This window comes from Lepidothrix coronata, unplaced genomic scaffold (assembly GCF_001604755.1).
Source record: "Lepidothrix coronata isolate B3197 unplaced genomic scaffold, Lepidothrix_coronata-1.0 Scaffold59, whole genome shotgun sequence".
Lineage (NCBI taxonomy): Eukaryota > Metazoa > Chordata > Aves > Passeriformes > Pipridae > Lepidothrix > Lepidothrix coronata.
In genome coordinates, this window is record NW_016690239.1 from 4642787 (window position 1) to 4764277 (window position 121491).

The following is a 121491-nucleotide window of genomic DNA, read 5'->3' on the forward strand; positions in this document are numbered from 1 at the left end:
ATGAAAGGACAGAACAGCCAGCAACAAAAGGAGTTATATGGCAACAAAAGGCTATATGGGACCTTAAATTCTCCCTCATAAATGTCTATGTGCACAATGCAGCACACTGTCTAAAAATCTTTTCATACAATAAAGTAGTAGTGCTCTGAAGAAGGAAATTCAAGAGGCTTCTCGTCCTTATATATATCTGGCTCCTGGCTGTTTAGCTTTGGGGTTTAAGAAGTTTCTATTGATGATTTTCCCACAGTGAGGAATTTTATAAGGTTTCTTGTCCATGTGAATTCTTTGATGTCTGGGATGGAATAAGCAGCCTTTCCTGTTACAGACACATTCACATGGAAAGGCCATCCATGAACTACCTACTTGGTGTCTACTCTGCTTTTGGGAAAGACATAGAACATAGATAGCTCTGAAACAGCTCCCCTAATGTCAGACCCCTCTGAAAACAAAAACAAGATTTAAATACTATTAGAAAAATACAGAGACAAACAATGCAATAGCAGAAGTCTCCAACGAAGGTACATGATCCCTGGTGCTGACTGAGTTTGGCTGCCTCTTTGCAGTGAATGTGCAAGGGATCTTCCAAAGAAAACTTAAGCAGCATAATTAAAGTCCTCTTGTACCACATAGGAGCTGCACTAATAAAATTCATCCAATTCCCAACTTTTGAATACTTTGTCTTGGAACTTCACCTTGCTATTATTACACCTATGTTGCGCTGCTGCTGTGTAGTCACCCCCCTGAAACGGGTAATAACGTGAGCTCGGGGCATGCACCAGATCTGAATTATATTCAGCGGTCCAGGTAGGTCCATTAGGTTTCCTCAGGGCAGCGCAGCCATGGGCAGCCCCAGGGCCACGAGCCGCAGCTGTCCCGTGCCAGGACCGCGGCCTCTCTGGGCCGCCCGGTGCTGTGTAATCCCCGTGGGGCGGATCAGGGTGCGAGGGCTGTGACCCGGCTCCGAAGACGGCCGGCCCGGGATCCCCGGTGGCCGTGTCCCGGGATTCCCGGTGCCTGTGGCCCTGGGCGGCTCCGCAGCCGCCGCTCCCCCGCCGGGAGGGGAGCCCGGGCCGCCCCGGCGCCCCCGCCGCGCCCTGCCCGGGGCGGGCCGAGCACTCCCGGCTTTGCCGGCGCCTGCGGGGGATTAGCGGGGCAAAGCGCTCATCCGCCGCTGACCCCGAGGCAGGACCGCAGCCGGGCCGGGGCCTTCCGCAGGAGGAGGAGGGCGAACCCGAGGCACGGCCGCCGGCGGTGGCGCGGCCCCGGCCCCCTCTGCGGGGCTGGCTCTGCGGAGACCGGAGGTTTCGCTGCGGGTAATCCCCGGCCGGGGAGCGGCGGGCAGGGCAGGCGGGGTAGATCCGGGGCCGATCCGGGGCCGGCGGCTGAGCAGGGTCTCTCCACGGGGCCACGCCTCGCCGAGGATTCGGGACGGCCCGGCCCCCCCGGGATGGTGGCCCGGCCCCTGAGGGTGGTGCGGCCCCGGGACTGGCCGGTTTCTCCCGCCGCAGCCGCGGTGTCGGGACGGGACGGGACAGGACGGGACGGGACAGGACGGGATGGGCGGGCGGGGGCTCTTCGGAGCCGGGAGGTCCCGGCACTGGGTATGTGAGGGTGCGGGCTGGCCCTTGCGCTCTTTCGTTCAGGTGAATCCTGCTTGTTTCTACTTTTTTTTTATTTCCATTTTTTTTTTTTCTTTTCTTGTGAGTGAGTTTCTGGGTAAGGAACGCGTACGGAGTAGTCGGGAGCGATGCCTGGAGTGCGTCGTGCCCGCGGTGGGACCAGCCGGGCGCTCCCGGAGCAGGGCAAAGCCGTGCCCGCCCGAGGGACGCGCGGGACTGCGGCGTGACCGTGGCCTCGGCAGGACACGCGTGAACTCTTACTGTGCCCAGTGTACACCCACACCCCGTAACTTCTTACTTGATAATGCTAAGTGGTAGCACATTTTCTTGTTGTCTATAATGCCTTGCTTATCTTGCTATCAAATGACTATATCACGTTAATATCAAGCCCTGCCAAAACTCATTGATACAGCTGCTAAATTAATTTTGAGTTGCCACTTCGCTACGGTTAGAAGTTCTGAAAAATAAGGAGTGAGTGAGGTCGCACATATTGATTTTTATGGCCTTATAAAGTTTTACTATGTTAAAACAGGAAAATTGAGTGATGCTTTAGCTTTGAAAGCTAAGTTATTTGCTAATATATTGATCTAGTGTTTAGTCGTTGAAAAATTATTCTCATCACTTGCATTGCCTCTCTTCTGGGAGCCACAAAATGAGCTGGATATTATTCAGTTCATGGATTACTAGTGTCAGTTCATTACTTCTGGTGGCACAAAGTCCAAAGACAATTTGATAATGAACCATTCCCCCCTCTGTTATTAATCTTGTTTTCATGATTGTAATACCCCTGCATAAATATTATCTGTTGGATGACAATTGCCAAAAAAATCTTTAGCTCTCATTTGTTTTCAAAATATCAGAGCTTTTAGAATTGACTACAGTAATTAAATTTAGCATTTTGTTTCTATGTTCTTTTCATACCCTCTTCCTTTAACTAAAAGTTGTCTTAAGAAAAGCTGGGGTGCTGTACTGGTGTCACGTTTAAACTCTGAAGGATTGTCATCCAGTGGGTAGCCCCTATGCGCAAGATTAGATTGAATGCTTACAGCCCTTGCTGATCGTTTAACCTGTTTCTTAAAAAAACCCTCCTCAAATGGAGTTTCCTGAGAACTGTAAACCTCAGCATGCAGTGGGACTTTGACTGTTGTGGTGCATGGCAGGGAATGGAAGAAAACCAAGGTGGAACCTAACACTGAAGTAGATCTCTTGCATCCATGTCCCCTGAAAATGTTCAGAGAGTGAAGAGCTGGAGCCTCCCATGAGCAGGGCTGGCCAATTCAGTCTGCAGCAAGTCAAAATGTCATGATCAGCTGAATAATAATCAGCAGATGAAATGTCAGTGTGGACACCCAATATGCATTTATCAGTAGAAGGAGATCAGGTACCAATACCACACAGTACTGTTTCTCTACTGCACGTAGAAGTTTTACAGAGGTCAAGGAGTCCAGAGGCATCAAGTGTCTCTGAAAGCTGTCTTGCCTTGTTGGGAAAGTTGTCTCTGGATGTCAACAAAGAGAGAAAGTGTCTACAGAAGAAGCAGTTACCCAGCCTTTCAGAGAGTAAACACTAAAAAGTGGCCTCAAAATTGGATCAGTTTCTTCCTTGAACAGCCCTAAGTTTGAAATATATACTTTGAATATGTTGTCTGATACTAGGTTAAATTTATCACCACTCCTTGCCACCAAATGCTTTAAGTAACCATTTATTTCTGCATTCACATTAATTTAGGGTTTCGTTGTTGAATTCAAAGTTTGCTTGGCAATGTCATTGCATGCTTCTTGCCTTTTCTGTGTATCATCAGAAAACATCCAAGTTGCCTGACAGCTTTCAGGTCATAAGATGTGACTGGCTTGCAGTTTTCCCAACTGTAGCATAGGGCTGATATTAATTTTGTCAGTTGTCAAGCTATAACTCTTTGTTTCCAGCATTTAAGTAGGATAGAATTAATTTCATCGAACGTGTCTGCAACTGAAGATGTGTAACTGGGTTCCTTTCATAGTCAGTGGAAACTTAGCCAGTAGAATCAACAGAGTCTGAAGACCAAGTGTTTTATCCTAAGATAGATACTATGCTGGTCAGGTGAATCATTTTGATTGCTTTGACTGACTAAATTGAAATCATAGCATCTAGCTTAGGTTCCAGTATGTGTATTCTACACACCAACTTAGATGAAGCCCACCGAAGCTGATGTGACTTGTGTCTTTTTTACTCACGTAAGCACACAACAGTGAAAGAAATGGACTGACTATTAGAAAAGCTTGTTGATTTTTATTGTTCATCTACCACAGCTGGGACTAAAGAGATATTTTTTCCCCCCTATGGAAGGTTTCTTGCAGATGGGAAGGACAGTTGTTTAGTTCTGGGAACACACTGGGAAAGTAGTAAGCCAACTGATGTGCAGTCAAAGAGGAGAATTCAGATAGACACATGTGTGAAATTATAATGCTGAGTGCATTGAGCTATTGACAAATTCAGTAAAAAACCCACCCTGTTGTGTTCCAAACACTTGTCTTTAACTAGTTGCCAAACTAGATAATCTGCTCACTTTGAGCTTAGATTTGAGTATAGTTCCCATTCAGATATAGGTTGTATCATCATTGAAATCGGAGGCCAAATATCCCCCCAGAATTAATTGGGAGTGATATTGGAATTTCCAGAGCAAAACTTACTCTTTGAATGATGGATAAGATAATATACTGCATAAATTACTCATTACAGCTGCATTTATACAAGCTGAGAATCTGAGCTGCAATCCGTGTTCTAAGTTGAATGATCAAATTATTTGGACATTTAGCCAGAAATTTCTAGGTGCTAGTATGATGAAGGGCATATTGTAGCCTCATGCTCTTGGCTTGTTTTGAGAATTCCATACCTTTAACTTTCTTATTAAGTATTTGCCAGTGTGGTATAAACTCATGAAATAAGAAGAAATGTGGTTTTGGATTTTATTGTGCTGTTACATTAAGCATTTCAGGGTCTCACTCTGCTTCGTGATCAGTACCAGACCAAAGAACTTCTAAATTAGATATTGGATAAAGGTGATAAAGTTGGTGAAAAAGGGAGGTGAGGGTTTTTTTTTTTATTGGATATAACAAAACTTATCAGTCTTTTTTTCTGTTTGTTTGTGTTTTGGGGTTTTTTTTTGTTTGGGGTTTTTTGTGTTAGGGTGATTATTTTTTCTGGTATCTGTTAGGCAAGAGACTTAAATTTCACAACCTGAGGGAGTGCAAGTGTCACATACAGAGAGGTAACAGACCTGACAGGCAATGTGAGCTAGTGTTCCTGGCACCTGACATCTACCAGTCATGGCACATGTGAAGATGTCTGGCAAATTACAGGGTAGGATATGTGCAGGAACTATCTGTTTAGACACAAGTGATGTTTGCAATGTGAAGGAGAGAGTGATGTGGACGAATAAAACAAAAGATGACCTCAGTAGGTCTGTTTTGAACTGGTTCCAGTTTTCAAAACTTTAAGATTGTGGTAGCCAGGAGACAAGATGCTGGATTCGTTGTAGTTATATATGAATATGTGTCTGCTTTGCTAATCATGTAGTCTCCCTTTGTGGAGAAAGATGAATAATATGAGGCAAGGTGCCTCTCTTGTTTCATTAGCTCCTTATGGAGGAGACGAATATCTTTTCATCCAAGTGGGATGAAGGTCCATTCAGAAACTATTGGGAGGAAAGGTTTAGAGAGAAGTTGCATGCTTAGGTGATATGAAACAGTAGTAAAAATATTGGATTAACATGTAATATTCTATATGAAATTCAGGCTCCATTGTGCTTTCAATGCAAACTTATAAGCTTATTCCCACTTGATGGTGTTGTCTGTAATGTTCTGTGGCCTTGACTGTAAAGCCTCCACAGGACAATTGGTTTGTGTCTGAAGCTTTAGGTGTGATAAATGTACTTAATTGAATTGCCTTTGCAGCAATCAGATAGTCCACAGGAGATATACTGCATTCTTCATGAGCCTTCCCCTTCCCTTTCCAAACTCACTAGATACTGAAAATGATGGAGAATGCAGTGGTCTGCCAGCATGGATGCTGAACAGGGCATCTCTGGGTATCTCTAATACGTGGCTTGAGGTCTGCTGCATAGGGTGTGTATGTTTGATGCGAAGCAAAAAATTATATAGGACTGGCTCATAAGAATTCTCACCCAATTTCTTCTTATGACTGATACTAGATCCCCCTCTCAGAGAAAAAAAAATCAAAACCAAAAATACCAACCAACCAAACAAACAAAAGAAAACCCAAAACAAAACAAAAAAACCCCCAACCACATTGGGTTATTGTCTTGGAACTCCAAATCTATTTTTTCCCTGCCCCAAATACCCTGAATTTGATCACTGTGTCACAGTCTGTTTGGCTCTCTCAAATTTACAGGACAGTGTACTCTCTGATTTAAACTTTATTTCATGAGAACTGTAACAAACACAACAAACAGGGCTCAATCCCCTTTTGAGCAGGTCAGTCTATCACGTGAATTAATTTATTCACCATTCAAGCCATAAGTATTCATAACTTATAACCCATAACTTAACTCATGAACTTATGAGCAAACACAAAAGAACAAAACCTAGCTGGGGGTAAGAGACTGCTTATCCCTGCTCCTCAGTCACAGGGCAGGTGTCTCCTGTATCACACCAAGGAGCAGGAGAGCCTCAGCAGTCCAGCTGCTGTTGGATCGGCTTCAAAAGCTTTTGGGGTAAGCTGGTGTTTTATACCTTCCAGCTTGGACACGGTTTTTTACACCTCCGGCTTGGAGGTCCTATACATTTTTATAAGTTAGCAGATTCTGGGGAAACTGCAGCAGGAAAGCTAATAGTAGACAGATTTGCCAGTGATGATGGTGCATAATTGGTCTTGAGCATTTTCAGGCCACCTGTCAGTCTACTTGGTGCTCTTGCTTTGAACTTCTGACAGTGCTCCCAGCATGCATAAGGTCTTACCAGGAACCAGGTCAGCCAAAATCTGAGCAGAAGTGGAGTGAACTGTCACGCTGAGCACAACAGAAGTATTTCAAAGGGTTTTTCCTAGTGGTTCAAGGGTACATTCCCATCTTAGAGGTTTGGATCAAGTTGTAAGTTGTGGTGTTTTTTAAGTAAATTTTTAATGGTGAGGGGTATGATAAAATATCTAGGTGGTTGGGCATTCAGGCATATTCCAGGGACAGTCCAATTTATTGCTGAAATATGAGGCTAAATCATTATCAGCTTTCTCAACTTCAGTGAGATGTAATAAAACATTATTCATCACCCAGAGCAGAACACTTTAAATCATTCTATTTAATATATTTTTAATAATAGAAGTGGAAGCTAAACAATTTATCTGCAGGGGCTTGTTCTTAAACTTGGTGAAAGTGAGGAAACACAGTGTTCAGTATAATTTATTCAAGTTATGATTTTGAAGCTGTTAAATCAAAAGCAAGAATTATTCACACTAATTCTTTCTGGAATAGTACTCTTAAATTATTGAACTAAGTATGACAGTTATTGAATGCATGTTTTGTGAGATATGTGGCGACTTTTCTTGAGACAAGATGATGTGCAACTGGTATGATTTTCAGAGGAAAATGCAAGCATATGGCAGTTTCTCTAGCACTTTTTTCTGATAGCAAATAGCACCTGTAGGATCATATTTCCTCAGCCCTTTAACAGTTGTCATTGTACCAGTCTCTGCAGACAAATAAGCAATTGATACTGCAAGTCAATGGATTTCAGGTGTATACTGTCATAATATAGGGAGTTAATGAAGCCTGTCTGAAACTGTAGGTTTGGTACCTGTTTTTTCTTAGAATGTTCTGCTTGATATAAAACATCTGTGCAGAGAGGTGGACCTTTGTTTAGGGGTGTATTTGGAGATTGAAGGCATCAGAGTTTCCTGCTTGGCTTTGGCATAGGCTAAATATACGAAACTGTTCTTTGAGTTCCTGCATCCTAAATGCTCATCTTTGAAAGGGAGAAGATAAATCTTCCTTTCTTCAACTCTGCATATCTTCTACTGTAAACTGCATCAGAAGCTCCTGTGTTTTCTTGTAATGAGAGACATAGCAGGCCCTAGATTTTGATGGAAAATTACTTATTCTGTAGAAAATACCCTGTATGCTGACAGGTTTCAATATGATTTGGATGCCTCCATTCTTATGAAGGCACCTATTGATAGCTTTTTACTTTTTTTCTCTTGAAAAAATCACTAGTTTCAGATTTCATATACAGTAAAACCTTAAACTAATAGCCTCAATTCTAAAAACTAAAGTTCAGATAGAGAAATTTTGAAATTCCATTAGTATTGAATCCCATGAAGCAAGGGTTTGGGATTATGAATCCTAATCCCTTTATCATCCCCTTTATCAACCCAAATTTGGTTATTGTTTTGTGTATTCCCAAATATGAGCTAATTGCAAAGCATTTATATATGAAGTGATTAAAAACCTCAACAAAATGATTGTATTTGAGTGCTACTTTAAATGCAAAAGAAATTAAAAAAAATGTTGTAACTCATTTGCGTTTTTTGGGGGGGGAAAATGGTTTTCCTGAAAGTGGTGAAGTTCCCAAGGCATGGATAAAGACTAGGCATGAGATGGAAAGGTAATGCCTTAGGAAGAGAGTGAAGTCACTGTCCTGACTGAGTTGAGTCTATGTGAATCCCAGGGGGAGGGTTAGACAGAAGAAAGAAGCAAATTTTTAATCTGGAATGGAAAACCGAGGATTTAGTCATTACAGCTCTGTGTCTCTGGATCTCGATCCTCTATCTTTACTTTGACTTTAGCCTGGAGTAGAGATTTCATTGTTTCAGGTAAAATTGGATCATTTTGTTCCCACAGTACTTGAAATCAAGGTGGTGGGCCAAGACTGGGTGCAGTACCAAGTACACAGCGAACTGTTCTAGGTTTCCTGGTGTAAGTGAATTGTATCCATCATCTACTAGGGCGTGGGTGTAACCTGGTCAGTGATGGATAAAATTCCATCATTGTAAAAGATGTTTCCTTTACAGTACGTAAACCAGTTGCTGATGTATGTACATTTGTAAACATGTTTTCCATGGCTGTGAATCCTTGACTGTCAGAAGACCATGGAATTGTGAAGAGATCTGCCACTTTGATCTGCTTGGCCTTATGAGATGTATATAATGATTCAAATGCTAAGAGAAGGATTATAAAACTGATTATTTGCTGAAAAAGTTAGAATTAACCTAATGCTACTATTTAAGATGTTTTATTTTGTGTGGGTTTTCTTCCCCTTCTTGCCCTTCTTGGTAATGGAGCCAAATTCTTTGGGATTTTATGAACTTGACTCTCATTCCCCTACCCTCCCAAAATCCTAGAGTGACATTATATTTTCCTTGAAGTGTATGGGAGAACTTCCACTGGCTTTACTCAAGCCTGAAATTGGTTCAAATTTTCATTTGAATTTCCCTTCATTTAATAGTATCTTGACTGCATATACCTGTATTATGTTCTTGTTCATTATGCTTGCTGTGCATGCACACTATATGCAAAAACATTTCTGGTGTTTGAGACTAGAATGTGTATTTCTCTTCACATTCATAGGAAACAAATTGCTATTAACCATTTGTTGAGTGAACACTGAGATCTCTTTTTCCTAGGAGCCATCGTTTGAGATGCTTCCGTTGACTGGGAAAACAATAATATTTGATAGCTTTCCTGATCCTTCAGATACCTGGGAAATAATTGAGACTATTGGCAAAGGAACATATGGAAAAGTTTTCAAGGTGTTAAATAAGAAAAATGGCAGCAAAGCAGCAGTCAAAATTTTGGATCCTGTTCACGTAAGCTACTTAAATTATTTGGTTTGTGCTTATTTATTCGTGAGTTTATGTAGTCTTTTTTTCTCTTTGTCTTTGTAGATCATTTACATCAGAAGTGACAGTGAAATAAACTGCTTCAGCCTGCTAAGTATCAGGCTAGCTATCAATGCATTTTTCTTATCATAAGCGATCTTTGAAGTGGTTGCATTGGTAGAAGTCAGAAGTATACCTAAACTGTGTTACTTTTACTTTGGTTTATCCTTGTTTATCTCTTATTTTCAGAAGCAGAACTGATTATTTTCCTTCTAAGTACTAGAAGTCCTAGCTTATTCTATTCTTACTGTTGTAAGAATGCAAAGGTAGTAGCTCCTACACACAAAGCACCAGGTGACTGGGAGGTGGAATTATTATGTTGTAGAATATGGGGTTTTTTCAGTAACTGACATTTGTTGGGTGGCAGATTAATGCCCAAAGGGTAAGGAAGAACATTAGTCTGGTTTGTAAAGGCATACATACCCCACTGACTTCAGTGGTGCTGCATGTGGCTTGGGATTTTTCTCAAGACCGGTAACCCACAAAACACGCACGAGCAGCTGTTCCTGTTTCAGTGGCCCATTTGAGTTCATCTTTTGCATTCCCAATATAGGGTTGTGAGGCTTGTGCTTCAATTGCATGACCTCTGGGCAGAAAGGGAAGAGCATGTCATGCCATGTGGAACCCTGCAGTTCTGGAGTTGCACAGGGCTCTGTCTACCTCTGCATAACACGCAGAGTGTCCAATTATGTTCCCATGGCCTGAAAGACCATGAAATGTGTTGGTGAAAACATAGTGTCTTGCATTATCTTTGCTGTGTATTTTGTTGATCTCCTCTTTATTTCAGCATGCTTTCAAAGCAGCAAAAGGATGCTCCTCTCAATTCAATACCACCTATGTCTCCCAGAGTAAACATAATTTGTAGCCAAGCAATAAGGATCTTGATGAATTCAGATGCATTGGAAACTGTTTCTGACTCTTGCTTTCTGTAAACAAGGTTCTTGTGCTTACAATGAATAGGCAAGACTTTCTTGCCACTAGTGTTTGCTAAATGCCTGTTTAGCAGGAAATGCTTCTGCTTTCATGTGTTTCACAAGTGTTCAGGAATGATTCTTAAGTGGCAGATGGCTATGGTAGGAATTACTGAAGGAAGCAGGGAAAATTTCAATGTTGTGTACACTTTCGAGGTTGTAGGAAAAGATTAAAGGATGATGATGGGAAGAAAGAAGAGGTAGTAAGGCTGATGCTAGAGGAAAGAGAAATAGATTAAGAAGGAAAAAAAGGAATAGAATGTAAAGGAAATGGAAGAAATAGAATGGATAAAGATGCAATAAGAAATTGAAGAAGGACAAAAGTAAAATTGATGAAAACAGATTCCTTATTTTAATGAAAAAATGGAAGTAATACAGTCAACGTCACACTCCCAAGACTTGACTCTTTTAACTGAATGTATTACTCTTTTTATTCTAAGAATACTATTCTTTTCTCCCTTCTATTTACAGGATGTCTGGAGTAGCTGCTGTACCTCCATTTTACTGCTAAAATGGCAATCCTATGTTAGAAATAGGGTGAAAGCAATAAACAGGTTATTTTTGTTTAAACTGAAAGTATTATTAACGGCTGCAGAGGGAGCCATTGCAGTGAAGAAAAAGATACTTTATGTATTTTCTTTACATTTTACATTTTTTTTCTTTGAGGATGATTTCAGAATTGTGCCACTTGAGAGGTGGACTGGAAACAAAGCAGAGGAAATGTGGTTTTATAGGACTTGGTTTAACTGATATTTCCAAATTAAACTGGGAACCTGCATTATCATGGGGGACAGAAGACTAAAATTAGCATTTCATATTTAATCCTTTAGAGCTCAGATTCTTTTTGTTGAATAACAGCTAAGCTTTTGGAAATTGAAACAGGAAAGTGAAGGTGTTGAAATAAGAATATATGAAGATGGAACTGAGAAACTCTCAGTCTTGTCCTCAGGACTATAAGTAAATACCATTGTACTTTAGAACTCTTAGCCAGATTATCCTATAAATGGGATGAAAGTATTCACTCTAGCATTTCTGATAGAGATACTTTAATGCAGGCAAATATATTAAATTCAACCAAACATTTCAAGTTTTCTTCCTTCAGAAAATACAGAAGAAGATTTTTATTTTTAGTAGGCATGGAATGAATATTCATGTAGTTTCTCCTTATAATTGTAAAAGTCTCATAAATTCTGAGTACCCCTCAGGAGACAGAAACCTCTATTAAATCAGAGTAGGACAGTGGGCTAATTTTCTTCCTATTTCCCCAAGGCAGTCAGAAATATTGTATGTTTTGTGTTTAGTTTCTTTGCTTTTGACTGTAATTTTTTTCCTTTTTTTCTTTCTTTTATTTTTACCAGATGAGTTTTCTCTTTTCTCTCTTCATCCCTGCTTCCACTCTTTCTGTCCTCTGCCATCTTCAGTACCTTGGTTCTTTCTTCCTTCCTTCCTTGTATTTCTTTTTCTGTGTTGTGCTTATGGAAAAAAATTAGCTTAAAATGAGTACTTCCTTTTTTTGAAAGATGAAAATTTCTGCCGTTTTTCAGTTAATTCAATAACAAGATCGCTAAAACCCTTCCTTATGAGAAAACTTATTCTTGTAGTCTCACTATGAAAGCTTAATGGCCTTTTTCCTGAAGATACTGGTGAGTGACAAATTTCTTGGAGACCAGTCAAGCTGGTCTCAAGACAAAGGGCTTGTATGAGGAACTTGAGTTGGATAGTGAAGAGACGTATAAGAAGCAAGTGAGCAAAGTCCTCTTGGGGCAGATGGGTTGAACAGAATGAGGAGCATCGTTCACTGGAAAAACAAAGCGTCCCCTTTCTCTGCCATGGTCATTTCTATTTGGCAATGGTGAGACAGGTTTTTGGCACTGAGTAGATGCTTTTCATCGATAGAAAATCCACTCATATGGATAGTGGAATTCACAAGGTAACCCCCATCTAGAATGGATTTTTCATTTCTTTTTGTGTAGTTGTAAATAGCAAATTGTATTAAAAATATTTTACATCTGGAAATAAGTATGTTAACATTTCTTGAGATCTAACCAATAAGGAAAACAACTGCAGTTATTCTGCCTCCTGTGGTCAGGAGGGATTGAGTATTTTCTCAGCAGGACTGATATACCATCTAATCATGTCCCTCAATGAGCAACTCCAGCACATAGGTGAAAAGGGTTTACCTGAGTCATCCAGTGCCTTCCATTGCTGGCATCCATATTTGAACTGAAGGGGTTTGCACAGCTCTTCACATGTGTTGGCAAAACTCGTCCTCATCTCTCATCCACCTCATCCACCTCCAAATGGATTTCCCTCACTCTCTAGGAAACCTGAGGTCTGTAAGGAAAGAGTGACAAAAAGCCACAACTCTTATAGTTCTGTAGGAAACCCCAGAGAAATAATGGATGTCACCAGCTTCTATGACAGTAGAAAATGAAAAAACTTGCAGATAATTCTAGAAAGTGGGATGGTAAATGAGTAAGATTTGTGGCTGCAATCACACTTCTTTGTGCATAGAGGGGTAGAGAGGTAATTCCAACTACACCATCTCTAGCTGGCAGACTAATGCAGTAACAGGTAACTTCCCAAGGCATCTGCGTATCTACCTACTTAAGGATTCCACTGTCTTTGCCTTGAAATCACAGAATGGGTAAGGTTGGAAGGGACCAACTGTGGGGTCATCTGGTCCAACCTCCCCGCCCAAGTAAGGTCATCCTAGAGCACATTCCACAGGATTGTGTCCAGATGGTTCTTGAATATCTTCAGTGAGGGAGACTCCACAACCTCTCTGGGCAAATTGTTCCAGTTTTCAGTCACTTCGGCTCACCACAGTAGAGAAGTTCTTCGTCATGTTCAGGTGGAGCTTCCTGTGCAGCAGTTTCTGCCTGTTACTCCTCATTCTATAGCTTGGCACCACCAAGAAGAACCTGACTCCATCTTCTTGACACCCTCTCTTCAGATACTTATAGATATTGATGAGGTCCCTTCTCAGTCATCTCTTCTCGAGGCTGAACAGGCCCAGCTCCCTCAGCCTTTCCTTGTAAGAGATGCTCCAGTCTCTTAATCGTCTTTGTCACCCTCTGCAGGACCCAATTCAGGAGCTCCATGTCACTCTTGTACTGAGGAGCCCAGAACTGGACACAGCACTCCAGATGTGGCCTCACTAGGGCTGAGTAGAGGGACAGGATCACCTCCCTTGATCTGTTGGCAATGCTCTTCCTAATGCACCCCAGGATGTCATTGGCCTTCTTGGTGACAAGGGCACACTGCTGGCTCCTGGACAGCTTGTTGTCCACATGACCCTTGCTCCTTCCCCATTCTCCTGAGAGCTGCTCTGTCATACCCTTTATGTTTTTTAGTTGAAATTGGTAAAGACAAAATTAAAAAAAAAGATGACTGTTTTGTACTGAGTGAACAGAACCAAGCTTTGTAGCCCTCTACATGGTTCGTTCACGTTCTGTTTGTTTTTTCCTTTGTATAATTTCAAGCTACATTTAATTGCCAGAAAATGCTATGTGTTGGGGCTTTTTTAAATGGCTATCATTATTAATTTATTAACTGCTATGTATTTCTCATTTGTGACACTAGGATATTGATGAAGAAATTGAAGCTGAGTACAACATTTTGAAAGCTCTCTCTGATCATCCCAATGTAGTCAAATTCTACGGCATGTACTATAAGAAAGATGTGAAAAATGGAGACCAGCTTTGGCTAGTTCTTGAGGTAAATAATACAGAAAAATGAGAGTTTTATTCCGGTTGGCATTCCAATGTTGAGTATAAACCCAATGAATGAGATGCAAGTAATTTGTTCAGTGTTTTTTTCTAGAGTTGTTACTCGTAAAGTGATGTGCTGTTGTTTAGTCTTTTCAGTGTTCTGATTTTAAAGGTGTGCTCTGAGTTCAGCATTCTTATTTTGATATTATACAGATAGTGCTGTGCCTTCAAAATTAAGATACAAATTCTTATGGGACTCATAGGATTTGCTACCTAAAATCTTTCTTTGATGAAAAGCTTGCCATGGGAATCTTCTTCTAGTAGCATTTCTTTAAGTATGACTAACACATAACAGTTAAAGAACACAGTATGGAGATTTTTTTCCTAAATGAAAGCACAGAAATTATTTAACTGAATTCCTTTTTTTTGGTGCAAGTAAATGCACAAATTGATAAATAAGCCAATAAAAGCATGCTACTGCCCAAATGCTGTTGAAAATAGCAGGATTTCCTCAAATGAAGTCAGAGCAAGGTAAGACCTGTAATTTGTGTGTTTCAGTCTTTGGTTTTGACTAATCTATGAGCAAAGAGCTTGATCATTATGATTTTCATAGATTCACAGCCTGTTCTGCAAAAACTTCCTCTTGTACCCAGAGGAAAATGAAGAAGAATATCTCTGACAGGAATAGTGAGCTTTTCACAACAATCAAAGCTTTTACTGTCATTTGATCAGCATTTGATAAAGTTGGGATTGAAGAATTGGTTGTATTTTATGATTTGTTAGTAATTAAATACAAATCTTCTGCCAAATAATCTCAATGATACAGTGGTATCTAATCCTGGAAACAAGCTATCAATAATGCTTCAGTTCTAAAAAAATTTATTCCAAAATCTTCTGAGTTCCCTTGGAAGATGTTTTTTAAAATAGCTTGCATTGGAAATCATAACAAATTATTAAGTTAGACTGACATCAAAAGATGTCAGCTCTTTGTGCAGTGACCATCTTGGAAAAACCAGCTTCCATTGTATCTGCTGGGCATTTGAAACTCCCATCTGTGAAACTTCTGGCCTATAAGGGAGGGATGCTGAACAGCCAGGATGGAACAGACTGTGAGGAAACAGTCAAGTGTTTACATTTTAAATTCTATTTCACATGAAATTGTGTTCTTAGTGTGAAAAACACAAGCCTACATGTGGAGTATGTTTTATATCTGCTCTTTTCCTGCCAAGCTGTACATATTAAAGTGCTAGTATAGAGTGTGTGGAATAGTCTTTGATACTTTCTGTCACTGCACATGTAGACCCATGAATGCAGTGGATTTCAGTTGGTGTGTGTATTTGTAGATATGCATAAGTAGAAAAATAAATTTCAATTTTGACTTTGGTGAAGCTTTCCTTTTAATAATAGTATTTGTGAAAGAAAACTGTCATGAAACAGATTTCTCTGTTGAAGTGGCACCTTCTTTTCAGCTTGCATTCAGCTTTACAGGGCTGTTGTCTGTCTGCTTTTCACAGCAGCTGTTAAGGTGTCTTGCAGTTTATAAGAATGTATATCTTTTCATCATCACCCTTTCGTGTTCTGTGATGGGATCCATGGGCAGGAGATTTTGGAGAAAGTGTCACAAATTCCACTAGGAATGGATTCTGATACATGGCAAAACTCAGCATTTAGTAATGGATTTAGAACTACCACTGTACTTTACCAACAAAGTTATTCTCTTGGGTGTTTAAATCCATATATTTAGGTGTTATCAATTTTTTCTCCTAGGGGAAAAAGTCCTCACCTCCTGTATCAATGGCAAACCAACCTGGAAAGAAAGATTATTGCCAGGTTTCTTTTCTCCTAATTCCATCTTCAGCACTGGTTATATGAACTGCACTGTTCATTTCTTATGTCATTCTCAGTATATACAGTGTGGTGATTTTTGACATATCTCATAAATTTTGGTAGCTCTTTTGTATTGCACTTGGTCATATTTGGATTTTAGGGAAAAGAGGCTAATCAGGTTTGAACTAGGCTAAAGTAAGTGACTGAGATACAGTTTGGAGGCCAAAAGGGACCAAGTAGCTAAAAAGACTACCCTATTATACTGTTAAGGGTTCTTGAGAGGTTTTAGTCCCAATATTGGAATTATCATAAAGTTGTCATACCTCTTAAGTTACCACCTATTCTGAATACTGGAAAAGACCTTGGATGGGTTTATAATGAAATTACTGCAGTCTTGGTGTGAAATATTCTACCCCGCCTTCCATCTCTGTTCCCCAAAATTAATCTGTTCTTACATGATTTGGTACCTGTTGAACCTGTGGTCTCTGGGACGAGATAGTTGGACATTCCATTTTTAACTAAAATTTAACTAAATTTAACTAATTTTTTAACTAAAATTGTGCTTCTTATTCCAAGGCATATGTCAACAATGAGGTAGTGGATATTCACAGTCCAGGCTGAAGGTATTGTCCTCTGACTAGAAATGATTAAAGCAGATGACTATCAAGAAATAGTTACCTGAAACTAAATGGAATTTAGAGCTGACCTATTGGTGTGGGTCATCTGACAGTTATTACTATGTCTATAGAACCAAAACCAGTTGCTTCAGAATGATGGAAATTATCTTCTACAGAATAATCCTGGATAAACGTGACATTTCTTCTGAATCTCCTCAAGTAAATAATTGCCTAATAGCACATGCCTTCATAGAAAATATTTTTTTCCAATTTTAAGTGAAACTCCTCATTTTCTACTGAGCATTTGAATTTAATTTTGTTTGCTGTGTTTCTGTCTCTGTGGTTATGTGCTTCTAACTGATCTTGTTAAGCATTTTGAAGTTGCTGTTCTGTGAGCTGGAAATATGCTTCTGAGAGAGTAGGAGCTGTTGTTCAGGGGTTTTTTTTCTTTTAAAAGAAATGATTTTTTTATATATATATGCATATATATATATAAAACAAAGTATCAAGAGATAAGTAGCCAGTCTCATACTTTGATTTAGCTTTTCAGTGTAGCTCTACTTGGTTGAAAATGTGCATAATGATTACTGAGGAAAATAAACAACCTTTTTGCATAACACACTTCATGTTACATGCTAGAACAGTATTTGTAGGAGAATTGTAAAGTTACCATGTTGTGCTCATCTTAACACATGCGAGGACTTAAATCTGAGATTAGTATAGAATATGAATTTTAACTAATAATTCAAAACTAGAGGAAATAATAGTGTGAGACCTTTTAGCGTCATTAGCATTGTTTTTGGTAATAAAGGAACCAAACTTTCTCAGTTCAATATTTTTAAGGAAAATACCTTTGGGAATGAAAGTGAAACAGGAATACGTCTATACAGAAGAACAGTACTCTTGACTCTCAGTTCAGAAATGCCCTTATCTCTGTAGGCTGCACTCAGATAGACTTAACATCTGTTCCTGTTTGGGCTGTTCTAATCACGTTTATAATAAAGAATACTGCTGGAGGGAGGATTCCCACCAGGTGCATTAAGCTTCATCACGTGCATCCAGAGATGCAGGCAGAAGAAACTGGCCTATTGAGACTGTGTTTAAAAGAAATCCCATGAGTATTATGCTTGGGATGAATCAGCTTAGCAGCTTCATGTCAGCAGACATCAGCATGATGACACAGCTAAGGCAGAGTGTGCTATAGCCCATTTCTTTCTGCTCTGGATGTTAGTTCAGAAGGGAAAATGTCCGAGAGTTGGAAATTAAATGATGGAAGATGGAACAGAGAGGTAAATCATATCAGGCCCCACAGGTGAGCACGTAGGTCGAGGGCAAGTGGGGAGAACAAGTGGCACAGCCGTTGCCTGAGATTTATTGCAAAGAACAACCTAGTCAAGAAAGAGTGAAGGCTGAAAATACCCCAGCAAGGTAAGTGGTAGGTGTTACACAGCTTTTACTTGCTACTGTAAACCAGAAGCCAGAGTCATAATGCAACATATTTCCATAGTTTGTTTCCTACACAGATCAGGTAGAACTTTAAGAAGCATCTTGGTCCATTTTCAAGAGACACACAATTATGCATGCCATATTTGAGATGAATTTGGGTTTATGAGTCACATAATTGAAGTAGCATATTTTATTGTTCTCGATATATTTTTATAATTATTTAATTAGCTAAAAATTACCTTGGTAGGGAAAAAATTTTGTAAGGAGAGACTTTCCACCCAAAAATACAGTTTTGTAATACCAAAGCATTTTGTAGCTCATTTCTGGAGAGGTAGAGGGAATTGCCAAGAAGTGTAACACAAATAGATTCCTTTCACTACTGAATGTCAAGAAGACTGACAAAATATTCTTTCCAGGTGTTTTTCTTCCTGTAGTGTGAACATTTCAGGAACATTTGCAATGCCCCGCTGAGTTAGACCAATGGTCCACGTAGCACAACGTTCTGTCTCCTGTGGTAGCACTAGAAGATGTTTAGGAAGGGTCTGTTGTCCAGTTTTTGCAGTCCATTTCCTTAATGCTTTCCAGCAACCATGAATGCTGTATTATGGATGTCCCAGACTATTCCATTTAGTATCCACTTATGGACACACTAAACGTGATGATGATACTGCCATGCTATACAGTCTCCTCTTAGAGCATGCAAGTTTAATTTTTGTATCTATTATATATTAATTTCTATTTATATAATATTCCACATAATAGAATATAATGTTTTCAACATTATGTAAACATTTCCAAATCTAATTATTTTTCAGTGTGAAGAAATTTAGAATCCTGTTCATGTGAGAGAGAGAGGAATATGTTACAGTTTCCAGTGGACTGCAGGCTCTATTTTCTGACCAGCTCTGTTGTTAGAAAGTACCTTCACAAATGTTTCAGTAGCTAGTGCAATCTGTGCAGGTGCTGGTTATGCACAATTCAGATTGAGTCAACCTGATTCATCTTTGTTCTCGTGTAGAACCATTTCTTGACCTAGTGTAATCTTTGTCAGAGAAATCATGTGCAAGTGTAGAGTAGCTTATGCTTGGAACCTGCTTCTCTGAAGAGGTGCCATTTTAACCTTTCCTTTCCCCTCAACCTTTTAATATGGAAAAAATCATTAAATAAATTGATAACTTAATAATTGTGCATTATTGCAGGCAAAGTGGTATACTTTGAGTTTCATCTTCTGGATATTTCTTTGTGTTAACTGAACCTGCTAACCAGACACTGATAACTCAAAAGAATTACAGAAATATTATCATGATGAATTATTGTGATTCAGTTGGCAGCTATGTTTACTAACTTAAAATTTGCCTGGAGTGATTCAAATTTGTAACTTACCTTTGATCTTTTAAAGTTAACACTAAGAGAAGAAATTTTAAATGTACAAATATCTAAATTCTCTTTTAAGTCCTTGGGATGCTTCTATTTGTGATACTTTTTTTTTTTTTTCAGAAAGAAAAAGTCTTAAACCCAGTAAATAGAAGCTCTCAGGAGTTTGAATTAAACTAGAATACAGAAAACTGTAGCGCATCAGTTCACCTGCTACTCTTTCTGCATAGACAAAATACAAACCCATAGTTAATCAGAGTAAGAACATAGTAACTCCTATGGGTAATTGTAAAGGTAGCCCCATACAGAAAAAAAGGAAAAAAGTGCCAATATATCAAACTGCCAGCCTGTTATACCAGGGCAGTGTCGGTCCATTGCTACTAGTTTACTTCTAGTGGCTTGCCTGGCCTGGGGAAGCTTGTGCATCTAGGATGCCAAAATGCTTGTAATAGGGTAAGAACCGAGAGAGAACCTGTCAAACAGACTGTTGCTGTGTTACAGGCACAGAATAGCCCACCAGTGTAGTTCCTATTCAGTTGCCAGTTACAAGGGCTGTTGCATTCATCTGGTGAGTCACTTAAATATAATGAGTGTGTAACAAGCTGAGATCCCCTGATAAAACTCCTTTCTGGGTTTGTGGAGATCCTTTAGAACTACCACCGTTCTTGAATTTGCTTCGAGATGGAGAGCCCAGCACAATGTGGAGAGTATCAATTACTCACTCCTTTCCAATGCTAAAAGTGACCCTTCATAACAGAGAGCTTTCATAGAAGGTTTAAGCAGTAGAGCAAATGGCTTTGGAAAAGGGGAACTGAAGGGGTAACAGAAGTCAGCTGTGATCTCAGGCAGCTGCTAGTATTTGTCAGCATTGTAGTACAGGAGTGTTATTAAGGAGGAATTGAAGGAGGATAGTGCTACAGTTTTCTGGGTTTTTTTGGCTGCTCCTTCAAAGCAGAGAGGAAAACATGTTATGTCTACAGGTACAGTAATGGATGCCAGCCCTGTGAGCTGATCAGGATTAGAAATAGATCTCTTGCTGCATAAGAAATGGTATTAGGACTGCTGTGGATCTTGACAGTAAAAGCAACTAGCATATGTTTGATGTGATTGAGAAGGGGCAGCCAGTGTGTGGGTTCAAGGGAATAATGGCATGTTCAGAGATGGTTGGTTTGGGATAAGTACTCACCAAGGCCAAAAGAAGAAGGTGTTGCATTAAATCCTGGGTAAAATTAAGAATGCTGAACAATACATGTGCACTGCTGCATCTGGCCTGGAGTGAATCTGCTGTGCTGTTGCACTGTTGTATCTGCTCTTTGGAGAGAGAAGTTTAGCAAATTAGATACTTCCAGATGTTTGCAAATCTAACTGTGGTCACAAGGAGAGCCTTAGAATTCATGAAATATGTATAAATTTTCCTCACAGATTCATAAATGAACAGTGACAGCACAATTTACATATGTGTCAGAGAATAATGAGTATAATTAATGCCCAAATCTTGTGTGGCTTAATAGTCTTGGATCCTTCACTGACCTACTATATGTGGAAGAGTTTCTGATGATGTTGCCTTTTCAACATTGCATGTAATTCTAATAAATGGTGAAACTCACTAAAGTACATCCTTCCTCTTAAACAAAAAAAGCAAAATCCTCTGCTTTGTTATATAATGTCCAATCTATGGAGTATATTTATCTAAAGAAATACCAGTCTCAGCACGTCCAGTTGCCTTGAGGAAGGGAGATTTTTTTCTGCTGTGGAATTGAGATGCTAATAGTGCAATTCTAGGTTGCAGTGTGGTTTCTACAAAAAAGGAGCAACCACTGTCCAAAGATCCAGGTATTGTTATTTTCCTTTTGTTTTTGGGAAAAAAAAGGCTAAAATGTTTCACTGCTGTTGTGTAGCTTAACTTGAATGAGGCTTCAGCTGTTTGAGAGCTGTGAGTCTGGGTGATGTAAAATATGAAGAGAGACAAGAAACTCCAGAAAAAACAAATACCACCCTGCTCCCTTCCCCCCCTTCCCCCAAAAAACCCCAACCAAACAAAAAAACCCAAACAAAACCCAAAAACTAAACAAAAACCCCCAAACCTACCAAAGCAGACTGGGCACAAAAAAACAAAGCTTAGAGCAAGATGGGTAGTTCTCCCCTTGTCTCCTGCTGAGATTTCCAGCACCATGTATGAGTCCTGATGGCTGGCAGTAAAGTAGTTTTCTCTCCATTAGCTTGTTCTCTTTCCTTTCTCATCTAATGGTGGTGTTGCTCTTCATGACACCTCTCTGTGCATGGAAGAGGGAGAGGGGAGCTGCAGTCAGTGTTTCAAGGCAGCTAATGCTTGTTCTTGAGCAAAGACGTTTGGCTGAAAATATCTGCAGCCTGCAAAGAAGGCACACAGCCTGAGGAGTTCCTGATCATGCAGACTAGTACATCTAAAATTTAGTGAACAAATTCATGTCATTGCAGCTGTTGGGACTTCAATTGTTGAATTCCATTTGACTGAAGATTTTGTATTAAAAAAAATAATACTGTTGTTATAAATCAAGAAGCATTTGGACAACATGCTCAGGCACACAGTGTGAGTCTTGGCGTTGTCCTTTGCAGGGCCAGGAGTTGGACTCAGTGATCCTAGTTAGGATATTCTATGATTCTGTAAGGAATGAGTAGAAGTATGAAAACTGGAGTTGTTCTTGTTGCTGTGATAGTTTTAGCAGGAGTGGAAAAATCCAAATTCCACTAACATAGTGGAAAATAACTAGTCTATTTGGGTTTTATGTCGGGGTGAGGGTGGGGGGAGGAAAGCTGTAATTTGCCTAAAAATTATTAGGTATTTCCAATTGACATATATAGAAGAAAAATTAAACAATTGAAAATTGCTTTTGCATATTTCTCAGCATAGGTCATTTTTCAGTAATGTGTATGGTTATAATTGCTCCATTCAGACCAACAGTGAATATTTTGATCCATTACGTGTCTGAATCAGTCTTGATTTCTCCATTTCTAAAGTATCCCTCTTTGCTTCCCAATTACAACAATTTTTTATACTTGAATCATATCCTATTTTCTCAAGACCAGAGATGTGTGGCTACAACTATCATTTGATGATTCAAAGTTTTACTAAACACTCATAATTTCTCTGCATGAGGAGTATTTTGTATTACATTGTGGCTTGCACAGTTCACATTTTTTAAACAACTGGTGAGCATATGTTATGGCCCACCTTGCTGGAGAATACTTACATACAAAAAGCTGGTTCTGAATAACCTCTAATGATTTTTGCCACTGTGCAGTAAAGCAGAAGTCCAGAAAAAAATTCCTGAGTTTTGCCATTCTACTATGTAATTAAATAGCATGTGAATACTTTGCCTTTCACATTCTAATATTTAACATCATTTTACTTTCTGTACATTTTACTTTTTATCACAGTTTTACTAAAATTGTTTATTTTGTTTAAAAACAAAATAAAACAAACCACCAAACCCCACATTTGCATAGGTTTGGGTTAAATCCGAGATAACCAAATGTCCTTTAGCTTTTGTGAGGAATAGCATCAGTCAACATAAGAGTGCTTGGGCTAAGACTTGTTGCTCTTTGCTTCAGACACTTGAATATTAAACACTTTAATTCAAGTGTGATAGACAATATAATTTTGCTGGATTTGCTCAGTTTACATGTTGGGTCTCTTTATAAAAGGGAGTGACCGAAGGCACTACAGCAGTAGGAAGAGGGATCTCATTCTCCGTTGGGCAGAAGGGGCTGGAGGCTGCAGACTTTGGGAGATGAGTTCTATAGTAAGGAACAAGGAACTGGGATGTGCAGAAAGGAGACAGCCAGGTGTCAGTGGTGATGAGAGGTTCCTGGGCTCCAGAAAGAATGTTGGCATTCGTTGCAGTTCAGAAAGGTGCTGACTTTGCTGAAACCAAACCCTGGAAGTATAGAACTGCCTTGTACAGACACAGTGAGCAGAGAGAGATTTACAAAACACTTTAATTTCAATTCTATCTGATCTAGTCTCTCTGAGTTAATCATTCCAGTAGTTTATTAAAAGAAGGGGGAAAAAAAGAAAAGAAAGAAAAAGAGGCTTTTGAGTTTAGCATCATTTTGGTTCTTATAAAATTATCTTTAAAAATGTCCTTCAGAATGTTCTTGCTCATTAGGATCCCATGACAGAGTCTGTAGCTCCTTTTGTAGTCACCAGAGAAAGGCAGGCATGTCCTAGAGTTAAGCTAACTTGTCAGTTAAGCTGACAAGTCCTACACTCTCCTGCAAGGAGAGGAACTGCCTTTTGGATGAGTGTGTTTCAGCTTCACTCCTTTTGTAAAACCAGCCTTTAGACAAGCCCCATTGTTTGGATTTGCACTTCCCCAGTCGTGCTTTTAAACTCGATAGGGAAGATTTCTATTGCAGTAATTTAAATTACAGTGAATTATGCTAAATTATTGTCTTCATGTAGAAACACACACATAAAATGAATTATGTGTATTGTGGACACGGTAGTACTTGGAATTACTGTCTGAACCCTGAATCACAGAGAAATGGTGCTACAAAAGAGGAAGGTGCTTTGAAATGTTTCTTAATTGGTGAAGACAGAAAAAAAGCAATGAGGTTCTAAGCAGGCAAAAAAAGCTGTGAGGTGCTTGCTGTTACCACAGACTGCCCTATTTACTTATGAGATTCTGTGTTTTCTAGAGCCTCAGCTAAGTTTGCAGCAGTCAGTAGAAATACTTCTGTTGGTATTATTGATCCCAAACTTAGGCCCTGGTTTTTCTCACTACCTGAGTGAATGTTTCTGACCTCTAAATGTTATGTTTATCACTGCTCCTTGTGTATAATAAAGCAGTGAATTGCAACTAAGTTTTCCCTATCAAAATGTTCTATCTTGGTAAGCTGCCTCTTGCATTTGCTCCAAGAGTCCTAGGCTCTTTACTGACCAGCTTCGATTTTCCAAAAGGATCCTTCCATTTATTTGATTTTTAAAAAATTAAAGCTGTGTTATGGTGTTGCCAGGCCATGAAGCTATAGTTGAAGCTCCTTTAGAATTTCTGTTTTAAATATGTCTAGATCTCAGTTGCTTTACAGAGCACTATTTGAAGTCATGGCTTGGTACCACTTCAGCTGTATAACCTTTTGAGGAGGAGATGTGGACAGGTGATACATTAATTTCTTCATTAGTAACTTCATGGGGAGGTAAATCTATTATAACATAAAGAACGTGAATTATGGGATGGTGCAATATGAAGTTTACTTCAGGATGAGCTAGCAGGGGAATTCAGTTGTGCTATGCCCAGTAAACCTTTTTAACAGCACCGTCACCTACTTGCTTTTTTTCATGCTACTAGAGACAAAACAATATCACAACTGTTTTAGAACAGAAAAAATCCTTCTTTGAGGGATTAGTTCTCTTTGTTCTTGTGTATGTAAAGCCTTGGTAGCTTCATTCAACTATGCTGAGTTTGAAAAAAGAAATTTAGAAAAAGGCAATAATGGCAGAGTTGTGGCTTTTCCATTTTGGCCACGATGTGAGGTGGGGATATGTTTATTCTGACTGAGAAAGATAAGAGTCTGTGAAGGCTGGCATTGCATAAGATGAAACGGGCAAACTTTTCCTCTGGCTGTCTGTCTTGTCAGTGCTTGTGCGTGGCAAAGAAAATGGGAAGTTAAAAGCCAAACTGAAAGGGGAGAAGTCAGAAGCAACAAATAAACACCCGTGAGGCTCTGACTAACACAGACCTGGAGGTGCTAGATGATACAAGAGAGCAAAATCATAAATACCACATGGTTTGTCATCACTGAAGCTAAATAACTCAGGAATGATATCTGTTTCAGTGATACATTTTGTTCACGCTGAATTGAAAGCAATCAACTTTACCTAAAAGCATGGAACATTGCTATGGTTTCTTATGGTTATGGATTGTCTTGTCCGGTTGTTAGGAAAAATAGGAGCCACAGTGCACATCTTTCTGCCATTTGAGATGAAATTAAAACGTGCTGTGTGGACAGGAGCTGCATATTAAAGCATTTGGCCCGTTGAAGAAAATAATTGAGTTCCCTGTAAGTCTTTACAAGGACCTTGAAGTATTTGTGGTAGGTCTTAGGTGCTCCCAATTGAATGTGCTCTCTGGCAGTAATAGTTGTGAAGATACATCACACTGTAGGCAGAGAATAGAAGTTAACATGGTCACAGCTGATCCTGAGAGATGGTCAGTCCATGGTGTTCTTTCTTGGAGACAGAAGGCAAAGAAAGTGACTCTGGAAATGGCTATATCAGGTAGATTCTATTCTAACAGAGAAGATCTCTTTTGAAAAGTTGAAAATGGAAGGAAATTTGAGTGAAAAAGCCCCAGAATCATTGCGTTCACTTTCCTGAGAATAGAAAGGATGATGGAGCAGCAGGGTAAGGATAATAGGTTAGGAGAGTATGCTTTACCTGGCTTGGGGTTCTGGTAGGTACCTGTATTTAGGAAAAATAATGTAAAAATGAAGGAAAAGTGCCAGGATAGCTGGCAGTTATTGAAAGACATTAAAAACACAATATCAAATTAGCTGATGCAGAGAAAAAAATAGAAGTGCAGTAAGAGGCAAGTGAGAATGCATCAGGGTCTGCTTCTTTTAATATTTCAGAATGCCTTCAAAGAGGAGAAACAAAAATGCTCAGCTAAGGCATTTACGGATAACCTCTGAGGGGCTAATGTGGAGAGTGGTAAAGAAAAGGTTACTAGAGAAATGAGATACAAGAATATTTAGTGTATGTCTTTACAAAGTGAGGAAAAATAATGACCTAGGGAAATACAGACCAATCTGCTTGACTTTGATACTCACAACAATTTAATAGAAACCATTGTAGAAATACCCAGAACCCAGTAACATGATAAGTGGTTGATTTGGACTGGGTCAGAACAAATAGTATTAATAAAATCTCTTTGTTTAACAGGATAACTGCTGTAACAAGGGGAAAGCAATAGATGAGATGTGTCTTTTGTAAGGATTTTATATGGTCCCATGTGACATTCTTGGAGGAAAATGTGGAAATACAGAAATTTCACATAAACAATAAAGCGAATAACCTCTTTCTCATAAAACTGGACTTAGTTTACTTTTGGGCTGGGAGAATCTCAAGGTGGGCATCTGCTTTTGGTCTGTTTCCTTAGTAGTAACTTGAGTAATGAAAAAAGTCCACAAAAAGTTGAAGTGGACACCTAGTTTAATTACAGGCACATTAGAGAATTGCATCAGATTCACAGTTGTGAATACCAGAGGAATTTTTTTGAATCACAGAAAGGTGATTCATACAAAGTACTACTATCCGTAGGAAGAATAAATGGGACATACCTGACCATGCTGTGGTTATACAGAAAGAGATTCTCTGCAAAGTGGAGATTGTTCTGTTCAGCTTTTCCCGGTGAAGACAAGACTTCCAAAGGAATTCTCTCTGGAATCTGGGGGCAAAACGTGTCACAAACCTCAGTAGCAAATTGGAGGCAATCTAAATTGAGAAAACGTGGCTAATTTCAAAATATTACATCAACTAAGTTTGTACAGCCTAAAAAAAAAGGAGGAAAAATGATTTATCATGACAGTAGTCTGACAGAGATGATGTTAAAGAGAAAATTGTGGTAATTTATTATCAGATACTACTGGAGGGAAGGGCAAAAATAATGCAATTTTGTTGGAAGCAAAAATATTCAGGTTAGATAGTAGTGAAAATGCTCTATCAGGCTAATGAAACACAGAAACAGGCTACTTAGAAAGATTGGAATCTCCCTCAGTGGAAGACTTTTAGGAGCGAGTTAGACAAATATCTAACATGTCTGAAAGTACCGGGTCTCTATACATTACATATCCAGTGGACTAAGTAATTTCTTGAGGTCCCTTTTACTCCTCTGCTTCTGTAGTTTTATGATGATGAAACAGCAGCAAATAAGAATCTTCTGTTCTTACAACAGTCAGTACTACAAGGAAGGTACAGTCAGCTCAGAGATTGGCAGTGCTGCTGCACTGCATGCTTAGGGGAACAGGTCAGATTATTGATCTATTCTAAGAACAGGAAAAAAATTAGAGATTAGTGTCTGACATGGTTTTAGCATTCTTATGTGTGATAACATTAAAGCAATGTTGAACTTTTTCATAAGTATGATTGATGCATGCCATAAGTTGTGCATATGGGATGTGTTGCCCAGTAATTTATGTCTGTGCAGCCTGTAAAGATAGGAAAGGAAGTAATTGTAATTGAGCCACTCTTTGCGTTCAAGCTACTGAAGTAAGATGAAAGCACCTTAACAACTGCAGGATGCAAGCAAACATTACCTGACAGCTTAGTACAGATGTATAAGTCCAGAGCAGCTGGATGATTAAAGGCTGTAATGGCCCCAACAAAAGCGCAATTGAGAGTTTTCTTGAAAGGGAAGCTCATACTGAATCCTTATTCAATGGGCATCAGAATCAAGAAGAGCTGAAGAGGAGAAATGTATCAACTGGGTCAGATGAAGAGTGACTAAGACCTAAAAAGAACACCAGCATGATTGTGATGTGATAGCAATTTTAACTGACATTTCGTGTGTTAGGATAATTTTATTTTTTTTTTCTGAAGTTAGCATACTAATAGCTCAGTTAAAGTAGCACAGGGTTGTGGCAGATGGGTGGGTGGAGGACTGCATGTCATCCTAGTATGAATCTTTGCCTTTTTGAGTGCCAGAAAATCATAAGGGAGGAACCCTTTACTACTACTGTAGAAGAGTCATAATCACCTGTTTTGATACAACTATGTATGGCCATCAGAGCTACAGCTCTCTAAGGGAGGTTTTCACATGGATCAAGCCTTCTGCGAAATTACTCTTTCCATTGGTTTAGGCATGCAATATTTCCTTAGTTCTTTGCCACTCTTTCTTCTGTCTGAATATCCAAACTAGGAACTGAATATTTTAAAATTCAAGTATTCTGAATCATATAGAAGTACATCATGGAAGGGACCTTTGGAAGTTATTTGGTCCAGCCCCCTGCTCAAAGATTATTAATTGCAATGTTACAGATTTGCCTTTTCAATTCAAGTTTGAGTATCTCCAAGGCTGGACATTACACAGACTTACTGTGTGATCTGTTGCAGTGCTTAACTCAGTGGGAATTTTTTTCCTTTATGTCCAATAGGAATCTACTGTCTTGCAGTTGGGAATTGTTGCCTCTCATCCTTTGCTGTCTTCCACTGGGAAGATGTCTCTGTCTTCTCCACCCCCTCTTAGGTAGCTTCAAGGGTTCAGTTTACCCTCCTTTTAGTTGCAGGTAATCTTTGCATTCTATTAGTGCAGGCACGGAAAATACTGCTGGTAAAGAAAATACCTGTAAATCACAAGGGAACAATAGAAGAAGTGACTAACATTACATTGATGAAAATTGCTCATGTACAAAGTTAATCAAGATGACATTTCTAAATAGCTGCCTTGTGGGAGGATCACTGTTATCTTCCCTTCCTGTGTCTGATAGGCTGGACATCATAAGAATCTGTCCCTTTAAATTAAGTATATTCAAAATTTAAAAGAGGGTTTCTATCTGATACAAGCCACAAGAAATGCATCTGTGTATGCAATAGAGAATGTGTGTGAATGTGTGGGGTTTTTTTAGTGTGGGAGAGAGAAATAGAATTATTACTCTCTCCTTCCAGAAGAGCCCCTGTCTCATGACAGGTGAAAGGTCATTTGATTTGGTGAGTTACTTTGATCTTTAGAGTAAGAAGCAGCCCTGTAGCAGAGCTCAGATAGACATGTAGCTTCTCCTGTTTGTCTGTGTCCTGATTTCTCTGTTCATTTGTTGGTCTCTGCTTATAGTGCCCTTTATCAAGGTATTCTGAGGAGACTTTACCAAATGATGCGGAGTAATGACACAGACTGATTAGTTATTTGGTCATGTGAGTTCACAGTCCTTGCAACAAAATAATAGCTATCAGCATCTCCCTTCTCTAGATGCTCATTGAAAACTAGGAAGATCTTTTTTAAAAGTTATTTCTGCCTTCATGATTTCTTGGGATCCAAGCATTACAGGTAGCATAACTCAAACACAGTAATTTTGGTAAGAGGCTACACAGTTTTTTTAACGTGGGCAGCATGCTACTAAGAAGCAGCAGAGATCATAATTATAAGCTGCAATATTTAACAATACCCCAAGAAACTTTCAGTCTGACAGTACTGCTAAATAATGTTTATCCCATAATCTCTCATTAAAGGATTGTATAAGTTAAGGTAATGTGATTTTTTTAATGATTTAGGTTTTTTTACTCCTTTAAGTTTCTACGTCATGGGCTAGATCCTAGTCAACATTCCCAGTAGTAATTTATCTCCCCCTCTATTCAGATTCCCAAGCAAGCGTGGTCCAGCACTGCAGTATTGTGACTTTCTGTAGCTTCTTCTTTTGAGAGGGAAGAGAAGAGCCTGACTCATTATGAGAGGGACTTTTTGAGGTGTTTGTGATACATTTCCATTGAATACACATACAGTTTGATACCCTGATTCAGGAGAAAGAATCACCGTTTCAGCTTCAATTATGTGCATGGTTATAGGGACATGTGGCAACTTCACCTGCAAAAAATAGACAGTAGAAGTAGGAAATTGGACCAGATACAACATTTTACCCATGAACATAAAAATAGAACAAGGTTAATACTAGCCTGTGTCATCCTTGTCGTCATTGTTCCCCCCTCTCACCCACACAGCGTAGAGCACGCACATACAGTGTCTGCCATAATCTCCTTTTCTAATTGTGGTTGTATTCCAATAATCCCTTTTCCTCCTTATAGCTGCTTGCATTCTAATACCTAGCCTTTTTTTCTCTCTTCCTTGTCTGATATAAGTAAAAGTACAACTCTTTAACACAGAAATAGGAAAAGTTGCCCTGTGTGTATGCAAGAATGTATGTCTATGACATCCTCAGCTGAACTCTATCTAAGCAGCCACTCTACCTTGGGAATTGGTGGAGGATTTCCACGGTGATATAGCTGACTTCTGGGTTCTTTATTTCAAGACCTGTTTAGCTGACCTTTTACATACCAGCTTCAGTTTTGGTTCAGTTTAAAATAATCAGAGTTTTAGTATCTTACATTACCTGATATTTTAGATAACCGTTATCTCATAATGCAGGTATTTATCTCATAATAGGGATTTATATATTATGAGAGTAGTAGAAAAATTAGTTAAAGCAACATGTTTAAGAACGTGAAAATTAACATTGCTGACCAAGGCAAATAAATTCAGTATTGGCTTTACTGCCTAAACATTAAAGAAGGTGGTTTCTGAGATACAGTTTCTCCCTTCATCTGCCTACAAAGAGAATATAGTTCTTTCTATGTTGTTTTTTTTACCTTGAACAGAAAGGCTAATAGGTATCCAGTCCTGTAAAGAAAAAAGAGGATCCATCTGTAAGAAGCAAAATTTAAATATTAGATAATGAAGAAAAATTATTTAAAGAATATCGTATGTGTAATTTAATTCACAGTTGATTTGTTACTAGTTAGACAGTTTCAGTGCCCTGAATTAAAGTGCATTAAATTAACCAAAATTGTTATAATCCATTTGGTTTGATTAAATATTTTGACAATGTGGCAAAATTAAACCAATAGAGACCCTGAAAAGATAATGTCATTGTAAAAAAATAACTAACTTGAAAAAGTCAGTGGAGAAGGCAGACCAGCATCGCTAATGACAGTAAATGAAATCCTGCTTGGGAATCTGATCCTTATCCAGCAAAGCCCTTAATCTCATCATTTAAGCATACGAGTTCTTCTCTCTCTAAGCATGCACATTGTCCCACTTAGGTAAGGGTGAGGTTAAATGAGTTCCAAGATTGTTGCCATAGAGCTCAGCATCTGTCAGACCAGAGCCCTGGCTGACCTGATGAGGGAACTCATCTTGCAGCAAGAGTTATGTATTGAATGGTATTTGTGTAGGCATTCATGTGGTGCAAGTTCAGTGCAACCCAGGGGTTTCAAAGGTAATCAGAGAATTATTGTTATGTTTGGGTACAAAGGGATATAAAATGCTTTACACTGTAAGGTGCAAGTCTTTTTGTAATTACAGAAAAAAATGTAGAGGCATAGAAGAACATATTAAAAATATATACAAAAGATTCTGATGTCTGGAATTCTGCAGTTGAAAGGTTTTATGGATAAATTATGCCCCAATTTAAATATACTTTAAAAGCAGTGAAAAGGAATTACTGTTTTGTGCTGCATTTTTAAAGTGTCTTACATGGGTATTTAGTTTCATGTGAAAATCTACTGGATGATACAGTATAAAACTTACAATTTGTTTTACTGTTTTATCAGAAACAGCTATGCCTTTACAGAGGCAATGGCTCTTCAATCAATGAGTTTTGTCAGGTGCATTATGGATAGTTTAAGGGCTTAAGTACCAATTCCATCTTTGCAGGCATGTAACAGCTATAGAGGTAGTCACTAAAGTTTCATTGTTGCTTCTTTCTGTGGAAAAATTTTAAATGATAAAAATGAACATACAAAGTACTGCAGGTCTAAACTAATCAGCTGGCAATGTGCACTCACTATCCTTTTCAGAGAGCAAGGCCAGACCTGTTCTTCCCACATGTACAGGACAGGATGAGAGTTTGCAGGAGTCCAGGTGGACCTTAGACAGGAGAGAGGATTGTCCCGAGTAGTCTGTGGCTCTGCATCTGGAACAAGAAGCTGATAGGGTTGATGCTACTAGAGCTATAGTCCTTCACCAATGGCACACTTTGTTTCAGTGGGAGATAAGACCTTTCTTTCCACAGTGCTTCATCATCTTCTGTGATGCCCATCCCTTGTGTATCACATCTTTCTACACTAGGAGTTAAGTGCTGCTGGGCAAAAAGGGCGTCTTTCCCCTTGGCAGGGACATTTCTCTGCTGCCTGCATTCTGATGCCTTAAATCCATTTTGTGTTGTATGTAGCTTTTGTACCTGAGAATTGATGCTGTAATAATCTGCATTGCTGGTGAGATGCACATGATGAATATCGGAAGCAATTAGTGTGCCCCACAAAACATGCCTTCACAAAAAATTTATTGCACTGTAAGCTGTTTCTGTCTCAGTGAAAAGCAATCATGTATGCAGGAAAAAAAAGAGCTAGACTGCTGTACTTGTGTTTGGACAAGAAGAATTGAATGTAGAAAGTAGCAAACAAGAATTGGCAAAAGTTGCTGTGTATGTTGTTTGTATAAATGGTAGACGTAAGGACAAATTTGTGGATTGCCAGTTTACTAGGAGATCATTTGGCTGCAGATACAAAAACTACTGAAAACCAGGTGGCTACTCCAAAACTCTCTAATTCCTTTCTGTATTTCCTTGATGTTTTGTAGCTGTGCAATGGTGGATCCGTGACTGATCTTGTGAAGGGATTTCTGAAGAGAGGCGAAAGGATGAATGAACTTATAATTGCTTACATTTTACGTGAAGCTCTGATGGTAAGATAAACTTTCAGTGAAAGTCAACATTCGGCTCATATTTTTTTCCTTAAATGAATGAAGATAGTCCCCCCTAATATAGATCACTGTCTTCTGTTATAACAGTGTTTATTGAAATCAAGGTGATGTGTAATTCAGATGATTCTTTTTGAGCAGGCAAGGTAAAGAATAGTTAATCTGTTTTTTTCATTATTAAGAGAATGAACCATTTCTGACTATTGATCAGTTTTCTTAGTAAATACAGTTAAGCATCAAAATTGCTTTTCTTTTGAGAAGTAGCAGAAACATAATTAAAATACTGTCCAAGTTGTTGTGTCTGGATCCAAAGTATTTTTGTAGTAAAATATCCACATATCTAGTGAATTCAAACACCACTGCAAGAATTTTTTTTGCTCATCAGGATCAAGTGTCTTTATTTATCATTTTCTTGTAACTGAAACTTTACTTTCTCCAATGAAATTTAGGCTTTAGCAGCTTTCTTTATGCTCTAAAGGTATAATGTAGGTTTATAGTGCTATTTTTTTGCTTTCATCTTAAAATTTCTATTTGACATAAAATGGAGCAATTAAAAAAATATCTATTCCCTGTGGTGTGCCAAATAGTTTTCCAGTAAGAATGACATCTCTGTGGTTTTGCATTAAAAAATGTTTTAATTTTTTTCATAGTTTTCTGCCACTTTATTGTTTCTGCAAATGTATTACAGAGGACAGAGCTGTTATTAAAAAGTTCATGTTTACATCTCACCATCCAGGGACTTCAGCATTTGCATGAAAACAAAACTATCCACCGTGATATTAAGGGAAATAATATCCTTTTGACCACTGAAGGAGGAGTCAAGCTTGTAGATTTTGGTATGTTATGTTTACTTATATATACAAACAATGTTTTACATCTGAAGTATGGAAAATAAAATAGAGTAAACAAACCAGAAAAGATTAACTATGTTAATTTTTTTTTGAGGTTCTGAGTTCTTCATTAAAAATCACTTGGATAACCAAAGTTTCTTTTTTTTAACCTGATAGACATGTTAATAATTTTAGTAATGCTGTTTCAGTAGTATGGCTAACAAATAGAAATTATAATATGGTAGTGGTAAGTGCCCAGTGCTTTGGGGCTCACTGTAAGTGAGGTGGCAAAGTGAGTTAACAGGATTCCAAATGAGGTTGATGTTTAGTTCCTGCAGGACCATGCAAGGGGACTCATTGAAATTAGGAGCTGACAGGAGAAAGCTTCATGTTGTATAAGAGAACACTTAGAACTTATTTAAATACATATACTCAGATGCATGTATTTCATTAGTTTGATTTCAAACAAAACAAGAGATAGTTGAAGGCAGTAGAGGGAGGAATATTATATAGGTAATCCCCACTTTCCAAAGTCTGGGAAGACTAACAGATTTTGGCAAATCTCAATCTATGAATTGGCATTAAAAGGGTCTGTTCAAGTCTCTTAGACCTAAAGTGATTCTTGAATGCTGTCACCTGGTGTCACCACCAAAAGGGAAAAGGAGACACAGGTAAGTGGATGGAACCTGTTATCAGCCATGCTACAGTGATTTGCCTTAAAAGTGTATTGACTTTCGTTTTATATGAGGGGTATAAAAATTTGCAATGCCTGTTGTTATGAACTATTATCTTCTGATAGGACACTGTCTTCTTATGTTTAAATTTATTTTATTGGTCACTATTTTACAGCACAGCAGACACAGTAAATATAATATTCCATTCAGCAGATGGAAAATCTTTATTTTTCCTTTGCCCTCCTATTTTTTTAATGAGATTGATTCAATTGATACATAGAAATTGTTTAAACTAATAATTTTAACTACCTTTAGTATAGTATCTTCCTGACAGTAGATAGTATTTATGCAACTCTCATTACTTCACACACAGAATCCCCACAGCTGTTAGGATTAGTAATTCTTCTGAAATGTCGTGTATTTCTGTTATATTTCTCAGATAAAATATTTCATTGGAAAGTCTGGAAGTTTAATGTGAGGCAAAAATCAATATTTTTGCCCACAGGCTTTTAATGTGTTGTGGATACTAATTTTTTAAGATGTTGAAGGCAATTAGAGCTGCATAGGATCAATGCTTCTGAAAACTAATTCACTTATGCAGATGTCAAAACATACAAGCTGTAGGGATGAGGACCTGAATTCTTTATTCCCCAGGTACTGCAATCTGCTGATAAGGCTGTAATTGAAAAATAATCTTAAATTCTTGTGGGAAAATTGCCATGCCAAAACACAGATTAGAGCGTGTACAAGAAACAAATATACTTACACACACATTTATGTGGGTTCAAAAGGGGCCTGCAATACCTGCAGCAGTCCTTTCTCTCAAAGGAATATGAAAATGGCACCTTAACTTAGGAATGAATTGACATTTTCCCTGGCTTTTTTTTTTTTCTTTCTCAAAAAAACCCCACCCCAACCTTAAGCCAATAATTAGTAGTTTCAAGTGGAAAAAATTTATACAGTCTTCACAAAATCACCATGGAAGACATACCAGTCACCCTTCAAGCTGCTGTTTAAGGTATTCAGCTGGGATTTGGGGGATTTGTGTCTTCTACTTAAGAGGATTTAAACCCACATTAATCAGATTCTGAGATAATTTTTTAGCCAGGAATGTGAGTTGATCAAAATCTCTCATGTTGGCACTGCTACAGACTGTTGTACATAAACATTTATTGGATCAGGGATTGAAACTCATAGCCATCTTTTATTATACAAGCCTGTGAATTGGCTTCAGAATAAGATAGACGCACAGGCACAGTCTCCTTTTTACCCAGTAAATACCCAGAGGAAGAAAAATTTTTAGTTTAGAGTGAACAAATTATTACATGGGGCCAAACAAACAAAACCAACCCAGATAATCACATCATCCTTTCTAGTGTGCACACAGGTTTTCTATTGTGGAGAGAGGAGCAGAGGCAGTGAACCAAAGATTCCTTCAACCACCAAACACACATGACCAAGGAAGTGAGCCCTTCCCAAGATAATTTTGTCTGTGCCATTCTCCTGCATGCTGGATGCTGCTGAGATGTTCCTGAAGAAGCCTTTACTGTTCTCCCCTGATTCTTTTTATGATGGTTTTCTTCTGAATAGGGACATAAAACCTGTATCTGAAAGATGGGCCTGTGAAGTGTCTTACGGAACACGAAACTAGGAAAGGACCTGTTCTCAGTCTGTGTGTGTTGTGCAATCATTTAACTTGAACTTGTGCCTTTGTCTTCTCTTTTAAGTATATTTAGGAAATTTTTAAGAGTCATAATTGAAAAAAAACCACATTAATTAAATCACTTTTGAAAATGGCTTTTCTTTCCTTCCTTGTTTTTGTGCTCTTTGAACTTGGTATGTGGTGTACTGCCATTGTGAGACCTTCCTTGCACAGCAGTACCAAATTTTCAGAAGCTTTATTTTGTGGCACAATTTATACACATTGCCTTACAGTCATTGTACCATAAGTATTTATGTGTGCTAGGACCATATTTTCTGAACACTAAAGAGTCTGTAATGGATAACCTTCACAACACCTTTATGGAGAACTGAATTACTTTGATTCCCAGTTAACAACTGGGGATCTGAAACTTCGAGAGACTAAGTTGCTTGAGGTGACACATCAGGTGTGTGGAAAAGCTCTCCCAAAGTCCAGGCTAACAGTCTGAACTATTCACATTTCTAGAGGTACTGATAGTTAAAGAAATGAGAAAGACTTTGAAAGAATACCATGGCTGTGTCTCACTCAGATTGTTTTGAAGAGTGAAATTTTTGCTTTCCTTAAAATTCTGCTGTATCATTACTTAATCACCCCAGTAATATTCTCGTGTCTAAGAAACACCCAATACCAGTATAGATTAATGATGAAATCAAGTCCAATACGTGGAGCGAGCCCACAAGAAAGTCAGAGAGAGACTATTTACAATAGCATATAGTGACAGGATAAGAGGGAATGGTGATGAGGCAGGAGCAGGTTGCCCAGAGAGCTGTGGGTGCCCCATCCCTGGAAGTATCCAAGGCCAGGTTGGATGGAGCTCTGAGGAACCTGCTCTAGTGAAAGGTGTCCCTGCTCATGGCACAGCGTTTGGAACTAGATGACCTTTAAGGTCCCTTCCAAACCAGGCCATTCTATGATTCTATAACATCTCCACATCAAAGCTTCTGCAGCTTAATTGCTTATCAAGGAGCTGCCAGATAAAGTTTTAGTTTAAACTGTCCAAGTCACAAGAATTTTGAATACTGTTACCAGTGATGCATTCTCTCTCCTCACATCCATCCAGCAGAGAGAAACAAAGTAAGTTTTATTTTCTACAGATAATGAGTAGCAGCCAAAGGGATCTGCTGTAAGTGCATCCCCTGATCACAGACTCAGTCCCTAAATTCATTAAACTTCTAAATGCATTAATAGTCCATATTTTCTTTGTAAGAGAAGAAGGCTGACTGAAAGCAGTCTCACTACCTGAACATTTGTGGGAATTAGCTGTTAAACTGTTCTGATAGAAAACCTTTGGGGTAGAATCTTACACCTGCAAATCACAGCAATTATGCTCCAAGCAAGGAGCATCCTCTATCACATCATATACTAGCATTATATTCAAGTGTAGCTGCTATGTTTTCAGTACAAGATAGGGATTTGATAGAAAAATATACATTTAAATTAAATTCCCTGCAGCAGTTTCAAGAGTGACTGCTATATAATCTATTGTATAAAGAGAACTGGAGGCAAGCAAGGTGTGAATTAAATTCCTTTTTGATAAATATTCTTAATTATATTCACAGTTGCTTATTAGTGTTCTGGGAAGGAACTCTTTTACATCCATTTCACAGAACTCTGGTTGTATGCAGTGGATTGATGTTAAAGAGACAGGTTTCAAATGAAATTTTAGCCTCTAAAGGTACAGAAAAGCACCTTATGAAATTTTAAAAAACTTTCATTATGTAAATCGAAATAATTGCTATATACCTTTTGAAAGTGTGACGAATTTGCTGCTTAAATATCTGTCAGTGTCTGATCTTTTTCATCAGTTAAAAAGCTGGCCTGAAGTCACTTGCACACCTCATCTGTAATAAAAATTCATATATTCATCTGCATCTTATAATGTGTAACGAATTTCATAGGAAGCTGAGGGTATAACATTTGATTCTGCTGACAAATACTTGCTTCTTTGAATAGTCCCTCTCAATTCAGTTTCTTTTCTTAAAATCAGGATGGTGCACAGGGCCTTTCATGTATTAATGTTCATGTAAGACACAGTTCTATAATGTGCTGTTCCAAAATGGGAGAAAAGAAACTTAGCTGTATCATTACTGTTATTATTTTAACTTTGGTCTGAAAAAGTCCAAGTGACATTTCATTTTGAAAGATTTGAAGTTATTTCTGAAATCCCCTGCCATTACAGAGAGTCTGGGAGTTTGAAAATCAGAGCTTTTTGTGCTTATATGTTATTGAATGAAGAGAATCCTAGAGGACACAACTCCCTATCAGCAAACTGGACCAAGTAGTTGATATGTCAGGAGTCATGGAAGAAAGAAACATTTTTCCACTAAAAGTTTTGAAACCCTACAGTCACATGGCAAGTGATTCTTTTAGCTACAATGAGGAGACTGTAACACTGATGGAGAATTTGGTTTCAGCTATGTTTTTGAGGGTTGACCTTGTGGGCTGATCGTCTTGACCAAGAGCACAGGTAGCTCATACTTCTTTGGGCCTACTGAAGCCTGCTGTCAGAGACTAGAAATATCTCAGGATGAGCAGCTGTTGCCTTAGAAATGTCCAGAAAAAATATAAGTGTAAATTAAACTCCACTACTTTGGAAATGCATAGTTTTCCAGAAGCACTTTCTTGCTGAAGGCCACGCCTTTCTATGCATCAAATAAAAACACGTAGTTAGACTTCTGATGTTATTACTATGAAAGATCATTGGGAAAAAGAAGTAAGACAGTTAGATGGATATTAGAAATATTCAAGTTCCCATAAGGAAAATAAAATGTGAGAGGACTCATTAAATCTTTAGAATTCAAGCCTATTTCTAACTAACTATGTGAGATCCTGTGGTTCCCCATAGTTCGCCCAATACTGTAACTGTGGGAAAGAGGATATTGAAAAGGATTGGCACTGTCCATTCTCAGTTGTTTCTCAAGCATTTTCTTAGTGGTACCTAAAACTCTCCATCATTAGAGGCTCTGGATAAACAGTGCATAAGAAACATCTTAGCTTTTAATAGGTAAAGCAGGTTCCAGTGAAAGACATGGAAAAAAGGTAACGTAATCTCACTGCTGCTGGCAGATGGTGGAAAACTACAAGCTGTGCTGCATGCAGTTAATAGAATAGTGACTTCAAGGGTTCCTTTAGTACTGTGGATAAATAGATTGCATAATTAAAACATGTATTGTAATATTAATGAAATATATAGTGAAAGTAAGGTGATTTTTGTACTTCAAACATGCTTAGTTTGCATTTTTTTGCTTTTGTTTCAGTGATGGATTTAAAAGTTTTGTTTGAATATTGTCTTACCACTCCAAATGCAGTTTCAGGTATCCCAGTTTGCATGCAACTAGCACAGTTTTATCATGGATAGTAGCCTGAGTCAATTAGAGATTTAACCTGAGTATTACTCATTGGGGAAGAAGTGGATTGGGGGAGAATACGGTATTGCTTTATTTAGACTCTGAAAACTGACATTCCTTTGTTTAATACTTTAACTATTTCTTTTATCTAACTTGGAAACTGCAAGTAGGCAGAGGTCAGCTTTTGTGTTTGGAGTGTAATTCAATTATTATTTTGCTATGGAGAGAATGATTATTCTTTTTTTAAAGCTATTTGAAGTCTTCCAAAGTAAAGAGCCAAGGAAATCTTAATATTGGCCTTCTTCAGATGGCCTTATCTTTATTTAAATTTGCAATTTGGTGAAACCAGTCAATAGTCAATGCTAAGACACTTCTTTGGTAGTGTATTTTTATATTATCTTTATGTTCACTTTAAAATGCATACCTAATTTCATTTGTGCAATACTAAATGAAAGTAATAATTTCATAATTCAATTGAGTTATTGAAATAATTTTTTTTCCCCTAGAAAGAGTAATTCTGCCAGCATTCTGTTGTTTCTCTGCAGTGGTGCACTACTTCTTCTTTACAAATTATGGACTGTTACTAGTACTTTACCACTACTAGTGATCAGTAACAACTGATCAACATAAGTTAGAATACACAGGTGTTTTTGTTTTGTTGCCTGATATTTGTGTCTATTCTGATACAGAAATACAGGCCAAAATATTTAAAATTCTGTGACTGTACTAAACTTGTTGAGTTTTTGAAGTGTAGATGAGCCAGCAGCTTCTATAATGATAACTCAAGAGAAGTAAACTCGGTTACACCGTACAGCATGTCCCAAACAATGGGGTCAATCTCAATGTAATTAATGAGTCTGTGGTAAGACTCCTTCTTAATAGTTCCATCTGCTTAATTGTTCGCCTTTCCTGATTTTGTGATGCATGAGGGAGCTTTCTGCTGATCTTGTGGGGAAAAAAGTATCTGGAATCTTGGGTCAGAGATTGGTGGGGAACCACAGCACTGAGCTTCATCCTTTCCCTGTGACACCTCACCAGCCCTTGTGTTCTCTTGCTGTGACACAGTGCTGAGGCTTCTCCCTACCACAAATAGCCTTGATAGATGCAGTTTGTTGGCTGATCACAGATCAGCCTGGCAAGTGTCTGTGGCATGTAGCATTGCAGAGGGAGGGAAGGCTCCCAGGACTGTGCAGAGAATGCACGTGGTACAGGTTGGGCTGCAATGGACAGGGAGTCTAGAGCCACCTTGTGCTCAGTGAGTAGGCTGAGAAGTCAGTTGTGAGTGATCCAAGTTTCAGTGCTGGGGCATTTTAATCTCTGTCCCTTTTAATATACATCATGTCCAGCTGAGATTGAAGAAGACCTTAGCATGACTTTGAGTAGTGTTTTTCCAAACTTTTGTAGATTACTTATTCTGGAGTAGTCAGAATATCCCATTTCATCCTTTTCTGCTTGCCCTGCATTAGCTATAAATGCTGTCAGAATCATTCTGCAAAAATGAAACAATTAATTAAAATAATTTAATTTGAAAGTATTCAAAAATAAAATGATTTTCTTTCTGCCCTTAGCTTACTTTAAGCAATGAGTCATAGCAAGGCTTATATTTGCCTTAGTCATTCTAGCATGCATCCATAATAAAGCTGTCTGCTTCACTGATTCAGATCAGAACCAGACTGTTATTGTGTTGTCATTTCTGCATACCATATAGGATGGCATTCACATGTTGCTGCTAAAAAGCATTTACTAGGAGAGTATGGCAGAAGCCAATAAAAGTAAAAGACTTTGAAGAAAGCTTTCCTCATGAGCAGCTTGTCAAACTGCTTTGAACCCAATCAAAGTAATAATTCCAAATTTTTCAGCCCAGGGTTAGCGGGGATAAGATGGATTGCATTGACTTGAGCTGTGGAGCCTTTTCATTGTTGAATGTTTAATTCTTTGTTGAGGGCTTAGACCTTAAAAACTTATTTTGTGGGCCATGTTTGAATGAAAACCTTTGTGCTGTCCAGTACCAAAAAACAGAAATCATGTGGCCAAATGCTATATCCAGGATAAGCTGTTTGTTTGGTCTTTCAAATATTTTCTTCTATTAATTCACATAAAGATGTCACTGATGGCTTAAGCATTAAAGAAGCTTGATGCTGAAAGCTGGTATCATATGCCAGAGACACATGAAGCGAGAAAATAACCCTTTCTGGCCACCAAAGGTTTCCTCTTGATTTTCTCATGGGTCACAAAATAGTAATCTCTTGAGGTTATTAGAAACCCTCTGATCTCATATGTGTATACTAAAGCCCATTCATTTTTTACCTGAAAGTTGATCCCAATGACTCATTTGTACTGAAGTATTCCAGTCCTGAGGTTTTTAAATATTCCATTCTATTAGCATAGGTGTTGCCATTATCCCTGATTATCATAACAGGAAAACCATGTCTGTAATGATGAGAAAAATCTCCAGGGCTTTCCCAGTCATACAGGGGAAAAAAATCCTTTTGGGGTCTCAAAGTGGCAGTCAGTTTGAAATCTAATCTATAAGGAAAGCAGCATCTGAGGAGGAGGACTTTCCTCACTGTCATACTGCACTAGGCTGCATGTAGTTGTACAAATCCCTGAGGCTCTAGGAAAGACTAGTTCTCATATCTAAATGCATCTGGCCAACTGTGCATCAGGAGAACAAATGTTCCTGTGCATCCCTTTCAGGAAACCAGCTGAAGCCCCGAAGCATGAGATTTGATTAGAATCATTGGTGTTGTGACGCACTGAACTGTCAGGAGCATGTGGAGGGGAGTCTGTGGTCACCTGTTCTCCTGGAGGCCATGGAGAGAGGGCTCAATCAGAATCACAGACTAAGGGAAGCTGGAGTATGCTGCCACACCATCCTGCCCAGTCTGTAATACAGTCTGGATTTCTTAGAGAAAGAAACTGTATTAAACCCTTTTGTTTTAAAAAGATTAAATATCTTAGAAATGTAGTGAACATCCTGCCTTTTTTTAGGTCACCGTTTGCCATTTTATTATCAGTATGTACCTAGTAATGATTCTGTATCTATTTAGGATTTTAATTTTTTTTCCCTGTATGTTTAAAAATGTCTTTTCTTTGTCTTTAATCTTTGTGGTGAGTTTAGTGTGAAAGATACTAGACTTTGATTTCTTTAGCTTCCATTTATATCACCCTGTATTTGGTAGTACAGATTAACTTTTTTATCTCCCTTTTACTCCATACCTCTTGGTTTTGTAGTAAGCACCATGGATTTTTCATCTCTCAGACAGTTCATATACATGGTTTTCTTGGATACTAAGCTTTTGATCTTTCTAGAGTTGTAAAGGGCCATTTGGTTATCTTTTGGATATGCCTATTTCAGTTAAAAAATTGTATCTACAGTGTGTGTTTTCCAGAGGGCTTGAGAAACTCTGGTTTTCACCATTAAAACACTGTGTGCATTTAAATAAGACATAAAGACAGAGAATGTGGTGGCAAAGGACGTAGAAAAGACTGAGGCACTCAGTGTCTCCTTTGCCACAGTCTTTACTTGCAACATTGGCCTTCAGGAATCCCAAATCCCTATAACCAGTGGGAAAGTCTGGAGCAAGGCAAACTTATTCTCAGTAAAGGAGGATCAGTGTAGAGGTCATTTAAAAGAACTGGACCTACACAAGTCCATGGGATGCACCCAAGAGTGCTGAGGGAGTTGGCTGATGTCTTTGCAAGACCACTGCTGATAGTCTTTGAAAGGTCTTGGAGATTGGAGGAGGTTCCTGAAGCCTGGAAGAACGCTATTGTCACTCCTATCTTCAAGAAGGGCAAGGAGGAGGATTCAGAGAACTACAGGCTGGTCAGCCCCACTTTGATCCCTGGGAAGGTAATGGAGCCAATAATCCTGGAAATCATTTCTAAACATATGAAGAACAAGAAGGTGACTGGGAGTAGGCAGCATGGATTTATGAAAAGCAAGTCATGCTTTTTGACTGATTTGATCGATTTTTTTTGACTCGTCATTTCAACTGTATTTCCTGTTTCTTTATTTCCATCTTATTGGTCAGAACCTGGTTTTAGTTCAAGATTTAATTTGAGCACTTATTACTGAACAGAAGTTCTCAAGCATGCTTTTCTCGCAACAGCTCACCCTAGGAAACAAATTGCCTCTGTGCTCTTTTCACTTAAAAGTTTACTTTTGAGGTCAGATGGTAGTCTATAAGGAATTCTGAGTATTGATGTTTCATAAAGCCTCTGAAACATCTCTTGTAAAGTCATCAAACCAATCCCTCTTGTCCTTACGGTCCATTAGTAATATTTTCTATTAAATATCTCTATGCTTTCTATCCATGCTAAGTAATGAAACCTGGGAGAAGCTCTCTGATCTTCTTTTACAGTCTTAGTGGGGATGCCACTATTTGCAATACAGTTAAATGTGGTTACACACCTGGTGTGTTGTGATGTTTGCCATTTGGACTATCAGAACTGCTTTGTTTTAATCTTGTTCTTTCCCTATTGTCTTTTGTCATATGGAATATGAAGGAATTGCATTGGTTGAGGGTTTTTTTACCATTTTTTCTGCATTTCAGCTGATCTATCTGAAATATTTTGTCTGGATATGTACCAGACAAAAATACATTACTCCAATACAACCCAGAAGAACAAAACAAAGAAATGAGTGTCAAAGATAGCAGCAATTACAGAGGAATTGAGTTATAACTCCACCACTGTTGTGGGGGAAAGTAGCTACTTTCCTGTCTGCATCCTGACAAGAGTGGTGGCTTCTTCTCATAGCGAAGCTTCAGGTGCTAAAGGAAAACCTGAAACCATTAGGACCTGTTGCCTCCAGATCTAGTAAAAAGGTGGAGTTGAGTGATTTATTAGGGACTGCTTTCACACCTTTGGGCAAAGAGGCAAGGAAGAAGAGGCCACTTTTTGCATTGAACAACATGAAACAGGAATGGCAAAATATACCTGCCAGCAGGCTTAAGAGGAATGTAGTGTAAAATTCTGCTGCTGTTTTACATCTATTTCTCTAGGAGATTAAAGAAAGGTTGGGGAGTAATTCAAAGCATTTTAGCCTGTTTAGATCCGCAAGGTTATCAGCGTGAGCAGTTTTTGGTCCAGAGACTAGCTTGAGGAGTGATGGAGTTACATGTTCTTAATCTAAAGAAGGTCACAAAGAGGGTGCTTTGGTAGTGAAGTTTACACTGAGGGCACAAATAAAGAAGGGATAAGGAAGAGCTAGCCTAAGGAGTGTAAGGACCTTACCCTTTGGGGTAAGGTCATTATGTATAAATACAGTGGCTAACATGTTGTGAATGTGTCTCCCTGCCATGTGTGGAATGTGAATTTAGCACAATTTATTAGGGCTTGCCCTTCCCTCACTAGAATCAACCACTTAAATGTGAATACTTCTGTCACAGGACATAATCATAAAGTGATGTTGTACAGCCTCCCAATTTAGTGTCTGCTCAGACTGGGCACTATGAGACAAATCTTTCCCAATAATAAGGAGCTAATTTCTGCACTGTTTTTCTTTTATTGAGTGCTAAGGTCAGAAGCAGGTGGCTTTATTCGCGATGTTATTCCAATGTGCCAGTTTTTGCAATGAAAAGCTTGAATAATACTTATAGTAGAAATGTCCTGCTTTCCAGTTTTTATTAGTAAAATTATGTCTGAAAAAAAAAAAAGAAAAAATAAAAAACAGCTATATATCCACAATATTTTCTTTTTGGTGTGCATTGGTACTATTAATGCATTTATAAAGCTCTTAACTTCCATAAGATTTATAATTTGCTTGTAATAAAACACCATTTTATGACATATTTTAGGTTTTCTTAGGACAATAATTTTTTCAAAAAAGCAGTAGTAAACGGGAAGGGGAGGAGCAAGATGTTTTTGTTTGAAAATATATAAGTTTAAAAAAGCTGGCGAGCTATATGGTTGACTGGTTACTGAAATGCTGGAAGAAATGTTACTAAGTATGGAATTACGTTATCTTTCCTCTATACACAGAAAAAGCCCAAGGAAATATCATTTGTCATAAGACCTACACTGCATAATCTGAAATGCCACTTTAATGCTAAGAGCGGAAGGATTAAAAAACCCAACCAAACAAAAAGCACACAAAAACCCCAAGAGCCTACAGAAAGTAGTGGTGAGCAACTCAAATCAAATCAGTTTTTTACAGAAATAAAAGAAGGGTGAGGAGGAAAAAATTCTTCAGTTTATTTAATAATTACAGTTCAAAGAGAAAAAAAACAACAGTGCATAGACAGACAAGATTGAATACATGAATGTTCCTTATCTCTACAGAAAGTTATGATTATTTATAAAATCTGACACTGGAATCATAAAAATTCAGTTAGTGCCTTTCTTTGCCCACAGATCTGAATCCCATTTCCTTGTCCAAGACTGCAAAAAAGAGCTTTGCACAGGGGACTCCCACAACACATAGGAAGGGAGAGGGGAGAGTAGCCTCAGCTCCCTCCAAACCTGAGGATCTCCTGTAATGATGTCTACTGGCATCACTGCAATGGTTTCAGACCTGTGGTGATGTGTGCTTACTAAAGGACATGTTTTTCTGAGGGCTCAGAACAGCCACAGACTCTGTGAGCCGGAAGCTGGACTTCAGACAACTCCTTGAGGTGACAAAAACAAAGCCCCTGCTTAGCTGAGCTGAAGCAGGATTGATGGACTTTGTGCTAAGACTCACATTGTCCTGCTTTCCATGGTGCATAACGCTGTGTATTGGACTTTCTGTAGAGAGAGAGAGAAAAAGATCCAACTTCCTCAAGGCTGGTGTAGACTAGAGGGAGGCAGCCACAGAAGCAGTGGTTGCACTTGTCTCAAAGGTACAGGCCGGGTCTTTCTTGCTGCCCTTATTTTCAGATGTTACATTCATTTCTGTGATGGACAAATGCAGGTATTTTATGAATCAGAGCTGAACACATAGCTTTAGAGTGAAAAAACAGATTAAACTCTCCGTGGTTTCCTGACTACACTGAAAAAACCCAAACCAATCAAATTCTACCTAGACAGACGTTTCCTTAATATTTCCACTAGACAGTTAATGTGAATTGCTCCTGTTATGAACCATTGCAGGGTTTTCAGGAAGATAAGGTCAAGCATGTTCGAACCAGACAGAGTTGAAACTGGCTGCTGGTGGTGCTCACTGAAGCTTCATGTGTTTCAGAATAATGAAATGGCACTCACGGAGTGAAACGGAGTTGTCCCTTTTAAAGAGAAAGCAGATGTATGTATGAAGACAAAATAAGTGAGCTTCAGTGTCAGGCAGATGGAGGTTGGAGCATGTATATGTAGAGCACAGGACCTTTCTGGCCATCCATGATATCAGCACGTTAGAATATGCCTCTGGTGGACCTCAGTGTTGGCTATTACTCAAATCTGTAATAGTTTAGGACTTGCTAGCTGAGGGGCTGTTTCTCTCCATGTGTGGACCTCACAGTTATTTGTGATTCATAAATCCATAATAGTTCAGGACATGCTTGCTGAGGGGCTGTTTTTCTCCATGTGTTGTACTCTTCCCTTTGCATGCAGTAGAGTGATTTCCAACTGATATACCCTGGTTTTGTAAGGAAGGAAATTGGTGGCAGGCTAGCCAGAAGTGTGCTGCAGCCCACTTGAATCCCTAGTATTTCAGTGTTTTTTAATTTAAAACTGCAAGGAATCTTTAAACTTCTGAGTTCACTTTCCAGCTCTTGGCCTGAAATAGTTAATCTATTAAACTACAGCTCATGTTGCAAAGCTGATTTGCAGGCTTGTTGCTTTGAGAATGTGCTTTGAGCATGGAGAGACTCCTGCTTTTGTAAGAATTTTTGAGGTTTCACTATTTTGTTGTTTCTTCTTTATGGCAGAGTAGTTAAGAGATGAGGATAAGTGTCTTTTGTAGTGTTAACCTGAAATGTAGATATAGATACAGATATAAAATGAAACAGGAGTTTAGGGTCAGTACTGAGCATTAAAAGCTGTGGAAGGTACCGTACTTTTCCACCCTCACTAAAGTGCTTTACTGCTCTCCTAATACAGGAAAAACTCTAATTAACCAGTCAAAATATATGGAGTCAGATTACTAATCAAACACTCATTTAGGACCAAGTCCTGGTCCTACTGAAGTTACTGGAAACAACCTATGTGGAGAACATCAGCTGAAGAAGTTCTGTGTACCTCTGAGGAGTGGGCCTCTCTTTTTAGAAAACTGGAAAGATGTATTTGAAATTTGCCTGTGGAGGAAATTGTAGCATGGCAAGACAAGGACATCGCCATTCAGAAGGGCTGTCTTGGATGGAAATAGCCATTGCTCTGATTATAGCTTCCCTTCGTTCTTCTAGGTGTGTCTGCTCAGCTGACCAGCACTCGTCTCCGTCGGAACACCTCCGTGGGCACCCCGTTCTGGATGGCTCCAGAGGTTAGATTCATGTTTCAGAACATTTTGTCACTGGTATCCAAGCTGCTGTATTCTGCATTTCTGCTCTTTCTTTGTCTTTCTTCCTGACCACTGGTCTTTTCACCAAATGAAACAGCAATGCAATTTTTTTTTAAAAAGTGTTTAAAAATGTTTTTCTTACATGTTTGCAAGTTAAAATGGGATTTACTTTTGAAATTACAAGCTTAGAGCCAGGGAGCAAGACACCGAATTGCTTACTAAAATGCTAAAGAGTATAGAGTACTACTATTGATACTTTCCAGCCTTCTAAGCTCTGAAACTATGGGTGTCTTGTTTCCCCATGGATGGAAGGAGCGAGCCCACGGTGGTACTATGATGCATTACAGCTTCTATTTTTTGACTTCTACACCTGGAAAGTTTTTAATGCTGTATATCCATACTGACACCAAGAAATGGAAGAGGTTATTATGAATGAAGTTTACTATGACTCTGTGGAGATTTTTCCAGCCTGAAATTGAAGCATATAAAGATATATTTTAAGCTGAGGCAGTGAAAATATTTCCTTATAAATAAACTTATCTACTTAAACTATTTGTGTCCACACAAGCACATGCAAGTACATCTGTTTATAGCACATGAAACTACTCTGTTTATACACATTGGTCTAGCCATGTAACTAATGGCATACATGTTGACTTAGATCTGCAGCTAATGGGATGAAAAAATGTAGATTCATCGAGCATTGTGGATGAGCTGAAATGTATATGAAATGCTATGGTCTAGTAACCACGGCAGTGTTGGATCAAGGGTTGGACTTGATGATCTCGGAGGTCTTTTCCAACCCGGTTGATTGTATGATTCTATGAAATACCTTTACTGTGATCTGATGGCAAATGCTTTGTCCAGACCTACTTGATCTGGAAATTGGCTGATTTGGCTGAATAAGGAACCAATAAGAGATAGTGAATTCAGCTTCTGCTTTCCGGCTTGTTTCACTTCATAGAGAGAGCAGTATAGCTCCATTAATTACTTTGCGGGAATAATCCATTTAACAGAGTTGTAGGCTTGCTTAGTTTCCTTCTACTTCCTCAGCCATGGGATGCAGTTTAACACCTTTACCTGAAAAAGTCAAGAATTTGCAGCCTTTTGTCCAACCAAGGAACATCTGGCCAGAGAATTCGGTGTTCATGGACACTTGCTTTCTCCAGTTTAAACATTGCTTTTTTTCAGCTTTCTAAATGTGTGCATGTCTGTTTATTTCACTGAATATCTCCATCCTGTAAGAGATTCCCCCAACTCTGGGAGTGCTCTTACATTCGGACATTTGACCATCCAATGACTGTCCCAATCTTTTACTCCAACAGGTGATTGCCTGTGAGCAGCAGCTAGATAGCTCCTATGATGCCAGATGTGATGCATGGTCACTGGGTATTACTGCAATAGAGTTGGGAGATGGAGATCCACCCCTTGCTGATTTGCACCCCATGAGGGCACTCTTCAAAATACCAAGGTAACATCTTCATCTGTTTATTTGTTGGCAGGTTAGACTGAACTTTTTTCTTAAGTGCTACTTTTCTTCAAACTTAGACTGTATAAGTTTGTGGACTTTCTTCGAATTATTTATACTAGGAGGAGGTTAGAAATACTTTGTCCAGCTGTATTTTCTGCAGGCTCTGCTTCAGCCATTTGTGCACGTTGAGAAGTTCAGAGCTGACTGTAACTACATTTGAGAAAAAGCCGTGAGGCCTTCTCCTGAGGCCACATGAGTGCAGCACTTAGCCAAGTACAGTATATTCTTTTACAAAGAATGACTTATGATAGAAATAGTCTTAATATGCTGCTCTGCTGAACAGGTCCCATACCTGTTTTTAGGAGTTATCTTCTGTCCTTTGAAGCAAAGGTTGTTCCACCACTCACACACATTTAGGCTTCAGCTTTTCATTAGCTTGTGCTGTTTCTGGCAGTTCCACCATTGCTGTCCTTGGGCAGTGCAAATAACAACTTCTTCTGTGTTTTCTTTGAAGCTGGAGATAAAAGTACCCAAAGTACCACTTAACAGCATTTCAAAGAACATCAATCTCCAAGTCTGTACGGAATGATCATACTGTAGTTTGTGGATTCCACTCTAACAGCTGGAGCGGTACCACAACATCTGCTGAGACCACATAGTATTCATAAGTGCTTTGAGTCCTTTTCAGCCAAGACACCCAAATTAGTTTAAATTAACTTTAGGTTTAAGAAATCTTGGCTGACTTGGCACTGAAGAAGAGTATGAATGCTCTTCTAACCATTGCTTCCTATGGGAAAAGCAAACCACTGTGGTCAGTCATTGCAGCTAGGTCTTCAAAAATACTCCTGGCTTATACCCTTACAAGTACTGGGCACCTTTCTGCTCTGGAGCAAATACAAGATCAATATCCTTTCATTACATTAGGTAAAACCTGAAAGTGATAGACTGAACGTTAAGCAGCACTTAAAGAAAAGCAGTTATGACAACTGATTGAAAAGAGACAGCAAGTAAACTCAATGGATTGAAAAGAGACAGCAAGTCACTTCGTCTATTGGTCATTCATTTGTCTTCATGACCATACTCTTGAAATGGAAGAAGACTGTCAAGACCATTTCAACCAAATTACACCTAGAATAAACAGCTCCAACAATAGAAAAGAAAGAAGTCATATCTATTTACAATAGGTCTGTGTTTAGACCTTCATTTCTGATTATCTTCTGATGAATGAGAAATAATTAATAACAAGTCAGTTCCTTCAGACACTTCATTCAGCAAGTTGATTAACTCAATCTTTCTGGGGAAACTTAAAATAGAATTTCTTTTTAAAAATTCTCTTAAGAAAGTATATTGTTTCAGGCTTGAAAAAAGAAACTTGCCATTATAAGTGAATAGTGATTAATGGGTTGTTAGTTTAATTTCCGTTTATTGATTTGATTGAAAAAATTATAGTGGTTCTCAGCTACACTTGGTAGATCATCTCAGTGCTATTTCTCCTTATTAGTTACATAAAGTAGGAGAACCAGTGAGGCATTGCATCATCTACCCATGCTCCTTTTACCAGTGGAAATCAATACCTTTTTTCGGTGGCCTTCTAAAACTCATTACTCAGCCTGCCTTCACACACTGTTTTTGTGAAGTGAGTAGTTTATTAACTTATCATCATACTGATCCTTGCAGGAATCCTCCTCCAACACTACAACAGCCTGAACTGTGGTCACCTGAATTCAATGACTTCATTAACAAGTGAGTAAGAACTGAGACCACTCTGATTTAATATGAAACATGTGTAAATGTCATGTGTAAAATATCTCTGTATTCTTTGTGGAAATCTGTTGCAACAAATACTCTTCCTTAAAAGCCTAATTTGTAAATCCAGTTTGACTTCCAAGTGAGGCTCTAGACTTAAAACATGAAATAACATTTTAACACACTTAACGTTTCTTAATTTAAAGAATATTTAGTTTTAAAATGCAATAACTTACCTTCTCGGACTCATCAATTTTGTGAAATCGTATGAATTTTCAGTGCAGAGCTGTTTTGATTAAGATGGATGTATTTATTATGGAGGCACGAAAGAACTCCAGACAAGAATTTCAAAACTTAACTTTGAACCCTCTGTGATCATATGTATTTTTCTGCCAGCACAGGTGCTTGACTAAAGATTATGAGAAGCGTCCAACAGTATCTACTCTTTTGCAGCATGATTTTATTAAGCAAATTGAAGGAAAAGAAAACGTGCTACAAAGGCAACTCATGGAATTTATTGATGTTCATCAACAAATGGGAGTCACTGAAAAGGCAAGGTAAAAGTAGCTAAAAAGTGTTGATACTTTCACTGTTTCAGAATGGTTAGTGCTCAGAGAAATATTCAACTTTTATGGCTTTAGCTGGCCAAAAGATAGAAAGCTTAATATTTGGGGTCCCAGTACAGCCAATGGAAAGACAGCAGCATCATGATTTACATGTAGGATGAAACAATCTTTAGAAGTACCTCCCCTTTCACCTGTGACTCAAAATGCAGCCTTAGCATCCCAGCTTTTAGAAAGCTAAGGTTAGGTGAAATTAATGTTTGGCATTTTCTTACATTTGCATGGTCAGCTAATGTTTAGTTCCAGCAAGTATGCTAAAAAATAGCTAGTCAGGTTCCTGCAGTAATTGGATTTTCCTGACTGAAAGAAATTATAGTGGTAGCAGACCTTGTTTTGCAAACTTCAAATCTTATGTTGTATTGAATAGATACTTTCTTTCTTCCACTAGTATTTGGTAAATATCAGTTCTGAATGAATCACTTAGCACCCGATGGCTTTTATTTAAAATACTTGAAAATGGCTTGGCTCGATTTTACAATTGAAAAAACGCCACCCAGTGCATTGATGTATCAGATGTGAAAAGTAGTAGATTAGTATTGATGTACTCCTGGTGTGACTGCTCCTGTGCTTCAAGGTAAAGCATGATGATTTTTCTTTTTTTTAAATAGAACATGAGTTTTAGAAGACATTTTGTCATTATCATCTGTATGGAAAAAGCTTATTAAAATCTGCCACACTTCTTTTCACACATTTATAGTAATAACATATACAGCAGTCTTCAGTTATAATTCTGGAGAATTTTCTTTTATATATATATTATAATATTTCTATTCTCTCTGCTTTGAGGATAATAATAAAAATCTATTTCTAAATAATTTATTATATTCAAGTTTTCTTCAACTTTAAATGAATGTGGGACGAGTAGTACTTTCTCTTTTCTGGCATTGCAGTAAAAAAATATGCAGTTGGCTTAAATTTGAGCCTCAGGCTGGGTTTGTATGCTCTCTGTATTGCAGACTTGACATTTGCTTAATCCAGAAAGATTCTCGAATTGAAATAAACTTATGAGATGTCAGTGCTGAGCACTAAACCAGCAACATAATCCAAACTTTAAAAAGTAGTTATTTATAAAACACAGGAAAATTATATGTGGTAAAATAACTCCAAACCACTAAATTATATGAATTAAAATCCCGATAACACTTGTGATATTGGTTATTTTAAAGCCTAAATAATTATTAAAAGTCAAGCTTCTAAGTCAATTAGATACTCTGACCTTTTTTATCCATTTTATAGAACTCATGTTTGTTTTATATCATCATTTTTTTAAATCCTTTTTTTCATATAAATGCTGCATAAAGCAAACTACACGAACTTTTTTTTCCTGTACAGTACAAACATAAAATGGCCCAATTTGCGTGTGCATAAAGAAGTCAAGTGGCACAAGAACAGGATGATCTACTGGTACTTTCTCTGTTCTGTTTAGACTGTGTTTTATAAACTTATGGCTCTTCATGCAGACTAGAGTTTAGGGAATGTATTAATATGTGATGAAGTTACCTATACTTTTACAGTTGTTCAAGTGTAACTTCTACATAAATTTTCCCAAAGGAAAACAGAATTTTCACTTTCAAAATAATAATAATTTCTTATCTGAAATCATGCCAAAAATTACTTATTTAGCTAAGTGTGTAATTCAGTTGACATGGTTAAACTGATAGCTTAGTCCATATTTCAGTTTAGCAGGTTAAAATACTAAAAAATAGTATTGCCAACCTAAATGATTCTGTGATTCTGTAATTTTGTGAAATATGCTGTAAGACTGACTACAGAATAGCATTTGGGGGGTTTTCTGCTGTGAAAGATAAAAGGTTATACAAAGATCTTTGAATTCAGTAGCCATACTTTTTAAAAAGACTTTAAATACTAATCATATGTATCTTCTGACCTTCAATCTGCACAGAGAAAAAAAGGTGTTAAAAGCAGCATCTGCACAGAAGTACCATGTAAATCTGATTTAGATTTAGACATGGGCTATGTAGTGACAAGTCACCTGGAAGAGCTGCATCTTAAAATCTCTTTGCTTTCTTTTCTTGCTTACGGTGTTCTGGGACTGTTTTTACACTGGCGCATGAGGGCCCTACTGTGGAATTTCTGAACTTTCACCAGTTGCTGGCAATGTTCCTTGTAAACCTTCCTCCTGATCTCCAGGTCATGCTCTCTAAGTCCATAATTTGAAGGCATAACTCTCCTCTTTCTTGGCACTGGGAGGCAGGTAGTTTAAGGGATTAAAGATCTCTCTCCTCTACCAAGGGAAGAAATCCTGCTACCTATGTTGTGGTGTATAAATGGGCATGGCATATAAAGTCAGTAAATTTGGTAATGTTGAATTAAAGCTGAAAGTAAAGAATCCAGTTATTTTCTCAGTATGTGTTTACTCTCCTTGTCAAATTTGACTTTATTAATAAAAGTTTTGTATTTCAAAAGAAAAAAGAAAAATACTTGGAAATTAATAGCTGAGGTCCAGCCACTGGGTCTTCCTGTGTGCACTAGTCCTGTTTTCACTCAAAATCAAGTCACCTTCTTTGCATATTGTGCTGAGGTGTGATTTGGTTCTGACTGCCTTCTGCAGTAGTAGTCTGTTGATGTGCTTGTGATCTTATCTCGTTGTTTACGGAATGTTGTTGATACAGTTCAAAAAGAAGAGCTCATATTACATTATGTCACATTCTCAGGGGGTTTTTTTTGCAGAAGGCCAAATCCTCTGGTCCAATCTTTGTGCTCAGAAAGTCACCTTACAGTCACTCCCATTAGCACCATTGTTCCTGAGGTATTTTCTAGCACTGAGGAGTCACTGATTTGTTGGGGCCCAGTCAACTGCACCCTCAGAACCTTCCCAGTATTGTTATTCTAGTGAAGAGGAACCTAGATTTAGGTTCTGCATTGTACTCCATGCTTTCAAGAGATGGAATAAGAGAAACAACAAGAGGAAGAGAGCCCACCAACCTCCTGAGTAACTGAAGAAATCTCGATTTACGCTGATAAAACTTTAAATGGTAATATGCCATAGTCCTGCTCCAGGGAAGATGATGGAAGATAGTACTGGTTTTTCAGAAGCCTTTGAACAGTGTTATAGCACTAGCATATCTTCATAGAATCATAGAATCAGCTGGCTTGAAAGGGACCTCAGAGATCATCAAGTCCAACCCTTGGTCCACTACCACCGTGGTTACTAGACCATGGCACTAAGTGCCGCATCCAGTCTCATCTTAAAAACCTTCAGGGATGGAGAATCCACCACTTCCCTGGGCAGCCCATTCCAATGCCTGATTACCCTCTCTGTAAAGAATTTCTTCTTAATATCTAACCTAAACCTCCCCTGGCAGAGCTTAAGACCATGCCCTCTTGTCCTACTGCTGGCTGCCTGAGAGAAGAGACCAACCCCCACCTGGCTACAACCTCCTTTCAGGGAGTTGTAGAGAGTGATGAGGTCTCCCCTGAGCCTCCTCTTCTCCACGCTGAACAACCCCAGCTCCCTCAGCCTTTCTTCATAGGACTTGTGTTCAAGTCCCTTCACCAGCCTTGTTGCTCTTCTCTGGAACTGCTCCAGCACCTCAATATCCTTCCTGAATTGAGGGGCCCAGAACTGGACACAGCACTCGAAATGTGGCCTCATCAGCACTGAGTGCAGGGGAAGAATCACTTCCCTGGTCCTACTGGCCACACTGTTCCTGATACAGGCCAGAATGCCATTGGCCTTCTTGGCCACCTGGGCACACTGCTGGCTCATGTTCAGCTTCCTGTCAATCCAAACTCCCAGGTCCCTTTCTGCCTGGCTGCTCTCCAGCCACTCTGTGCCCAGCCTGTAGCGCTGCAGGGGGTTGTTGTGGCCAAAGTGCAGGATCCTGCACTTGGCCTTGTTGAACCTCATCCCGTTGGAATCAGCCCAACTCTCCAGCCTGTCCAGGTCCCTCTGCAGAGCCCTCCTGCCTTCCAGCTGATCAACACTTCCCCTCAACTTAGTGTCATCTGCAAATTTGCTGATGGTAGACTCAAACCCCTCATCTAAATCATCGATAAAGATATTAAACAGAACTGTAAAGGTATTAAACAGAACTGTAAAGATATTAAACAGAACTGCTTGTGCTACTTGAGGCTCAAAAAAGCATGAATGCTAGCAATGAGTTTCATTAGAAATTCCACTTTTTTACTTTGAGCAAATGCAGTACATTTTGCTCTAAAATCGTCACTTCTTAGTGCTAAAAATACCTGTTTGCAACTTAACCTTTCCTACCTCAGAACTCAGGCTGAAATTACAATGAGAATAGCATGAGAAAATACCCCTTGATACATTAACGCTTTCCCATATCATCTTCACTGAAAAGTCTCCAAAATCTGCTGCTTGGAATGATGAAGTAAGCTATATGAAATAAATTCATGTTAGAGAAGAGGTGAAGCAGGCAAAGTTGCAGACTAAGTGCAATTAATTTGGGGGGGGTGGTTTGTGAGGAGAGTCACTTACAGGACAGGGTCCTTGAGCTTGACAAGGGTCTTCACGGTATAGCTGTTAAAATGTATAATTACTGATGAAAAGAATTATTAAAAATGAGCACTGCAGCATATGCCCCAAAACCATTCTAAAAATACACTTCTTGCTAGGCCAAAAGAGGGGAAAAAACCCTGCATTGTAAAGAGTTTTACTTTGCAACAAAAATAGCTGTCTTTGAAATGACCTTCAGAACTGTCGCATCTACACCTGACAGTCAGGCTTGTAAGACTTTTATCTTGAGTTGTTTGGCTGTCTTATTCTTGACTGCTTTTACAATAATCTCTTCAGAAATATGCAATGATTAGTACAAAGTGTATTTCCTGGGATTTGTGACTCATTCCAGAATGAGCTGTATATGCAAGGGATATTCACTGCACCTAGATTTCAGGGAATGACTCTTGTCCCCAAATTAAGAGCATCATTTTTATATCCTCTCTTAATAATTATGGGGAAAAGACCCATTCTACTGCAAAGGGATGCAAAGTTTTGCGTGAGCTGAATTATTTTTTCAAGAGTTTGTCCTTCTGTATTGGCCACGTAGGGATAGCACTTGGATCAGGAACAGGATGCTAAACAATTGCTCTGCTTAACTACTTGGAAAGGTCAGGGAAGTAATTTCATAGAAATTCATGTACAACATGCACAAATGTTGATGTCAATTTATTGACCCCTATTAAAAGCAGGGAGTACCTTTCATGACTTTTCCTGATTGCACAGACTTGTGTCACTTATTTTCTGGGTGTTCACTCTCTCCCAGTCTCTCTGACTCATCCTGCCAGTGGAAAGCAGCTGACAGCAATCCTTGAAGCTCAGCTTTGCAGGGCAGGCTTTAGCAGAGGGTAGGTCACCATGCTGGCTTGACAAAGACAGTATAAGGAACAGAATAAGATAGCACAGAATAAGATAGTCTAGTGCTGTCTTGGTCAAGGTCTGCAGATGACTTCTGGATTGGAGTAGTGGTTTAAATGAGAGATGTTGGAGTTCCAGTCTAATCTTTGAGTCCTTCAAACCACTTCTTCCTGTCCTGGAACTCAGTGTGGGCTTTGTTGTACCAAGGAGAAGTATGTACTCCTGCACTGAGGACACTCCTGTCTAGGATGGCTATGCTGCAAACTTCTCTCAGGCTGTAGAAGCAATAGAGAGTTTCTGGCAACAAAGGCCTTAGAACAAGCAGATCTCTAGTCCATGTGCTTCTAGCTAATACACATCTCTGTGTCAGAATAATATTCTTCTGTACAATACAGTGGACAGCAGCACTACCTGGATGAAGAATAGTTTATCTTCTGAAGAAAACAGGAGGAAGAATTTCCTCCTGCATTCAGAACTCTCTGGGAGTAATGCTCTGGAAGTGGTACTTCACTGTTGTGTCGGTCCACTTGCTCAGCAACTCATTTCTCCTGAAGGTGAGATATCTCAGCAGGTACTGCTTACTTTTGGAGCTTCTCCTTTATCTTCTCAGTACGGTTCTGACCATAATATGTGGGCCTGACTCATGAGAGTAATAAGGAACTAGTCTCAAAGAGTCCTTTTAGAGATCTCCTATTTGCTCAGTTAAGAACACATTTTTTTCCCCTGATATTTGTCGGGGATACATCACCTTGAGGCTATTGTGAAGGACCACTCACCTCCTTTTTTTTTGCAGGTCATGGTAAAGCAGCACAAACTTTGTCAAACAGATTGTGCAGAGCAGGACATATCCCAAGTGACTGGACACAGGGCACCTCTGAGTCAAAAGCCCCATAGCTCTTCAGGGCAGCACTGTGCTCTCAGCAACACTGCATAAGCTGCAGCACAGCTCCCTGAGACTGCAGCCGGTGCCATGAATCATTTAAATACGGAGGTTGGCTGCAAAGCATTGTGCAGATGCAGCTGGAGTCTTTTCAGTGGAGTCTTACACTTTCTAAATTCAGGTACAGATTTTTCATAGATATCAGACAGTAGTTTTATTTAAGCATATTTCATGAGATTTATCTGTTGAAGACAAAATTTTGATTTTAAGTGTGAATTAATATTGCTCTCTCTATAGCCTCCAGAGAAACAGAATCACCAGCTATGACAGATCTTTTACAGGTTTCTCTGTGGTGCTTCTTCGTCACTTTTACTGCTCTTTGTAACTGCTGGGAGGTATACAGCTGTTTCCACCTTCACCTTACAAAAACTTCATTATTTTTAGTTTCTTCTTTACACCCAGCCCTTTTCCTGTCACCTTTTAGTCTATAGATGATTCTCCAACCGGTTTAGGCAGAGAGTTCAACAGGGCATTATGAGTCACACTTTCCTCTTTGTGGTATTTTTGGAACTATCAGAAATCTTTTAAATGCGTTCTGACAAATTGAAGAAGAAAAAGCTGCAGTTGCTTCATTTTGATTTAACTGAATCTTGAAAGATAAGCAGGGGGGATGTTGGTGTGAAGGAGAATGCACAGAAACAATGCTGCCTTGACTCATTTTCTTGTCCATACTGTGTTGATGTTTCTGGCCTTTAGCTGCCTGAATTGCTTGTCGAACATGGCTCTAAGATCTAATGCCTCCAACAAATTTCTGAGCAGAACAGAGAAACATGGTTATTTCAGTTCACAATGTCTATGTGAATGATCTTAATGAAATTTCAGCACTGATGTCAACAGCACTGATGTGGGGTTTTTAAGTGGTTGGAGTTTTAGCAAGTGAAGCAGTATAACTGCCCTTGAGGGTTCTGTGCCCTTCGACAGCAAAGTGGAAAAATATTGTGTTCTGCAAATCTGCCACTCTTCTGTACTCTGGAAAACAGAGAATATAATCTGGTCCAACAAGCACTAGTGTTCTAATAATGTCAGCTGAAGAGGATTACAGGAGAATTGATTTTATGTAATTAAACTTCCCTGGCATAAATAGAGATTGTTTCGTTAAAAGGAAAAAAAAAATAGAAAAAGAGAAGTGTCCATGACTGGAGCATTCTCCTCCCTTCCTGCAAGGCAGTTACTAGCTTCCTACATTAAATTAAAAAATAGTAATTGAAACTAATGTTGGGAAATATCACTCTCTCGCTGATATGCAGTAACATAAGAATTTAACATTAAAAAAAAAAGATGTTCAGTGTGTAACAATTCCACCAGAAATGGAAAGCAAAGCTTGACAGATGCCTTGTTTTGGGTCTTCCTGTGGCAATGGAAAAAATAGAACAGCGCAGCTTGGCACAGTCCTGCAGTCCTGCATCTTTCCCTCATGTACATATTGATAGGTCTTTCTCAAAGATATACTGATATTAGGTGCATCCTCTGGACACAAAATGACCTTCATAGAGGAATAAAGGAGAAATTGTTTCAACTGTCCAAATTGAAATTTTCAAATGAAACTCTTAAAAAGAGGTTTAAATAGGAGTGTTGTTTATAGAGGGGATAGGTTTCTATTGAGGGGGTAGGATATTATCTGCACCTCTGACTTTGAATGCAGTAATGGCTTTTAGCTTGGAAAATGCAAATCAAAAAGCAGCAGATCATGCAAGGCTGAAGAGTTAATTTAAATCTTAATATTACCACATCCTCTTTAATACAACCTGGGGTACATAGTACCAAAAATTGTCTCACAGTGTTATTGCAAGGACAGTACTATCAGAACAGCTTTTGTGGTACAAATGGGTTCCAAAGGAAAGGGAGAAGAGGTCAAACCTAGGAGAGCTGCAGTTGCTTTACACCAGACCCATCCCTTTTGATGCTGCCTGCTTCTGTTCCTGTGTGTGTTTTCTGCTTCAGCATATTTAAATACATACCAAATTACAGCCCAGTTATGGATTTATTGCAGCAAAAGCTGCCTTTCTTCCCACATAAAGACATACACTCCTTCTGCATGTCTTTTTATCTATTTACACTGCTAATGTTGGCATAGGCCTACGTGTTGCATATTCTGTGTAGCATGGTGATACTTGGCATGGCTCTGGTACTGTGCTGTGTAGCATTCCCATTGCTTTTCACCTCCATAATTCAGCCTCGCCATCATCCTTAAAGTGGTATTTATGACAGTCTTTTTTGGCAGTAGTAAATACTGAAATGAAACCTTTGAAAGCAGGTTGCTTTCCCATGCAGCTCCAAGGTTCTAACAGTTTGAAAGTAGTTTTCAAAGCTGGGTGTAAAACTGGCAAGACTTGGTCCCTCTCCTCCATCAGGGTAATATAGATCCTCTTGACCCGTATGGTTCATTATGTGTCCTGCTCACTTAGCCTCCACACTGGGTATCGTGCTGCAATATTGGCACAGAGACTGTGAAACTCTGTTAGCACTTACAGCAAAGACTTGCATGTTTGTGTCTTGATATTAAGGTTGCAGAATTAGTCATCTATGGGAGTGAAAATCCTGCCTTTGCTCTGTGGACAATTGAAAGATTCTAGTGGCAGCTGGCACCTGTGTAAAGGAGTAAGAAACTGCCATTACTGGCACCAGGGTGAGGGCAAGCCAATCTGTCATCCTCAGGGAATGACTGTTAGAGACAAGAGAAACTGAAAGAAGTGCTAGATGAAGCCCACTCCTGTCAGCATTTCCATTATCTGGATCTTGATTGCACTCACAGTTTGGGAGGGCATCATTTGCCCATTTCTTCCAGTCCCTCTTCAGTCCTGGCAGTCAGTTACTGCCAAGTCAGTGCCTGCTTGACTTTCTGCACCTACATCCCTCATCAGTGCACAGCCAGCACAACCTGAAGTAGCACTCATGAAGTAGGTGATATTCACAGAATGGGTACAGCCCATTTAACTCTGCAGTAAATCTTAATTTGGGTGTTCAGAAGTCTCTTAGCTTTCACCATCAGTGTGATGTTCACTCATTCTAGCTTTCCATCTTGGTGCAACTACCCTCTTTCTCCTGTCCTCTGTTCACTGTATATTAAAGTTCTTGCCTGGGCAGAAAACACCTGTCTGCTTTTACTCATACCATACATTCAAATATCAAAATTAAATAAGAAGTTTCCCTGGTCTTGTCTGGAATTGAGGTAAAGAGTGAATGCTTCACATAACACAGGTTCCTGGCTGTTTGAGTTTACCAACGTATGTGTTCCTTGTGTTTGAGAGGTGCTTTCCTACCTAGAGCATCAAACGGAGTGAGGTCATATCAGGAGATCAGATTTACTTGATAGTTTTTCTGTGCTTGTGCATTACTGCACATCTGAGTTTGATTTAGTTTGTGAACTCTGCTGTTACTTATGCAGTTTCCCTTTCCCTGATTTTCCCTCATCTCATAAAGCAAGTATAACTAATGGGAATTGTAAACCTTCCATTTTCTGCTGCCTTTGCTCTGTTTAGCAATGCCTTTACTCTTGGATAAAAAGTGATCCTAGTCTCTGGGAATTTTCTTGCTAATTAAAATAAGACTGCATAAAATTTTCTTTGGTTTGATTAAAAGACAAAAGAAATCTAACTTCAAGACAAACTTAATTGAAGTTTAACACAGATAAGAAAAATATTTGAAGTTTTGTTTCCTTCTCTTGTATGTATCTTTCCTGTAGAGCTCAAGAAAATTATTCTTGGTCAGGATGTATTTCACTTATCCCAGTGTTTCTGTAGCACTTTGCTCTACAGTGTGGTCATCTCAGCCAGGTTTTAGAGTATTGTCATTACTAAGCTAGGAAAGTTTCTATCCTGAGTGCTTTGTCTGCATCATCCTTGCCATACTATTTCATCACACACCCCTGGCTTTGTCCTATCCATAATTGTTATCTGGATCGTTTTTCTTTCTGCAGGTTGGTGCCAAAGTTTGGCTGTTATATGCTTTATAAATATGTTTCTTTTTTTTTTACCTGTATTGCATTGCTCCAGTGTTGCAGCTGATGTGGGGATGTAATCAAGCAGGGATCTGTACAGTGACAAAGTTCTTCGTGGCAGCAGTTGTGGGATCAAATAATAGATTTTGAATTGTCAAGTACAAGTGTGCTGCACTAAGAAGTAAACTCCTGTCCTGTTATTCAGACATTTATGTGGTTAAATTCAGAACAGTGGAAAGCTGGAATGTTTCAGCTGAATTGCCTTCAAGACAGTTACAGATGCAAGATCTGCTCTGTGTTTCCTTACATCAGGAAATTGTATGTCTTTCTTTTCTAGATTTGAACGTATTCATACAAAGAAAGGGAACTACAGTAAGTCACTAGTTTCAAACCAAGAAGAAGTAGATGATTTAGCAACCTTGGAGGTACTGGATGAGGTAAGAACCTCCTTTTTCATGTTTTCCTGAAGAGGACTAATCACATATTAAAACACAGTGGTGTGCTGTTGGTTTTCAAATTCAGCTGTATTGTCACGCTTCAACTGTGTAAATGTACAATGACATTTTACCTTTTTATACCAAATATTTTAGATAAGATTTACTGTGTCAGAATGGTTCCAACTCAAAGCTAAAACAATCTGTGCATTTACAGTCATAGACTGAACAGTATTGTAACACCATTGGCTTAACAGAATTTATATCACTGGATTTTCTTAGAGCTAAATATGCAGTTTGCAATGGTGTGTTAACCTGAAATTGGTCCAGGTCCAAGAACCAGCACCTTCTTCCCTGTTGCTTAAACATCTTGAGTTGTCTTAAACTAGCCTACCATTCTGCTCCCAGGCTGGGTTCTTCCTGTCTTATTTTGGTGTGGAGATGCATTGGGATCAATTTATGTCAGCTGAGCCTGTGACCTGTCAATGCCTGCTGATGAAATTTTGATAAAATTACTGATATGAATCTCACTGGTTTGTCGAAGTTCAAAAATGAATCTACTAGAAGCAGGGGAACATGCATAAGGGAAGGGGGAAGTCTGCTGTCTTTATGCTTTCAGTGTCAAAACCAGAGAGAAGAATCAGGCTACAGCACATTATCTGCAGGTCTTGGAGGCCATCGGTGGTTGTAAACAAACTGTCATTATTCCTCTACCAGGCTGTGCACAGAGTATAATTCACATTCTCTTATCTGTAAAACTTCTATCTTTGTTAGTTCAGAATATTAAGTGTGGCTCTTGAGCTGGTAAACTTGAGCTGGCCCACGGAAGGTCTTCTGTCTTCAAGAGCTTTGTTACAGTAGGTTGATGTTGCATTAATACTAATTGAGCTAACCCAAACTTCATTCACTGCACAAAGTTCAGGTTTAAGCATTTTTTTTCGTATTGGGAATAGCAATATGCTTTTTGTCTTTTACCATGAAACATATAAACAATCCATGCTAAAGGGATTTTTCACACAAAAAATAGACAAGCCAGAATATATTCCATCTCCTCAGAGGTGGAGTATTCTCATGGAAGTCCCCAGGAAGCCTCTGTCTAAAGGCAACATTTGACTATGTGATATGTTACTAAATCAAATCCAATTTAAAATATTGTTCACGTGTGAATAACAGCTTCACAAAACTGTATTCTTCTTTCCACTCAAACTTTTCTTCCAGTTTAGATAGCCCCATCATCAGAGCAAGACAAGAGGTCTTCTATCTGTGCAAAAAATAATTTCAGAAAGGGCAGAAGTTCCCCTAAAATAACTCTGTAATGTGAATCTGGTTATGGCCAAAAGCAAGGAGCATTCAAAACCAAAAAGGAATGGGTTTATCAAAAAGTTTATCAAGGTTTTCTCCTTATGTTTTCCTGTGAAGGAAATGTAAACTCTTCCATTCTTGAGAATTCAGCATTTAAGTGCATTAACCAGGACGCAGTGTGCAACACTGAACAGATGGATGTGGAGGGAAAGCAATTCCTTCTGTAGGCTTCTGCTGCCAGTTGTTCTGTTCCAATGGGTATAGGGCCTAAATATTTTCACATGTGCCTCAGAATAGTCTCAAGGCTGGTTTGAATTTCTTCATCCAGCTCTATGGCCTGTTTTGATTGGAAACCTTGCCAGGCACTTTACATACCTGGCTCTGTATGCAGAAGAAGCTGAGGGAAATTACATCAAGGAATTTGAATGCCACTAATGGGTCCTTCTTTTTTCTTGGTTCAGGGAGAACTGGCTCTGCAACAGAAAGAACCATCACAGCAGAGACTGGTTGTTAATACAGAAAGGTTCCTGATTATTTACATTAATAGGATCCGAACAGTTGAACATCTGTGTCGTATCATAACTGAGAGTACTGTTACAGAAGGTGTAATGGCAGTTATGAATTCAATCATATGGCTTCTTACTTGATAAGTTACATTAAACTGTAGTGTTAGAAATGTAGGCAGGACTGTCTCATGGAAACTTCCAATTAACTCATTTTTCTACAACCACTTGGGGATCTGTAAGTATATACTGTTCAAAGTGAGTTTGGGCACAAGAAATTAGAAATGCCAGTGCTTCTGAAAGTATTAGTTTTGATCACAATTACTTGTATTCCTGACTATTAATTTTTTCTCTCCCTATTCTCACTCATTGTAACAATTTGAATATTTTATAAGTTTTCCTAATATTCTTTTTTCCCCCCATATAATTCAATGTTCCTGTTCTTTCTCCATCAGAATACAGTAACAGAACAGTTGCAGAAGGGTTATGCCAAGGATCAGATCTACACATATGTTGGGGACATTCTCATCGCTGTCAATCCATTTCGGAACATAGATATTTATTCTTCACAGGTGTGAAAATCTAGGTTTGGTTATTTTAAACTACCACCAATTTCCACTAAAATATAAATATTTGTGTTAAATATAAAGTAAGATCATTCTTGATGCTTACTTCAGTTCACTCTGAAAAACAGAATTACCAATAGAGTTGTTCCTTCAAGTGCATATTGACACACACCCTTAACACGCTGAATTTCAGCACAGAAATGAGAAATAAAACCCCTCTAATTTCTGATATCTTTATGTCTATAATTTCTGATATCTTTATGTCTATAGTGTAGATCATGCACAAAACAACCCTATACAATGTTAACTGTGAATTTGTCTTCCCATTATACAAAAGGGGACAGGTATGAAAGTCTAGTCATACAATAATTTGGCATTATTAATTATCAGGTACTACAGGTACGGAAAAGATCTAAAGTTTTGACATCAATATCATGCATAAATACTAGGACGAAGTGAAGCACAAATAAAATGAAATTATCAGTTAGTCCTTGATGTCTGGCAATATTAAATTTTCTCCTAAATAATTAGTTTCACAGCATAATCAGGGCTCAAATTATAAAAAAATTGCACTTCATTCTGTTTAGCAGTTCTTATAGTACTAAGTACATACAGATTCATGGTATAGTGAGTGCAGTAGCAGCTCGCTCAGAAAACATCACTTCTGGTAACCTCAGCATGCTGTATACTAATCTAAAAATAAAACTAAACTCTTATTAAAAAAAAAAAAAAGTTGTTAAGGGACACCAGTAATGTTTTCATTTTTCTTACACTTAGCACTCCAAACTGTATATTGGAGCCAAACGGACTGCCAACCCTCCTCACATTTTTGCTGTTGCTGACATAGGCTATCAGTCCATGGTGACGTACAACTCCGATCAGGTATAGATGAGGTGTCTTAATTATATCCTTTGCTAGGCCGAGAGATGTGTAATGAGCTCAGAGTCTTGCTCTTGTTCTCTGCAGTGTATCGTTATTTCTGGAGAAAGTGGAGCTGGCAAAACACAAAGTGCCCATCTACTGGTTCAGCAGCTCACTGTCCTGGGCAAGGTATGTCAGAGGGGATGCCTCTGTAAGGCTTTGCTGTCTTGCACCTAAACAACTGAACCTATGGACAGGGCATTGGTTTTGGGGCAAGACTGCTACATGTTTTCAGAAGAAAACTGGAACATGATGCTGATCCATCTACTCCCCCCTCCCTTCTGAACTAAGGTCGCTTGAAAATATGTTGGGGTTTCCACAAGGAAGTACTCACTGCAGTGCAGGCTGTGACTTAGTTCCCTTTTTGAGTGTCTTCAAGTCATCTAAACTGTACTAAGTAAATTGCTCTCCTAGCTTTTCACCTCCTTGTACAAGCAGACCACTGTCAGTGGGACACAGTCATTCTGGGAAGTGGCCACCATAATTGTCTAAATAAAATGCCATTTTTTGCATGTCCCAGGTGAGATGCAAGCAAACCGATGGATCAGTAAGTATGGTACACTGGAGCAGTAAGGAGATGCTAAGAAGGATCCTAAAAGCAGATCAGCCACCTCAGAGTCATGAACCACAGAAATTTATCAGTTCTGGTGGTGTTTTTGTCATTATGTGTGTTATCTCTTCCAACCAGCCATTACTTCTGAAGATTGCTATATTCTGACGGGTTTCACTGTATGCGTATATATATATATATATATGCCTTTCTTTCCATATAATTCCCATGGGAACAGCTGCCCCTATAATGTCACACTTCACAATACCAACAAGAGTAAAGAAACACCTAAAAATGAATGTATTTAAATAATTACTGATAATTTCAAGCAATATCTTTTTCATATCCAGGCTAATAACAGGACTCTACAGGAGAAGATTCTCCAGGTGAACAACCTCGTAGAAGCATTTGGGAATGCAGGCACTATCATCAATGATAACTCAAGCAGATTTGGAAAATATTTGGAAATGAAATTCACTTGTGGTGGCACTGTAGTAGGAGCTCAGATTTCAGAGTATCTCCTTGAAAAATCCAGGGTTGTCCACCAGGCAGTGTAAGTACAAAAATTGTATTTGACCTTATTTGAGGGTTACAGAGTAGGCCTACAATGGAAGAAATCATCTTGGTTCAAAACACAAAGATGAATAAGGTACCTGTTTTTTTTTTCTTATAAATTATGTATTAATAGCTTCTAAATCTGTAAGCTAGCTGAAAACTACTCCTGATTTCATTTTTTCTTCTTTTTTTTTTCTTTTTTTTTATTTCCTGGGTTATTTAATCAAATCTCATAAAAATGCACATGTGATATATAAAATATATCAGAATGTGCAAAGAATTAAAAACTTTCTAATATTTCAGTTATACATTCCTTTGTGGAATTTTGAAATATTGTGTTAAATATATCACTTGGATTTAATTCCACTACATTTCCTCTAGTACTGTAGCTTATTTCTTTGTTTGTTTGCTTGTTTTTCATTTTGGAATATCTAGTAGGGCTTGTTTATAAAGGGTTATGGGTCAAAAGTAGAACAGATCCATCTCTGTCATGTGTGTATCTCATAATATAAAATGATAGAAAAATTTGATTGATTTTCCAGTTAAATTTATTGATATGCATTTTATGTCCTAATATATAGCATGTCCAAATAACAAATATTTTGGCAACTCTATTTCTGCCATAATAACAATTGGAACAACAGAGTTTGAGACGAGGAGTGTTGTCACTGAGTTAAATTTTTCCCCTTGCTGATCTCTAATTCATTTTTCACTCTTTTTGTATTTCTACATGACCTTGTTGTCTGTTGTAGGTTTGTGAAATGTTGAACATGAAAGTATCACTTGAATTGTTTCAATAAACAGTTTAAAGTTAGAGGCAATTTTATTAAATGTTGTTTATTTCCTTAGTTGAACATAAGCACAGAAACTGCTTTTTCAGAATAAAATCAGCTTTTTCTTTAAAATACCATTTTTTCATAGCTTTTAATGGGTTTGTTCTGAGGCTGTCAATTTATATTTATATTTAGTCACATACTGAGACAGGCAGTTGACAATGCATTTATGTGCCTCAAATGTTATTTAGGTAGGTGTTTAGGTGTCTGCATTCACAAGAAAATGCAACCAAAGTGTTTGGCATGAGAACCACTGTAGGAGGTTAAATTTTGAGGAATGAACTTCCAAGGGCAGCTGAAGCTCTTTGTGTTAAGCGTGTCATCTTCACTCAGGTCTCTGTGTGGCTGGTCCATACAGGGCAGAGAACTGGCATTTAGGGACCTGTACTGTGAGGAAGTCTTGCTCTTCTGGGAGATCATGACTCCCAAACTCACATGAAGAGCTAGGAATGACTTTTCACAGAAAACCAGTCGTTCATTACCTGGAAAATGGGAGACCCATGTTCCAGACCCACTTCAAGCCAAAAGATTTTGAAAATACAGTTTCCCCTCCCTTTCCAAGAAAACACACAAACCTTCAGGACACAGTGAGGTTTCAGAGAGTGTGCAAAGCAGTGCTATGCAATCTAAAGGTTAAGACACTGAGGGGAAAGATAAGAGTTCTAATCTGCTCCTACTCCTACTACTGACTGTCCACAGTAAAATATGCAAACTGAGTTGGCACTGGACTCTGACCTAGGTACCCTCTGTGCAGAGAGGAGTGCACTGGGCTCTGATCCTGTTTCACAGGCTGGGGGATGAACTGATCAAGAGCAGCCCTGCTGAGAATGACTTGGGGGTGCCGGTGGATGAGAGGCAGAACATGAGCCAGCAATATGCACATGCAGCCCAAAAAGCCAGTCGTATCCTAGGCTCCATTAAAAGCAGTGTGGCCAGCAGGTTGAGGGAGGTTGATTCTACCTCTCTACTCCACTCTGATGAGACCCCACCTGCAGTGCTGCATCCAGCTCTGGGGTCCCCAGCACAGGGAGGACGCAGACCTGTTGTAAAAAGACAACAAGAGGGTCACCAAGATGGTTAGAGGGATGGAGCACCTCTCCTATAAGGAAAGGCTGAGAGAATAGCGTTTGTTCAGCCTGGAAAAGAGAAGGCTTTGGGTGACCTAATTGCAGCCTTCCAGTACCTAAAGAGAGTCTGCAAGAAAGATGGAGAGAGACTTTTTTGCAAGGACATATAGTGGGGGCAATGGCTTTAAACTGAGAGTAGGTTTAGATTAGATATTAGAAAGGAATTCTTTACTGTGAGGGTGGTGAGGTGCTGGAACAGGTTGTCCAGAGAAGCTGTGGATGCCCCATCCCTGAAGTGTTGAAGGCCAGATTGGATGGGGCTTTGAGCACCTGGTCTTAGTGGAAGGCGTCCCTGCCCATGCCAGGGGGCTTGGAACTAAATCATCCTTAAGGTCCTTTTCCAAGCCACTCTGATTTTATGATTTAAGGATGCTCCTGAGACACATACCTCAGCTCATGCAGAAAGCAGGGGTTTGAACACAATTCAGTAGTGACTGACTTGGGCATCTCAGGGCTCAGTGATGGCTGCAAATTTTCACCTAAGCATCCCATTCTTCCTCATAAGGTGCACAGGAAGCTCGAATGTGCAATAAACCTCTGACCTGGGTTTGGGCACCTAGGGCCAAGTCATAAGGCCCTTTGCTGATTGTCTGCTTACGTGCTTTCTTAGTTCAGGCTAAAGGACACAGCAGACATACTGGAATCATTGAACAAGGAGTGTACAGCTCTCCCATGGTCAGAAGATGTTTTACAGTAACTGGAGTTAAGCAGCCCATTTGATGCAGGAGGGTGAGAAATCTGCAAGGTCTTACACAGCATCTACTGATTGCATCAAAGGCAGAGCAGCATTTAGCTGCTTGTAGCACCAAGCAGCCACCCTGGCAGTCAGGACAAACACACAATGGCACAGAAAGGGTGTTCACAGGAACTTCTGTAATAGCTTCTTTCAGACTCTTTTGTCAGTTTGCATGAGTCTTGCCTGTTATTAAAATAACATTTAATAGTCGTATGTATGTCATCAGTAAATGTAGCATCCTTATATTACTAAACCAGTTTGTTGTTTCTGTTGTTTCAGAGGAGAGAAAAATTTCCATATTTTTTATTATATTTATGCTGGTCTCGCAGAAAAGAAAAAACTGGCACATTATAAACTGCCAGAATATAGACCTCCCAGGTAATGCAGTTTATTTTTACATAAATTGATTACTAAGAAGTGCAGTGTTGAATTCTCAGCCTCATTTGTATTCTAACTCGGTATCCATCAACTCTTTCAGATATCTGCAAAATGATCATTTCAGAATAGTGCAAGATTTCATGAACAATAGCTTTTATAAGTCTCAGTTTGAATTAATTGAACAGTGCTTCAAAGTCATAGGTTTTACACTGGAGGTGAGTGCTGCTAACCCTTTTCTTTTGTGAACTTTACCAGCTACCTTAATCAGGAAAAACTTACATAAAGCATTCAAATAATCTGCCTTATTATTTTCTTCCTTAAGCAGTACTGTGTTTATGTTTTAGGATGTTGCACAGTCAACTTACTTTTATATTATAAAATTTAATTTTTTAAGGTTTTGAGGCATTGATAAACCAATAAAATGGTATTAGTCAACAAGACTTTGAAATCATTGAACACAGCACAGCCGAGTAATTGGGGAAAAAAAGATTTTTGCTAATTAAATGCATAGAAAATGATGTTATAACTGTTTATCAGCCAATAATTCTAGGCCTGTGAATGTGAGACTCATCTCTGTTTTAAGAGGAAGTCCATGGTGGGAGTTCTAAAAATTCATTGCATTGATGTGAGTATTGATGAATTCAGTACATTTTTACAGCTTCAGAAATAAAGTTAAAGCTCTTACATCCCTTTGGAGTGAATCTCATCACTAAACATTAACTGAACCCATTCTTTTTTTATGATGTTGTATCATTGTTTTGCTGGCCATTAAACCCCTTTTCACAGTCTGTCTTTGGTAGAATAAAATAGAAAAGAACTCTGAATTTATAAATTAGCATGCAAGAGAAGGAAATCCCATCCTGTGCCTTAGTTCTGTCTTAGGAGAAGTGGTGCATCACAGCTGTCATTTACTGCTGACTTAGTTTATCATAAACAATAGTAAGGGGATGATCAATATAGTGTCTGTGACATACAGCAGTAGTGCTGCAGAATGGATGTATGTTTTAATTTATCTGACAAAACTGCGTGTGGTAAGGATCGTTTCACAGAAAATTACTCACTGAAGTGGACTATTTCTGGCTTTCCTCAATGTAAATATTACAAATAGATAACAAAACAGATTTATTCACCTATTCTATTCCTCCATAATCATTTTGCATTAAGTCATAGTAGCAGTGGCATTCACAGTCTCTTTCTCCTCTACATGTTATTCACAACTGCGCTTAGTAATATCACACCTGTACTATCACATCCTTTCACCTATGCTTTCACCTTTCCAGAAGCAGCCTAAAAGGACATGCATGGTTCAACACCAATAGCAGTTTTATCACAGCACCAGAGACCTTGATAAGTCCTAATTTAAACTATGAAAAGCAGCGAGTCTGTTTTTGTTACCAGTTCTTTTGTTCACTTGGATGGATGGAAACAATAGTCTTGATCATCCAAAAGAAATCTTCCATACATATTGAAGATCCAGTTAGAAGTATGTCACTGGCTGCATTGTGCAGTTCTAGGGTGGATCTTCGCTTGATTAACTCAGCAACCACCATGAGCTGAAGCTGTAAAGGAATTATTTACCAGTAGAATCCCCGCAGTTTCAGAAGCAGGTTGAGTGCTGGAGGCAACCTGCTTGTGGCTACATATGAGCCCCATCTATGTTAGCCTGTCTCACATCCTCCACAGGGTGAATTAGCCTGTCTGAAGCTGTGTTTGCAAGAGTGAAGGAACAGTCTTCTTCCCCCACTGAGGTTCTGATATCAGATACATGTGCAAAGACAAATTTTTTCAGCGAGAAAAAGATCCTACAAGACAATGAATTCCTTTCCTAAGGTCATTCATCCCAGTGCACAGAGAACTTTCATATAAGCATGTTCAATATTTTATTAGCAGAAAGCCATGAACAGAAAAAATTCTCCATTCCAGTTAAAACTGAGACCTAAACAAGACTTCTTTTTCTTTGAAATTTGATTTTAACTTATTGGCAGGCTTTAATAGTAACTACTGTCAGTACTCCTTGTCTTAAAATCAAACTGTTTTATTTCAGGCTGCATAGCAAAATTAATAGGAAAAAGGACTGCCTAGGGGAACAATAATCATGCTGTATGTGACAGATCAAGACAGATTTCAAACACACCGGAAAAGGGCAGAAAAATGTCAGCAGCTATACATACTGTACAGCATAATGGCAGAAGTTAAGCTATTCATTTCTTTGCATTTTAACTGTGTCCCTAAGCTTAAAATGAAAATGATTGCTTAATCCTAGGTAAACTGTGTGGCGATTATCCTCAGCGTAATTTTTTAGAGTGAGCTTATCTAGTTTGTCTTGCTGTCACAGGAATCATTAATTTATTAACTGCTAGATTAACTTCTGAAAGTGTTAAAAACAAGATCAAGTACTCTAAAGCAATTAGGGGTTTTATCTGACTAAATGATGCCTGACATGGTACCAGCAAACTATTGAATATTATAGATAAAATGTTGTACAATTGTGAAAAGTTCATTGTTATAAAATACCAATCACATTTGCAAAACTGCTTCTTATAAAGCTACTATAAAAGTTTCCAACCTGCTATTTATAAAACATGCTATTACTGTATCCCTCAAAATATACAGTGTCAAAGATTCCTAGTCTGCTTTGCAGGAACACCTCAGCATTTCTGAATAAAAAATGCTCAGATCATCAGGTATACTGATAAACATTCAAAGTTCAGATGAAAATTTGCAGTTCAAATCTAAGTCAAACCTGCAATGAAAGCATTATTTTACTAATTCTAAATATAATTTTGTCATATATAAGTTCTTAAAATAATTTACTGTACATATGACTTCACTGTCCAGAGTAATAACAGCCATTTTCAAGGCAGAGTCCCTCTTCAAAACCTACTGAATAATTTAAAATTTAGATACGTGTCCATATTAAAGTGCTTTGGTGAGTTTGTAACTGATGTTTTGAAGGGTGTAGTGCTCTACTGAATCAGATATGTGAGATCTCACTCTTCTCTCAGTGAAACTTCTTCTGATGACATTGGTGGGGATGATACAGGCCTATTATTTGGAGTACCTTTGTTTCCATGATCCAAGAAACATAGATGCAGATTTTTTTTGTATCTTTGTTGATCTAGGTATTAAATTTTTAGACACAGTTGTGCCTGTAGACACAGTGAAGGATAGATATAAATAACCTCTGAATTCTGTGTAAGAGGATATGTACACAGTGTTTTGTGCTGTCCCTACTCCATGTCAATCCTGTCCTGTAACAAGTATGGAAAAGAGATTAGGCTATAGTTTTTCTTGCCCTCTTTGGCCATCTTACTCTTGAAAGACTTTGCTGAGTACAGAACAGGAATAATTGCTGAGAAAAGTATTCCTAAAAGTAGTGGGCATGTGGCAGACAACAAGAAACAGCACACATAGACATGCCCATTGCATAAACCACAGAGACAAATCTACCTGGCTATTAAGTATTGTGTCTTTTTTAATATATTTTTCAGGAACTTGGAAGTGTGTACAGTGTCCTGGCTGCCATTTTAAATGTGGGTAACATTGAATTTTCAGCAGTAGTATCTGAACATATGATTGACAAGAGCAACATTTCCAACCCAGTAGCCCTTGAGAATTGTGAGTGATTTTTTTTTCTTGATTTAAGATTGTTTTTCTTACTGTTTAGTTAGGGAAGAGAGTTGTCAATGAACCTGTATTCATGTGGAAATTTTGCAAAAATAATTAAAAGCTGAAGGTCAATTAATCTAAGCCCACCTAAATTCAAATGGAGAAAAAGAAAAAGATTTCCATGTTATGCATCTTATTTAACTAACCAGTTCACTGGTATACAGGAAACATGACTAATACTGCAGATGCCTGAAAAGAAAATCTTTGGAATTTTTCCAAGGTTATTTGAGCATTTGATGGAGAACCTCATTAACACATTGAATGGTTTTTTCCCAGTTTCTTTCTCAGCTGCTCATTACTTGTTCCCCACATGCGCCTGTTGAAATACAGCTCACTAATTCTTTGGAAGGGATGCCTTACATTATGGACTGCTGGGAGGTGGAGGAGTCAAAGGGACAAAGATTCTCAAGAAATTTGCTACACTTTCTCAGTAATTACAGTTGGGGAGATAATGAAGTATTCATGGTATCTTCTTACATGTTTTCCTGCCATAGAGAGAAAAATGTTGTGGAACTGGGAAAGAAGCACCCCTTATTTGGAGCAAAAGGAAGACAGCAGGGGCTTGTATGAGTGGATTATAACTGAGAGGGGTATTCACACCTCACAACTTCAGTACTCCTGACAGTCACCTAGATTCCCTAGCATTTCTTCATAGACTGTTTGGAGAAACAGCCTCCTTGATAAAGGAATTTAGAATCTATTCATTGACTGCAGTAGAAGCTAGGAGAGTTCGTTACTAAATTAGATACTGACAGTTGTTTGGTGTCATAGTTCAAGACTGACTTGACCCCTATTCATAATACATTGCACTTGCAGCTTTGGTTGCAAAAATGCCTATTTCACCTTCCAAAATTTGCCTCTGAGCTACGCTGGTGACCTTCCTTCCTAGGTGCATCCTTGCTGTGTATTCAGGCAGATGAACTGCAAGAGGCCCTCACCTCTCACTGTGTAGTGACTCGAGGAGAGACAATTATTCGTCCCAACACTGTGGAAAAAGCCACTGATGTCAGAGATGCCATGGCCAAAGCACTGTACGGACGCCTCTTTAGCTGGATAGTCAATCGAATCAACACTTTACTCAAACCTGACAAACATTTAAGGTAAAAGAAGTTTTTCCAAAGTAAAGAGAAATAATATTCTCTACACTAGGACATTTAGTGTACTCATGTTCTTTTTCTCTGCTACCTTCTTGTTTGTGACACCACCACCTCAAAAAATGTTTTGTCCTGTTCCTAGTATATAATGAAAATACAGTAGCTATGGAGAGCACAGGCATCTGGTGTTTTACTCTTTGACCTTTACACATTCAACCATTTGTAAATTACATACTAGCCACTTTTTCTTTTGTATTTTTCAGGATCAACTTTTGACATTCGTTTCTTGATTATATAGGTCAAATTCTGCTCTTACTTACACTGATGCTGTTGCTTTTGTCACTGTGGTTATGAGCGTGGTTTCATATGTGTGAGAATAGCTTTCACATTTATTGAAGTTAATGTCCACTCTACACTTATAAAGTGACATATTAAACAGAGACAGGAAAGATATTGGGAATGAGGATGTGAGACATTTTGCAAATTAATCAAAGAAAAACTTATGTGGTTTGCATCATAGATCCTGTATGTCAGGGCTCTCTATGGTGGTAAAAAGGGGCAAACTTATAACTACCTTAAGACGAACAGCAATAACAAATAGCTTTGTTTTGCAAATCTGGATTTTCTGGATTGTTTTTTTTTAAACCTCAGAGGAGAATCAAGGTTGCAATCCTAAAATTTGTCTAAACTTTTAAGTATTTGGTTACAGAAGAGCAACAATAAACAGAACTTCAATCAGTAAGTGAAAGGATAAAATTCATGATAGATAGGGCAGCACTGCCAGCCTGTATGCCTCTCTCACTTGTCTGTTATAGAGCCCTTTTCAAACTGAATACTTATTATGCCGGTGAAGAGGAAGTAAAATTTGACCTGAAATGTTCACTATACAAAAAGAACCAACCAGAACTTTGCTTTGATTTTGTGGTAGTAAATTAATTTGCATTTGCTATTTTTATGTGACTAGCTCTGAGAACGAATGAGGCAGACAAATTTTAGCAGTGTATGCATAAAAAGCGTAATTTTGAGATAGATGATATAGTCACCGAATTCAGGTCAAAACCAACAAATACATTTGATCCCTCCACAATGAAATGCTTCTCTTTTGAGATGGACTTCACAAAGAGGTTTAGGTGCTATTCATGAGTGTATGAAGGAGTGTATTGAGGCTGATTCTTAATTTCTGATTTCCTAAATCTTTATTAAAAAAAATTGGTTACAGATAGCCCCTCAAAGGGATTTTATAGATAGAATGTGCTTTATTTTTTACTTTCCTCAGAGAACACAGTAATATCAGCTTCAATTTGTTATAAAATTGTATCCTCTTAATTTTTTGCTTCAGCAAATAAACATTAGAGATTTTTTCAAGTTGCAGAAATGATCACGTATCTTCAGTATGCCTTAGCTAAAATATCAAACCAAAGCTTTTACTAGTAGTACTTCTCTGGAATTTAATTGGTAATTTAAATTCATACCACATTACAATACTTAAACTAGTTATTTAGATGCATAAAAAGTCTAGCTATTCGTTCTTTTGACTTTGATGTTAAAATAAGCAATGTTAATTGTTGTGAGTAAATACTTTGAAGAAATTTTATTTCATGACAACAGTCTTTAATTTAATGCTATTGAGTAAAGCCTGTGTTATTACAAGAGAAACAAAAAGAACTGCATGTTCTTTCTATACTGTGGTCAACTGTTTACAATAGAATGATTGCTAGCAAATATTAGTTTAACAATAAAATTGGAACTGTCTTATTTGCTTGCCAATTGACTTGGTCATTATGTGATTCCGTATATCTAGTCTGCAAATACAGTAATCTTTGAATTGATCTGCATTTATTGTATTTCAAACAAAAAAATTATTGTCCTTTTAAGAGATATCTAGTTTAGCAAAAATTACCCCGCGTAACTGGTGTACAGATTTGGCCCATGATTTTCCTTTGTGAAATAATAATTAAGTTAGGCAGTGTAAAATAAAGATACAACAATGGAAAGTTTATTTCATGGTTGCAGTGAAAATGATGATGGTTTGAACATTGGAATTCTTGATATCTTCGGCTTTGAGAATTTCAAAAAAAATTCTTTTGAACAACTCTGCATCAACATCGCCAATGAACAAATTCAGTTCTACTTCAATCAACATGTCTTTGCCTGGGAACAGGTATGTGTGGATTATTTTGATAAAGCTTTAATATTGTTGAACATATAAAACCTTGTCTCAAGAAACTACATTGTTCCTTCTCCATAATAGGCTGTAAATTGCAGATTATAACAAATATTTTTTGAGTATGTATTCTGTGAAGCGGTGCTTGCTATTTGCAAGTAAAATGCTTACAAAAAATGCATTAAACTTGAAATTTACAGTATCTAAGCAACATAACACAGTGATAATCTGTTTGATGCAAATGCAGTGTTGTTTTCTTGAGAAATAATGAGTTGTAATGTAAGATTCTATAGTAAAAAAATAAATGAGTGGTAACAAAATTTTGAAAACACAGTGTTCATAATAGCTTACTAATTAGCTAAAGGAACACTGAAATTCCATTATTAAAAACTGCAAATCTCACAATTATTTTGTTCTTATTCAGAAACTAGATCATTTCAAGTAAATAATGATGTATTTAATCGAAATAATTTAAAACAGAGAAAAGGAATAGCATTGTAAATATAAAAGTTTATGAAACTGAAGAGGAGAGTGAAAAACCTTTAAAAATATCATCTCAGCTTTGTAAATAATTACATGGTAATTAAATTAACCATTTGTAAATCATTATCCACTATTGTTATTTGAAGAAATAACATTAGGAAAAAATATTAAACTCAGTGAAAATAGAAATATTCCAGAATTCTGTATGGCAGAACAGTCAAAATTCAAATTGTAGGTAAAATAATACTTCTGCTGTTTTACTGAAGTTATTGGGGTTTATGATACACAAATTAAAGTCCTCCTGAATACTAATTTTAATTATTAGTAGAAACAGAGTATTTTGTCAGTTTTAATCACTGATTCCTTTAAGGATAAAACAGATATGAGTTTGGAATGTGTCTCTGTATGCAGGTGTGTACTCATGTGTCAGTCTACAGCTGTACATATCTATGTGTAAAAGGGGAGGGGTTTTTTTATATGGATCAATGCTTTATCCTCTTTCCAATTATTTTAGGAAATGCTGTCTGGCAGTCTTAGACCTTGTAGTTGTTTTTATAGATTTATGTATGAGATTCTCAGACACAAGTGTTTTCTTGTTTTTAATACCATCTAAAATTCAGAGAAAATTTTACCTGAACTATTGTAATTACTTAGGTGCCTTCTTTCCAAAGTGCACAAATTCACACAAGAACGTCACTTGGCTACTGCTGTTTCTAACAGTTGGAAGATGGAAATAGCACAGACTGGAGCACCATTATTTATTCCTGTAAATTCAAGCACTGACCAGGTCTCTTGGACTTGCATATGTCCACTTGGCTCAAATGTTCCCTAACTCGATCCTCACGCACTGAGGTCAAATCTTCCTTGTTCCAGACTTTCCCTCTGGTCTCAGGGATCTGGGATTATCGGTCAAGATTGATGCAAAGAAGGCATTGAATATCTCAGCTTTTTCCATACCATCCACACTTGTTCAGCAGCAGGATCACATTCTCTCTAGCTGCCTTTTGCTGCTGATGGACCTGCCTTGGCTTTCCTATCCCTATCCCTGTACACCAAATGTTGTCTTAATATTTCTTCTCTTTTTTAATTAGAGTCAAGTCTTGTTCATTGTAATCTGCCTTTACTTGTTTCTAAGCATTCTGGTGCAGAACTTTTTGGCCAGAGCTATATTATTGCAGAGGTTTGTGGTGTCACCATCTAGTAGTAACAGTTTGCCCTCTTGCATGTGCCCTGCTGCAGTAAGGTCAAGGTGCTTATTTTGCTACTGAGCAAGGGATGATGAGATGAGGGAAAAAAATTAACTTCTTATTTTAACAATATATGGCTTACCCAGTTCTTCCTGTAGGAAATTAGTAGTACAGTTACTGACCCTATGGAAGGGGAAGATGGTCTTTATTTACAGTATCTCTAAGTATTTCAACTTTACCCATTTCCAGTCATTCTCTCATAGATGTCATTGACTCATGGACACATAGACTGCACCACAATGTGTTCAAGTGGTGTGCCAAGGATAATTTGTGAGTGACTCATTGAATAAGGGACACCAGCTGGCAAGTCTTCGTCTTGTCTCTTAGGTTCTTCTTGCTGCAATAGTTTTTGGACAGATCTTTTACAACCTTTAGCAATTGTCAGTTGTTACAGGGCAGTTCTTTGCCTCAGAACCTTATTTACTTCAGCCTCCATAATCTTCAGGCAAGGTCATTATCTAACTTTGCTTGTTTGAAGCATATACATGTTTATGCCTACAGTCCATTTCCTTGGTGGGCTAGTAGGAAAATCGTATATGATGTGCTATAACCTTGCAGTCATCCTCCTGTGGTCAGATTTAAAGGATGTTCCACTAGCTACCTGTCTGCAGTGTGTTTTTATGTAAGTAAGTGAAGGCCTTCTGTTCTTGATGTAAGCAACACTTTTCTCAGTTTTATTGCTATGAACAAACGTTCTGCATTCAAATCACTGGTTATTCTTCTAAGACTCTTTTTTCTGGTGCTTATACACACATTTCTATTCATATTTCATTTATACCAGTTCTAATATTTCTATTACAAGTGTCCACATCCTACCTCTAATACCAAGCAAGTGCGTGTCTACTTTAATTTATATCACACCGCTACAGATTATATCAAACTTCATTACATTATCTTGCAGCAGTCTCTGAAGATACTAGTACATCAGTGCAGAATGAGCTATATAGATTAGGTTTGTGCAAGTGTGGGTGTAAATCTCCCCCTTTCAGAGACAGGAAATGAGAAATTATTTTGTGTTACAACCCAGTGGCACAGATTGATTTGCAGTATGATTCATAGTCATTATAAGACATCACTTTTCACTTACTTATGACATGGTTTTTCCAGTTTTACATCACAAAAGCAGCCTTCAAGAAAGCAGGTGGCTTCAGAATCTTTTTTGTTCACTGTAAGGACTCTCCTGTGTTAACACCAGTAATATACTTTAATTGTAAATACAAGCCCTCCCCTCCCTGCAGACAAATAAGAGAAAGCAATTTGAAAGAAAATATAATTGATAAATGTTCTATACAGGGAAAAAAAGGAAATATTTTCAAAATCATATGACTGAATTTGTTCTTCTTAATGATACAAGATATCACTTATGTAAAAGCCAAACATTAGGATGACCCCTGCCCTTTGCTGATGTATCTGCCTGACTTTACAAATGACTTGCATGCAAGGGTTTGTGTCTCCATCACTAAAAGACACTAGTTAAGTTTATGGGAAGGCTGATGCCAGCAGTCACCAAGACCTTTGTGTTGACTTTTCATTAGCCCAAGCTGATGGTTGTACTGATGGAACAATCCTATCACTGGGGACCCAGGATAGTATCTCTTCACAGCCCTGTGCAATGCCAGACAGACATGTCAGATTGTTCTGTTCTGCCTCAGAAATCTGTAACATGACACTGCACTGCACCCTGTAGATCTACTCAAGGAAGACTGAAAAATTTAAATTATTTCACACTTCCCTCAAGAGAAGTAAAATGTATAGGTACACTGTTTCTTCCTTCTTTTCTCTGCTTTGCCCTTTTCAATTCCTTATCACATACAATTAGAGAAAATCTGACATATCTAGTGGGAAGTCAAGGCCTAAATCAGTTAAATATAGTTTAGTTCATAGTTAACCCATGTCGACCTAATAAGTAGTGATTATGTCACTGGAGAAGGTGAAAAAGTTTGGGCAATTTGAGCAATGAAGCCATAGGGTAAATGAACTCATAGGGTTGAACTTTACTTTCAATTTTGCAGGTGATATGGTTTTACAGTTGTTAGTGGTTTCTCTTCTGTATCTGAATCTGAAAAGTGTTCACAGTTTTGCTTTCCATGGAAGTGTGGCCTGAGAAAATATGGCCTCAGTAGTGACAGGAATAGTAGGAAGGAACAATGATACTATCACAACCTGAGGCTCAGGGTGTCTGCTAGTGCAGAGTGTCTGTGAAGTCAAAATTAAGGGAATTTATTCTTTATTGTTGACTTAATGTTCGCATTTAAGAATAAAGGCTTTTAGGCCTGATCGCAATCTTGCTGGCACAAGTTGTTTTTTAGTTAATATTAAGTAAAGCAAAACTTTTGGACCTTCAGTGCCATTTTTCAAGGTGTTTCCCATACATATTAGGTACTAATGTAAGTAAATTTCTGTCAGTTCCATGATCTGCAGGTCACATTGTCCAGCAAGACAACCTTCCCATTTCTTTCTCATTTGTGATTCCCCTATAAAAAGTAAAAGGTGTAATAGCAGAGAGCTAAAACATTTTGGAAAATGGCAAATTTGCTGTCAGTTGGAAGGATGATAGTTTTTGCATTAAATGTATGCAGTGTTTATGTTCTTATGACAATTTAATCTTCTGGTTTAAGCTGGAAATGGTTAATTCTGAGTAAGTCTCTGGTGTTCCCGTTTAAACTAAAGTGTCATCATAACGTGTTCTCAGCAAAATGCCGTTATATTATTAAACATTAAGACCATTTCCTAATGCATTTAATAATTCATTGTTATTAAGTGAAATCAGGTTGCACAAGCTAGTGTTAACTAGTGTTAACTAGTTTTGATCACAGAAAAAATACCATGCAATACTGAGATGAGATAGGAGCCCAATTAATAGTGTAACTGTTATTCCATTTGACCTCCCATCCACAGGAATACTTTCCAATGGATTATACTTTAGAATTTCAATAAGCACCTATTTTACAGAGCTTTCTTGTCACAAAACATCATGGGGTATTATAAAATCCTGTAACTGATTCATCTTATTAATTCAAATAAGATCTGTTTCATTACAGTTTTATGATGTGCATCGTTAAGGCTTTTATACTTGCTGCTTGTATCCTAATAACATGGTTGAAAACAGCATTGCATAAAAAAATGTAATACAGTATCATTTCTGAGTCATCTGTCACACTAGTGCCTGGGAGACTGGGTTATCAGCCATCCTCCAGGAGCCCATGGGAAGTGATGGAGTGAACTCTTTCCATATCCTACTGGGCATATGGCAGCATTGCCAAAACTGTCAGCACTGCCTGACACTCATTCAGTTGTTGAGGTGCAGACACAAAAGACTGAATGGTCACATATGCAGCAGGCGTGGAGGTCAGGCCCTGCATGCTGGCCAGGCAGTGGTGGGAGCAGATGTTGCTGTTACAGCATAGTAGTACAGCTACTACAGAGCTCCTTTCTTTTTCAAGGAGAACACTTTTATCAGCTCTCTAAACCAGCCTCTCTCACAAGCATTTGAAGTTGGAAAAAGTTAATCATTAGATAAGTTGGTTGTGAGAGCTTGTTGGGCAATATCCGAGTGTCACAGAAACACTCTTCTCTTCTAATAGATTCATCCTGAGCAATCTCTTTCCCTTGCCCAACTGATAAGTGTACTCTTGATAATTCTAAGCAGTAACAGTTGGCTCCATGAATGTAACATCTGTGTGTCAGTACAGCTGTAGCCCTTGGTTAAGCTGCCCCTACTCCAGTGTTATCTTTGGGAGATAACAGAGACTCATTCCCTTTCTGCCACCAGCTCCCACAGGTATATAATTAACTTTTTGCCTATATCAGTGATACATTTATTACTATCCTGTCATGTCTTGCTACTCAGGTCATTGATTAAAATAAAAAGCAAAACTCTACCTGTCCACTGCTTCAGGCCAGACATGAATGAAGTTAATGTTATGTGTCTCAGATGAGGAGCCCTCATGGGGCTGTAGGAGAGATTCTTACTGATTACACCCTTGTACAGCATAAAAACTGAGCCATAGCCTATCCTTAGAGTGAAGAGTGTCCTGGGAAATTAGATCAATCTAGATACTGGAAGAGTTAAGGTATATATTTCATGTTATCTTTCAAATGGATCAGCAGATTTGTTTATTTGTGCCTGTATGTCCAGGACAGTGTTATTGATTTTATCCCTTTTGCTGTTTCTCTCTGGCTTAGAGATTTAGAGGTATGAAATCTAATGACGTGCTTTTCTGTTGTATATGGCAGTTAACTTCTTTTTCAAATGCTCAATGTATTGCCTTCTTCACTCATTCAGACTCAAGTGAATTGACACATAAGGAGAGGTCTTTCAAGGTTAGAGGTCTTTGAACTCATTAATATTAGCCATCATTCATGTTTATGACACTCTCCTCACAATGAATTCAAACCTGTAATATTAACACCATACATGAACACAACACTTTTATGAAGTCCTATCCTTTGGCAGAGGAATGATTTTTACAGTCAGTGAAAAGGCTTAGCAGTGGATAACCGCTAGTTTTTATATGTAATGCAGGCAAGAATAATGGAGGCATGGCAATCCCTGGAGCATCCTTCTCTTGGTGAATCTATGCCTGTCCTCTGCCTTGCTAAACGATTAAGGAAGGTCATTCTTGTGTTCTTCAGCTATAATCTAAATTATATTCAAGATAAAACCATCACAACACACTGTGGACACAACATTTGTTATCCTTTTTTTTTTCAGTCTGGTGGGAATCCAAAGATATTTGCAGTCTTCAGGGAAAAACCAACCAGACCAAACCAAACAACCAAACAAAAAACCCCACCCTGCCCGCCTTTCTATTGTTTTTAAATCTTGGGCATTACCTTTCCCTAGTTTCTTAAAAGGAGTGAAAATGAGGTAGAGGAAAATGTGAGCCAATTTATTTAATTTTTAGAAAGTATGTATACAATTCTTTAATTATTAGAAAGTATGTGGACCTTTCTTCTCTTTTTTCCATTTTGAGGAGCGTGATCAAACAAGTAAGGCTGTTGTCATCTGTGATCACTTTTGTAAATCTTGGCCACTGTACATCACATAGATGTGAGCAATGAATTGGGAATGTAAATCTAGCTCTAAATGGTTAAGAAATATTTTCTACATTGCAGACCAGGGAAGTAACTAGGCCTTGAGGTCTCCATCTGCAAACTTTATCTTCTTCAACTCTGTTTCTTTAATTCTTGCTATTCCTGGAAAGTATCTTTCTTTACCAAATATGCCACAGGAATATTGAATTTATGTATTCAAAAGCTAATATCCCAACTGACATTTGTTTCTGCAAAACCTTGATGTCTTTAGTCCCGAGGCATACTTTTTCAATGTAGTTTTAATTTGCTACAATTAACAGTTTGTGAATTATGTCCTGAAGTGATTCTGTATACACAGACAAAACATGCCTTCTGTTGCTTCTACAGAATGAATACCTTTATGAAGGTGTTGATGCAAGAGTTATAGAATATGAGGACAACAGGCCCCTCTTAGATATGTTCCTGCAAAAACCAATGGGTTTATTGTCTCTGCTGGATGAGGAAAGTCGATTCCCACAAGCAACAGATCAGACACTTGTAGGTAAGTATATGGTTTATTTCACAGTCTTGCAGCATGTCTTCTGTTAGATTTCTGTTTGACATGTACAGTTCAGACTACATGCTAGTTATGTTTTTAGTGAGCCCTCATACCAGTGTCACAGTATGTTTGAGGGAGACATGCATGTAGGGATGGTTGTGTCCTTGAAGTTCATAGAGAAACATCAAGATTACAAATGAACCTGATTTTGCTGATCGAGGTTTCAAATTCTCCTGCCTTCAGGAATTTTTAGCTGCAGGATTTGAAAGGTAAAGATCAGACTGAGTTAAAACTCTAAGTTCATATGCCAAGAACACTGTTTGCAAATTGAGTCATGTTCAGCTCTGAGATTTTTGATAAGCCATATCTGAACAAGAAGTTTCATACTTTTTTAAGAGTAATGGCTGCAAACATGCTTCACTGGATTTCAGCCAATTATGCTTCCTGATTTTTCTTCTACTCGGAAATTAAAAATAAAACACCTAAATGTGTTGTAATTCAGATCCTGACTATTTTAGTGCTGCTGAGTAGTTGCATTTCCCATTGATTTAGTTTAGTCATATTTCTGTGCAGATAAATCCTTGTTTTGCTCATTTTTGAACGTGCAAAATGTCCTCTTAGAGTTTTACCCAACACCCAGTCACAAAACCTAATAACATCCAGTAACAATGCCCATGTTAAAGGAATTACATGAGCTTGCTGTCTTTCTATTCTCATACTTTTTAGTCTAGAGTACAGAGGCCCTCAATCAATCAGTAAGTGTTTTCTCACAATTCCTCAAGGAATTATTAGGAAGGATTACTACATCGTTTCATATATGAAGATCTAAACCTTGGAAAGGCAAGCCCTGGAAGTGTTCACCAAATGCATGGATGTGTCACCTGGGGACATGGTTCAGTGGTGAACACAGTGGTGTTGGGTTAATGGTTGGACTCAATCTTAGAGGTCTTTTGCCACCTTAATGGTTCTATGATTTTCTGAGGTCACACAGAAAAAAATTGGTACAAAGTAAGTAAGTGACTTGTCCGAGAGCTTCCATATTCTGTATCGGGTGCCTTTTGTTACAAGACCATTATGTCCTTGAAAACATCAGTGTCTGTTTTATGCCTCTGCATTGCCAGAGAAGTCAGGTAATATCCTTAGAGGGATACAGCTTTGGAAGAAAATTATTGTGCAGTAACTCCAGTAAGATGAGTTATGTGTTTCCTTTCAGAAAAATTTGAAGATAATTTGAAGTCAAAATATTTTTGGAGACCCAAAAGAGTAGATCTAACCTTTGGAATTTATCATTATGCAGGAAAGGTAAGAGACCTGATGATATTAGTTGGGGATTGTAAGAGTGGTAGGGCTGAAAGGAAACAGAAGAGGTCAGCTGGGTTGGTTCTCAGTTGTCATCTATTCAGGCCTGACATGGGAATGTTGGTGATGCCTTACATATCAAAAGTAAATTGAAAAGTTATTATCCCTCATTAAAAAAAAAAAGCAATAGCAGGAGTGTATTTTTCTTAAATGTCAACAGGTAAATAAACTGGTATAGAAGATCCAAAACACAACTGTTATGTAATGCAACTTGGCACTCTTCCTCTTAGTTCCTGAAAGGCCTGTACCATGCTTGTTGCCACTGCTTCTAATCAGAATCCCACTCTTTTCTTTCTACTTCCTCCTACACCCCATCAGCCTTACTTAGTTCTGTACTTCATCATCACCCAGATAGGTAATGCAGGCCCTGCTTTCTGCTTCATTTGATGAGCCTTCCTGTACAAGGTGACTTCCTGCACGTGCCTTTCAAAACTCAGGAGGAGTTGCTGTTGCACTGTTGCTTGATGATGCTGGTCACATGAACCTTGCCTTGTGAAAGCAGGAGCTCCTACCTCCTTTTGAGCTCTTTTAAAGGGTACAGAGCGAGCACCGGTGCCTCACCTAGGAAACCATGTTGGATCTGTACAGTGCTGAAGCAGCTGGTCTGGGGAGAGGTAAATACTGCCCATCAGCTGATGGAAGATAATTTAAGCCTTATGTAAGACAGTCAGCTACAAAGAGCCTTCAGTAACTCCTCTGAACCTCATCTCCAGCTGAATTGCACTTCACCAGCGTGGCATATCTCACTGCTGAAGAGTGGAGAGTCAGGTCTCCCTGTACCATTCCTGTTTACCAGCCACTGAAGATGGGGATTACACCAGTGCCCCATCTGCCCTTTCCAGTGTTCAACAAGCTTTTTAATTAGGAAGTTTCTCCTAACTTATGTCTCCATTGCTGTAATGTAAATTCTTTACTCCTAGTCCTGTTTGCTGTGGAACTGGAAAACTATTTATTTCCTCTTATTTTACAAGCCTTTTTCCTAATTTAAGATTCTTACTGAGTTGTTTTGTGAGGGGTTTTCCTAAATTAAGCATGGCAGTATCTTCTACCCTTTGTGACAGGTCAGGTTTTCTCGTGGATCCTTTACAGCATCATTGAGATAGAGTCCTGGAGTTACATTTTGGGTTAGGTACACCACTAGTGGAATTTTTAGAGAGACTTTAATTGCCAATATGCAGTTTGTGATTTTGCAAATTTCCTCTACAATTAATTCAGAGATCCCTAAGAAGAGTGGTAAGTTCTGAGTCCAGTACAGCACAGTATGAATAGTACAGAAAGATCATACAGTAATGTAGGTAATCCTGTGTGATATGATTGAAATCAAGTGCATTGTTAATTGTGCATTTACACATGTGTAAAGGAAGACTACAATATACTTGTCCTACTGATAAATCCACGCTGGCTAAGACTACTGAAACATATCTACATTAGGAAAAATAAATGTCTCAAGCTACTTTGGAATGATGGATTTGCCTTCAGTGATCTGTGTCATATCTCAGTATTGAAAAGTCAGAACTTTCAGTGATCAAAAGAAAGACTGCAAGCAAGAGTGAACCTGATAGCTGAAAAACTATTTGTGTATCTTCATATATTAAAAGCCATATGCCAGAAATGTAAATTTTAAATTTACAATTGCTTTTCAAAAACCAAGAAGATGCATAAATGCATTTTTTAAACAGGTTCTATATAATGCAAGTGGATTCCTAGCCAAAAACAGAGATACTCTGCCAGCTGATATAGTACTGCTACTGCGATCATCTGAAAACAACCTGACACGACAGCTGGTAACCCATCCTCTTACAAAAACAGGTATTGTGTTGTGGTAATCTTCTTAGTCTTCTCTAGCCTTCATGATGAACACTGCTAGGTTTCATATGACTACTCACTGATGACATTACACACTTTGTGGCTTAACTTTCCAACCCTAGAATCTATACAGAATGGAGCCCCAGCCATCTCAAGCTGCAGGGGAGGGATTGGTCTGGTCAAGTGCCAAGGAGGTGGTAGAGACTTCTTTCAGGGTCCTCTCTTCAGGGTAGGGGAGCAATACAGGGAGTGGAGTGCATCTCTTGAGTTGAGGACTGAAAAGAAAAGATCAGGTAAGTTACTGGCCTTTTTTTGGGCATGGCATATATAAATTGCCTGTCTTGTCTCAGTGCAATTTATCTCTAAAGTACTAGAGAGTGAAGGTTGGGGCTCTTAACATCTGCTGCAAAGAGTGAGGAGACACTTCTCAATTTATTCAGTCTTTTAGTCCTTTACAGTAGGTGACTGATGGGGTCCAAGTAGTAAGCCCTTTCTCGAGGAGTTCATAAATTGAGGTGGAGAAATAAGATTGGCTCTACAGAAATTACTCCTAAGCTGCATCTTAGTTGACTATGTCCTTGCACAGTGTCCTACCTACCATTTTAGGGTGATGGGTAAGTCTCCTTACAACCAGTTTGTATTGTATTGTAGGACTTCCTGTGTAATGGCATTGATGCCACACAGTAAGTACTTTACAACTTTACTTCCTTGTACAATTACACGGGAGATGTATTTCTAGCAGATCAGAGAAGCTAAACTGGAAGAGTCTAATGGAAATTTCCCTAAAATGTTATCATAGCTTACAGAAACTAAGGTTTTGGCAAGGCTTCTATTCTTCACAAAGGGAGCTTTGCTCATGGAATGCAAAATTTGGTCTTGAAGTTCTATTTTAAGTGAGTGTTCCTGGGAAAGCACAGAGCTCAATGTCCTTGCCTGAACTTTTTGACTTGTTGATATTTGCTAAGATACTAATAATTTCTGTAGAAGTAAAGTAAGGGTCCACATGATCCCAAGAACTGATCCCAAGTTATAATGCTTTGCAAGATAGTTCTGAAGGCTGTTTTGGTCTTCTTGTTAAATATTGTAAAACACTGTGTGTAGCCTTCTGAAACTGACCAAAACCATCCAGCTGTAGCCAACTAAAAGGTAGATTTCTGATCTGTTATTCATCTAGAAGCAGTGAAATTGTAGAGGTTTACCTAGAGTTCAGCCTATCTTGCCTATCTCAGGTGTTTCTCTTAGGACAGGAAAAAACTCCTCTGAATGTTCTGCTCTGCACTGAATACAGCAGGGATCCTGTAGACACCTCACTTTCAGATAGCTAAAGTTAGGTGTGAGTAATCCTCTCTTTTTCCTTCCCACCCTGTGATATTCAGCTGAACCCAAGGGAAGTTTAGCTCTTGATATCATCACATAATACGTGATGCATTAGCTCACCATGCCATATATTTGCAGCTGTTATTCCAACTCTTACCCACCTTTTACTGATAGCGGCTGAGCACAGAGAGATATAAGCTCTCCCAGTGGAGAGTGAGATCCCAGAGGTGTTTTGTTATTAGCAGAAGCAGTGGCAGTGTGCAGCACTGGTTAAAGTTTATCAACACAGAGAGACATGATGGAAAGCTCAGCAGAATTTTCATTATTCGTTTAAAAGACGAATGTGTGTGTAAACCATGCCAGTGCACCTAGTCCTTCAAAGTCATAACGAAGGTATTGCTTAATTAAGTATTTCAAGGTCAGAGTCTTAAGACTATGTCTGTGCTAGTGAAACCAAACAGAGCTAGTGAACAGTGGCTGAAACACTGCCAAAGGACTGCCCATTCTGATGAATGGGACAGGTTTGGATCATCTCAGTTACTAGCCTCCCAGGAATACCTAGGCACACATCAAGAGAAAGTGCAGGCCAGCAATGGTTTCCAGCAAGCTCTGTGGAAAGAGACAACATTATTTTTACCAGGGGATTAAAAGAGTAGTGAAGTACAGAGTTTAGCTGTTTGAGTCCTGCTATGTCACTTGCCTCTGGTGGCAAGTGGTTAAGGTGCAGGACTCTCACCGCTGTGACCCGGGTTCGATTCCCGGCCCCCCGGGCAGATGGAGCTCGTCAGCCCTGTGTGGCAATCCATCTAAGAGAAGGTCACTCTATACAAACCTACATCCTGGGGACCTCACTGCCACTGTCCAAGCGTGCTTGGCCCCGGCAGATGAACCTCAGGATTAAAGGGTGGGCTCAGTTCAGCGCATGCTGTGTCTCACCTAAAAAAAAAAATCCACTGCGCAGGCTCGAAGGGCTAATGACCTTTCCCAAATCTTTGCTCGCGAAGACTGGCCATTATTATATGTCACTTGCCCTCAGGTCCAGAGAAGGGTGCTAGCGCTTTATTTTTTAAACTAATATATGTGTAGCATTGGAACTACAGTAGTACAATAACATTCTTAGAGTAAAACCACATGGATACTCTAAGAGGTGTCTTTCTTACCTTCTGCAGCAGTCTGGGGTTTTTTTGTGATCTAGTAGATGACATAGGAGATGAAGGAGAAAAATCATCCCTTTTCATCTTCACTCAACTTCTTCAAAGCTTGTTCCATCCCAAGAGTGAAAGGGGAAACAAGGACATACTCTGAAAAATTCAACAACCTTTCTAATCATATGGTTACACTGGGGACATGAATAAGGTGGTTCAGCATCAGTTTTAGTTTAGATGAGATGTAAACACTTTGCTAGGTTGTTTTTTTCCATCTTCCCATAGGTAATCTGGCACACACTAAAAGCAAAACTACAATCAGTTACCAAATGTGGACCTCCCAGAAAACAATAAGTCATACAAAGGTAAGAAAACTGATTTTGTGATTCTGCATTGAACATTAATTTAAACTAGAAAGGCAATACTAGTTTTGGTATTAAAACCTTAAAACCTTCCTTGGTTTTTCTCCCTCTCCTATTTTCTTTTCTGTTTAGCTGGATATCTTTGTGTTGTGCAATTCATATTCCTTCCGTGAGGTAAAAACCTAACATTTCCCTTCTTTCTGGCTATAGTTCTATAAAAACTTCAGGGGGAAAAAAATATTATTTCCTAGCTGTATTGTAGCAAAAAGAGAAATTAAAATATCGCTGTGGAGTATAGCCATGTTCCATAGGGAACTACCAAAATAACAGTGATGATGGAGTAACTAAAAGGACCTCAGACATTGTCAGGTTATTTGTGGCAGTTATTAGATGCTCTGTTATCAAATTGTGCTCTCTGTGTGTGAACGTTTGTGTATTGTGTAGCAAAGTAATGTAACGTACTGTTGTAATTGATTTGTGCTGTGATCATGCTGTAACTTTTGCTGCTTAGAATATTTTTTTAATTATTTATGTTCTCTGAGGGGTGCTTTCTTGTGGCATTGGAAGGGCACTACACTAAAAAGTGTAATTTCTTTCTTCATCTCTATAGAATGAAGCAGGAGATACTGGACATCATCCTAGAGAGACAACCAGCATGAAAACACAGACAGTCGCTTCTTATTTTAGAGTAAGATATCGAAACTTTTAAAATAGATTTCTAGAGTACAATAAATGCTTATTCTTCTTTATAGTCACTGCTCAGAGGCTGTTGCGAGTCAATTCTTGTGGCTACTTCAGCAGCTCTCTGGACCTTCCCAAGCACTGGCTGTAATGCTCGTCTTGCAATAGAAAGTAGCTGTGAAGACCATTCTTTCCTCCAAAGTGGTGCACGCAGTTGGTTCACTTGGGCTCAGCTCTGAATTTCCAACTCTTATTTAGTCATCTCTCTCAGTAAACCATAAAGTGACTGAGGCAATGTTCATGACGAATTGGATGCAGGACTCAGCGAAATACTAAGTTTGTCAGCGATGCTAAACTAGGAGGAGCTGTCAACCCCTTCGAGGGCAGAGAGGTCCTGCAGAGAGACCTCAACAAATTAGAGAGATGGGCAATCACTAACAATACAAAGTTTAACAAGGGCAAGTGCCGGATTCTTCACCTTAAAGGGGCAGCCCTGGTTGTGTGTATAGACTGGGGAACAAGAAGCTGTAGAGCTGTGCCACAGAAAGGGACCTGAGGGTTCTGGTCGATGGCAAGTTGAACATGAGTCAGCAGTGCCCTGGCAGCCAGGAGGGCCAGCCGTGTCCTGGGGGGCATCAGTCAAAGCATCGCCAGCCAGGCAAGGGAGGGGATTGTCCCGCTCTGCTCTGCACTGGGGTGGCCTCACCTTGAATATTGTGTGCAGTTTTGGGCACTGCAATATCAAAAAGACTTTAGGCTATTAGTGTCCAAAGGAAGGCCACGAGGATGGTGAAGAGTCTGGTGGGGAAGCTGTATGAGTAGCAGCTGAGGTCACTTGGTCTGTTCAGCCTGGAGGAGACTGAGGGGATACCTCACTGTGGTCTTCAACATCCTCAAGAGGAGAAGAGGATGGACAGGTACTGATCTCTTCACTCTTGCGACCAGTGACAGGACTCGAGGAAATGGCCCAAAGCTGAGTCAGGAGAGATTTAGGTTGGATATCAGGAAAAGGTTTTTCACCCAGAGGGTGGTTGGGCACTGGCACAGGCCCCCCAGCGAAGTGGTCACAGCACCATCTTTAACAAAGTTCAAGAAGAGTTTGGACAATACTCTCAGGCACAGGGTGTGATTCTTGGGGCATCCTGGGCAGGGCCAGGAATTGGACTTGATGATCCTTGTGGGTCCCTTCCAACTCAGCATATTCTATGATTCTATGGCTTATAAGAGGTTTTTTTTACATCTATGACAGAACAGTAAGGAGCCATATCTCTGTTTAGTAGATACAATTGTCCAGCTTTGTGGACTATGAAGGCTAATTTCAGCCTAGGTATCATGGCAGTCCAAAGCTGCAAGGAGTTCTAAAGTTCTAGATGGAAAAAATACTGAATCTCATTCAAACCTAATGTCTGTGATTCAGTGCATTATCAGCACATCGAGCATCATAGGCTGCAAATGAGTTAATTATATTTACACTTTTCTGGTACTATTTTCTGTAGCGAAAATCCTTGCTCAGATCGTGCTAGCTAATGCTCTTAAATGAAGATTCAGCTTCAGCCCCACTGGTTTACTCACACACAGAAACCTGTGGGTGATTGAGAAAAACATATGCCACCTCAGACTGCAAGGGAAAAAAATTATCCATTAGTGTGTCCTACTTGTTTGTGTTCAATTGGCACACTAGTGATGAAGCTAATTAAGCACTTTGCTGCATGATGCAGCTTCTGTCCAGAATGGAATTGCACATTTTAATAGGAAACATATGGCTCTTGACGTCCTACACTAGTTTCATGTACCCAACCCACTGCTGAACAGCATTACCTCCTGGCTACTTCTTTCTGTTGAGTCAGGTTGAATCTTGAGGAATGAGTTTATTCATTTGTGTTCTAATAAGATCCTCCCATGAAGCAATTTCGCACAACACCAGTCAAGGTTGTTTACAGCCAGATTCCCCTCAGTTGGCATGGAGAGCTACAAGCTGCATCTCCTCTGCTAGCCTGGTACCCTGGTGAGGTGGGAAAAATGCAATTTTGTGATTTGCAAAAAAAATGCAAAATTGTGATTTTGTGTACTTCTAGTTTTGCCCTCCTCAAAAGTTTCCTCTTAGCAGGGCAGCTATAGTATCAGCATCAGTCTATACAATGAACAAGGTGTGCCAAGATCAGAGCAGTTTAAGCAGCCCTTCTGGGGTGGCCTTCATTTCCTCCAGTCTAATGAAGGGATTTAAATATTTACTGGCTCGCTGCTGTTCCACTTCCCATCCATAGATGGATGATTTACATCCTGGGTGAAGAAGGGTCCCCAAATAGGTGACAACAAGAAAAAGAAGAAATGGGCTGTAATTACCTAACAAAGCTCCAAGGTAAGCAAATAAGCATAAGGAGAGTTTCTGTCATATGTTGGACATTATGGAAGTTTGTGAGAATGTCCTGAGTGAAATGTGGTACGTTTATTTGGAATCACTGTTTCTCTCAAGTAGAAACTTAGAGATCTTATCAAAGCTAGAATTGTTGTTGGGTAATTTACTTCATCTACTTTTTAAGTACGAGCTTAATGAAATATAAATGGACATGATTCTGATCCTATGAAATAAAATTTCAACTACACATGGACCTATATACAAATTTTATAAATAGCCTGGTGGCAGATCTTTTGTTATTTTTTTTTCAGTATTCTCTGATGGATTTGTTATCCAAAATGGTCGTCGGACAGCCTCATTTTGTCAGGTGCATCAAGCCAAACAATGACCGGCAGGCAAACAAGTTTGACAAAGAAAAAGTGTTGGTTCAGCTGCGTTACACAGGAATTCTGGAGACAGCAAGGATTCGAAGACAGGGTTATTCACACCGTATACTATTTGCTAACTTCATAAAAAGGTAACATTGATGTGAAAAAGCTCTTTTCTCTCCTACCATTGCTGTCCAGTATTTTTGAAGCATCAGCAATGTTTTTAGCATGATCTTTCAAGAAAAAAATACAAAGACATTTCCTGTGACAAAGAAGATTATAGTCTGAATGACAAAGACTAGTTCAGGCACAAGATTAGTGACCTGTTTGGGATGTGTAGGGGAAGATGATGCATCTCAGCATGATTTTTCAGGCTCCCTGTGCATTTCTGTAAGATTTACTCTGCACATTTTTTTAAAAGACTTCAGGTTTAGAAGTGTTATACTTCAAATTAAAGCCAAGAATTTGAAGCCACAGCATCCAAAGAGCACCACAATTTCTCTAGCTCCTGGCCTTTAGCACTGTGCAGCATCTGCTTGTGTAGGGTAGATGATAACTTGGTATTGCTAGTCTAGGGCTGAAAAGTTCATTAAGTGCATAGTTCTGTTTAAAATATAATTCCTAAGGGTTTTTTTTAATCACTTGTTAAAAAAAAGAGTAATGAACTCAGTATGATTTTATAATTTCTTTAACTCTCTCTTCCTCCACCCCAAAAATCTGCACTTCTCTATTACAAGTAAAGACCCTGAGAGATGTGTGAATGGAGGTCAAAACTGGGAAGAATCAAGCAATACCCATTCAGACAGAAGCACTTAAAAGTAACAGAGCACTAGAAGCAGAGAGCTAATAGCAGAGTGCTGCAGGTGCATGAGAAGAGAGGGGAACAACAAAGGGATGTTTTCATAGCACTGTTTCTGGAAAGAATAATCCTAGGACTGTTGCTGTTTTGGAAGAGTGCAGCATGGGAAAAGATAGTTATCACCACATCAAGATTTGCTATGGCTTTTGGTGACTGCTCTTTATAAAAAAAAACAACTTCACCGTTTAGGTAAAAGAGAAGAAAGCAGCAGACATAACAGGGTAGCTCTCCGGAGAGTGTGCCCTTGATTGCAGTGAGGCTGTGCAGATCTCTGGCACTGAGGACATAGCCTTCAAACAAAAAGGGATTTTTATTAAGTATTTGTCTTCTTATTTTGGGTTTGGTTTTTTTAATAGTTGAGAGTTACAGGTAGATCTGAGATAGTGGTGACATTATTTTGTTAGAATAAAAATAAGCCAATTCATTTTTTTTTACAAAAAAAAAAAAAGGGAACTGTAGGTGATAATGGAGGGATCAACATTGTTTCCATTTTATTATTCCATGAGCAAACTGTTGCCATTATTTAAAGCTGATAAACCCAAGGTTTTCAGCCTTTATTTATAAAGACTGAATAACAAGAAAAAAAAGCAGAATGTGCTGTGAGAATGCACGCATAATTCATGTAATTTTCTTGAATTATAAAAAACAAGATAGATATGGTTAATTTTGTTATGGAGCATTTTGGAAAGTCTTGGAACAAACAAGAACTTTCCTACCCAGCAGCTGAACTGACGTATTACAGGTAATTTTTATGCATGAGCATCCTGACCTCTTTTCCTAATCAAAATTAATTCTGAGTAATGAGTCTGGCAGATTGAATGCTTACAGATAACAGCACTTTTGGACATAACATTTGTTATTTGGACATAACATATATGGAACATAACAGTTCCGAAAGGATCTGCAAAGCTGAATCCAAGGAGATAAAAAGAGCTGCGGTGCATCTCACATCATGTTAGCTATCTCAAAGGTAGATGGTCTAGCACATGACATAAGATATGAAATTTTCATTATATTTCTGAATATGAAATAATGTAATTTAGGCAGAAAAGCTTTTAAAATATATTTATTTTGCCACTGAAGTCACCTTCACAGAATGCAGAGAGCAGGAAAGAACTGGTGCAGTACTGCACTTTGGTTTCACACTTTTTAAAACCTTCTGGTGTCGATATAGAATTAAACAACCCTCCAGGGCGTGCAATATGTCAGTCATCCACTTTGGATTGAGTTTCTCAGTACTGCATATAAATCACAGCAATTTCTCTCATATGTTTTTTCAGTTTTTTCGGTGCTATGTTTTCTTTCATGCAACTGTTTTTATTATTTAAATGTATTTGCATATATTGCTCTTTATTAATCAAATAAAAAATCGTGCATTTGTCTTTAGGTATTACCTCATCTGTTATAAAACAAATGATGATCCTCCAGTCAGCCCGGAAACCTGTGCTGCCATCTTGGAAAAAGCCCGCCTTGACAACTGGGTTCTTGGAAAAACTAAAGTAATTTTTTAATATACTGTATCTGCATCATTGCAGTATGCCATTGTTAACTTATTAAGCAATTTGTTTTCTCACTCATTTGGTTGGAGTAGCTCTTGGTCTCTATTATTTTTGAAAAACAAACTCCTCTTTTCTGGGTACAGTTCCCTGATACCTGGCTGATATCTTCAGCCTGTAAAGGGTTAAAATTCTCATCAGCTTTAGTGAGGCCACAATGCAAAACAGTATGTGAAAACAACAGTGCTTGCATTTCCTTTCAAAAAATGTTTTAGTATGGATCCCTGTAAGCTTAATCCAAGCTTCTTTTCTTAAGGAAAAGAAGTTATACTTCTTCCCTGTAGCAAACAGACTCACAAAGGGTAAGGAAAAGGTTTTGGCTTTCCAGTTTGAGGCTGTTGTGGCAGACTTTGCTGAGCACTACAAGAAGAGACAGCAGGAGGATCCCATTTATGTCAAGTGGAAGGAAGACTTTATTTTGAGAGAAACACACATCTGTTCCCATACACTTGCTTTTGGTTCTAGCTCACTGATCTTCCCAGTGTGCCAGAGAGGGACACCCACCCACTCCCAACTGATAAATCTCAGAGAAACAGAAGCATCAGACAAGTACTGCATCAAGTCTCTTTATTTGCTACTGTAACAGAAGTGCTAGGAAGGATATTAATAGGGAGATGGATCCTAAACGGTTTGAAATCACCTGAGCGAAAAAGAAAAACTGTTTTTCTGAGACATCTTCCTGGATACATGGGACAGAAGCCATGAAGTTGCCTCCCCCCTCAGCCTTTATTTCCCTCTGCTGTCTTAGTGAAGTTAATGGACAACATGCAGTCAAAAGAATCATATCTTGGGATCTGAGATCTATAGCTTATGTTTAATTAGGGTTAACCTGTATCTGTACCAACAAATGGTCATGATTGGGGGAATTCTGCAAAATAAGCATAATTATTGTCTTAATTGAACAAGTCTTTCTGCACATTTTATTTTATCCTAATATACACCAGGAATGTGTTGGTATCCCTTGTGCTAGACTAGTTTTTCAGGCCTTATATGAGTGTCATTCTTGATAAAAGCAATTTAGTAAATAAACAATGCTTTAGATTTAAAAGTGGAAAGTGGAGAGATTGAAGGTTCCAGGTTTGGATCATATTTATGTAACATACATTAGATTTGTGAGGTTAGCAAAACTGTCAGCCTCGTGGTTTTGAAAACAGATTTACAGTTAGTTACAGACTGAAGTTTTGCACTGGAACTCAAAAACATCTTCCCATGAAAACATGATTAAGAAGGGACTGACTAGAGATGCTGAAAGGGAGAGTAAGGTAAACCAATATCCTGAACAATGAAAATGCTATCTCTAACAAGAATGATCCTTTAGGTACTACAGCTGAAGAGTCTGTTCATCATTTGAAACCAACTTGTAACTCTTGTTGATGTTAAAGGGATTGAGTGAATACAGGGCCTGGGAGGGTAACTAAAACTTTTGCTTGTTTGCCTACTCTTTTTAAGGTATTCCTCAAATACTATCATGTGGAGCAGCTAAATTTAATGCGGAAGGAGACAGTTGACATGATTATTTTGATTCAAGCTTATGTCAGAGGGTGGCTGGGTTCAAGGAGATACAAAAAGATAAAGGAACAAAGGGAACAAAGTGCTATTAAAATACAGTCAGGTAACAGCTTTAAAACATTTAACATTTTGCTTAAAGCTAGTGCATGTGTACGGTTGATAGATGAATGTGTATGCTGGATGTGGATTTTGCTCTTTTCCTGCTGTTACATTTGACAAAGTATCTTGTATTTGGTGATATCTGTTCTTACGAAGAAAAATTTCTTTTAACCAGGTTATGACAATCGCTTTACTGAAATTACATTTCTCAATGTTACATTTAAAAGGCAATTTTAAGAATGGAAGGATGTGATTGCCCAGATGATACTGTTATTAATAATATTCTGGCATGCATTGACAAGGTTGTATAATATAATAATGAAAATAAAATGTATTAACTGTCCTAGATAATAAGGCCAATTACCCTGTTGATGGAGGCATCAACTGAAATTTTTAATACTTTCAAACATCATCTTATTTTACATTCTGATTCTCCTGTGTTTTGTATTCATCTAATTCATAATAACTTTACTCACCAGAAATGTAGTTTTTATGTAGATTTACTATTCATGCTCATTTGCCATGTTTATTGAAAGATAAATGCTGCAAAATATTTATGAATATTTTAATAGAGGTCTGTAATTCCAGACTTTTTTCTATTCTTGGAGGCTTTTTAGTTCCTAATGAATTATTTAACTTTTGACATCTCTTTTCAGCTTACAGGGGGTTTGTTGCTCGTAAAGAATACAAAAATGCAAAACATAATAAAAAAGTGGAAGAATACATTACTAGATTTCAAGCAAGTAAGAATTGTTTGCTTTCGTAGCTTATATTGTTGTATACATACACAATATGTTGATCCAGATTCTAACTACACTGACTATGCTCATTTACATGTTCTGAGTATAATTTATCTATTATCTATCTATATACAGTGGTTGAAATGGATGACTGTATTCTGTTATCTGTACCTCAGAGTGGTTTAGAGGCACTTTCCACAGCTGTGAAGTGGGATGCTCAAATGCCACAGCAAGCCTTTTCACTGCTAGTCTAAGATGTTCAAGTATTACATCTGGTATTGTTGAAACCCATATGACACCGTCTGTATAATATGTGTATTCATGCTGTTCAATTAGGACTAGGTTTTGCTATGTATCAGTAACAGCTATATTTGAGAAGACTGCAATCTGTAATTTCACTCATGTCTCTTATTCTTTTTTGCATCACTTTGTTTCTCTTTTGCAGTGATAATGACCTTGGGCCTAGATGTATGCTATGGGACATCCCTTTATCCTTCCTGTACTTTGGTCTCCTCTGTCCCTGCAGAGATGTCCCCAAGCCAGATATAGCCTAGGCAGCTCTGAAATCAGGAGCTGTACAGCTAGAGAGATACAGGTTTCAAGGCCAGGTTGGATGAGGCCTGGGAAGATCTGGTCTAGTGGAAGGTGTTCCTGCCCATGGCAGGGGGTTGGAACTAGATGATCTTTTAAGGTCCCTTCCAACCCAAAGCATTGTATGATTTTATGATTCTATAAAACCCACTGGCACAAATCTGCACAGTTTTTTCAATAATTACAAAGGTGACAACCCAAATATGAGCTAGTGCTGCAAGTACCCAGGTTATCTAGATTTGAACTACCTCAGATATGCCTTCATGAGTATATACCACCACCAGTGTTGGTTTTAATCATTGTTAGATGCATCTGTTGATTGCACTGAGCCAGTGCTAGTGTGTACTGAAGATCACTTCACTGCAGTTGGTAGAACTTCATCAGTGTAGAAAACAATCTAAAACCTGCATAAAATCCAGTAAAGCACCAAGAATAATTTGACATCTGAAAGTTGTCAATTATATTACAATATTTAGCAAATGCAAAAGTATGAATTTACCATTTTGCTCTGTTGATATCCCCAATGTTTCTTCTTGCCCACCTTCTTTGTCCTGTCTGCAGTTTCATTTCAACTTTTTTTCAGTGCATGAGAAGCCAGGACAAAATGGAAGTCCATTTTTACTTAGCTCTCTCAGTTCTTCCCCCTCCCGCCATTTTTTTCTAAAGCAATGCAAAACTCCTCTTTCAGTTTGAAAACAAAGCTTAGACAGCTACTATCTCATAGTAAAGTTCTCAGAAAACTTCAAAGATGAACCAGAATAAGTCTATAAAGACCAGACATAGTTTATATTGGCATGTCCATTGACAATATAACTTGATTTGTTTCAAAATAACTCCTGTTGAGTTGGTTTCGTATGAAAATGGGATAAGACTTGGCTCATAAGTTCAACAAACTCTAAAAGTATTCCAAGCGCTTTACAATTTGCACTTTCCTAAGGCCCTGTCACCAAGTTATATGAATGTGTTAAAATAGACTCCTTATGCTCTGTTGTCAAGTGAGCTTGACCTTTCCTGTGATGCAAAAGACTCTCAGCACAGTTGGAGTAAGAGCTCCCATATCTACCATGTCTGCAGGATATCTAAAGCACCCTTAAGTACTCTATCCCCATACTCTTGGTACTGCATTTGGAATTAGAGTTCAAAAGAAATACTTTGATAAAACACTATGTCCTTTTTATTTTTCCAGGGATTAGTGGATTTGTGCTGAATCCCTGGAATTGCAGACTTGCCCAAATCACAGCACTGTGGAGACTGTGCCAGCTCCCATTAGGAAATTATTTGCAAGTTCAGAGATTTTTGAAGCAACATTCTGAATGCAATTCAGTTTCTGACTAAGACACTTCAGTGTAGATGTCTAAATGTGAGCTAGGTGTCTAAAATGCTCTTAGAGTCAGTAGAGCCTAGAGTTTGATTCATTTTATTCAAAACCACCAAATGTTCAGCTCATCTGCCCCCATACTGATATCAAGTGTCATTTGAGGTGCCCTGGTTATCCTGCCTGGCCTCCAGCTTTATTTCACATTGTTCACCCAACTTTCCCTCTCCAGAAAGTCCCATCTGTCTTGTTCTTTCCGCCAGCTCCATGTAGATGCCTTGGCTATCCTGGAGCACTTCAGATGGCACTAGATACCAATGTGCCAGCAACTGCATCAAGGCCCTAGTGACTAGTTAGCACCTACCTGTCTCAGGGAAGGGCCATGTCTGAGTTCTTATTTCTGGTTCAGACCAGAGACTTTAACCTGTGCCTCCCACAAAGCACAAGTAGTGAGTTCCTGTGCTACAGTGCACCTGGTTACTGTGGAGCTTAGCACATCTTTCATGGTGAGCTTTTTCGTTTTGAATAATGAGTCTTTGCAGAAGGAGCATGAGCTAAGTCTTCTGTAACTACTGGGCTATAAAATTTTCAATTTTTCTCTGATCTGTTGAATGTTCATCTAATTCCAAGCCTCTGCCAGTTGACAGCCTGGTAATCTCTATAGGCTGATAATCAGGCATTTCCTAGGGAAATAAAAGACAGATCAATTGCCTGAATCAGGCAAAGCAGGTACAAGAAGCTCAGAGTACTGTGTTCTAGAGGCACTTCTATAGCACTGTGCTTCTGCTTCATTCTGCATCTTCCTGTATTTTCTCTAGCACGATAAAATATGAGGAAAGAGCTTGTTTTTATCCTTGTGTAGAATGGGTACAGCTTTCTAAAATCTCAAAAAAGTTTTGTGGGACATAATAATTTCAGATGAAACATAATCATAATGGGCACTCTGGTCTGTATTTCCTTATTGGCTTTTGTTTAATGCTGTTATCATTTGACTGTCTGAAATTTGTGTGACACCCATTGCTTGTTGTTTTGCATTACAATTTGTATCAGTTGCCAGAGGATACTTACTCAGGAAGAAGAGAAAAGAACTAACCGAGACAAGAAACAAATCAGCAATAATAATTCAGTCTCACTACAGAGGATATAAGGAGAGGAAGATCTTCAAAAGCAGAAGGTAATGTTATTTTCTCTTATGTCACTCAAATGTGTCCCTTTCCAGTAATTACACTGCTGAATAACAACATTGTAAGCTAAGAGTGAAACAAACTAGGGTTATTCTAGATATGTAGGCAGAGGTACATTTATGTGGAGGTTTTTAATGTCAGTAACCATTTTTATCATCTTTTTAAGCCCAGGGAATAAAGGCATATTTAGGGAAAAGGTCAACAATATTGTGCTTACGTGTAATATTAATGGAATCCGTCGATGAGTCTCTTTTTGGAACTAGCTCATCATAAAAATTTTCAGACAAGAGTGAGATGGATGTCTGGAAGGAACTGTTCCTCATCTTAAGCAACTGTTTGAGATCAGCATAGGTGATGACAGAGGTGAACCCCGTTGTCTTGCTCAGATCAAACAGCTGCAAATTAGGTGAAGTGAATCACATTCAAAATATCTCTGCAATGTCTGAATCTCTGAAATGGAGCTAGTAGCACTTTTCTTATCTCCATCGTTTTTTCAGTGATAGGATTTAAATAGGTCGAAACTAGTTCATAGAAGTGGAAAACAGCTGTGAAGGACCTCAGAGTCTTCAGCAGGAAGGAAGAGGGTGACAGATTTCATCTGGCACTGAAGTTTTACTGATAGTAACAAAGACAGTTTAAGGAATATGTCTTTTAAATTTGACCTGGACCTATGCCCAGGATCGCTCTTCTTGCATTCCTAATGTGACTTGAGACAGTCAAGAATGAATACGTTTAGGATTGTGTGTATTTATATATTCTTGAGATGCTAAAAAGTTTATACCTTATGTTTTTCTTAACATTTAAGTTAATTCTTTACTGCTTTATCAGCCCTCACACAGCCTAGATTGTCTCCCTAGCAATTTTCTGTGAAATTTAACAGGGATGTCCCTTTTCACTTTAAGAGATAATAATGATAATAATGATGATGATGATAACAAGAATAATAATAATAAAAATATAATGTCCCTTTTCACTTTAACAGATAATAATAACAACAACAATCTTTAATTCCAGCTATATGCACTAAATCTTTCCCATGTTGCAATGTATCAAATTGCCATTTAGTACACAAAGACCACCAAAGGTAGTTGTAAAGTTATCGCTATTCTTCATCTCCTCCAGCTATAATTTTTACCCAAAACTCTGTTCCATTCAGGGAATCACTTAGAAAGCAACAAACTGAAAATGCAGCATCCATTAGCAAGAAGGAAAATGATGAAGAACTTCAAGATAATGAGGAAAGTCCAACAGGGGTGAAGAGTGCCCTTCCTAAAACAGAAGAAGAAGCAGCTATCATAGCAGAGGATGAATTATCTGCTGTGGAATTCCTTGAAGCACAACTGCAGCCAGCTCAAAATGATGCATTGGAAGAAGCGGCGACGGAGGAGACTCAAGATAAAACTGATGCAGTCACTGACAGCCGGTGCTCTGAGTACAGTGACACAAGGAATATACAGGAGCAACAGAAAACATCTACTGAAGAAGAGGCAGCTTCTGTGAAGCAGAACCCTGCAGAAGAACATAGTAGTGAGGGTGAAGAACAGGACTCTTTGGAAGAGTTACCCATCAAATCTTCTTTCAAAATCACAGCCAAACCTAGTCCCCAGCAAGATCAAGATAATCAAGACACACTCAGTGCAGATCAGAAAAATCAAGAATCTGCTGTGGTCCAGCCCAGGACCAACAGGGATGTGGAAGGAAACAACCTGAAGCATGAAGCAGTGATGCCTACAGGATGTAAAGGAATTATAAGAAAAGAGTCACTAAGAAGAGGCTCAGGAAAGCAAGCTGAGGCAGAAAAACAAGGTTCAGAAGACAAAGAGAAGGCGGCAGTGGTTATTCAGAGCAGTTACCGGGGTTACAGAAGGAGGGGACAACTCAGAAAAGAAGGGAAACTACCCTGCAAAAGTCAAGAGAAAACTACAAAGAATCCAACAGAAGCAGTATGCATTCAAAATAACAACCCCCAAAAAATAAAACATAGGGAAAGCACCAGTAGAGAGGCTGAAGACTCTAAGACACTGAAGGGAGACTCAGAGAAAGAGGCTTGTGATTTGGCAGCCTTTTCACGACAGGTAAGAAGCTTGTAAGCAAGGTATGTTGAGCAAAATACTCTGGTGATGACAGAACGGCAAAGGTATTTTACTGACTTAAGTGCCACCAAGGTTTTACTCTATAAGACAGAGATTTTGTCATTTGTGTTCTATAAGAATGCATATTTTGGTCTGCAAGAGAAAATAGCCTTGTCAGGAAGGAGGAAAAGACAAAGAGCACTGGCAAAAATAATGTTTTTAAGTTAAATGTTTTTAAGTTAAAGTTAATGTTTTAAGTTAAAATTTTTAAGTTAAAGCTTTGCCTTTGTTGAAATGTTTGTTTACCCATCTCAGTCCTTAATTCAGTAAACTTGTGAAATGTCTATGCAAATGAAACTAAAAGTTACTGTGTCAATGTCAGGAACTCACACATGCAGAGAAGTGTGCCTATAGCTGTAGAAGCAATCTTGCATCAGCAAGGCACAATCTGCTCACAGGTGTGAAGCAATAAGAAGTAGCTGCAGGACTGGTGTGGAGTTTCCTATGCGTCTTTTTTTGTCTTCCTTTTCTTTGGCAGAAGACCCTCAGCGGGTCTTCTCACTTTATTAGAACATGTTATCCACAGCTGGCAACTGCTAGCACCTGTAAAGGGCTCACTCTAACCATTTCTGGAATAGCACTCTATTAATACAAATAGTAAGAGGTTAATAAGGTTTGAAGATTGCCAGGGATAGTATCTGGCTGCAAAAACGTATTTAAAGCAATGTACTATACTATAAAGCAAGCTCTAATCCTAATAACAATATTCAGCAAGCATAGAGTATAGTTCTTACCCCGTAGGCATCCCTATAGGGGGAGAAGGCAGGGGCAGCCTGTTGACTGATCCCAGCAGTTTCAGTGGAGTCTTCCCCTTTTCTTCCTATTCTCAACTGACTTTTATACTATTTCTTTATGTTTAGGTGGAGCTTGAGTGATTTTAGTCATAAATACCTTTGTTTCTGATTGGTGTTAAATTCTCTTGCTTCACTTTGAAAGATGCAGTCAAAAGAATACAGGGTGCATGCTCAGTGGGGGGTGGTCACACAGAGGTGGGTAATTTTGGGATGGAGGTGTGCTTTAATGTTACTGCTAGGCTTTAATGAACCAAGTTCATCTGAGGAGAGGGATTTTGACATAGTTGTTGGCTCGGCAGGAGGACATCTTCATCTATCTCCCTTGGTTGACAAGTGCTATGCAGTCTTGGAAACTACAAAGTACCACCATGTCCCCCTCCCTGCAGGGATTTCTATGGAGGGAGGCTGTGGTGTGTCCAGTCTGCTCCACCCTCTGTTCCATCCCCCATAGCAGGTTCTTATGGTATGGGGAGTCCTTGTAGAACATGTTGACTGCGTTCCATCCAGCGAGTATCAGCTGCATTTTATCCTGTAATTCTTAATCTCCTCTAACTGTACCCTCAGCCATCTTCCTACACTGCAGCAGGTGGAGCAATACCTTTTAAATTAATTCTCTAGTCTACTATTTTACCTTTGATTACCTAGGAACATTTATACTTATTTTTACAATAATGTAAAAACCTGTGGTGTATTTTTCAGATATCAAAATTATCCGAAGACTACTTAGCATTGCAGCAAAAACTGAATGAAATGATATTGTCCCATCAGCTGAGACCTGTGATGCTGTCCAAAGATAAGCAAGCTAATGGCCGTCTGTCTTCTCATGTTTGTCAGCCAGGTAATGTTTAACCTTTCTGTTAGCAGAATTTTCATTTGTGAAGAGGACTGTGAAGAAGTAACTCCTAGTCATGTTTTTAAAGGCCATGGAACTAGCAATGAGTTAATTCCAGCTTTTCATATAACTCAGGCAGTATATTTTTGTATTAAGCCCCATATCAGTACACATCTGGAACCCAGTTTCCAGAGAAATATCCAAGTCTGGTTGGAATTTATGTATTTACAACTTTTCTTGGCATTTTGTTTCAGTGCTGCTTAAGGTTGGTGAATGAATCCTTGTGAGACCTAGACATAGAATCTCTAGGAATACTTTCATTTGGTAAAAATTCCATATTGGCTCTTTTTAACTCATGTTGCTCAACTGTATTTGCTATTGGTAGGATATGGGACTATGCTTAAAAACAAAACAGTTTTTTAGGTAATTTGTCAATCAATTAACTGAAGTTTGTTACATATATGCTGAATAAATGTTTAGCTATCCACAAATGCAACTGAGGTTATTCAAAACTTGTAACTCCTACCCATGTTGGTGGGTATGTTCTTAAAACTGCAAGTAAAGTTTTATTAATATTCAGCATTCATTTAACTCACACACTTAAGAGACCATGACCTTTGGAAATACACTTGAAAGTTATTTATATTCCAGTTAACACAGGCAGTGAAGATTCCCAAAATGCGAGCACGCTTGGAGCAGCTTAGGTGGCACTGGGGAGGAGTACTGGGAGAATAAAGGTGGAAGACATTGGACTCTGAGCATGCAGATCATTAAGACCTGTGCCCCACTGAAGCTGCTCAAGCCTCTTCAGTTGGAATAGACACTACAGGGAATTTCTCAGCCCATGTCTTGGACCACAGATATGGAGGAAGATGAAGGCAGATGTGGCAGATAACTGGGTGGGTCTCCATTTCTGCAGTAGGTCTTGTACTAGCCCACTGCACTGCCTCTGGGGAAGATCTCTGCTCACCTCTGCATAGCTAGAACAAGTAAGATCCAGGACTGTGTCTTACTGCCCAGACCTAATTGTGCTATTTTCATTATACCATTGTGGATTCAGTTGTCATGTGTGATGAAACTTCTTTCTGTTCCCATGAATACATTGAAAAGATCCTAAAAGTACTTCAATCCCACTTTGGAGTCCTCTCTGCTAAAATAGGGGCTTGATGTTTACAAATGTTAAACCTCTCAGTGTAAACCAGCTGCTGGTAGATAATCTATGTAGTTCAGCCAGTTTCCAAGACCAAAGTCTGCAAAAGAAAAGAAAGGGGAAATGGAAAACTAAGTGCCATGAGCTTTCATTAAGGACAGAGCAATGTTTGTGATTGTCATTAATGGGTTTGTACTGAGTTCTCTATTAAATATTGCTGACTTTTGACAAGATACACCTGAGGAATTAAAAATGCATGCTTGGGAAAAGAACTCTTGGTTCTTCTAACACATTTTCCTGCAGAAGTTAGAGAAAAGAGCTAGATAGAAGGAAAAGGAATACACAAATCCCTGTTTTATCAGTTAAAGATCTCATCACTTGCACAAGTGAACCAGGTGAAAATGTAACAGTATGTTTATGCCATGTGCAAAATGCAGCAAAGTCTATGCTTCACACTGCTAATAATTTAAGTAGCTCTGTAAGAGACAAAAGCACACCAGGGTTTGTCACCTGTGTCTCCAACCCTGTCTAAAGGGGTGACCAGTCACCCACTTCCCTTTATCTCTGAAAAAGGTGTGCTGCTGTAAACCTCTGTGGTGTCACAATGCAGACATTTTCCAGCAGTAAAGTGTGGTAACCACTCCACTGAAAAACCCTTCTTGATGTGGAATGTGAACTTTCTTTTTCTACATTTGAATATAATTCATGTGACAGGAAAACTTTCCTTTGCAGTTATGACCAATGCACAAGATAATAAAGAGAATACACCGCAGTAATTCCCCAGCTTGCCTTCAAGCCAGTTGGAGCCCAAGCATCAGAGAGCTCTATCACAAAGCTGCCTTGTCTTAAGTAGATGTTTATTATAACAAACATGATCTACCTAGATGTAGAGAATATTTAAGTAACAATATGCCTGTGTTCAGTTCATTTAGATTGTACTGTCTAAAACACAGGACTTACCAACATTCTGGATCATACTTCCTTCCTAAATGCAATATAGTAAAATAACCCCAAAAAACCCCAAATATTTGAGGTAATATACTGCAGACAGTCATGCTAAAGTGAAGCAGATAGAAGTGGTGATCCGCTGCCTATTAAGCAGGGAGGGACCTTCCTATTGTCTTGCCTGCATTATGTGTTACAGTAGGATTTACACACACACAATTACAGAAGGATATACTTTTATTGGAGCTTTCCCTCTATGGCTACATTTGCTGTCCTACCTTTATGAAGGTAGGGATTGTTGAGCTTTAGGTGTTCTTTAAATCATGTGGTATTTACCTGTTTGTAATTACTTTGGTCATTTACATTTATATACACTGCTTCATCAGCTTCACTGGTTTTATATGTTGTTCTGCAGCCATAACATGTGAATGCAGCGATAACATGTGAATTGTATTTTATAGCTGTGTGCTAGATAGGAATGCCTGGCTGCCTTCGTCTGTGGGTAGGTGGCTATTGCACAGTTTGAGAACTTAACACTTCCTCTGATAAAATATTTTATTACATTGCTACCCACAGAAGAGGAGAAACTGAGGGACAGCTGAATGGTGTACTGGGACAAATGTTCAGATTTTTCACACTGTTTGGGTTGGGGTTTTTTTTAATGAAAATGCAAAACTTGCAGTTCAAAGAGGATATGAGCAAAAGGTTAAATGAATCTTAAATCCACAAGGTTAAGTTGTTCTTAAGTGAATTTATTTGTATTTATAAAATGCATAAAGCAGGCTGCACAAGGTTCCTGGAATAAACAATATTCCCTGTGGCTAGAATCTCTGAGTAGGTTATATTTACTTGCTTAAATGCTTTAAGCTAAATGTAGTGGCTGCATCCCAGAACTGCACCTTTGGACTGCTAGTGAGCCTTGAGTTACTGTGGTGTCAGAATGGAGGCACAAATAGCTGCTGTCGAGATTTTTGAGGTCAAAGCCTGAAGTGAGGGGAATTAAATCATTATGGGAGCAAATTTTTTTTCTTTTTTCTCCAGATGAGTAATAGTGCCCATCTTTCTAATTATTAAATGACAGTTCAAAGATAAAATCTTGGGAAGAGAATTTTCTGTACTTAGAATGAAATGTACATGGTATAAGGAACTCCAGTGCAGCTGAGGACCATTCCAGCTAGACAAAGCAGCAAGACAGGCAGGGTTTTCATCCGGGATTCCTCCTGCTGTAGGCTGTCAAAGCAATATTTATGGGAGTTTAACGGGCAGACTTTGCAAGGAAGAGGGAGTCTGTATAAAACTGTGTGAGCAGAGCAGTATTCACTGGCCAGACTTTCTTCTTTGCAAGTGAGTGATCAGGCAGGAGCACTGAGTATGGAAGGAGCACTGGGACTGGAGAAAAACAGGGTAATCAAGCACTTCTACCATTTGGTTGTTCTCAGCTACTGGAGTGGCCCTTTGGGCACCATACAGCCAGGACATAAAAGATATATGTTGGGAGTTGGTCTGATCCATGGCAGAGCATAAGATTTAGGAGGTCATGGAAGTGGAGTACAGCCATTTTCCTTAAATATCCTCTCTTAAAATGTAGTAATCTCAAGTCACCAGGCTCTCAGAAATGAGAGCAAGTCCAGAGAAGGGCAATGAAGCTGATGAAGGGTCTAGAGGGTAAGTCCGGTGAGGAGCAGCTGAGGGAGCTGGGGTTGTTTAATCTGGAAGAAAAGGAGGCTCAGGTGTGACCTTATCACTCTCTACAATCACCTGAAAGGAGGTGGTACCAGGTGGGAGCTAGTCTCTTCTCCCAGGTAACCAACAACAGGATGAGAGGACATAGTCTTAAGCTGTGCCGGGGGAGGTTTGGATTTGGCATCAGGAGGAATTTCTTCATGGAAAGGGTTGTTAATCATAGGAATGGACTGCCCAGGCAGTGGCAGAGTCACCATCCTTGGAGGTGTTCAAGAAATGACCAGACATGGTGCTTAGTGCCATGTTCTGGTTGACAAGGGGATCAGTCAAAAGCTGGACTAGATGATCTTGGAGGTCTTTTCCAATGTATATGATTCTGTGATTCTGTATTAGTGTCAGCCAGAGACTGAAACTTCCCTCAGTGGAGCTGCAGGACTTAGGTATGAGAGATCAAACACTTTCAACTTCTATATGCAATCAGAAAGTTCTCAGTTTCTTGCAATTTCTCCTTCTAGGTTGTGACAGAAAAATCCCTCTGTTTTTTCCAGATCGCTGTGAATTTGCAGCCATCAACCATAATTTCCAAATCTGGCTCTGTTAAACATTCCATGAATAAACAATACTTAAAAATTACTAACCAGAATGCTAAACAGCAGTGCATATTCCAACCTTGAGTAATTACATCCTCATACTGTGTACAATTAGAACAGTAAAAAGGTATGCACATAGATGTTGTAAACAGTAATACCTGTTAGCTTCTCATTATCAAGTCCTGGAATTCCAGTTACTATATTTGCATTTTTTCTGATTACTTCCAAGTCCCTCTACAAATCCTATACAATTATTGCTTTTACTCTTGTTTTATTTCCTGCTTTATTCTGAGGCTGGCTTTATAGTTCTGTCTCCATAAGTTGTGGAATGGCTCTAAATCAAACATGTAATATTTCACTTAAATGACCTGAAGATGGGTTTATCTGTTTCTCCAGGTGGCCTAATAAATAGAGACCTTTCATCACATAGATGCTTATCACAGCTGTAACCATGCTATTTCTCCAGTCTTCAGTATAAAATCTGTTGTAAGTCATAGTTAATTTACATTAACATCCATGGATGTTGATTCCTCAAGATTGCTGTCTTCCAAGCTTATTATTGTATGTACAAATGTGCAGACACAGTTCAACCTAAAGGGCTGTTGATACTGACTCATCTTTATTCAAACATTTCTTGCTCATCCTTGAACATTTCAAAGACATGCAGCTCTCCACAGTTGCTGTAGTTTGCAGTGCTGTTCAGGATACACATGCATATGGTATGCATTTCAGCATATTTGGAGTTTTCAGTGAGGGCTGAGAGTGAAAGTATTAATATTTGTAGAATTGACTGTGTGTGTAACTTAGATAGGAACCTTTGAGGTAGTGCTAAATGAGCTAGCTGAGATACTGATAGGAATAAGGAATTTTCCTTAGATTTGCTAAAGCTTCTTTAATGTTATCTGGCAGCCACATTGTTCACGTGCCTTTGCTGACCCTTAACTCTGTATTTTGTTCATTCTCATGGAGAATGACTTTAACTTTTATTAAATTTTCCATCATCACTGGATTAAATGTATGCTTTGACAGTCTGCTTCAGGTTTGGGCAGGAGAGAGATTTAACTTCCTGGGGATGTGTTGGGGCATGGCTGACATTGGCTGTCAAAAGCAAAGCATCCAGGTCAGGAGAGCAAAACCTCTGTGTTTTTTTGTTTTTTTTTTTTGACTAATCAAGTACTGACTGGATGCACTTGGGCAGTTTGAGGAGGAAAATCCCCCCCCTTTCAATCTGTTGTTCAGCCTGTCTTCCTCCTTGTAAAACCTTTAAAAAGGAATGTCTGTGTTGCATCAACTGTTGTTGTTTCCAGTTTCTCATATGCACTGCTTCTAGACCACACGTTGCAACACTGACAGCACCTGTTCAGGTACTAAAACAGCAAGGTGTGGGCTGGCTGCAGGGACAGGAGTCTCAGTACAGTCCTTCAGTCCAGGTCCTTAGCTCTGCTAATGAGTAACTGGGATATAAGGTTAAGCAAGTCTCTGTATGCATCTGATTTACCCTGCTGGTAGATAGGGATGATAGTGCCAACCTGACACTTCCAAAGTGCTTCAATAGCTACTGTGTGAATGGTTTTTGTATCAATGTTGCAAAGTACCTATTTAAATGATTGTTAGAGGAAAGCATCAGTTTTTCTTTTACATATAAAGCACACAGCCAGATTTTACTAGAGATATTTGAAGTCTTAAGGAAAATAGGCTACAAGATATTTTACTATGGAGAGACTGGACTTCAATAAAAATATTTTCTTTGTAATGGTCTCTAGAAACAACATAATTGCCCTGATCATAAATTAATTATTTCACCCCTCCTTTCTGCTTCATTGCCTACTACAGAAAGGTATAGGCCATCTGGAAAACAAGAACATCAAATTCACCATTTATAAGGCTTGGGTATTTAATTTGCCTTCCACCTTCAATTCTACTACGTAAATGATTTCTGACATCCTCAGCAACTAATAAAAAAGAAAAATTTACTTTGTATTATCCAATACAAGGAACTACACATCTGCTGAATTTCAGTAGCAATGATCATGCAAATCTAAGTGCAGAAGGAAATCACAGCTTTGCTTGCTGGTGAAACAAAGAAAGCTTAACCTTACTGTGTAATTTGGAGGCAAAATTCAGAATTGCATTTTCAGCTCTATATTTAATTTTAGAAAGGAACAACGGAGGTCCAAACTTAGAAGGCTGCCTGGCCCAACATGGTGTTTCTGTCCCCTCAACTCTTTTGCATAGCTCATACATATGTACAACACAAGAGCCGAGGTGAATACCCTTTTTTAACATTGTCAAAATAGTATTTTTTGAATGTAAAAACTAGTCTTCTTTGGAGAGCACATACACAAAAAGTATACAAGTAATTTCAGTTGGAATAATTGTAATGTAGAATACAATAATGCTTTATCTGTTTGACAGTGACGAATTAAATAACATAACAGCATACACAGTGATGAATTCTGAGGGGACAGTAAAAAATCTTAAGGTATTATGAGAGCCTTTTCATTGCAATTTTCCTAAAGCCCCTAATTTGGCTTCATTTCTTTTTTTAGATTTTCATGCAGTCATCATCTTTGACACAATTTTTGAAAATGTCCTACAGACAGGGTGTTAGGTGTTTCTATTCAACTGCACTGAATTTTAAAGGATTTCTTTTAAGGTAGCGTTTCCAGTTCAGACACCTGTTGTGTTTAAAAATAAAATAGGGAAGATATGCCTCTACTCTTTCACAAATGGTAAGTCAGATAACTCAAGGTGGCCCATTTGAAATGCAGCAAGGTAACAACAGCCCACATTAAGAGCACAGTCAGGCCTGCTATACTTATTGAAATCAAGGAATGTCATTTATATTTATTACAGCTTACTGGAATGAATAACATGAGCTATCTGTAACTTGGCTTAGAAAAGCACCATTGTTCTCTTAAGTGCAAAATATTAAAAAAAAAAACTTGTTTGTTTATTACACGAGAAGCAGTCTGCATTTCAGATAAGAAACTAAAACAATAAATGCAATTATCCAACTATGATTTAAATTAACATTATTCATTCTGGCTGCTCTGTATATCCATGACCTTTACAAGCCTTTATTTATCACAAATAACAAAAAACTTAAACAGCTAATTTTGCAGGAGTCAACACTGATGTATTACTGATCATTTCTCATTTTAAATGATTGTGCTATCTCCTTAATTAAAAAGATCTCTGCTGTACATGGGAGAGTTTTTATCATGTAAAAGGGTTTCTGATGGTCATTAGGGATCAAAATACATTTTTCCTCTAAGACTCAATCACATTTAGTTAGCACATCTAGGTTATAAAGTCATTTCACGTGAAAGAGGATAATATCACCAGAACACACTTGAGCAATTTATTGGGATCCAGATCCCCATTCTACCCTCACACTATATTCATTTATGAGTAAGATGTTTTTTTCTCATGGATTGTCCTGAGTATTTCTGTGATGGGACAAGATAAAACCTCACTGGATAATGCAATATACCTTAGACACACAGTTCACTGTGCCTAAACCTTGTGCTGTGATTTCATTCATCACCCTGTATGTGTCCCTATGATCCATCTCTATCATTGTTCTGCTGCCATGCAACCACCTTCTCCTTCATCATGAAGGAATTGCTGTCACTCTCTGTCAACTTTTCCTGTAGCTGAAGTGAATGGAAGGTGACCATGCTCACTGTGCTGTACATTTCTGGTCCCTCGGCCCACAGACCCAGTTCTGTGGTCTCCGAGAACAGGCACAAGGAACTCTGCACTCCATGTTGGCTCTGTGACAAACAGCCTATGAACCCTTAGTAGCCCTTTTTCCTAGCACTGTCAAAACAGATTTTTAACAAGCAAACGCCCAAGACATTTGTATAGTCCCCTATGTGCCAGCCAATGTAATCCACAAGTCAGTGTCTAACTCTGAACTGGGAGACTGCCAGAGGATGCTAGTTCCATTTTGTGTTAAAATCTTGATTTTGTTTCCATTAGAGTGAAAGCATTTTTTGCATGTTTTCAGAAAGTTTTTGTAGAAATAGAAACCAGAATTTGAGTACACTAAACTAGACTACACTGGATGCGATGGACATGGTCATGCTCTGTTGCCCAGTGGTACGTGATTTGGCTTGAAATTAAAAGCCTCAGCAGGAGACCTTAAGGAAAATCAACACCATGATAATATAGAGGATCAACCTCTGAAACTGAGGCCTAATGCTAGTTCCCTCCATAAAGATTGACTTGAATCTGAAAGAAACATCATCCCTACCACCTGTGACCCTTACAAGACAGGGGTCTCCCAGTAGCCATTACCCTTCAGAGCCCTTTTCTGAATGTGGAGCATCAGCCCATTCAGAAGGAGAGGTCTGTGCCAGGCAGACTGCTAGGCTGTTCCAGCCTGGCATTCGTTAGGTGGCATGTGTTCCTGTGGGCAGTCAGGACCCAAATGGATAAACCCATTCTCTGCTCATGGAAATGCCCAAATCATTTGCTTTCTTGAGTTATTGCAAGCAGTAAAAGTGGCTATGTGGATTTTTTTTTCTCTCTCTGTTGAAATTTTCTCCTGTTTTTCCAAAAACCTCCCAATTCTGTGAAGAAATAAGCATTTCTACCTTCTGATTTTTTACAGTTGTGGCCAAAGTAGAAGACTCTCGCCCAATGCAGAGACCCCCAAGGCGGCCACGGAAACCCAAGACATTAAATAATCCAGAAGACTCCACCTACTACACTCTAATACATGTGAGTTTAAGAAGCTTTTGTAGGTTAAAACTGCCAGATATTTCCCACCTAAACCATCTTTCTAATTGTCCAATTCCCTATATTCTTTTCTAATGCAGCATAAAAGCTGTGTCCTGCTGAGAAGAGGCAGGCCACGAACTTCAGATTTCAAACGAGGCTTGAAATTGAAGTTCAGAGTTACTCTGACTGAGGACCCTTGTCAGAGCAATATCTACTTTTGTACCTAAACATACATACTTTCATTATATGCATAAGCAGCATTTGCATTTTCAATATCCAAATCCAGTGCCCTGTCTCCCTAGTTTCTTTGTAAGTCACAGGAGAGAAACAGGAGAGTCACAGGTTCGTTTGGAGAGCTATTTTGAGCATCTAAATTAGTGCTTGATCTTGCAGAGAAAGCAAATACTAAAATAAGCTGTATTAGTATGCACACTGTAGCTTCCTTTACAAATGTGTCAGATTGTGATTATGAAGGAATTGGCAAATACCAACAGCTCAGGAGACTAATGGATTTGAGTGTGTCTATATATAGCCTTTGGTCCAAGTTCAGATACCAAGTGCTGCATTCTACTCTTGACTTTAGTGCCCTTAAATATATCAAAAAAAGGCAAGAAAGTAAGCAGAAAGAGAGAAAATGTAAAAGCAGCTCAGAAAGCATTTCCAACAAAAAAGCAATTAAACTGATTTGCTCCAGGTGCCTGTATCTTAGTGACCTATTTTAGCAGCCAGTGAGAACCCAGCTAATAAACTAACCGTAGCAATTGCTTCTCCTTTCAACAGAAGGTGTCACCAGGGCCTTCAGGGACAGTTGTGTCTGGCATACGAAAAAAGACAAATATGGTTATGTTTTATTCTGGAGGCTTTGAAATAACACAGCTTTCCAACAGTGATATTTTAAAAAGAAATTGCATTCTTAAAAATAAATTCGCATGTAAGAATAAAATTTGTTTTGTTAAAGCAAGATTGGTAAGATAAAGGAATGAAATGAAAGGCATGACAGAGAATTCTATACTAGGAAATTTCTGAGGAAAAGGGTAATTCTGAAGTAAATGCCTGTTTAGAAAGCTGAGACCATAGAACCAGGAACATAGTATTTTCTGAAAGCTAATTTGTTACATGGCCAGCTCATATCAGAAAACAGCCATCACATCAGTGCAAAGAAAAACTGCAGTAATGCCAGGAAATTTTTTATCATTTTTTTAGCAGCAGTTTTTCAAGATATTCATCATTATTCCCTTGAATTAGTTGTATTTTCAAGAGGATGTGGAANCTATCTTTCTGGCATTGAGTTCACTGGTCAGGGAAAGGTTCAACATAAATATCTATACACTGAAGATTAGAAAGGAGACCTACCAGTTCTTAAAATTCTTAGATCTTAGGTAAGTCATTGAGCTCTAGATGGTGGTCAGCTTTAGAGGGTAGTCAGTTTTCCCAGCTGTCATGGATTTTCTACCTTATTAAAAATCTCTGTCACCTACAGGTATTCACAGATTATTATCAAGCCCAGCTCACCTGAAAGTGAAGGCAAACAATATGAGTACATTTTTAGAAAAATTTTCTCTATCTTCTGCAAAACCAGATATTTCTCTCAGATCATGTTAAAGATAATAATTGGACACCTCCCATTCTCACTCATGTCCTTGCATATCAAATGAACTAAAGGGGTGCACAGGTATAAATGAAGCCTGACAATAGCCCATTGTTCATATAAGGCACTATAAGTTTATTTTGGGATATAATTTTTTCAATCACCCTATTATTTTGAAATTATATGTCATGTTCATTTGCTTGCATACTGAAGTCCATCAGGATTTCTGATTCTCAGTGACTTTATAGTCACTAATTCTAATGAGTTTTCACTCATTTGCAAAAAACACAATTAAGACCACTTGCATTAAAAATAGTGCCTTTCAAGTGTGATGAGTTAAGTGCTGCAACATACTGTCGTTTTGGGTGTAGGGACAGAAATCTATTAGAGATAAGACATTATTCACATTCCCTATAAATCTTCTTTCCTCTATATTTCTAGATATCTTGTGTCCTAAGGGTTCTTTTGCCACCTAGTATACTATTTTTTAAATGGGGCCTTTGTCTACTAAAACCTGTGACAAGACTACATTGGCATTAATGAGAATAGGATTATGTCTACTCCCACTGTGTTGCCTCTATTCATGGAAATTCTCTTGGCATCACAGTAAATTTGCCTCAGGAAGATTGTGTTGTCAACTTCATTAAAACGTCTATAGCTATTTGAAAGTTTTAGATCTCCTTTTTCTGTTCTGATCATGATTAATTTAGCTTTTTTTTTTCACAGTATGGCAACTGAATTTTGGGAGAAACAAAGCTAATCCCATTCTCAGTCTCAAACGTTCTGAAAAGAGATTTTTCTGGGACACTTACTCAGCATATTAGATTCTCTATATTTTCTTTTAATCAAAAATATACAACACTCTCCTACCTAATGCTGATGAATTGCATCTTTGCATAACCTTTCCTTTTAGTATTTTTAATTACTTTTTATTTTCTTAGAAATCAATACAAGATGAAAAACGGAAACCAAGAAAAGAAAGGTAATTTTTTTCATTATCTTACTATTGTCCTTTAATACTCTAGGATAGTTTTTAGCTGCATTTCAACCAGGAGAACAAGGCATTGAAAAAAGAACAGTAATTTGGTGATTTACAGGAAGAACATTGTATGCAAAGTTAAAATACACAATTTTCAACTACTAAAATCCATTATAGAATTCAATCCTTCAGTTTTAGTAAAACATGGCCCTTTACCATGGCAACACAAGTATTCTAATAAGTTAAGGTCCACATCAAAGATAGTTCTGACACAGAAAATAATTGAAGGTGCTTAAAATTGCAGTCAAAGCAAATGAGCAACCAGGTTTTTTGTGTTAGCAAAAATACAAAGACTGTTAAAATTCTCTCCTAAAAATATACGACCGTTTGGAAATAATAATAAAATTAAAACAAGAATTATTAATAATGGGTAAAGAAGAGTAGCCCTTGAAATTTCAAACATAGGTGTTTTGTTCACAGTGTAACTAACCTATTTCCATGGACCTCTGCAGAAAAAAGGAAGCGATAGGTATATTCTGCCCTTCTGTATCTTGGATGCTTATGTGTCCTGTAGATGTGGTTCACAGCTCCTGACATACATCATAGCTTTATTTTATTTCTGTTTCTGTACTTAAGCTTTTTTGGTGCCCCCTGAGTGACACTGCTGTGGCACCACAGCGTGCATGGGATGGCAGCCTGCTCATAGATGCAAGATGAAAGGGCTCTTTGCGCTGTCCTTGGCTGAGGTTGCAGAATACAAACACCATAGCTAAAATCTGTGTCTTAAAGGATGTTACATGACATTAAATGCATATAAAATGTGCTCAGGGCATCTAGCTTCATTCAACCACAGTTTAAATTGCACTTGACCATGCCACAGCTTAAGGGATTGACCTTATGTCCATGTCCCCCATGTCTGGTCTCTTTCAGCTTTTTTTTTGATGTCATTTGGAGCCTGAAAAAATTTCACATCTATTGACTCCAGTTTAGCAAAAAAACACCCCAAAAACAAAACCACAAACAAACAAAACCAAAACAAAACAAAATTAAAACCCACCAAAAGCTAGTGTTTTCTCTCTTTGGCCTCAGTTAGGTTTCACTCATCTTAAATCTAGTAAACCACTTTCCTGACAGCATCTTCCTTCATATGCTGACTCTGTATCATTGCAATTGAACAACATAGCAATTGAAATCAATGAATTATTTCTGGTTTCTACCAATCTGAGAATTGAATTCTGGAATTCTTTTTTCAGATTGCTTTTAGGATATTATTTTTTTTCCCTAGCCATTCTAAACTAGATGTCAGGATTGATTTTTTTCTGTATATATAATATGCTGGATAGCATTCACCTAACAAAATAAGAGACATTTGCATTATTGACATTTATACCTGAACTAGTGGCTTTAGACTCTCTTCTTGTAGTTAGAGAAAAAATAATAATCTTTAGGAAAATGATTCATCTCTTGCTCAAAGAGATATCTAAAATAGGTCAGAGGAATTACACCATAAAAATGCCTTTCCACTGAGTATAATGGCAAATCCAAACAATTTCAGTCCTATATGTCTCCTTTATGGATATATAAAAGTGTTTAGCATTTCAAAATTTTCAGTATCTGCGTTTTATACAGCAGTCACGCTTCAGAAACTGATTTTTTGTGCCTATATATATTTTTCCTTAGATCCTCAACACAGAAATAGAACTGATAATTGTATTTGGTTACCTTGTTTTTGAATGTTGAGTGTAAAATTGAAAAGTGAAACTGTTAACTTAGTGTTCTTATTTACTGACAGTCTGAGCAAAGTGCTAGATTTAGATATCTACTACCAAGAAATTTCATCTACTGACTCCACCTCAAAGGACAGCAGTTCTACCACAAGAAGGAAGAGACACCCAAGTGAGCGCAGGACTTCAATTTTAAGAACTACTGAGCGGTAATTCATACAAAATAGTAATAGGAAAAAATAAATGTTGTATACCCTTGTTGAGATATTAAAAATATTAATAAAAAGAAAAAAGATACACTTTAAATTAGACATAAATCTATTTTTTTAGTCATGGAATCTTGCCAAATTAACGTGTAAAGTGTATAGCTGAAAATTTCCCATCTTCATACAGGAGAGATAAATGCCAGTGTGATTGGTGTTCAGCCTACTTGCTAGTTTTTGGTGTCCCAAGGGCTAGATGAGATGGACAGACATTATGCTGTAAATCTCTGATCTAAAATCAAATTAAACTGAAGCAGAACCTAAAAAAATTATTTCTGATCAGTTAGGTTTTAAATAGGGTGGTCGTGCTCCAAACATTCTGCACATTTTTTGCAGGTAAGACTCCAGCATGACTGCCTCCTTTTCCTGCTCTCCTGTAAGCATGTGTGTCTGTAGCCTGTGGTGCACCTCATCAAAGTGGACAGTCAGGAGAAAAACCCTAAAGGGAGGGTTCACTCAACCTCCTCTCTTCCCATGTAGACTTCATAGAGGGTGACCACTTCTGAGTGGAAGGAAATTCTCAGTCTTGCCAATGCACCGACACACATTACACATACAAACACATATTTATATATCTTAATATATTTGTATATTCCTGTGTCTTTATAAAGTTAAGAAAAACTTGGAAAATTATCTAGGTCAAAGGTTTAAGGGAAACACTAAGCATGGGATGATTGCTGATTTGAAAATGTATCTATATAATAGAGAAAATGTTTGTAGAACATTTAGAATGTAGAATGTTCATTTTGTGCCCCTTACATATTTTATTTCTGGCCTTTTTTTAGGTAGGATCTAAATTAATTTTAGGAAGGTGTTGTGAAGGCATGGAATTAAAAATAATAACATCAGGGAATTACCGTATAGTTTACATTCCTTGGAACATGTTGCATTTCTAAGGTGGTTAATTACACCAAATCTGTCACCCTGAGGTCTAGTTTAGGTGAATGAGAGTTTTTTTACTGAGCTTAGTAAAAGGAATTTACCTTTTACTGTGTGCTTCTCTGATTGCATCCTAATTAGCCATAGTGAAACAAAACCTATGTAACTTTTAAATTTAAACTGTTGTCTCAGAGGGCATATGAATGCAATTAAAACATTTCTAGACTTCAGTATCTCTGGAATGGGGTCATCTGGATCTAAAAACTACAGCCATTTCAATCTACAGAAGTGAAGTTTTATTTGGCAGTTTATCTTTGGCGCTGGTATAGGACCAGTGATGGAATGCATCTTTAGTGTAGAACACTACAATTTTTTGTAATTATTTCATTTTTTAAATATCTCAGTTTTATTTTTAATCTTGCTCCATTGTAACAGCTGGTGCCAGGTCACCATTCCAGCCTGTCAGAGGGACTTCCAAAATGCATCTTGCCATGTGAAAAAAAAAAAAAAAAAAAAATAGATGGACACTTACACTGAGCTCCACTGGCAGGTTAAGAACAGAGCAAACAAATTTATGCCACCCGAAAATCTGCTTCAGTAACCATCAGGCAGACGCTACTGCAAAGGATCCCCATGTTCTCAATGTTTTTATGTCCTTTTATTATGTCCTCTTCATAGAAGAACATGTTGTTCTTCAGTGTTCATCTGCTTTTAGCATATATTGTGTTTGTTCCTAGGTGCCTGCTCTGTGCAGCACAGGAAGAGGCCTAGCAAAGTCAGTTGATTTCTTTCTTTCTCCTTTTATTTTTTCTCCCACGAGGCTGGAGGTTAAGCAGTCGATTAGGAGTGTTTGCCAATGTAAATGTTTTGACTTTAATTTCTAAAACACTTCTGTGCTTAATCCCTAGGTCGAGGATTGCAGAAAGACCCCTGGAAGAGAGTAAAGCTGAAGATAATCCCTATGACTACAGACGACTGCTGCGGAAGACCTCACAGCGCCGGCGCCTTATCCAGCAGTTCTAGCTGCTGCTGCTGTTCCTGCTGCCATTTGGCTTTTATTAGCATAATTTTTTTTATCATTTTATACCATGTGCTTCCCTTTTTTTTTTTTTAAATCTTCAATGTTTCAAGTTTACAGTGTGTGTGTTCATGTGAATTTGAATTACTGTGGTTTACAGCCCAACACCATTGCAAAGGGACACTGTCAGTCACATATAATATTCTTAAAAAAACCCTAATATAAAAATCAGCTTTCTTTTGGGTACCATTGCTACATCCTAAAATTATTAGACATTAAGTATCTTAAATCTAGTTTACTTTTGTCAGTGCATTTTTCTTTTTTTCATTTCATCACTCATCCAATTAAAATAATCATTTACTTCATAGTTCCCTAGATAAGCTTTAAAATTCCCATAAGCACCTTCAGAAAACATTAGTTATTGTTTCTAATAAATTGTTTTACATGAAAAAAAAAATTACAAGAGCACCATAGGGGAATTTCTGCTCATTTTAGTTTACAATGCCTAAATTTTGGGATTACTTGTTTGTGGCAAGTGTCCCTCAAAAAAAAAATGAACACAAATGATTAATTGGATAGGATGCTATGACAGTTTATTTCATTATTGACTTTGCTGTAAAACTAGTAGCCAGTTTTAAAGGTCAATATAGTGTGTATAATCTTTATGTTGGAGATGTCCATTTATGGGAAGTATATTCAGCCCTCTCCTCTGCCTCAGCTTTGTGACTAAGTGATGAACTTTTAAATTGTGTTTGCTTTGTTCTCATTTGCATTAGATTTTTAGGAATCTTAATCTCTGGGGTGCCAAGAAAGGAATAGAATTACACTCTCTGGTTGATTGCTGCCGAAATGTAATGATCATTCTTAATCAGTTCCACTAGAAGTTTAGTGGAAATA

The 121491-nt window shown here is 38.4% G+C and overlaps 1 protein-coding gene across 7 annotated transcripts; it reads left to right on the plus strand.

Annotated features, from left to right (window-relative positions):
- The first annotated feature begins 767 nt into the window (after positions 1–767).
- MYO3A (myosin IIIA) lies at positions 768–121148 on the plus strand. Of its 7 annotated transcripts, none has more exons than XM_017817280.1 (37): positions 1142–1313; positions 2855–3000; positions 9231–9413; positions 14042–14176; positions 32756–32860; positions 33612–33711; positions 47753–47829; positions 49173–49318; positions 50996–51061; positions 51466–51621; positions 62240–62339; positions 64597–64713; positions 65485–65589; positions 65674–65757; positions 66529–66731; positions 69709–69807; positions 69908–70022; positions 73299–73425; positions 74366–74576; positions 76584–76731; positions 83889–84042; positions 85253–85341; positions 87078–87207; positions 87327–87497; positions 89952–90031; positions 90639–90716; positions 93377–93582; positions 95680–95791; positions 97298–97460; positions 98113–98199; positions 101153–101276; positions 102443–103361; positions 104912–105050; positions 114034–114143; positions 116673–116713; positions 118503–118606; positions 120485–121148. In XM_017817280.1, exons 2-37 carry the CDS (start codon positions 2953–2955, stop codon positions 120688–120690), a joined length of 5238 nt encoding a protein of 1745 aa, XP_017672769.1. In that variant the 5' UTR covers positions 1142–1313; positions 2855–2952; the 3' UTR covers positions 120691–121148. The 7 variants fall into 7 exon arrangements, with proteins under 7 accessions (XP_017672773.1, XP_017672769.1, XP_017672771.1 ...); XM_017817282.1 differs by having other exon boundaries at positions 118503–118643; positions 120485–120694; XM_017817284.1 differs by lacking the exons at positions 1142–1313; positions 2855–3000 and adding an exon at positions 768–804.
- Positions 121149–121491: the final 343 nt, after the last annotated feature.

Excerpts from the sequence above, each read along its gene's own strand:
- MYO3A (XM_017817280.1), top strand. The coding sequence starts at position 2,953 with ATGTCAGTGTGGACACCCAATATGCATTTATCAGTAGAAGGAGATCAG. Across the intron at positions 49,319-50,995 it reads GCACTCTTCAAAATACCAAG|GAATCCTCCTCCAACACTAC; the intron begins GTAACATCTTCA and ends TGATCCTTGCAG. Across the intron at positions 69,808-69,907 it reads CCAGAATATAGACCTCCCAG|ATATCTGCAAAATGATCATT; the intron begins GTAATGCAGTTT and ends CAACTCTTTCAG.